Source organism: Acinonyx jubatus, chromosome A2 (assembly GCF_027475565.1).
Source record: "Acinonyx jubatus isolate Ajub_Pintada_27869175 chromosome A2, VMU_Ajub_asm_v1.0, whole genome shotgun sequence".
NCBI lineage: Eukaryota > Metazoa > Chordata > Mammalia > Carnivora > Felidae > Acinonyx > Acinonyx jubatus.
The window spans coordinates 110,648,294-110,789,406 of record NC_069383.1 but is presented as its reverse complement, the minus strand read 5'-3'; the positions used below and the strand labels follow the sequence as shown (position 1 = coordinate 110,789,406).

The following is a 141,113-nucleotide window of genomic DNA, read 5'->3' as shown; positions in this document are numbered from 1 at the left end:
AGGGCTCGAACTCGTGAACCGGGAGATCATGACCTGAGCTGAAGTTGGATGTGTAACAGACTGAGCCACCCAGGCACCCCACAGTATTATTCAGTCTTAAGAGGTAAGGAAATTCTGTGCTCGCTTCGGCAGCACATATACTAAAAAAGAGGGAAGGAAATTCTGATACATTACAACATGGGTGAAACTTGCAGGCATTGTACGAAGTGAAACAAGCCAGACACAAAAGGACAAACACCGTATGATCCCGCTTATATGAGGTCTCTAGAGGAGTCAAAGGCACAGAGACAGAAAGTAGGATGATGGTTGGCAGGGGCTTAGAGAGGGGGATGGGGAGTTAGTGTTTGATAGGGACAGAGTTTCAGTTCCAGAGGATGAAAAAGTGTGGACATGGCTGGTTGTGATGGCTGCACAATGACATGGAGGTACTGAATGCCACTGAAGTGTGCACTTAAAAACGGTTAAATGGCAAATTTTGTGTTATGTGTGTTTTACCACAATGAAATACAATGAGGGGTAAGGAAGTGGCCCAAACGGGTTAAAAACAAAAGAACCCTTTCCCTTTGGGAAAGCAGCCCCCACCCCCACTTCAGTCCAAAAGGTTCTCCAGGGGTGGGCATTTAATTCACACACAGTCCATGATTGGTCAGGGACAGGTGTACGACCCGAGCTGGACCAGTGAAAACCCTTTCTGGGACTGGGGTTGGAGCCTTCAGAAAAGGCAGCTTCTCCGTGGAGGCTGCGAAATTAATGGATGAGGAACGTACACCGAGAACTGCTGGTGAGCCCTTTGCCTCCGGATCTGAAGAGCCTAGCTGAGAGTGAGGCCAACTCATCAGGAAGCAAAGTGGGGAGACAGAGAGAGAAGACCCCAGATTGTTTGAGCCATGCTTGAAGCCAGTTCAAGGCCTACAATCAGTTCCTGCAGTCCGCAAACTCCCTTTGTTTTGGTCTGAGCTAGATTTTCTGTCACTCGCCACTGATGGATGCAAGGCTCCATTCCGCTAAGATATGCAGAGAGAGGCTTCAAATGAGGGCAAAAGCCTCCAGTGGCTCAGCCCCATGTTACTGATGGATTCATACACAACTCCTATACATTGAATGCCTGCTCCCCTCAGGCCTTAAACAGGCAAACCTCAAGGCAGGCAATTTCCACCAGCGTTTGGGATCCAATAGCCGCACTTTGTGGGCAACCTGAACAGGGCTTTAGGAATGTGAGCCATATCCCATGCCCTCTCCCCCAAACTCATCCCTCATGGTGGCACTCAAGGCTCACCCTAATTTGGCAACCCCCCTAGCTCTCTACCGCAGAACCTTCCCCACCCATGTGACTTCAGCCCCACTCTAAAGCCCAGGAGATGGGCTCTGCTTCCCAGCCTCTCCACTTTCCCTCTTCCTATTCCTTCTGCCTGATGAGTCTTTCTGCCCTGTTAATCCCCATCTTTCACTCATTGACTATCTACACAAACATAGCACATTGCCATCCCCTCAGAGACATGTCCTTGATTCCTGTGCCTCTAATTGACACTTAGCCCACCCAGTTTGACAGCCTCCAAGAGCCCTTGGTCTGAACCTGGAGCAAAGAGCATTCTGGAATATCTCAAGTATCAGAGCCCCAGCCTGAGCCTATGCTGAGCTTGCTCTGGGCTCGGAGTGGTCCAGGCACATCTGAGAAGCCAAGAGGGCTAAAGAAGAGTCACCAAGTGGCCATTCTCGGGACTCGAGGCTACATATGGGCCCTCTCTGAGCTTCAATTTCCACATCTACAAAGGGTGGATAGGAAGTAATACCATGGGGGCATCTGGGTGGCTCAGTCGGTTAAGCGTCTGACCTCAGCTCAGGTTATGATCTCATGGTTTGTGAGTTCAAGCCCTGCACTGGGCTCTGTGATGATAGCTCAGAGCCTGGAGCCTGCTTTGGATTCTGTGTCTCACTCTCTCTGCATGTCCCCCGCTTGTGCTCCGTCTCTCCCTCTCTCAAAAAAAAAACAAAACAAAACAAAAAAAACATTTTTTAAGAAAGGAAATAATACTATGTACCTCATATAGTTATGATGAAATTAAGTAACATAAGCTTTCCATGACTACTATATCCCGCCATACATTAGCATTTACATGCAGGGGTTAAATCATATGCACATTCACCCCTTAACACTCCCTGAGTTCCCACCCATGCAAATTGGGTGTTGGTCTTCACTGTCCCAAGGAAAACAAGGCCACAGCCAAAATGCAAAGAAACAAGAAGTTAATGATTAGCTTTTGAACTTCTGAGGGCCCTAAATTCTGTTAATTTCAGGACTTTTCAAGGGAAAATTGACTATAATGCATTTTGAGTCTTACATGCAGGCTTTAGAACGTAACCGCCGCATAAGACAGAAGTTCCTGTATGTCCTCCAGCCGCCTCCTCTGCCAAACCGCTGGATCTAGGGTGTTGGAGGCTAGTCCAAAGACCTCAGTTGTGGTGGCTGAGAGGGCCAGGCAAAGAGAGGGCCAGCTGCCAAGTCCCATCTATAGCTCCATTGCCCGAACTGTGGAACACCAGCCCTGCAAAGTCTGGGGGAAGCTCATTTTCTGCCTTGCCGGTTCTCTCCTGGCCCTGATGCCTGAATAGCTCTATAAAGATAAGTCTGCCTGTGGTGGTCAAGGACAAGAAGGAAACACACAGCCATCATTTCTACGTTGTGACAGGGTGCCATGATGGTGGATGGTCGTTTACTCTGTGTTGCAGTTGCCCAATTAGAGGGATTTAGGGTTCTGGTTTTGTCTTGAAGAGTTGTTGCTGTTTAGAAGTTGTATTTCACTTCCTAGTCCAAATGAAGTAAAAAAAAAAAAAGTCACTTTAGAGCAAATTGTGTTTATTTTCAGAAGATTTATTAAGTGCCTCCTTTTATTTTACCTAAGTTACAAAGTTAGCTTACCTAAAAAGCAAGTGTGGAGGGTACCGATTGCCTTGGGAGGAGATTACAAGGGGACTCACTAGCTATTCAAAGCTAGTGGCTGGGGAAAAGTTGGGGAAATTTGCATTAGCACCAAATTACCTCTTGGGCACATAGTAATCAAGATCCCATCCTGTTCTCTTTAAAGATTCCACTATAGTAAACCTGTCTGGAAGATTGGGGTGTTTGGACTAAAGACCCCTTCCAAGAATGGACATGAGAAATCACCATTGGGACATATTGACTCAATGCTCAATGTGTGGATGGAGGGAAGACTTGTACCAGAACTAGGAACCCTGGCATGGTGGGTGTGATTTGAAGACGATGGCTGAACATGAGAGTATACACCACAGCCTCAAACAGTGTGGGACAGTGCTGTGGCCAACTGAAGGATCCAGACCAGTGAGAACATCAGCACAGGATCAGGTTGCATGGGACCAACGTTCAACAGAAATACCCTGTGGCAGGGACAGAAATAATCCCAGCTAAAAACCGGGCACTGCCACGGGCTTGGTCAAACTCTCAAGAGTTCCTCTGGGGAGGGGTGCCTGGGTGGCTGAGTCCGTTAAGCGATTGACTTCCGCTCAGGTAATGATCTTGCAGTTTGTGAGTTCTGTGCTGACAGCTCAGAGCCTGGAGCTTGCTTCAGATTCTGTGTCTCCCCCTCTCTCTCTCCGCCCTCCCCAACTCGCGCTCTGTCTCTCAAAAATAAATAAAGATTAATAAAAAGTATAAAAAGAAAAGCTGTGTTAAAAAAGAGTTCCTTTGGGGGTAAAAAAGAAAAAGGAGACTTCCCTTGAATTGCTAGACTGAGTAATTCCTCAAAGATTTCCAACAATTCAGGAAGAAAAACAACTTATCTAGTATAGGCAGACTCAAGTCTGTTTTAATATGAAAAATTAGACGTGAACTTCCTTTGTACTCCCAAACTGCTAAATTAAGCACAAGCTATCCTTAATTTTGTTGTTAAACTGTCTTTTCAATGACCCCTCCCCCCCCTTTTGTCACAGTCCCTACCTGAGGTTTCTCTTTTCCTTTTCTTGTTTGCTCCTAGGTCTGCAGCTGTGACTGCAAAACCATGGGTTTGACTATTGGGATAAGGTTTAATTACCTCTCACTTGAAAGGGAAAGCGTAAACTAGACCAGGTAGGCATGTAAGGTAACTAATTTCAATTTTTTCCCCAGCCTCGGCATCCATCCAGGACTGCTAAATTGATCACTTTGTCAATACATCTGAATTCCTTCTAATCGTGGTTCCGTTTCCCAGGAAGCCTTGGTTGTGCTGGAATTTGTGCAGGGCGAGAGAAACTTGAGCTTTGGGGCTGGCAGAGAGAGATCACGTCCTCAAGGGGCTGTGTCCAGGTTGTTCCGGGAAATCAGAACCCTCTCTTCCATATACTGATCTTTCCATACCCAGCCTTCCTTTTACTGAATCCTCTCTATTGGTTAGGATGAAAAATTGGCCTTTATAACAGAGACACCAGAAGCAACAACAAGCTTAGATTAGCTAGAATTTTATTTCCCTGTCTCATGGGGTTCTTTATGGGGGGGGGGGGGAGGTCCAGAACAGGTAACCCAGCTCAGGAACGATCCAAGCTCTAACCGTTGTTCTGCCATCCTCAAGCAGGGCTCTGGGTCTAAAACAGGCGCTCCTGCTTCCCACAGCACGCCTTCGGTCCCCACTGAATAAAGAGAAAAAGCAGAGAGGAGGGCAAGCACCTTCCTTCAAAGGGCACGCCCACAGGCTGCTTACAGACTCTGCTTTGATACTATTGGCCAGGAGCAGCTCACATGACCCTGCTTACATACTATTGGCCAGAACGGAATGACGTGACCGCAGCTGCAAGCGATTCTGGGAAATGTGTTTCACGGGTTACCCGCGTGCTGGGCCAAAATGCCTGGGCTCCTGTAACCAAGGCCAGAAGAGCAAGAGGGTCCTGGGGGATGAAGGGGCCTCCCCACCAGCCCCGTGGAGTGGATTTTTGATGGGAGAACATGGAGCCGACCAGTGAAAACAATGAAGAGCCACGTTCTCGGTTGCAGGCCGGGTTCCCAGGGAAGCAGTCTCTGAGAGGTCTATTTGTGTGCAGGAGGTTCGTTCGGGAGTGCCTTGGGGGATGACACCCAGGAGCGCATCAGGGATGGAAGGAAGCAGCAACGCATGTTGGGAGAAATATAACTGCCACACAGTTGCAAAAAGATGCCTCAAGGGATGCCAGGATTGGGGAGCCGGTGGTGGAGAGAGCTCGGGAGCTACAACGTCCGTTGCATCCTTCTTTTCCTACCCCACCCCAGCCAGGGGAGCAGAGAAAGGCGTGGAATTAGGTTTGGCCAATCCCATGCCGTCATCCAGGATTGGATCCTTCAGCAGCAGGAAGCCGTGGTTATGGGTAGTTGGAGGCCATATTGACTGTTGAGGAATAGGGACAGGCAGAGGGCCCACTCCAGCAGTGGACATCTGCTAAAGATCCCACTTCCCAATTCCCTACCACCGGTACCCTGGGTTATGGCTCATTTTGGAAACCTTTCCTCCAAATATCCCGGATCTCCTAGAATCCTTACAATAAGCCCCCCTTCGGGACTAAGTCAGCCAGAGTCAATATTTGGTCTTTGCAACCCCAAAGCCGCTAATCTCAGGGCACCTCTAAGATGGTTCATTGAAAGAAGAATGTCAGGGTGTGACTGTGTTTTTAAACACACCGTGGAGCCCAGTAGATGAGATATAAGCAGGAAGCAGTTTTATTCTTTCTCACAACTGCCCTTTTCCAACCAGCTCTGGGGACTTGTGTCTCCCCATCCTTTAGGCAGATCTCATGGTTTTTGGTCACTTTCTGGTGGAGGAAGCAGGTCACTGGGTAAAGCAGAGGAAAATGGGGCTCCCAAAACGGACCTAACGGAGCATCTCCAGACATTGCCCGCTCCTTCCCTTGGCTCCTCATTGTACCAGTAGAGGCACTGAGGCCCAGAGAGGGAAAGTGACTTACTGGGTGTAACTCAGCACAGAGGTGGAGGACAAGAGGGAACTGCATTGGTCTCTTACGGACAGGGCATGGTACTGGGCAAAGCTCGCCCTGCTCTTGCATGGCTCCAGGTGGATCCCACTCTTCATGGCCATCTGAATTTGTGGGACTGGTTCATTGGTGATGTTTATCCTCCAGATATTGTTGTTCTGGAGCAGCCGAAGGACCACATGACCCAGAAGAAGGCCAAGACCAGGGTTTTAACCTTAGGGCAAGGACATCAACTCGTTCTTCTCTGCAAAATGGAAATAACACAGAATGAGGTTCATCATCAGTTCAAAGGTAACCGATGCTCAGAGAGGGGAAGGTAACCTGGGAAATTCCCACAGCTCAGAACCCAAGTGTGGCGGGTCTTTTGCAAGAATGGTTCCAATCCTCAACCAATCTCCATACCTGTACTGTTTAAAAAAAAAAATTGGTAAAATACACATAACGTAAAGTTGACCGTCTTAACTATTCTTAATCGTACAGTTTGGTAGTGCCGAGTGCCTTCACATTGTTGTGCAGCCATTCTCTAGAACTCTCCACCTTTACAAGGTTCAGTTTTACAAGCTGAAACTCTACCCGGTAAACAACACCTCTGCACGTCCCCCCACCCCGTCCCCCAGCCCTGGCACGTGGCAGGGTTTCCCTTTTTAGGGATGAATAATATTCTGTTGTGCGCATATGTCACATTTTGTTTATCTGTCAATGGCCACTTGAGTTGCTTCCACCTTTTTGACTATTGTGAATAATGCCACTAGGAACACGAATGGACAGATACCTCTTCAAGGCCTTGCTTTCTTGTGTTTGGAGTATATACCCAGAGGTGGGATTGCTGGGTCAATTTTTGGAGGAACCACCCTACCGTTTTCCACAGTGGCTGCACCATTTTACGTTCCCACCAACAGCGTACAAGGGTTCCCATGTCTTCGTGTTCTTGCCAACACTTATTATTTTCTGTCATTCTCCTAGTAGCCAGCCTGATGCATGTGAGGCAGTACCTCATTATGCTTTTGATATGCGTTTCCCTAGTCTGTGCCTTTTGCAGTGTGATGTGGGGAACCCTCCCATCAAGAGGTGGAGTCTGTGCTGGTTTATGCTTTGCTTTGGTGGTTACTGGTGGTTATTTTCCGTGGCAAGCCTGGACCAAAAGAGGCCCCACATGCGTCTGCTCTCTCTCTGGAACCTGCCCAGCTACCATGTCAACAGGCCCAGGCTAGCCTGCTGGAGGATGAGAGACGTGTGGCCCAGTTATTCCTGTTGCCCCAGCCGACAGCTGGCCAACTGTCAGGCGTGTGCACGTGGCCATGCTAGACGTGCCAGCCCAGCCAGGCGGTCACTTGCACCTCGGAGGAGCCAAGCCTGGTTCACGTCAGAGCCGCCCAGCTGCCCCATCGAGTCATGAGCAATAAATGATTGGGTTTTGTTGTTTTTTAAGCCACTAAGTTTGAGAATGGCTTGCTGTGTAACGATTGCTCACTGATATATCGGTGTCCGAGCTCCTGCCTTGGGGTTTGATTCTCCACTTTCCATGGACTGGGACTCTCCTGATTTAGGACAGGTGAAACTTTTACCTAATTCCTGGAAGAGAAGACCAGCTCCTTCTCTGGCATCTAGCCCACAGAGGTGGAGGGACTCTTTTGGAATACCAGTCTTTCCCCCCCACCCCCTAGTTCTATCGAGATCCAATTGACCCACATCACCGTATGAGTTTCAGCATGTGGTATGAAGGCTTGACTTCCATATATTTTGAAATGATCACTACAATACGTTTAGTTAACATCCATCACCTCACCTCACGTAGATACAATAAAAAGAAATGGGGAAAAAAAGAAAAAGAATTTCTCCTTGTGACGAGAATTCTTGGTTCTTAACAATTTTCAGATATATCACACGGTGGTGGTTAACTACAGTCATCGTAATGTTTATCACAGCCCTCGTATTTATTTATCTTACACCTGGAGGTTTGTACCTTTTTTCCACCTTCTTCCAGTCCCCCCTCCCTACCCTCTGCCTCTGGTGACCACAAATCTTTTTCTATAAGTTTTCTTGTTTTTTTGTGATTTTGAGATTCCACATATAACACACATCATACAGTATTTGTCTTTCTCTGACTCATTTTGCTGAGCATAGTACCCCCAGGGTACTATGGTCTTGTTTTTTAATGACCACAGGCATGTGGTCTTGTTTTTTAATGACTGAGGAATATTCCATTGTGTATATGTTTACTCATGTCTTCTACCCATTTCTTAACTGGATTATTTGTTTCTTTCTTTCTCTTTCTTTTTTCTTTCTTTTTCTTTTTTTTTTTTTTGTGTGTGTGTTGAGTTTGATAAGTTCTTTACAGATTTTTGGATGCTAACCCTTTATCAGATACATCATTTGCAAGTATCTTCTTCCATTCCTTAGGCTGCCTTTTCATTTTGTTGATTGTTTCCTTTGCTGTGCAGAAGTTTTTCATCTTGATGAAGTCTCAATAGTTCGTTTTTGCTTTTGTTTCCCTTACCTCCTATATGCACAACCTCTTTATCCATTTATCTGTTGATGGACACTTAGGTTGTTTCCATGTCTTGGCTGTTGTGAATACTGCTACACTGAATGTGAAGATATGTTTTCAAGTTAGTGATTTCATTTCCTTTGGATATATTCCCAGAAGTAGAATTGCTGGATCATATGGTCGTTCTATTTTTGATTTTCTGAAGAACCTTTACTGTTTTCCATAGTGGCTGAATTAATTTACATTTCTACCAATAGTACACAAGGGTCCCCTTTTCTTCACATATCCACCAGTGTTTGTTATCTCTTGTCTTTTTGGTGATGGCCATTCTAACAGGTATGAAGCCATATCCCTCTTGGTTTTGATTTGCATTTCCCTAACAGCTAGCAATGTTGAGCATCTTTTCAGGTTCCTGTTGGCCATTCATATATCTTCTTTGGAAATGTCTATTCAGGTTTTTTGCTCCTTTTTTTTGTTTGTTTGTTTGTTTATATTTATTTTTGAGAGAGACAGAGCATGAGCGGGGGAGGGGCAGAGAGAGAGGGAGACACAAAATCCAAAGCAGGCTCCAGGCTCTGAGCTATCAGCACAGAGCCAGATGTGGGGCTCGAACTCGTCAACCATGAGATCATGACCTGAGCTGAAGTCGACACTCAACCGGCTGAGCCACCCAAGCGCCCAGCTCCTTTTGTTTTTTTAAGCAAGCTCTCCGCTCAACATGAACCCATGACCCCAAGATCAAGAGTTGCATGTTTCACCGACTGGGCCAGCCAGGCACCCCATTTGCTTTTTTTTTTTTTTAAAGCTAAGTTTTAAAAATTTATTTACTGAGAGAGAGAGAGAGAGAGAGAGAGAGAGAGAGAGAGTGGGGGAGGGGCAGAGAAAGAGAGGGAGAGAGAGACTCCCAAACGGGGTCTGCACTGTCAGCACAGTGCCTGACGCAGGGCTCAGTCCCACAAACTGTGAGATCATGACCTGAGCCGAGATCAAGATCCAAACACTTAATGCACTGAGCCACCCAGGCACCCCTGCTCCTTTCTTAATTGGATTTTTAAAAAAATTATTATTGCTGTGTTTGCTATTGAGTTATATGACTTCTTTATATTTTTTGGATATTATCCCCTTATCAGGTATGTGGTTTGCAGATATTGTTTTTTTCCATTCTGTAGGTTGTCTTTTCACTTTTCGCTTCGTTGATGGTTTCTTTTGCTCTGCAGAAACTTTTCAGTCTGATGTAATCCTGCCTGTGTATTTTTATTTATTTTTTTTTAATTTTTTCAACATTTCTATATTTTTGAGAGAAAGAGAGAAGCAGAGCGTGAGCAGAGTAGGGGGAGAAAGAGAGATACAGAAACCGAAGCAGGTCCCAGGCTCTGAGCTGTCAGCACAGAGCCCGACACAGGGCTTGAACTCACAAACTGTGAGACCATGACCTGAGCTGAAGTCAGAAGCTCAACCGACTGAGCCACCCAGGCGCCCCTTGCCTGTGTATTTTTAATATTGCTGCTCATCATATCCAAAAAGTCATCACCAATGGCCATGTCAAGGAGCTTTTTTCTATATTTTCTTCTAGAAGTTTCATGGCTTCAGGTCTCATATTTAAGTCTTTAATCCATTGTGAGTTAATTTTTGTGCATGGTGTAGGATAAGGACCTAGTTTCATGCTTTTACATGTGAATATCCAATTTTCCCAGCACCATTCATTGAAGAGACTATCTTTTCTCCACTGAATATTCTTGGCTCCCTTGTCCCTCCAAATATTAGTTGACTGAATATACTTGGGCTTATTTCTGGGCTCTCTGGAATCTCAGTATTTTTTTTAATGTTTATTTATTTATTTTGAGAGAGAGAGAGAGAACACGCTGTCATGAACTGTGAGATCGTGACCTGAGCCAAAATCAAGAGTCAGACGCTCAGCCAGCTGAGCTGCCCAGGCACCCCTGGAATCCCAGTCTTAATTACTGCCCTTAATGGGATGCCTTTGGTTCAGTCCTCATGTGGGCCTCAGGACCCATCACGTACTTATCTTCCTTGTCTCCCCAGAAGGCAGGCAGTCATTAAGCAAGCATGACTGAGGTCCATGCCAACTTCTGTGTGCCCTTTTGAAGGTGACTGAAAGTGAGGAAAGAGAACATACTTCCCCATAGGTGGCTGCTTCCAGTTTTGAGACCCTCCACGGGGGCTGGAGAGATCTTTACTGTTATTAGGCCCCCAGGTGGATCCAAGATGCAGCCTGGTCTGGGAACCAAAGTCAGGATGCCTGTGGAAAGGCTCAAGCAGGTGAGACACCAGGTCATATCCATGTTTTAGAATGAGTCCTCCTGGTGGCCAGCATGCTCACTGGGTTAACAGGCCTCCCCCGCCACACCCTGCCCCCTTCACCATCCTCCCAGGTAGAGTCAGGCCTTGGCCCTGATGGTCTCCCATGGGCCCCTGAGGTACTCTTGTGGCACGCACCCACACATTCGCCATCTCCTTCACCAGCCCACAGGCTCACAGAGGTCTCCCAGTAGCTAGCACAGGACCTAGAACAGGTCGTGGTGACAAAGAGCACAGCCCGCCCCCATCAGACTCCCAGGATTCCACGCCCGTACCTGCTGTCCCACCTCGAAAATCGTGGGTGGGGGTCCAGCCATTCTATAGGCTTACAGATGTGTTTTCTCATCTGTAAAGTGGGAATGGGAATGGCACCTGCTTCGCCATGCGCTGTGAGGTTTCAACAGCTTCCTGCAGGAAACGATACATGGGCATGCGCTGGGGTCCTCACGTGTCTTGCTGATTCATCATTAAAATAAAATTTGAAATCTGAATTCAGGTATAATGCACAGACCTAAAATATATATTGTCTTCATTTGCCAAATCACGGTGTGGAGCCCGTCCCACTTCAGAAAGTTGTCCTTTTCCGATGAATTTCCCTCCCCACTAGGGGCCACCACTGCTCTGATTTCTAAAAGGATAGATTGACTTTCGTCTGTTCTTGAACTTTGAGGAAACGGAGGCATACAGATTGCACTGTTTTTGTGTCTGGCTTCTCTCATTCAGCATTTCGCCTGTGGGGTTCGTGACTTCACGTTTATTATGGACTGACATTCCATTTCCTGAATACACCACTATTTCTGTGTCCTCCTGTTGCCAGACAGTTGGGTCACTTCCAGCCTGGAGCAAAGAGGAATAAGCCTCCTGTGAACAGTCGTGTGCAAGACGGGTGTGGGGGACATATCTTTTTACTTGGGTAAACACCTAGTGGCGGAGTTGCTGGGTATAAGCAATTGTATAATTAATTGTATAAGCAGCCGCCAAACAGTCCTCCAAGCAGTTTTGTCCCCACCAGCAAGGAAGGAGGGTTCCAGCTGTTCCACAACCTTGGGGACATTTGGGGTTGTCACTCATATTTGTTTTAGTTGGTCTGGTGGGTGGGAAATGATGTCTCACTGTGGCATTACTTTACATTTCTCTGATGAATGATGGCGGGCACTTTTTCATGTACTTATTGGCCATTTGTGTATCTTCTTTTATGAAGTGTCTGCTCATTTTTACCCACTTTTTTTTTTTTCAAACTAGGTTGTTTGTCTTTCCAGTATTAATTTGCTAGAGTTTTTTTTAAAGTATATTCCAGAAACAATTCCTTTGTCAGATATAAGTGTTGAGAATATTTTCTCCCAGTTTATGTCTTGCCTATTCCCTTTTTTTCCCCTTTGGCGTGTAATTGATAAATAATAAACGGCAGGTATTTAAAGCATATAAACTGATACATTTTGATATATACATATATAAATATATGGAAACACTGTGAAAACCGTCATCATAATTCAGACACTAAATACCTCTGTCACCCCCAAAAGTTTGGTGGTGCTGCTTTGTGATTCTTTCCTCCTGTGCCCCCCATCTCATGCCACCCAGCCCCAGACACCCATTTATCTACTTTCTGTTACTACAAATGAGTTTATACTGTCTAGATTAAAAAAATTTTTTTTAACATTCATTCATTTTTGAGAGAGAGCGAGACAGAGTGCAAGCAGGAGAGGGACAGAGAGAGAGGGAGACACAGAATCTGAAGCAGGCTCCAGGCTCTGAGCTGTCATCTCAAAGCCCGACATGGGGCTCAAACCCACCAACCGAAAGATCATGACCTGAGCCAAAGTCAGATGCTTAATCGACTGAGCTACCCAGGCGCCCCTGTGTTGTCTAGATTTTTGTATAAATGAAACCATAGAGTATGACTCTTTTTACGTCTGGCTTTTTTCACTCAGTAAAATTATTTTGAAATTCATCCGTGGTATAGTATGTGTCAATACCTCATTCATTTTTACTGCTGAAATGTACTCCATTGTATGGATACACTACTCCTTGTTTATCCCTTTTTCTGTTGGTGGACATTTGGATTATTTTTAGTTTTTTGGCTGTATCAACCAAAGCCCCTATGAACATTCATATACAAGTCTTTGTGAGACATATAATTTCTTTTTCTGGGTAAATGCCTAACAGTAGGATTGCAGTGAGATTGCCAAAACATGTAGCAGGTGTATGTTGGACTTTTAAAAAACTGCCAAACAGGGGTGCCTGGCTGGCTCAGTCAGGGGAGTGTGCAACTTTTGATCTTGGGGGTGTCAGTTCGAGTCCCACATTGGGCATAGAGATGACTTAAAAATATTTTTTTTTTAATTTTTAAAAACTGCCAAACTGATTTCCAAAGTGGTTGTGACATTTTACACTCCTGCCAGCATAGGATTCCAATCCCACTGCATCCACCCCAACATTTGGTGGTCCTTTTCATCGCAGCCATTCCAATAGGTATATAATGGTAGCTCAATGAGGTTTTCATTTCTTTAATGATTAATAACGTTGAGTGTCTTTTCATGTACTTATTTGTCACCTGTTTATCTTGGGTGAAGTGTTTGTTCAAATCTCTCATGTATTTTTTTTAGTGGAGTTTTCTTACTGAGTTTTGAGGGTTCTTTATGTGTTCTGAATACACAGTCCTTTATCAGATACATGATTTGCAAATACCTTCTCCTGGTCTGTGGATTCTTTTCATTCTCTTACCAGAGTCTTCAAAGAGCAGAGATTTTAAGTTTTGATGAAGACCAGTTTATCCATTTTTTTTCTTGTTTGGTTTTGTTATTTAGAAATATCTGCCTGCCCCAGGGTCACAAAAGTATGTTCCTGTGTTTTCCTGTAGAAGGTTTATGGTTCCAGCCACAATAGATACACATTATTTTTTATGTATGGACTTGATTACTCTGTTGTTATAGCATCATTCATTAAAAAGTTTTCATCTCTTACTTGAATTATCTTTATATAAGATATCTTTATAAGGACAAAGTATCTTTGTAAAGGGTCTATTTATGGACCGTCTTTGTTCTACAGATCTATCTGTCTGCTCTTATGTCAGTATCATAAATGCTTGACTACAGAAAGCTTGATTGCTAGCTTTATAGTGAGTCTTTCAGAAGTTTAAGTCCTCTGAACTTGTTCTTCAGAATTGTTTTGGCTATCCTAGACCCCTTGCATTTTCATACACATTTTAGGATCAGCTTGTCAATATCTACCAACCAGCTTTGTTGGTTTTATTGTTTCCTTGGATTCGTGTTGAAATTTCAGGTGAATTTGGAAAAAAATTTTTCGGTCCTCTAATGGATGAACATAGTGGTGTATCTGCCCATTTATTTAAATCTTTAATTTCTCTCACCATTGTTCTGTAGTTTCCAGTGTAGAGATCATACCCCTATTTCATTAAATTCATTTCTAAATATTTTATGTTTTCGTTGCTATTACAAATGGTGTCCTTTTACATTCTCTTCTACTTACTTGTTACTAGTATATATAGACACGAGTTTTATGTATCGATCTTGTATTCTGAAGGCTTGCTAAATTCACTTAATTTTTCTAGTTTTTTTTTATTTTGTTTATTAAGATTCTTAAGTTTTCTGAATACAGGATCATGTTGCCTGTGAATAGAAACAGCTTTATTTCTTCCTTCCAGTATGTATTTTGTTGTTGTTGTTATTGTTGTTACCTGTGAGAAATAGGCCCACCAACCTAATCAAAGGAGGGACACAGACACTCAGAGCACAGTGAAGTGAGACTTTAATCAACATTCTTGCAAAAGCAGGTATCTGATGGACAGACACAGTCGGGGCAGTTATAGCAGACAATTTATCTCCTAGCGTGCAAGTCCCTCCCCTGATTCCTCATTGGTTGAGCCCTAGAGAGGTAAGTCCCTCCCCTGGTTCCTCATTGGCTGAGTACTACAGAGCTTACAGCCTTACCTGGGTGTCACCTACGCCCATGTAAGGCAAAAAGTAGTCTGATTGGAACAAATGTACATTCCCTGAGGTGAGGCACAGACTCAGTCCCTCCTCCCTTTGTTCTTTGGTGTATGCTCATTGCAGAGCCCATGAAAACAACCTGGTGAAAAGAAGCCCAGGAAATGGACAGGGGAAGAAGAAGCAGGAAGTGAAGTGTCTAAGGGTTTGGGACTCCATTGTGTGTGTGTGCGTGTGTATGTGTGTGTGTTGGGGGGGGGGGTTGGTTGTACATATTTCCATTAGGTTGTAAATCTACTGGTAACTAGGCAGCACAGCTTCTATTTGATATTTCTGAGAATGAATCCCTCCCTTACTTCTCCCTTCTGAAAATGAATCCTTCTCCCTTACATTAACTTGCTGCACGGGGCTAGAACTTCTGGAACGATGTTGAATAGAAGCGATAAGATTAGACATCCTTGTCTTTTTGCTGAGATGGAGAAGAGCCTTCCGTGTTTCAGTATTTCCAAGTTTCACCAACAACAAACATGTTGGTAACTGAATGCATTTCATACTGCACCTTATTAGCCTGAAGATGTTTCCTTTTCTTCCTACTTTGCTGACAGTTGTTATCACAAATGGGTATTGAATGTTCTCAAATGCTTTTTTCTGCCTCGATGAGATGGTCCCAATATTTTCCCCTTTTATCTTGTTAATGTGATGATGTGTATTGACTGAGTTTTGAATGTTAAACCAAATTCGCATTCCTGGGATAAGGCCCTGGCTTCTATTCTCCCAGTATTTTGGTAAGGATGTTTATGTTTCTAGTTAAGAGGGATATTAATCTGTAATTTTCTCTTCTTGTGATGTTTGGTGTCAGAATTATGTTGGCCCACTAAAAAGAGTAGGGAAGCATTCTCACCTCCTCTATGTTCTGGAAGAGATTGTGTAAATTAGAATTATTTCGTCCCTAAATGTGTGATAGAATTCCCACTGGGAAGCCATCTTGTCCTGGAATTTTCTTTGCGGGAAAGTTTTTTATCGTGACTTTAATTTTTTTTTTTTTTTTTTTTTTTACCAGCCAAAGTGTCATTCAGAGTTTTAATTTCTTTTCTTTTTTTTTTTTTTTTTTCTGTTTTGGTTAGTTGTGTTTTTCAAGGAATTTGTTAATTTCATCTAGGTTGCCGAATTTATTAGCATAAGTTGTTCCTGATACTGAAAACTTTAACATCTCCTTTCAGTGGACAAGAAAGTAAAATGAAACATCATGAAGATATAGAATACTTAAATAATACTATCAACAAACACGTCCGAATTGGTATTTGTAAACTATTATACCAAACACTTGTAGGATACACATTCTTTTCAGGTGTCGTGAAGTATTCACCGCATATATACCACATGCTAGACCCTAAAACAAGTCTCAAAAATTGTATTAAATCAGACATTAATCAAAATAAGCTATTCTTCATACCCACTATGATGGACACAATAAAGAGAAAAACAGAAGCTAACAAGTGTTGCCAACGATGTAGAGAAGTTGGAACCCTTATGTGCTATTGATGGGAATGCAATCGAAAGCAGGGCCTCAAAGGTGGTATTTGCACACCCTTGTTTTTTTTTAATTTTCTTAACATTTTATTTATTTTTGAGAGACAGAGCATGAGCAGGGAAGGGGCAGAGAGAGAGGGAGACACAAAATCCAAAGCAGGCTCCAGGCTCTGAGCTGTCAGCACAGAGCCCTACAGGGGGCTCGAACTCATGAACTGTGAGATCATGACCTGAGCTGAAGTCAGACGTTTAACTGACGGAGCTGTGCCCCTGCACACCCATGTTTATTGCAGCAGTATTCACAGTAGCAAAGCAGGGGAAACAACTCAAGAGACCATAGGCCAATGAATGGGTAAACAAATGTGGTCTACACACCCAGTGGAATATCATTCAGCTTTAACAAAGATGGAAATTCTGACCCAGGTTACCACAGGAATGAACCTTGAGGACACTGTGCCATATGTGAAATAAGTCTGTCACAAAAAGACAGATCCTGTACGATTCCATTCATATAAAGTTTTTAGAGTCAAATTCATAGAGATATAAAGTAAAATGCCATTTGCCAAGCACCTGGGGGAGAGGGAAGTGAGAGGTGTTGTTTCATGGGGACAAAGTGTCAATAATGCTAGATGAAGAGAGTTCTGGAGACCGATGGTGGTGATGGTCATCCAAAACTGTGAATGTACTTAGTGCTACTGAACTGTGCCCTTAAAAGTGGTGAAGAAGGTAGTTTTCGTGTTATGTTTATTTTACCACAATTAAAAATAAAATTAAAAGGCCATCTACACAATCTCAAGAACACTTGAATATTAAACAATCCACTTTTAGGTAAGTGATGAATAAAAAAGCCACAAGGGAATTTGAAAGTATTTTGAACTGAATGATAGTGAAAACACAGGGTTTTGAATTTGTGAGAAGCCAAGAGGCTTAGAGGAGATTCAAAACCCTTACGATGGTTAATTTTCATGTGTCGGCCAGATTGGGCCACGGGGGCGCACAGACATTTGGTCAAAGGGTATTCTACGTGTGTCTGTGAGCGTGTTTGTGGGTAAAGTTAATATGTGGAAAAGAAAAGGCCGGGGGGGGGGGGCGCCTTGGCTGGCTCAGTCAGTAGAGTGTCTGACTCTTGATCCCACCAGTGGTGAGTTCAAGCCCCATGCTGGGCATGGAACCTACTTCAAAAACAAACAAACAAAAAACATCTGACTGGGTAGCCTGAGTAAAGCTGATTGTCCTCCCCAGTGGGGGATCCAATCAGTTGAAAACCTGAAGAGAATAAAAAGCTGAATAAGAGGGAACTTCAGTTGCCAGACTATTTCAGCTGAGACATCCGGTCTCCCATCTTCAGACTGGAACTCACACCTGAGAGCTCTTCTGGTCCCAGGCCTTCAGACTCTGACCAGAACACCATTGGCTCTCTTGGGTCTCTAGCTTGCTGGTCACAGATCTTGGGATTTGCAAGCCTCCGTAATTGTAATCTTGTGAGTCATTCCTTACAACGAATCTCTTTAGACATGCATGCACACATATACTCATAACCTATTGGTTCTGTTTCTCTGGAGAGCCCCGCTAATACAGCTCCAAACAGTTATATCAGAAAAGAATAAACTTTGGGGTGCCTGACTGGCTCACTCAGAAGAGCATGTGACTCTTGATCTTAGGGTCATGAGTTCAAGCCCCACATTGGATGTAAAGATTATGTAAATAAATAAAACAAAAAAAAAAAAAGAGAAAAGAATAAACTCTTTTTTAAAAGGAATACTTTTCTCTGTTTTTTAAAAATGTTTATTTATTTTTGATAGAGAGACAGAGCACAAGTGGGGGAGGGGCAGCGAGGGGGGAGACACAGAATCTGAAACACACTCCAGACTCTGAGCTGTCAGCACAGAGCCTGACGTGGGGCTCGAGCTCACGAACCGTGAGATCATGACCTGAGCCGACGTTTAACTGACTGAGCCACCCAAGCACCCCAAGAATATATTTTTAATAAAGTACAGAACCAACTCGCTAAGGTCAGGCGGAAAGTTGAGATTACTTGGTCCGGCAGTCTGTATGTGGGAAGAGCCAGGTGAATGCAGACAGCCAGGTTCCAGGATCGAGGGCTTAACCCCCAGGCTGCATCTCGGCTTATGGTCCTACCGTTGGCTTGTGTCAGGCTTGCAGGGGACGTCAGTCAGATGGAGGCCAGTGGTCAGGCTGACCCTAGGGGCGTGGTATTCCCAAGGGCAGAATTTGGACCGGTGGATGGAGAACAGCTCTAGCTGGCAAGGCAGATTTGGGATTGACATACAGCAGAACGCATGACAGGCGGGTGAGATGGCAGTGAGTCCTTTGTCCCTGGACGTGTTCAAGAGCAAAGTCAGACACTAACTTGTCACTATGCACAGGCAAACCCTATAATTAATGTTCAAACCAGGATTTAATGGGCACTCCTCAGGAAGCTATCATGTTCTGCCTAATTTGTCTTGTTTTTTTCAAGGATTATTTTTTACGAGTTATAATTTTCTGGTTCTTGGTCTAAAGACTGAAGATACTTTATTTTTTTATTATTGAAAAAAAATTTTGATTTGTTTATTTACTTTGATAGAGATGGAGACAGCATGAGTGGGGGAGGGGCAGAGAGAAAGGGAGAGAGAGAATCCCACACAGGCTCTGCTGTCAGTGCAGAGCCCAATGCAGGGCTTGAACTGATGAAACCGTGAGATCGTGACCTGAGCTAAAACCAAGAGTCAGACGCTTAACCGACCGAGGCACCCAGGTGCCCCAGACCATGAGGATATTTTAAATGGAACATGGCCCATTTCCCTGTCTGAAAAGAAACGTTTAAACAAACAAAATGGTCTTGTCCTCAGGAGTATGGAGAAGGCATTCGGATTTCACCCCAGTCTCAGCCCCCAAATACATCGGGCCCAGGCTCTGGGTCAGGCTCTGGGATCACAGGCATGTCACTCTACCTCTCTAGGTCTCAGTGCGCTCATCTGTAAGATAGGTATAATCATAAAAGTGTGCATTTGCTGGGTCTCTTAAAGCACCTTCCCAATTGCTGTGTCCTGCGCTTTGATTTTCAGCGAGGATAAAAAGATCACAGAGGAAAAGCAGCCTCTGAAAAGTAGAAAGCTGAGTGCACACAGAAGGTGTAATTTTCTCCTTCCTGGGAGGGAAAGAATCCTGAACTTTAGAGACGAAGCTTTACGGGATAACGTCTCTTCAGCATCTGAATGCAGCCCATTTTTGGCAAAAGACGCATTTAGTTCCGTGACAGGCAAACATCTCATCCCAGCTCAGGGATCAGAATTTGGCATTTGAGAACAACAAAATGTTTCATGGCAGCAACTGGACAGCCTTTTTACTTTTTTTTTTTTTTTAAATGACTAATCTCCTTGGGTCGGTGTGTCCCTGGGCTGACCCTAGCAAAATAAAACTGAGACTAATTAGTGTAGAGGAGATAATACAGATGGGACCAATTCCTGTTTTCATGGACATCTCCAACCCAGAGAATAAAAACAAGAAAAGAGTTCTGATTTTTAAAAATCATGTCCTTGGAAATATCCTTGGCAGTGGCCTGAATGTCAGGAGAAATGGGTTTTAATTCTCGCTCTACCAACCGAGTGGTTATGTGACCCTTCAGAAGCTATTTTCCTTGCTCGGTTTCCAAATCCGTAGAGGGGATTGGTTTTACTTACCTGCTGTGACATACCCCCAGTTTCTGGCACTGTTTAGAGCTCCTAAAACCCTTGTGATTTCCTATGTAATAATTGCACTAGGAACATCCTTTGTTCTAATATTTGGTCTTTGACTCTGGTTCTTGACACAGAACTCCTAAGTCCCTTGGCACTTCCCGAATGATAGGAGTGTGTTTTGTTCTAGTGAGGTGACTCTTGGTGATCTCTTGGCTAGCTTCAGCCTGGAGGCTGGTCCCCAGAAAGACCAAGCCATGATCAGAAGCTTAGAACTTTCTGTTCCCCCCACTCCCAATCTTCCAGGGAGGGAAGAGGAGCTGGAGATTGAATTAATGATCAATCACGCCTGCATGATGAAGCTTGAATAAACACCCCAAAGCGGAGTGTTCAGAGAACTTCCGGGTTGCTGAACACATCCATGTACCAGGAGAATGGCACACCACAATTCACGGGGACACTTGGGACTCTTCCTGACTTTGCCCCATGCCCCTCTTCATCTGACCATCCGTCTGTAGCCTCTATACTAAACCAGTAAGTGTAAATAATTGTTTCCCTGCGTTCTGGAAGCCATTCTAACAAATTACCAAACCCAAGGAGGGGATCGTGGGAACCTCAGTTTAGACCTGATCAGTCAGAAGGGTAAGTGAGAAGCCGAACTCGTGACTGGTGTCTGAAGTAGGGGACGATTTTGTGAGACTGAGCCCTTAACCTGTGGGATCTGACACTATGTCCAGGTCGATAGCATCAGAAGTGAATTGAATTGTAGGACACCCAGCTGGTGTAGAATTGCCCGATGGGTGGAAAATGCACACATCTGGCACCAGAAGTGAAGTGAAGTGTGGTAGCAGTGTGAGAGTAATGCAGAAGCACAGGAGTGCTTTGTCTATACAGCTGCCGAGCTGTGAGGAGGGAATTACATTAGGAGAACAGTGCTAACCCTGTAAAGAGCTCACCACCCAGCAGAAAAGGTCCATGCTTCTTGCTTTAGAAGCGCCCTCTGGGACACCTTCCCCCTTCCCCACCCCTACTTGACACTGGGTTGGGAGGTGTCTGATGGGCCCCCAGAACAGCCTCTGTTTTCCACTGTCTAAGCTAGCGTGCACTCTGTTACTTTAAACTTTATTGTATTTTTGTTAACAACCATTAGACACGTCCTTGCAAAAACCCAAACTCTAGGAAAATACACAGGCGGAAACAAAAGCTCACCTACTATTCCGTGCCCCAAATGAAAGCCTTGGTGGTCAGTCTTCCCCACTAGACTGTTCAAAGTTCTGGTCACCAGGTCTGATATAGGGCGGGAGTTGTGGGGGGGGGGGTTCCCCCTACACCACCAAGCGATGCTCCGATGCCAGACCAGCTGTCTTGGAATTCACCGCAATTCTGACGCTCTCTACCCGGGGATAGTGCCATCCCACAGGCTAAGGGCTCAGTCCCACCAGACTGGCTTCCATTTCAGATGCCAGTCGACAGTCCAGGTTGTCACCTGCGCTTCTGACCAGTTGGCTATAAATCAGAGGTTCCCACAACGCACTCCTTGAGTTTCTGTGAATTTGCTAGGAGCAGGAAGCCCATTTACTCACTTGATAGTCGATTTATTACAGAGGATATTAAACGATATTTATTACAAAGGATATTATTTATTACAAAGGAAAAAATCAGTCAAATGAAGAGATACCTGGGGTGAGGTCCCAGACGAAGGAACTTCTGTCCTCATGGACTTTGGGGCACATGGAAGCATTCTGGTCCCCAACTTGGAAGCTGCGAATCCCCTCCTTTTTTTTTTTTTTTTTTCTTAATGGAGGCTTCATTACATAGTTAATTGATTAAATCATTGACCGTTGGTGACTGATTCACCCTCCAGCCCTTCTTCCTTCCCTGGAGGTCAGGGTGCCGGACTGAAAGTTCCAGCCCTCAATTCCTGGTTGGTTCCCATGGCAACCAGCCCCCACCCTTAGGTGCTTCCCAGAAGTTACTTCATCACCTAAACCCACTTGTGGTGGAAAGGGGCTTGGGAACGACAAGACTCTCATTTTACTGCAAGGGCTCTGAAGCAACGTTGGCAACTGAGGACCAGAGACCAAATACTGTGACCCAAGTTGCTCTTATCGGTCAGGCAATTTCAAGAGTCTGGGCAGCTGTGGGCCCGGAACTATGGACACAGAGCAAGCATACATGAGAAATACATTTTGGTCATCTGAAAGATAAAATACGCATCTCCTGTAAGTTACACTATCTCACACGCTGTAAAAAACCCGAGACACCATTCAATCCTTCTCTGTATGCCCAGTTCACCCACTGGAGGAGTAACTATAAGGACACTCAACAAACATCTACTAAGTGAATCAGCACTCCGTTGACTTCATTGTTTGTTTGTTTGTTTGTTTCTAAAGCATGCTGTCTGCATGAATAGATGTCTAAAGCTGATCTTTCATATAGTTACAAGAGCTTACAATCATTTTGTTGACATTGTGGCAAAAATTCAATGGAGGAAATTTTCAAAAGATCTTACTGGCTTTATTCAGTGATGCGGGGATTAGGCAACATCCCATCTAGCAGATAGAAAGGAGCTGTACAAAATGAAAGATTTTTACAGGACGAAGGGAGGGGGAAGAGGGAAATTCTACTAGGCAAAAAAGCAGGTTGGTTTTTGCAAGGTTACTTTCCTACAGGGGAAAGAGGGTTAGAGAGCCTGTGCTGTCAGCACAGAGCCTGACGTGGGGCTCGAACTAGTGCCAGTGCTGATCAGGCGATTCCTGATGGGATGAAAATGTAACTAACTTTTTCAGGGCCACACAGCCAAAGGTAGGTAGCAGAGTTGGGATCTGGCCAGCATGTGCAAAGGCCATCGGAGTGAGCATTATCCCGGATGCCTAGGTGGCTCAGTCAGTTAAGCATCCAACTGTTGATTCTGGCGCAGGTCATGATCTCACAGTTCCTGGGTTCGAGCCCTACATTGGGCTCTGCACTGACTGAGCGGCTGCTTGGGATTCTCTCTCCTTCTCTCTCTGTCCCTTCCCCACTTTGCACAGGCAGGTATGTGCTCTCCCTCCCTCTCTCTCTCTCAAAATAAATAGATAAATATTTTTTTAAAAAGTAATCAGTATCCAAATGTGGGCAGTAGGAGTGGTCTGCTCTAGGTGCAGGTAGTAAGAGGATGTATCGTCTACAGAGCATTTAAAGTCAGTAATAAAAATGGACTGAATGAAGGTCTCTGCTTTTTATTATCACCACACACAGGCCCTATTAAACAATGTCAGTGCATATTTATTATTTATCACAGTGATCAAGTCCACAAATCCTGGGAAACACAGCTGTGGGTCTGAGTTCTGAGGAATTGCAGTGGCTACTACTGAGGGTTTAAAAAAATCTTTGTGTGTGTGGCCAATACACATAACATAAAATGTATCATCTTAACCCATGTTATGTCTATCCACATTGTTCGGCAAATAATATCCAGACTTTCTCTTCTTGCAAAATGGAAACTCTGTCCCCATTACATAACTCTCTGCCCCCCTCCCCCAGCCCCTGGAAGCCACCAACTCTGCTCTCTGTCTCTGTGAGCTTGACTACTGTAGGGACCTCATGTACATGAAGTCACACGGTATTTGGATTTTGTGACTGGCTTATGTCACTTACAGTGTTCATCCATGTTGTAGCATGTGTTAGAATTTCCTTCCTTTTTATTTATTATTATTTTTTAATTTTTTTAATGTTTATTTACTTTCGAGAGACAGAGAACACACACACACACACACACACACACACACACACACACACACACAGGAACACGCATGCCACGCATGCAAGCGGGGGAGGGGCAGAGAGAGATAGAGACACAGAATCTGAACAGGCTCCAGGCTCTGAGCTGGCAGCATAGAGCCTGATGTGGGGCTCGAACTTACGAGCCACGAGATCATGACCTGAGCTGAAGGCAGATGCTTAACCAACTGAGCCACGCAGGCGCCCCTATTTATTTTTTTTTAAACATTTATTTATTTTTGAGAGAGAGTCAGAGCATGAGCAGGGGAGGGACAGAGAGAGAGTCTGAAGCAGGGGCTCATGGGGCTCAAACCCACCAACTGAAAGATCGTGACCTGAGCTGAAGACTGAAGCGTAACTGAGCCACCCAGTCGCCCCCCTTTAAAAAAAGTTTTTTTTTTTTTTAACATTTATTTTTATTTTTGAGAGACAGAGAAAGACAGCATGAGCTGGGGAGGGGCAGGGAGAGAGGGAGACCCAGAGTCCAAAGCAGGCTCCAGGCTCTGAGCTGTCAGCACAGAACCCCCTGTGGGGCTTGTACTCATGAACCAAAAGATCATGACCTAAGCTGAAGTCGAATGCTTAACCTACTGAGCCACCCAGGTGCCCCTGAACTTCTTTCCTTTTTGAAGCTTGGATAATATTCCACTGTATGTTTCTGCTATATTTTGCTTACCCATTCACCTGTTGCACACTGAGGACATTCATCTGTGGAACATTTAGGTTGCTTTTACCTTTTGGTTAAAAGTTATCGTGAATAGTGTTGCTCTGAACACGAGTGTACAAATATCTATTTGAGTCCCTGCTTTCAGTTGTTGGGGTAAATACCCAAAAGTGGAATCGCGGGATTATCTGGTAGATCAATTTTTAACTTTTTGAGGAAACACCAGACTGTTTCCATATTGGCCGCACCATTTTACATTCCCTCTGGCCGTGCACAGGGTTCCAATTTCCCCACATCTTCATCAACACTTGTGGTTTTGTGTGTGCGCGCGCGTGTTATTTTTATAGTAGCTGATGGGTATGAAGTACTATCTCATTGTAGGTTTTCATTTGCATTTCCCCAGTGAATAGTGATGTTGAAAATCTTTTCACATGCATATTGGCAATTTACAGATCTTCTTTGGAGAAATGTCTAAGTCTCTTGCCCGTTTTTTAAATTGGGTCACTTGTTTCGTTTTTGTTGTTGAGTTATAGGAATTCTTTGTGTATTCTGGATGTTAACCCCTTGTGAGTATATGCTTTGCAAATATTTCATTCCATTGTGAAGGTTGCCTTTTCACTCTTTTGATCATAACTTTTGATGCATAAAAGTTTTAAAGTTTGATGTAGTCCAATTTGTTTTTACTTTTGGTGCCTGTGCACGATGGAATTTTGGTAACATATATGCTCTAAAATAACACATTTACAAAACTGACGTTTTAATAAAACACTAGGAGTTGGTTTTTTTTTTTTTCCAGAAAACTCCTAGTTACACAGTTGGCTCCCCAGATACATGGATTTAGCTCATGTGTTTGTTCCCAGAGTAAATTTGTAACTTTTTGGGCATCGTTTGAATTTGCTTCAGGGACAGTGCTTGTCTGCAGCCCCTAAGACAATACACTTTCCTGTGTTTAAATGGTAACTTCAAAATAGACAATGATAGTACAGTGACTGTGAAGACAAAGAAAAAAACCCTTTTTTGTGATTCAGCTGTTTTAAGCCACTTAGAATTCTTATTTGGTTTAAATTTTATTTTAGTATTTTAAATGTTTATTTTTGAGAGAGAGAGAGAGAGAGAGAGAGCGAGAGCATAAGCAGGGGAGGGGCAAAGGGAGAGAGGGACAGAGGATCCGAAGCTCCCTCCACACTGACAGCAGAGAGCCCGATGTGGGGTTTGAACCCCTGAACCGTGAGATCAAAGTCAGATGCTTAATCAACTGAGCCACCCAGGCAACCCTGGTTTAAATCTTAAAATGTGAGATAGAGTGCCAACCACAAGGGGTAATTTTTTTTTAATGTTTCCTTATTTGTTTTTGAGAGAGACAGAGAGAGAGTGCAAGCACAAGCGGGGGAGGGGCAGAGAGCGGGAGAGAGAGAATCCCAAGCAGGCTTCACACTGTCAGCACAGAGCCTGATGCAGGGCTTGATCTCAGGAGGTCATGACCTGAGCCGAAACCAAGAGTCAGACGCTTAAGCCACTGAGCCACCCAGGTGCCCTGCAAGGGGTGATATTTTTGATAAGTGCAAGTCTAACCTCATACTTGAACTATTCTGCTGAATCTCCATATTAGCCTGAAATGGAAATTTATTTTTTTCATTGTCTACTTTTTACTTATTATTTAATGGCCAGTATACTACTCTCACATTATTCATTATTGCAATAGGCCACTATGTAAATGTAAGTTTAAAAAACAACAACACACATCAGCGGCTATGATCTGTGTTGCCTGTTCAGGCACCTGAGTGGACTGGCCCGGCTGGCTGGGGTGGATTTGGGAAGCCAGGAGCAGGCTCTGCCCTCCTCCAGGTTTGGTGCCCTGGAGGATTCCCTTTCGTGTCCAGCCAGGGCTGTCTGAGGCAGGCTTGGCTGGCTGGGCTAACCTACATGCGCCTGGGCTCCTGAGGGGCTCCGAGTGTGGAGCTGCAATCAGTCCAGGGCTCGGGGACCAGGGGCTCCAGCAGCCCAGGGGAAGCTGATGGGCTGAAAGAAACACCCACTGATCCTGATGGGGGACGAATGCGGCCTGTGTGAGAAGACCTTCCTGAATGAGAGTAAATGCACAAACAGATGTTGGATCCCACGAGCAGGCAGCTTGTCTGCACACAGATAAAGAACAGCAATTTCTGTAATTAAATAGCACGATTATTTCACACAAGACGATGTTTTGGAAATCATTTTGCAAAGGCTGAAGCCATGCCACTGCTCCCAGCCTCTTTTTTAAAATAATTATTATTAAAAAAAATTTTTTTTTTTATATTCATTTATTTTTGAGACAGGGAGAGACAGAGCATGAACGGGGGAGGGTCAGAGAGAGGGAGACAGAGAATCTGAAGCAGGCTCCACGGGCTCCGAGCTGTCAGCACAGAGCCTGACATGGGGCTTGAACTCACGAACTGTGAGATCATGACCTGGGCCAAAGTTGGATGCTGAACCGACTGAGCTACCCAGGCTCCCCTAAAATTATTTTTTTAATATAAGAGGGTGACAGTCCTTTTTTTTTTCCTTTAAGTTATTTATTTATTTTGAGAGCGAGAGAGAAAGGGAGAGAAGTGCAGGGGAGGGGCAGAGAGCATCCCAAGCAGGCTCCGCACTGTCAGCGTGGAGCCCGATGCAGGGCTCTAACTCACGACGGGTGAGATCATGACCTGAGTTGAAATCAAGAGTCAGCTGCTTAACCGACTGAGCCACCCAGGCGCCCATCTTTCTTAATTTTTAAGTGTCTAAAATGCTGAGTTTTCCTGCTCAGAGATGCCCAAAAGTTCATGTTGAGTCCCCCTTTCCTAGATTTCCAGGGACCCACAACCAAAACCTGGCTGCAGCCTCGTGCAACACGAAGCCACTGCTGCTGCAGACGTGCCCACAAGTGTGTCACAGGGCAGGCACACTCAGCACGAGGGTGCTCCAAAGTACACACTTCTACTCCAAAGCCAGAGGGGAAACACAGAAATCACCAGGGGCAACATAAAGGGGGAGCCTATAAATTAAACGCTCATTTCAACCAACTGCAACGTATCTGAATCTTACTTGGATCCTGATTCTTCAAAAAAATTCTTCGAATGTTTTTATTTTTGAGAGAGACAGAGCATGAGTGGGGGAGGGGCAGAGGGAGAGGGAGACACAGAATCTGAAGCAGGCTCCAGGCTCCGAGCTGTCAGCATAAAGCCCGGTGCAGGGCTCGAACCCACAAGGGCCTGAAACCACAAAGCGCAGGATCATGACCTGGGCCGAAGTTGGACGCTTAACCAACTGTGCCACCCAGACACCACAGATCATGATTCTTTTTTTTTTTTAATTTTTTTTTTTAACGTTTTATTTATTTTTGAGACAGAGAGAGACAGAGCATGAACAGGGGAGGGTCAGAGAGAGGGAGACACAGAATCTGAAACAGGCTCCAGGCTCTGAGCTGTCAGCACAGAGCCCGACGCGGGGCTAGAGCTCACAGACCGCGAGATCATGACCTGAGACGAAGTCGGCCGCTTAACCGACTGAGCCACCCAGGTGCCCCAGATCCTGATTCTTAAAACACACACTGGGGGAAAAATGTGACATTCATGACACAGCTGGAAATTTGAACTGACTGGATATAACCGAGGAATTATTGTTAGTTTTTTAGATGATAATAGTATTGTGGTTATAGTGTACATATCAAAGGGTCCTTCTCTCTTAGAGATACACGTGTTAAAATACAGAGGAAATGACAGGATCTCCTGGATTTGTTTCAGAACGATATGGGGACATTCAGCCTGGGGTTGTCTACAGAAGACACCGGACTGGCCGTGGACTGTTATCAATGGAGTTCAGTATACTACCCTATCTACTATTGTGAATGTTTGAGATTCTCCATTGCAAAATTAAAAAAAAAAATTGTTGCGGAGTGATAGTGGATAGGCTCGAATAACAACATCCCACTAGGAAGAAAATTACTTGCCTTTTAAATGATCGCTCAACCCTCATCTGCTCAAGAGCAAGGCCCTTTCATTGGGCCAGTCTGTGATCCTGTCTCGTGCTTGATCGTGGCCCCACCCGGGAGATGTAGGCCTTGGGCCCTAAGCCTTTGGCGGGGGAAACAGCGTCTGTTTGTAACTTAATGGCTTCCCTTTGCTTCGTTGTATTTATTTTTTGGCTACCTCTATTTTGGCAACTATTTTGGTTTCCTATTTACAGAAGTGACAAAGTTTTCTTCTTAAATGTATGTAAACAATTTGATTTAAAGACAAGAAATAGCACAGGTGGTACTCAGATATTGTAGGACTTTTTTTAGGGCGGCAGGAAATGACAAGTACGGGAGGCACCAATGCAGTCACAGGAAACATACAACCGTCTTAACAAAATCCCGGGTCCCTTCCATCTGGGAGGTTCTCTGTGCCTGGGGCAAGATGGCCTGCTCAGGCCTACTGTCTCCCTGAATTTCAGACGAAGCACCTGACACACAGAAGGGAGGCCAACAGCAGGCAGCGGAGGCAGATCACACAGGGAAGGCTGGCTGCCAGAATGGACCCCAGCTGGGCATCAGACGCCATCCACTACCAGGTTCGGAACCAACTAAAACGAGGGAGGGGGTGAGTGCAAGGACAGCGTAAAGGGGAAAATCTTAAAGGGGGAAACTATTTTTATCCACCGTTTTGTTTCCCATTGGTTGTTTTCTGCTGGGGACATTTCCTAACTGCCTTAAGTGAAGCAAACAGGCGGTCAGCAAGCTGTGTTTACCCAGATTATTTAGTTGGGGCTCTTTGTATGTTTGTTTTTGTGTAATTAAACTTTTGATATCTTTATAATTAAAAAAATTTTTAATGTTTTTAGTTTATTTTTGAGAGAGAGAGAGACAGACAGAGCATGAGCGGGTGAGGGGCAGAGACAGAGGGAGACACAGAATGCGAAGCAGGTCCCAGGCTCTGAGCTGTCAGCACAGAGCCCGACCCAGGGCCTGAACTCATGAATGGTGAGATCATGACCTGAGCCAAAGTCGGATGCCTACCCGACTGAGTCACCTAGGCACCCCAAACTTTTTATAGTTTTTAGTTTTTAAGATAATTTTATTCATTATTATTATTTTTAAGCTTAATTTTTAAAGTTTCTTTTGAGACAGAGAGGGAAAGCAGGGGAGGGGCAGAGAGGGAGGGAGACACAGAATCCCAAGCAGGCACTCCGCTGTCAGTACAGAACCTGACACGGGGCTCAAACCCACCCACCATGAGATCATGACCCCAGCTGAAACCAAGAGTCAGAAGCTCAACAAACCGGGCACCTAGGTGCCCCGAAGATCATTTTAGAGCCACCGGCAGTAGGAAATAATACAGAAGGATCCCACGCACCCTTACCCACCGATGGACTGCAACCAGAAAGCTGACACGGATGCAGTCACGATACAGAACATTTTCATCACCACGAGGATCTCCCCTGTTGTCCTTTTAGAGTCACATCACCCCCAGGCCCGCTTGGCCAGACCCTCAGCCTTGGCAGTCGCTCGTCAGCTCTCTGTTTCTAGAATCTTGCCACCTCAAGATGTCGTATGGATGAAATCATACAGTATGAAACCTTTGGGGACTGGCTTTTTTCCACTTAGTGAAATTCCCTGGAGATTCACCTGAGATGTTGCATGTATCAATAGCTTGCTCCTTTACTACCAAGTGGTATTGCATGCCATGGGTGGGTCACAGTCTGTCTAACCGTCATCCCCGGAAGGACCCCTGTGCTGTTGCCAGTTTCGGGGTACTCTGAATAAAGCTGCTATGAACATCTTATGTACAGGTTTTGGTGTGCACATAAATTTTCTTTTTCTTCTGGGATAAATGCCCAAGAGTATACATGTTCGTTTTTAATGAATCAGTTGTCATATTTTCCAGTCGAGAGATTTCACCTAAAAAAATCCACGTTCCTGATTTCTCCTCCCTAATCACAACATCTGGCAAGACAAGGCACAGCAACTCATGATCCTAATGGGTCAGAGCATTCCAGTCCCCTTATGCCCCACCTAGTCCCTTTTATTTATTTACCTGCCTGCCAAGGCTCCTGGTTTACCTAAGTAAGTGGGCAGAATTGGAACACGATGGGTTTTGTATATATACATGTCTGCAACTTCTCTGCTCAAGCAGAAAACACTGGTTGCCTATGGGAAAGTGGCCGTGAGGGGGAGTCAGTGTTACTGCGAGCCCTTTGGGACTTTTTTAGTTTAAGCCACCTGACTGTATGACCTCAAACATGAATAAAATGTGCAAACAAGAACACTAACATTTCCTCACAGATGCCCCTCTGGCACCGCTTTTCCCCTACAACTCTTCTGTTTCTTCAGAGAAGAGAATCCGGTGGAATTCCCCTTCCCAGAGCACCTGGTTCCACACAGGCAAAAAGCCCCTAGGTCTGGGATCTAGCTTCTCCAAATGCACATGTTCCCTGGTCTGGGGTCTTAAGGCTTTGACCCCCAAACACCCCTCATCATCATCCAAAAGCCCGATGACCCCTGGGCCTCTCTGAAGTCCAATTGGGTATCCATCTATACCCAGCCCTGGGGCCACCTCCTCCAAGAAGCCTTCCCAGCCTGACTGAAATTCAGCATCTCCTTCCTTGTCAGGCAGTGGCATTAATGCGTGCCTTTTTGGTTACAATTCAGTGTACACTTCCTGAAACTTTTACACAAGCTGGTCTGGTGCACCCTCACCCCACCCCTTTCCTGACCTCCCACTAGACTGCCCCCCTCACCCGCCCCCCCCCCCCCGCAATAGATTGACATTTTGGAGGCACTGGTGCCGCGTTGTGTCTGCTGAACCCACTCCCTCATGCAAATCATGACAAAGACATCTATAAACCACAGAGCACAAGACGTAGACTGAATGTAAGATCCAAGATCTCTGCATGCAGATGAATTCAGTGATGCTGAACATTCTTCTCTCTCTTTTGGAGGGGAGAGGGGGTAGAGTGAGCTCCCGCAGTGCTGGTGCTCCAAATCTGCCCTTTGGGTAACCTCCCTGACTTCCAGAAGCCAGAAGACAAGGGCTTTGGGATCTGAGAGCCCTAGCGCTGCTTGCTGGGTGATCTTTGGGCCACTCAACCTGTTTCCTCCAGGAGAAACGGGGATCATAATCTCTTTCCGGCCAGGCAGCGTGGAGGCTGAAGTGGGAGGAAGCACCCAGACAGCTCTCAGTGCTTCAGCAGGTCGCTGCCCCTTGTGGAAGCCGGGTCCCTCTTCTGGAAAGCACAGACCGGGATGAAGTGCACCTCGGCACTCCGCTTCCCCAGATTTCCGGGGTGCCTGACCTTTTATGTGTGGACGGTCAGCCTCCCCGACCGAGTTCACGGTTACGGCCTCGTTTGAGCCGCGTCCAGGCCCGGCTCAATTGCCAGAGGCGAACAGAGCTGTATGAGTGGCTGCGGGCAAGGCCGCAAGGCTCCACACTGGCGCCCAGTACAGCTGGAGAGTTTGAAACCTCGGGGTTTGAGCGCGGAGACCAGAAAACCGGGCAGCGGATCCCGCGTGGTAGAGGGGTGGCCCGCAGGCGCACGCGTTCAGGCTGACCCCACGTGGGCGCGCGCCCTAGCCTCTCATCCCCCGCCTTACGGTGGCTCGGGCACGGGCCCCAACCCCCACCGTGTCCCGGGGCGCGTGTCCCACATTACCCACCCTCTCCCCGCCCGCACTGCGCGGCCAAGGGCGCGCGCGCTCTAGATGCTCCCTCCGCCCCGCGTGGTCGGGGGCGCGCGGGCCGGGGCCGGGGGTGGGGTCGCCACGGGCTCGGCCCCTTCAGTTCCCGCGCTCGGGCCCCGCCGAGGCCCAGGAAGTGGCCCTAGGCCGCGGCCCTCGCCCCGCCTCCTCCCGCCCGCGCTTATCACCTGCTGGCCCGGCGCACGCGGGCGGGGAAGGAGGGCGACAGGGGGAGCGCGCGGGCGGCCAGGAGCCGGGTCGCCGGAGGTGAAGCGCGGCGAGGATGGCGGCGCGGGGCCCGGGGCTACCGCCGCTGCTGCTCGCGCTCTCGGTGCTGCTGGCGCTGGGCCCCACCGCCGCGGCGGCCAAGCTCAACATCCCCAAAGTGCTGCTGCCCTTCACGCGGGCCACGCGCGTGAACTTCACGCTGGAGGCCTCGGAGGGCTGCTACCGCTGGTGAGGCGCGCGGCCCACGGCCGGAGGAGGGAGGGCCCCGGGGCCGGGCGGGCCGGCAGGCGGGCGCGCGCTGCAGGTGCGCCGGCGCGGGGAGAGCGCGGCCGCGGCTCGCCGGGCCGGGCCGCGCGGGGCCGGCGGGAGCGCGCGGCTTCCGGGGTCGGGGCGGGCGCCCGGGGGTCAGCGGGGCGGCCGGGCGCGCCCCCAGCGGGCCCGCGCGCAGCAGGTGCGCCGGCGCGCGCTTTCTGGGCACCCGGGCCGCTGCCAGGCCGCCCGGGCCCGCCGGAGAGGCCGGCCGCGCGGAGCTCGGCGGCTTGCGCGCGGGTCGCCGTCACTGCGCATGGCGCCGCCTGGGCCTCCGCGCGCCTCCGGCTGGAAGGGAGCGGGGCCCGGGCCGCAGCTAGCTGTTTGTGCGGGAGGAGGGAGCCCGAGAGTCGGCCTGACTTGAGGAAGGGCTCCGGGAAGGCCCTACCAGGGAAAGGGGTCTTCAGGACTTCCCCTGTGGGGAGAGGAGTGCCCTGGAGCTCCTGGGCCGGGGATGGGGGTCCGCGTGGTCTTACTCTTCCCCTTCATGTCCAGGACTCTGGGGAGCGGATGCTCAAGGCCCTACAAAGCCCTAGCCCGGAGACGCAGGTTTCTTGGTTTTGTCCGGTGATGGGGGACTCATCCCTGGCGCCGGACTGGTGTGGGAGTTGGGTTTGTGGGGAAGTATGAAAGGCGTGCGTGGGAAGAATCGTACCCGTTCGGCATCGTTGGGAGGAACATAAACCTTTGATGAAAGGTCTTGCGAAGGAAACCCTAGGGACCCATTTTACAGATGAGAAATGAAACGCAAGGACTGCTTGGTGATTCACCTCCAGTTGTCCAGAGTGGGGTTAAGCCTTTATGCTCAAAACTCAGGCTTTTTTTTCTGTCCCCTCCGCGCTTCCTGGGGCATCAGGAATTCCACATTCATTGTGGAGGGGTGGGATCTCGGAAACCCCAGAAAAGAATGAAACCAGAGGCCTCCGTTTGTTCCCTCTCACCCCCTAGACCGAGAGGCCTGGCTGGGCAGGGTAATGTGGCGCAGACCGTCCATCCAAGCCGCCAGAGGATTCAGCTTCTACTCTCGCAGGTGGAGACAGCCCAGGGTGTGACTGAGGCCCCACCTTAATGGAGATGAAAAAAGGCGGTTCTCTGCCCGCCGGCTTCCATGAGGCGCTTTTGCCTCTCCCTTCCTCTTCCTGTTTGATGCCTGGGTCAGTGCTGAGGCTCAACAAGGTGTGATCACGTTTCAGAGAACAGGTGTGCGTATGTATGTTTTGAGTCTGTCTGGATATCAGTGTGTGCGTATCAGGCAAACATGCTTGGCCCCGACCCTGGCCCAGAGCAGCGGTCTTCCTCCTCAAGGATGCTATTTGCAGCTATGTGTTTTCTGAAAGCGGCCTTGTGAAATAAAGCCATGCTGAGTCAGCCAATTGCATTTGGGGCTTAGTGCCTTATGCCCCGGGACGGTCTTGTTTCTGGCTTGGCACCAGAGGCTGGCCTTTGGCTCAGAAGTTTTCTATATACCTGACTAGGGCTTTGTCTTGTGTGGGAAGATGAACTGCTAGTCCATGCTTTCCAGGAGATACATGCTTGTTCTCTGGTGGAGGTTGTCTGTTCTCTTGATATATGCGCAAGGAAGAGGAAGCTGATTGTTAAAAACAGCTGGCTTCAAATGAATCCCTTTGGATGTATTTGTGTGCTACTTCCTTTGAGATTCTATAGCTACACTCTTTCCCCCCCCTAAGTACATTTTCTTTTCTGAGAGGGGCTGGTGATTTTTAATTTACTTGTAAAGCTTCTTAGGAGGAAGGGGGGGAAAAACCACATTCCTAATCTCCTATGCATCAGAGAAATGCTAAGTACCTTATGACTTGTTTTGCATCTGATCCATCATTTTCATCGCAAATGTGTGACTGCTTAGCTTATGTGTCTCTTCAGAGGTATTTGGTGGTGGTGATTTCCCCCTGAATTTCACAGGAAAATCTTCCATCAATCAAGCATTGAAAATGTTTATTTTTAGTAGTGCTGTTCCTAGTTTAGTTCTCTGTTGCTTTAGTTTTTGAAGAATTTCCTCTGGAGGTTTTAAGAGTTGGCATGCAGATGAGCTATACGTCCGCAGGTATCTAAACCTGGGAGGAAACTATCCCCTTCATCTAGGAAGTTAAGTCTGATGTGGAAGAACAAAAAGAATTAAAACTCTCCTGGACCTTGGGGGAACTTTTGCTCAATTGTTTGAATTTGGAGCCAGGTTCCACGTTTACACTGAAACCGCTGCATGCCTCAGCCAGTGCCTTAAAGTTGACACTTTTCCTCTTTCTTGATTTTATAGCATCAAATAGTCAGACAGCGTTTGGCCCGGTGAGCCCTAGAGATCGTAATGCAAATTGTCCTCGGGGCCTCAGAGAAGGAAGGGCTCTGTGATGTGGCATAAACACAGGTGGTCCCCGACCAGCGATGGTTCTACTTAGATTGTTCAGCTTTATGATGGTGCAAAAGCGATAGGCATTCAGCAGAAACTGTACTTGGGACTTTGAGACTGTACTTGGGACTTTGAATTTAGATCACTTCCCGGGCTAGTGGCATGCAGTCTGATGCTCCCTCCGCGAAGCTGGGCAGCAGGCAGCAGCTACAGGTCAGCCAGGCGATCACGCAGGTCAACACCCAATACCCTTACAAGCATTGTTATTCACTTCCAGGTACAGTATTCAACAGTTATAGGACACACTCAACATTTCATTATCAGATAGGTCTCTGTTAGAGGATTTTGCCCAACCGGAGGCTAATATAAGTGTTCCCAGCACGGTTAAGGTAGGCCAGGCCAAACTATGATGTTTGGTATGTTTGGTGTATTAAATGCACTTTCAACTTGTAATACATATGTTTTTGAAGTTTATTTTGGAGGGAGGGAGGGAGAGAGAGAGAGAGAATACAAGTGGGAGAGGGGCAGAGAGAGGGAGAGAGAGAATCCCAAGCAGGCTCCCCTCTGATAGCCCGATGTGGGCCTTGAACTCACACACCATGAGATCATGACCTGAGCCAAAATCAAGAGTCGGATGCTTTACTGACTGAGTCACCTAGGCACCCGATAGTTTCAATTTGAGATGCATTTATTGGGGCCTGAGCCCATCGTAAGTCGAGGGAGATCTGTGGCAATAGTCTCTGAGTTGAGTGGGAGCTCCTGGGATGCCACCATTCCCACCTCCTTCCGGGACTTGCAGCCTCTGGCTAATTGGCCAGCCACTGATTGACTCACAACGCTGAGATTAAGAGTTGCACACTCCACCGACTGAGCCAGCCAGGAGCCTCAGGTCTTTTTTTTTTTTTTAAAGGTATCCTTTTATATACAAAATGGCATTACATAGAGAATTGGGAAAATATAGAAAAAGAGAAATAGGCCCTAATCCTTCAGCATAACACGGCCAGTCACTATTTGAGCTTCCTTTTAGTCACTAATTCCCCCCCTGGAGCTCCTTTCTAACATTGCCTCATGCTTGGTACTTGGGTCATTTGGTGTCTTTTTCTCTGCTAACCACCAGCTCACATTAAGGCTCAAGTATTTTTCTTTTCTTTTTCTTTTTCTTTTAAGTTTATTTATTTATTTTGAGACAGAGAGAGAGAGGGAGAGAGAGAGAATGTGAGCGACAGAGGGGCAGGGAGAGAGAGAGTCCCAAGCAGGCTCTGCAATGTCAGCATGGAGCCTGACACGGGGCTTGATCTCATGAATCAAACGGTGAGATCATGACCTCAGCCAAAATCAAGAGTCAGACACTTAACTGACTGGGCCACTCGGGTGCCCGAGGTCTCAAGTATTTCTTTATGGTGTTTCATTATCTTCCAAAATTCTGACTGTCTGAGCACCATTCTGGTGTTCCATCATCTGCTCACGCTTTCCCCTGTGATTAAAGTCCCAGGTTGTTCTGCTTTCTCCCCTGGGCTTGTCTTGGAGAAAGTGAGTATCTTAGGTCAGTTTCCCAGTGCAGCCTGAGACGAGGACTTGGTTGCCTGTGGTTTATTGGAGAGTGTGCTCTCCTGGGAGGCAGGATAGGGAAGAGGAAGGACATGAGCAAGGATGTGGTCCCAGAGAAAGTCTGTGTGACTCTTGTGACCTTGTGCAGTTGAAACGCACTTCAGGGCCATCTCCCTTGAGGTACAGGGGAAGCCTGGGTTTCGAGCTCGCACCCGCAGTCAGCCAGTGGCTGCCGCTGGGGAAGGGGGTGTTGTGCAACCTTCTGGGGTTCTGGGTGAAGCAGACCTATTGGCCAGGGGTGTTTGAGTGGGTTAGGTTATGCGCGCACACCATGAGCGGCAGCATGCCCCCCGCTGAGAGGGGGGGATCGGCCTGGTAAAGGGCATCTAGGCAGGGCATCCTAGAGCCCCCACTAAGCTGCTGTACCCAGACTTCTCCTCCTTCCCTGTGCCCGAAGAAGCCTTCCCAGGGCACCCTGAAGCTGCCTGGCGTGTTGGCCAGGCTGGGTCCTGAACCAGTGTGTACTTCTCGGCCACGGGTGTTAGGGTTCTTGGGAGGCAGATGGGAGCCCTTCCTGCTGTGGCGGTCCCCACACAGTGGCCCTTGTCCTTGGCATGTGTTGCGTCTCACACACCTCAGATGACCCTTGGCGAATCGGGGCACTTAAGAGCCGACAGTCCCTCTGCCCTTGCTGACCCGCGGCTGTGTGAAGTCCAGGGCCAGCAGCGCACCTCCCAGGGCCTCTCGGCCAGTCCTGCTGCAGCCTGGGGAAAGTGGAAGAGAAAGAGGAGGGGCAGGGTTTCCTCTGGCTCTTCCGGGGCCCCTTCTGCACACCGAGCCAAGGAGGAAAGTCAGCCAGCCAGCTGCCTTCTGCCGAGCTCACGGACTCGGCCTGAAGGACGGAGGCTGTTCACGTGCTTGAAGCTGGACAGGTGAGGCAGTAGAACCCAGGGGAAACTGGAGAATCAGGCCCTGAAATCGAAATAAAAAATTGACAATGTGGAAGCTTAACCACAAAAGTGGGCTTGATTCAGCAGGAGGCCCATCAGTGCTCACTGTGAAGGGCCATCCTGCCCAAGTGCACTGGTCAGCAACACACATTTCACAGATGAGGCCTGGGGGTCTACTTAGCAGGGGATGAATGTCTGTGACTTATACCCGAGCCGGGCGCCACTCCTGGGCCTGGGGCCTGGGATCGTGAACAGGCAGATGTGTTGGTGCCCTGCTGTCCTGGAGGGAGCAGGCTGGGAGAGTTAAATGATAAACCAAGATGAAATGAATGGCTGCATTTCCTATGGTAAGAAGTCTGCGAAGGACATAAAACAACACGTTGTGACAAGGGCCGCAGAAGATGGTAAGCGATTTTGGGCAGGGTGGTCAGGAGAAGCCTTTTTGAAGCTGACCTGGGACCTGAACGGGTACCAGCCAGAGGGAGAAGCAGGTGCAAAGGCCCTGGGGAGGGGCCGAGCTTGCCGGAGGAGCACAGACAAGGCATGTTTGGTGAGGGGAAGGGCAACGTTAGAGAGGGTGACAGGGGCCGGGCCATGTGGGACCTCGTGGGCTGTGGTTAGGAGACAGGAAGTGGGTTGCCAGGGTCAGGGCTTGGGACATGTTAGCCTGGGGCGAGTTCATTCTTAGGGCCTTGCTCTCTGCTCTGCACCCGCCTCGAGGTCGGCCTGCAGCTCGGGGCTGCCGGGGCCTCGTGCGGTTCCCTTCGACGACTCACAGAGGGAGGTGCCGGGAAATGTGTGTTGACTTGAGTTGACCTGGTGCTGGGTTGTTTTCTTCCTGCCTCCTTTGCGGTCTGCTCTGCCCTGCTCTGCGCCCACAGTTGGGTGGCTTCCTCCCTGCAGGCCCTGCCTCTGCCTCTGCCCCAGAGGGGCCGGAGCCTGCAGGTGGAGGGGAGGCGGGCTGTGCGTCCCTCCACTCCCACCCACCCCCTGCTCCTGTGCATCTCTCACTTCTCGTTTTTGGACTCTCTTTCTGGCCTGGCCTTGGGTTCCCCTGCCCAGCTCCTGTTCCTGTGTTCTGAGGAGTGGTGAGTGGTTCCCCCAAGGCCGCGGGGCCCCAGAGCGCCTGATGCAGCGTGTGTGAGCTGGCCTTCTGTCCCACGGAATGGGAAAGACTGACCCTTCCAGAAGCCACTGTCAGCCCGTTAGGTTTCCTCAAAATAAAAGTGGATTTCTGGTGCCAATATGCAGCTTACATTTTTGTTTGTTTGTTTTTTAAATTGTGGTAAGATACGCATCTTGCAAAATTTACTATCTTAATCATGTTTAGGTGCACAGTTCAGTGGCTTGAAGTACATTTACACTGTCGTGCAGCCGTCCCCACCGTCCATGTGCAGAACTTTCGATAATCCTCAACTGAAACTCTGCCCCATCAGACAGAAACTCCCCCTCCTCCTCCCCCCACAGCCCCTGGAAACCACCATTCTGCTTTCCTTAACACCTTTGAATATTTGCGTGTCTCCTGAGAGCAGACATGCCCCCCTGCCCCCGCCAGAGTCTGGTAACATTGTTTTGATACATTTGTTTTTATGGTTACCAGAGATGTAGGGCAAACGGTATGGGCTTTTCTTTTCACTAGTGATACAAGGTTTCCTTTAAGAAAATTATTTTTGGGGGCGCCTCGGTGACTTAGTTGCTTAAGTGTCCCAACTTTGGCTCAAGTCATGATCTTGCGGTTTGTGGGTTCGAGCCCTGCATTGGGCTCTGTGCTGACAGCTTGGAGCCTGGAGCCTGTTTTGGATTCTTTGTCTCCCTCTCTCTCTGCCCCTCCTCTGCTTGCTCTCTGTCTCTCTCTCTCTAAATAAATAAAACACTAAAAATTTTTTTTTAATTATCTTTAACATGTTTTATTTACTTATTTTGAGAGAGAGGAGGGGCAGAGAGAGGGAGAGAGAGAATCCCAAGCAGGCTCCGCGCTGTCAGCAGAGAGCCTGATGTGGGGCTTAAACCCACGAACGGTGAGATCACAACCTGAGCCCAAATCAAGAGTTGGACGCTTAACCGACGGAGCCACCCCACAGGGTTTCCTTTTAAAGTGCTTTTTCTTTAAAGAAGAATCCATCTAGAAGAAAAAAATAAGAAAACGATGCAAGGGTTACCTGGACGTGACTGGACCCCTGGAGGGCAGCATACAGAGAGGGGGCCTGGAGGTGGGGAAGGGGCTGGCAGACCACAGCTGTGCAGGCAGCTGCCCGGGAAGCCGGACATGCACATCCAGAGGCTTCAGATATCGGAGGGGGTGTGTGGCAGAGGGAGCCAAGATAGCAGAACCAGTTTTTTTTTTTTTCTGCGAATCCCTTTATATTATTCCCCACTTAATCCTAAAAAAAAAAAAAAAAGGGCAACCAAAACAAAAAACCCTTTTTGGTAAGAAGGACTACTCCCTGTGCAAATTGGTAGCGGGAGATGAGCTGGTTACTGGAAGAACCAGGTCGCCATCCCCAGGGCCAGCTCGCTCCCGGGACCACACAGGATGGTGCCAGCGCCTCTCAGCCAGTGGGTGGTTCACCCGGGTCCCTTCAATAGGCCTTAATAAGATCAAGGACACTTTTCAGAAGCAGGATAAAGGATACACGTGGGGTTGTGATTCAGGAGGGGGCTGAGGCCTCTTCTGCTGGAGTCTGGGAGCCCAGGCCCTCCCCTCGGGCAGCCCCAGGGCCGGTGGGAGACCTTTGGCCCTGTTTTGAATAACAGCGCCTCCAGCAGGAGGGAGTAGGGCCCTGTCTGGACTGGGACCGGGACCGGGACCGGGACCGGACCGGGTCCAGAGCCAGGCGGGGCTGAGCCTTTTTTTTTTTTTCTAGGAATGTGACCTTGGGCTGGTGACTTAACATCTCTGTGGAGATCTCAGGCGTCAAATGGGGGTTTTACCAGGATGCTAGGAGCAAATGAAACAGTTGCGTTGTGTTTCACCCTGTGCCTGAGAGAATAAACACATAAGGAATACAAGGGGTTTTTTTTGGGTTTTGCTTAAAAAGAGAAAAATACGAGTACTTTGAATGAAATAAAGCAATAAGCCTTGAAGAATTCAGTCAGGGGTGTTTCTTTCGTCCAGATTCTTCTGCCTATAGGCAACAGGAAGCTCAAGCCAAAATAGTTTAAATAAAACCAAGGAATGTTGTTTTGGCTTCCGGAACTAAACTGAACGCCCTCGCTTCTGTGCTGCAGGGGTTCGTGTGACATCAGCAGGACCTGGCTTCTCGGTCCTTGGGTCTTGGCTTTGGCCGGGTACCCTCCTGGGGTGTCAAGGTCACAGTTCCAGCCGTACAGCCCCCAGAGTCCAGTCTAGGGGGGCACAGGCCACAGCACCCATTTGGGCTGACTCACCTGGGCACATGCCTGGGTCTGAACCCCTCTCCAATCAGGTGAACACAGAGAGCCGATTGGCCAGGCCCCAGCTACCTGTCTCCTAGAGTCTGGAGCAGGGTGAGCTCTCTGCAGCCTTATGGTCTGAGAGTGTGAGGAGAGGCAGCACCCACAGAAAAGCTGGGTACTGTTACTGAGAGAGGTGGATGGGGGCTGGGCAGCCAAAATCCAACATGGGCCACCAATGGGAATGACATCCTCCTTGCCTTCCATTCAGTTAGGACTTTTGGTGAAATTAGGTTTCTAATTAAAAACCTTCTCACAAAGAAAAGTCCAAGCCCAGGGGTGCCTGGGTGACTCAGTCGGTTGAGTGTCCGACTTCGGCTTAGGTCACAATCTCGCAGGTTGTGTGTTTGAGCCCCACGTCGGGCTCTGTGCTGGTAAGCATGGAGCCTGGAGCCTGCCTGGGATTCTGTGTCTCTCTCTCCCTCTGTCCCTCCCCACTCACGCTCTGTCTTTCTCTCTCAAAAATAAATAAGCATTAAAAAAAAAAAAGAAAGAAAGAAAATTCCAAGCCCAGATGGCCTGTCTGTAAATCCTACAAAACACTTAAGGGATGGATAGTACATGTTTTGTATAAAGTCAAGAAAGAAAAAGGAGTGATGATACCCTAGGTCATTTTTATGAGGTCAACATTCCACTTGTTGCCAACCAGACAAAAACATTACAAGAATAAGAAATCCACAGGAGAAAAGCACAAATTCTTTAACGGAATAGTAGCAAGTCAGATCCAGAAAACTATAAAAAGGATGATGAGTCATCATGACCCACTGGGATAAATCCCAGAAAGGCAAGGTTGGTTTAACATTCACGATCACGGTAAGTCACCGTATCAATGGAATGAAGAAGAAAAGCCATATAATTGTCTCCATAGGTGCAGTGCATTCAACACCCATTCACGGTTAAACATTTGTAGTAAACTAGGTGTAGGAGAGAATGTATAACCTGATACAGGCCACCTGCCAAACCTTGTATCAGAGTCTTGTGCTAAAGGTATTGGGGGCAAGAAGTCCCCAAGGAGTCCACAAGCCGCGGACTCGGTCTTCACATTGTCTCTGAGGGAAGTTGGACAGGAAAAGGTCATTGCCAAGCCGCTGCCTGGAGACATTTGTGCTTGCTGAGCCGTTTGCCTTGAATGCTCTTCCCTCAGATATTCAAAGGGCCAACGTCTGCCTTTCCTTCAGAGACATTTGAGTCTGTGCTCGTGTCACCCTCTCTGTTAAGGTTTCCTCTGACCATCCTCCTAAAAATCGCAACCTTTCCCGTCCCTGTGTTATGTTTGTCCACAGCCCTGTTGTGTAAGATCCTGTATTCACTTACTTGTTTTGTTTATTCTTCGCACTGAAATGTAAGCTCCATGAAGATGGGGATTAATGCATATCTTGTCCCTTGGTGTATCCCCAGCACTTAGAGCAGCAGATAACCTGGAGTACAGCATATAACCCAGCAAATGTGGATTCGGTGCATGAATGCATGAGGACCATTGGGGCTGTGGGGGCTGAGAGGAGGGGGTGAGGAGGCTTGGGGATGGGGCCGTGCAAGAGCTGCCATTTGCCACGAGCCACGAAGCCATGAAGGCCGGCAGCCTGAGAGCTGGCAGAAGGAAGGGCACGTGAGGTGGCAGGAACGGCAGAAGCAAAGGAATGGAGGTATGAAAGCTGGGAGGGAGGGTGGCAGGGAATTCCGGGCAGAGGTTAGACTTGAAGTCTGATGGGTCGGGATCTTGCTGGCGGTGTGGTTTTGGGCCAGTTACCCTGTCTTGGCTCCACCGTTGACGGTGGGGGTCCCGGATGAAGCTGCTATGGGGGCCTGACAACAGGGACCAGGGACCAGGGAAAGGGATGGACACGGTGAGGCATAAATGTTCATGATCTAGAAGGACCTGCATTGTCTTCCTTCCCTTAAAAAGCTAAGTTCTCGTGGTCAGCACTGCACGAAAGGCCTCTCATTTGAGAACCTTGTGTTTCCTGAACTTGAGCGCTTGCTATGCTCAAGGCCCATAATGAGAGCTTTATATCTTCTATCCCATCTAATCCACCCAGATCCTTTGCGGCAGGAACTATTTTTATTCCACTGTGCAAATGAAGAGACAGAGGCCTGGAGACATTAGATTGTTTGCTTAAGGCCACACAGCAGGTGAGTGGCAGCACCCTGCTGTCTTAGGACGACGTCACCTTGTAGCAGAGACCAACAGAGAACAGAGGGAGGCCTGTCACCATCACCAAGTGCTGCTTACCATGCTGCGCCAGGGGCCCGGGGGAGCCCTGGGAGCCTGTCCTGTGGGCCCTGGGGCGTGCCGGTCAGTGGGAAGACGGGGCCCACCGACCACCGGCTGAGATGTATGGAAGGACCGTGCACGTGCGAGCTGGGGCATCACGAATCCTGTCAGTGGACTGACAGTTAATTTAAGCTGGGGTCAGAGGAAGGCTCTTCAGCAGAAAAGCTGTAGGAGCCAGGACTTGTCTCTTCGGTGGAACACGGTGTTATGTGCAAATGAATTGGGCTGTGCAAATTCATTCATTCATTCCTATGTGCAAATGAATTGGGCTGTGCAAATTCATTCATTCATTCCTATGTGCAAATGAATTGGGCTGTGGCCACAGAGAGCTGGCTTCCGTGGGCGGCAGGTTACCTAGAGGGCGTCTCAGCTGTCTGGGCTGCACGCGGACCTGCCTCCTAAGCTGTTAGTACTTGTCTGTCTCTGAGCCCCGTCCCCCGGGGTCTGTCCCGAGGATCCCGTGCGCTGTTGTCTGGGATGTGTGCGGCTGCCACGTTCGGTCTTGTGGCACGGGACACATCCTCTGCTCCTTGCCGTGGGACCTGCCCCACCAGGGAGGGGACTTGCTGGTCTCCAGAGCCCCTGACGTCGGTGCGTGAGGCTGCTCTGTCCTTGTTTTTCTGGAAGCATGGGGAAATGGCAGCTGTTAGAGTAGTGCCAGAGAGAAGGTGTAGCTGGCGTGGTGGGACCGGGTCGCTCTCCCTCTGCCCCTTGTCTCCCACGCCGTGAACCTGCAGACGCTTCAGGCCACTGTCAGAGTTTGGCTTTGTCTTACTCATGACCTGCATTGGGATTTACTTACTGTTTCCTACAAAATGACTCATTTTTTTGGCAAATTGATACTGTCTTTAGTATAAACATTTATGAACTCATGAGTTTGATACATTTGTTTTTCGTAACACACTTTACAATGAAAGAATAACAATTGAGGGACACCTAGGTGGCTCAGTCGGTTAAGCATCCAACCTCCACTCAGGTCATGATCTCGTGCTTCGCGAGTTCAAGCCCTGCCTCAGGCTCCATGCTGGCATTGTGGGGCCTGCCTGGGATTCTCTCTCTCTCTCTCTCTCTCTCTCTCTCTCAAAACAAATAAACCTTTTAAAATTTTTTAAAAAATAAAGTGAAAGTATAAGAATTGAAACGTATAAAGAGTTCATTTAAAAAATAGTTCGTCTGTAAATGACTCCTCTTTGCTGTTGTGTGTATCATACCCCGGTGAAAATACTTATGAAGGGGGAGAAGGATCTGACCTGGAGTTGCATAGACCTTGCTGTGATCCCTGGCCCTGCCACTGACAGCTGTGGGGCTTGGGGAAAATTACTTGACCTCTCTGAGCCTCAGTTTTGTTTTCCCAGATAGGCCAGCTGGAGGATAAGTAATCTGATGGATGTAAGTATTCAACCCTGGTTTAACATGTGGTGGACAATCCCCTTTCTTATCTTCTAACCCCTCCCTGCGTTAGTAAGGATTCTCTAGAGAAACAGGACCAATAGCATATAATTTTATTATACACAAAGGCATTTATTATAAGGAATTGGCCCGTATGATTATGGAGGTTCACAAGTCCCAAGATCTGCAGGGTGAGTTGGCGAGCTGGAGACCCAGGGAAGCCAATGATGTAATTCCCATCCAAAGGCTGGCAGACTGGAGACCCAAGAAAAGCTGATGTTTGAGTCTGAAGGCAAGAATAAGCCAATGTCCCAATTCAGAGGCAGTCAGGCAAGAGAAATTCTTTTTTTCTTGGAGGAGGGTGAGCCCTTTTGGGCTCTCCAAGCCTTCAACTGATTGGGTAAGGCCCACCGACATTAGGGCAATCTGCTTTAGTCGGTCTACTGGTGTAAATGTTAATCTCATCCAAAAATACCCTTGCAGAAACACCCAGAATAATGTTTGCCCAGTTAACCTCGTGGCCCAGTCAAGCTGACCCCTAAGATTAATTACCATATTCTCCCAGCACACACACACACACACACACACACACACACACACACACACACACATTTAAAAAAAAATTTTTTTTAAGTTTATTTTTTGACAGAGACAGAGTGTGAGCATGAGCTGGGGAGGGGCAGAGAGAGAGACAGAGGGAGACACAGAATCCAAAGCAGGCTCCAGGCTCCGAGCTGACAGCACAGAGCCCAACGTGGGGCTCGAACTCATGAACTGTGAAATCATGACCTGGACCGAAGTTGGACGCTTAACCGACTGAGCCACCCAGGCGCCCCCCCCCCTTTTTTTAAGTCTTATGTAAGTAATCTCTACCCAACATGGGGCTCGAACTCACGACCCTGAGATAAAGAGTCATACACTCTTCCAACTAAGCCAGCCAGGTGCCCACCGCTTTTATACTTTAATCGAAACATGGTCCCTGGATGTCTCAGCACTAGCCAGATGTGAGGTACGCCTGCCCATCATCACCTCTGTTATCTCCTCCGACACTCCCTGTCTCTGTCTGCCTGCCTCGGTGTGATTAGCCACTGTGTCTCCAGAATTGCCCGTCTTCCCCCTTTGGAAAAGCGAGTCTTCTCTTGCCGGATCCTAGACGCAGAAACATTCCAGAATTGCATATGTGTGGCCAACTCTTCCATTCCCAGCCCTGGGAGGAGCCAGCCTGAGTCTCCGGGGCATCTGTGGGGTTTTATGAGCCCACCCTAGAGAGCTGTGAGATGCAGACACAGCCCTTCTGTGTAGTCGGGAGGGGACTCGAATAGCAAAACACCCAGACCCGGCCTTGATCACGTGTATCCTGGCCCTGGCATGGCCTTTAACTAGGTCCCCTTGTCTTTCTAAGCCTCAGTTTGCTTCCCTGTACAAAGAGGGCACAGCAGTAGTTTTCTAAGTTGCGTCCAATGTTAGGGGGAAGTATGTGCATTTCAAAGCTGAAATAGTTCTGAGGCACATTGGTGGCTCGGTTGGCTGAGTGTCCAACTCTTGATTTCGGCTCAGGTCGTGATCTCATGTTTGTGGGTTTGAGCCCCGCATCAGGCTCTGTGCTGACGGTGCGGAGCTTGCTTGGGATTCTCTCTGTCTCCCTCTCTGCCCCTCCCTCATGCATGTGCGCTCACTCTCTGTCTCTCTCCCTCAAGATAAATGAAGAAAGAAGAAGTTGAAATAGTATTGAAAATAACGAAGAATAACATAATGCATACCCACAATGTTACCATTGGAATTAGCCATGGGTTACAATTTATGTATTTGTTTCCAGTCTGTTTCTTTTGGGTGAGAAATCCAACACTGCCAGTAAAGCTCAAGTTCCCTTTGCCACCACCCCATGTTTCACCCCTTACCCCTGGCAGTCTCTGTTCGGAGCTCGAGTCCTGAGGGTACCTTTCCCTTTGTAATTACCAACACTTTGAATGTGCTGTTTCTTCCAGAATCCACTTGAACTTCACCATGACAGGGGCACATAATTGCTGGATTCTGTGGTTCTTTTGTGCCTCCTAAAAGTATAGCTGAGGGGCACCTGGGTGGTGGCTCAGTGGGTTAAGCATCTGACTTCGGCTCAGGTCACGATCTCGCGGTTCGTGAGTTCGAGCCCCTCATCAGGCTCTACACTGACAGTGCAAAGCCTACTTGCGATTCTCTCTGCCCCTACCCCACTTGTGCTCTCTCTCCGTCTCTCTCAAAATAAATAAAAAAAAAAGAAAAGTATGGCTGAAGCAGGCAGGCCTCACGACGCCCCAGAAAGACTCAGATAACTGAAAAGAACCCTTTTGCTGGTAACAGAAACACCACTGGAACGACTGTCTCAAGCCCTCCTGTAGGGGGGTGGCATGAGCCTTCCCAGCTTCACATGCAGCCCCCTGGTGCCGAGAGAAGATTCTCGGGTGAAATGGGCGGGGGGGGGGGGGGGACATGGTGCGGTCTGTCCCAATCCTGTCTGTCCGCCACATCTGTTGACGTTCTTTGTCACTTTATGAGGTGCCTTCTGGCCCTCCCAGCTGCTCCGTGAGGAGGGAGCCTGGCTCCCATTGTCCCAGCTTAGCCGAGGCGAGCAGGTGCAGGGCTCACATCCCACTACACGCCCGCGCTGGAGGCTGCCCTCCCCTGCCTGCGCGGATCGCGCTGTCTTCTGGCTGGGACCCTGGACAGCCCGCTCACTGCAGGCCCGAGGGTGGGTGGGGTGGGCACCTCCTTCCAGGCGGCTGGAGACCAGGCACGCTGCTTTTCTTATCTGGAGGCTGCACTTCGTGCCCTTGTATCAGCCCTAAGTGTGAAGATGGGGAACTTTCTCAAGAGGGGCAAGAGCCCTCAGCACCCACCAACTCCAGAGCTGGTCCTCGGTGGGGATTAGAGGATATCCCCAGGACAAGTGGTGAGCTGGGAATAGTGTTTGCCTGCCTGGCTGTCAGTCCTCTGAGCTGGCCGTCGCATGCCTTCACCACTCACCTCGTGTGACAGTGACAGCTTGGGATGCAGCTGGTCCGCATGTTGGAATGATGAGGCCTGGGGTATGTTGGGTTATATTATAGGTATAATCAAGGTTAATTCACCTGTTGCTTGAATAGGGCTTTTTAATAGGAACTTCAAAACATAGGCATGAATCGGCCGAGCACAGCATTTTTAGGGCAGTCGACTGCTCCGTGTGATGTTACAGATGGTGGATACATGTCCTCATACACAGACTGTACAACCCCAGGAGTGAACCCCCCCGCAAACGATGGGCTCTGGGTAATGATGCTGTGTCCGTGTAGGTGCCCCAGTTGTCACAAGTGTGCCTTCTGTCCAGGGGTGTTGACAGCGGGGGAGGCAGTGCGTGTGCGGGGGTAGAGAGTATGGAACTTTCCACACTTAGCACTCAGTTGTGTGCAAACTTAAAACTGCTCTAAACAGTCTATTAGGGCGCCCGGGTGGCTCAGTCGGTTAAGCATCTGACTCTTGGTTTCGGCTCAGGTCACGATCTCACAGTTCGTGGGTTCGAGCCCCGCATCAGGCTCTTTGCTGACAGCTCAGAGCCTGGAGCCTGCTTCGGATTCTGTGTCCTCGGGGGCTTGGATTCCCTCCCTTGACGGTAGGTGAGGTTTATGTTCTGAGTACTTCCGGTGGTGGTGTTGGTCCACCTCCAGTCATCCTGTTAGCAGCTCAGCGTGGGCTCGTGATATCTGTGCCACACAAGCATCCCTAGGTGTGTGTGGAGGTGCCGCTGTGCCTGCCTGGCCCCGGGAGAGGCACTCGGTGACAAGTGGAGATAGATGTCTTTTTGGCTGTGGTTTCACACCATTGCTTTTTAGCACCAGGCATTTTTGGTTTCTTACAAGTTTCTTTCTGAATACCCCAGATCAATGGAGTTCCAGTGAGTTTAAGCCAAGGGCTGGGAGGGGAGCTAAGACTGGTAGAACCTGCTCTGTGCAGAGTGCAGCTCCTAGGACAGTGCTGGGTGGGCACCCCTCCCCTGGGTCCTGCACGCTCCCTGAGCGCAACACCTTGTTCTCTGCTCTGCAGAGTGAATCCGAGGAGATTGTGCACCTGCTGACGATCCCCTGCTGGCTTGTCATGGCTCCCAGAATAAATCTGAGCTCTTTACTTGTGGCCCCCCGAGCCTCCCTGACCTCAGTTCCTGCCATCTCTTTGACCTCAACCCCCACCATCTCCTTCAAAGATTTTTTTTTCCGGTTTTATTGAGCTATAATTGACACAGAACATTGTATTAGTTTAATGGTGGACAACAGAATGAGTTGATACAGGTGTATGTTGCCAAATGATCACCGCAGTACATCTAGCTAACATCCATCACCATACATAGTTACAATTTCCTTCTTGTGTTGACAACTTTTGAGATCTATTCCCTTAGCAACTTTCAAATGTGCAATACAGGATTGTTAACTGTAGGAACCATGCTGTACCTTACATCACCAGGATTTATTTTACAGCCAGAAGTTTGTACCTCTTGATTCCCTTCACCCATTTCCTCCATCCCCCTGCCTCTGGCAACCACCAGTGTATTCTCTGTTTCTGTGAGTTTGGTTGCTTTTAGAGTCCACGTTTAAGTGAAATCATACAGTATTTGTCTTTCTCTTTCTGACTTACTCCACTTAGCATAACACCCTGAAGGTCCATCCATGTTGTCACCCAACGGCAGGGTTTCCTTCTCTTTTATGGCTCAGTAATATTCGTGTGTGTGTGTGTGTGTGTGTGTGTGTGTTCCACATGTTCTTTATCCACTTGACCACTGATGGTCACTGAGGTTGCTCCAGTGTGTTGGCTGTTGTGAATAGTGCTGCAGTACTCACGGGGGTGCAGATAGCTTCTCAAGTCAGTGATTTCATTTCCTCTGGTTATGTTCCCAGAAGTGGAATTGATGAATCCTATACGGGACTTGTATTTTTAGTTTTTTCGAGGAACCTCCATACGGTTTTCCACGGTGGCTGCCCCAATTTGTATTCCCGCCGATGGTGCACGAAGGCTCCCTTTTCCCCACATCCTCGCCTTGACTTTTTGATAATAGCCATTCTAGCGGGCGTGAGGTGATAATCTCATTGTGGCTCTGATTTACGTTTTCCTGATGATGGGACTCCAGATTTTGAAAACTGCTCAAGAAAGGGCATTAGCGGCTTGGGGTGGTGGTTAGGAGCACAGGCTTTGGTCAACGCCTCTGGTCTCCTGGAATGGCGTCCCAGGCCTCAGATCACATTAGTCTTTCTGTTCCTGGAGCCGTCCTGGCTGCCGCCCACCTCCGGGCCTTGCCCGAACCCCCCGATCTTTGTGTGGTCTTCACCGAGACGCCTTCCCCGGAAGCTTCCATGAGCACCCTGTCTGCAGAGAGCTGCAATGGCACATGCTCACCCAGCACTTTCTGTGGAATCTCCTCTCTGCTCACCCCCACTACTTCTCATCCCACCTTGGCCCAAGAACTGTCGTCAGCCTGTCATAGGTGGGGAGCCGTGGCACCGGCCTTGGGTCACTCCCCCAGTCACACCGTCCCTTCATCCTGTCGTGGAGCCCCGTCTCTCCATGGGAAGCCATCTCCTAGATTTTGCTGGTTTATTTGCGCTTATCTGCCTTTCTTCTCATCTTTCCCCTAATGGCACCGCTGTGTGCACTGGGACTTTACAATTGTGGTTGTCTTCACAGCTGGTAATCTCCAGGTTTCGTAGGACCTGTTGGGGGGTGGCTAATGCTTGGGTGGCTGCTCTGTGCCAGGCCCGGCCCAGAGGTCAGCACAGATCCCCGGTGTTTCCTCCTCACCTGACACCAAAGGCACTTTTCCCACTGATAGAGAATTATTTCCTTTTTTCCCCCAATGCTTATTTATTTATTTTAATTTTTTAATGTTTATTTATTTTTGAGAGAGAGAAAGGGCGTGAGCGGGGGAGGGACACAGAGAGAGAGAGAGAGACACAGAATCCGAAGCAGGCTCCAGGCTCCGAGCTGTCAGCACAGAGCCTGATGCGGGGCTTGAACTCATGGACTGTGAGATCATGATCTGAGTTGAACTTGGACGCTTAACCGACTGAGCCACCTAGGTGGCCCTCTTAGTGTTTATTTTTGAGAGGGAGGGAGAGAGAGAGAAAGAGAGTGAGAGAGCAAAGAGAGAGGGGGACAGAGGATCTGAAGTGAGCTCTGAGCTGTCAGCACAGACCCCGACGTGGGGCTCAAACTCATGAACCCCAAGAATCATGACTTGAGCTGAAGTCAGATGCTTAACCAACTGAGCCACCCAGGCGCCCTGAGAATTATTTCTTGTTCCATAGAGAAGTCTTATAAGGCTTGTAAGGTGTTCCCATGTGTTTGGTCCCCTGTTTGATTTGCTCAGTGTGTGTGTGTGTTTGGGAGGGGAGGTCCCATGTCCTTCGGTGGTCATGCTTGCATTAGAGGGGCCTCAGCCGGGCCCCATTTCTCCCCTGGGTGTGAAACCCCCTGGACACTGCCCACCTCTACTCTGTGTTGGCATCTGGAATGGGACCCCGGATGGGGACCTGCAGCTCTGGCTTCTGGTCCCAGCTGTGCCTCTCGGGGTAACGCCACCCCAGAGAGTGAAGTCTCATCTTCCTGCTGTAGGTCATCGACCCGGCCGGAGGTGGCCAGTATAGAGCCGCTGGGCGTGGACGAAGCACAGTGCTCCCAGAAGGCAGTGGTGCAGGCCCGCCTGTCCCAGCCCGCCCGCCTGACCAGCATCATCTTCGCCGAGGACATCAGTAAGAGCTCAGTGCCCTGGGACCTGTGGCGGGACAAGAGGCGGGAAGCACCCCACTGAGACCTCGGCCACACAGCCTGCCCGGGCCTGTGGCAGCGCTTCCTCTCTCTTTTGTTGGGTCAGAGGATGCTCAGGCAGGAGGAGAGGCCATGCAGGCGGCACCCGCCCCCTCCACCCCCCATCCCTCCCTCTGGCGCTGTGTTCTGTTTTCCCCCTCACGGAGGCTGGCTTTCCTTTCTTTTTTAAAAAAAAATTTTTTTTTAATGTTTTTATTTATTTTTGAGACAGAGAGAGACAGAGCATGAGCCAGGGATGGGCAGAGAGAGAGGGAGACAGAATCCGAAGCAGGCTCCAGGCTCTGAGCTGTCAACACAGAGCCCGACGTGGGGCTCAAACTCACGGACTGTGAGATCATGACCTGAGCCGAAGTCAGATGCTTGACCAGCTGAGCCATCCAGGCGCCCCTGGCTTTCCTTTCTAAATTATTATTTGTTACCCAAATAACTCTTCAATAGGGGTTGAATCAAAACGAAGAAAATTGTTGTGATTTTTTTTGTGATTCTCTTACTGCCCCATACTTAATTGACCACATCATAGTTGTAAAATGCTTAGAAGACAATTAACGCTATTTTCTGTCATGCTCTCTTCCATTTAACATGATATGAAAAGTTTTCATTTTGATAGTCATTTTTAACAGCTGAATAACACTTCCCACTGGGGGTTGTCCTGTAAGGATCCCCTTATATTGGACATTTAGATTGTTTTCAAGCTGCCTGTTTCAGTGCTATATTTATACAGAGAACAATTAAGAAAAAAATTTGTTTTAAATAGGCCCCATGCCCAGCATGGAGCCCAATGCAGGGCTTGAAATTAAGACTCTGAGATCAAGACCTGAGTTGAGATCAAGAGTCAGATGCTTAACCAACTGAGCTGCCCAGGCGCCCCACTTTTGGGTTGTTTTAAGTTATTTACTACCAAGGATAGAGTCCCAGTTTTACGTATGAATATCTGTAAGGATTTTGATGACTGCTTTCTAACAAGTACCATTAACAGCACACAAAGGGTTTTATGTGGTGCCTGGAGAATGGTCAGAATGATTTTGTGTCACATGCTGTTATTTTTACACTGGAGAATTCTCCCAGCAATGCCATTTGTGTATCTTCTTTATGGGGCACGTAAGAAAGTCTGTGTGCTTGCTCCCATAACCCATTTATTCGATAGTGCAGTTGACAGTCTGTGTAAACGCACCCGTGTAAACGAACAGACAGACTCAGGGCGCAGTTCCTGATTTCAGCGTGGGGACGAGCATTCAGAACAGCCTCAGCTTTCTGGATGCTAACTCCTCATAATGTACCCTGGTCATTTAACTTAGTGGTCACACCCTGAATAAAACTAGATTTTCTCGGAGTTTTTTCGCACACCGCTTTAAATGCTGGTGCTCACGTTGGAGGAGTACGAGATGGGCACCCGAAATGTCTCCGAGCCCTTTCTGTGCACAGGTCCGTGCTGCCTTTTAGAAGGCCCGTGTGCTGGTCAGCGGCTTGGCTTCTGAGGGTTAGTGTGGTTCTCCCGGCCCCATCTCGGGGTGCTGGTTTTGTTGACTGCTCTCATCTTTGCCAAAATGCAAGAGCACCTGACCGGCGAGACCCTGGCGGTCGGGGCACCGCCTTCTGTGCTGACCGGTCCGTTCCCGTCCCTCCAGCCACGGGCCAGGTCCTGCGCTGCGATGCCATCGTCGACCTCATCCACGGCATTCAGATCGTCTCCACCACCCGCGAGCTGTACCTGGAGGACTCGCCCCTGGAACTGAAGATCCAGGCCCTGGACTCCGAAGGTGAGGAGGTGCCCTGCTTCTCTGTCCCCTCTCGTCTGACCCTGCTGCCCCCCAGGGAGGGCTGCCCCAGCCAGGATGGCGAAGCTGGTGCTGGGAAGACACCGAAGAGGTCGGGATCGCTCTGAGTGGCCCCCAGGCGCTCGGGGGCAGCAGGGCCATGGCCGTGCCTGGCACACCCCGGCCTCTGCAGCAGTGCCTGTGAGATGAGAGCTTTGGCGTTTCCTGGAGGGGGACTCTGCGCCTGTGCACAGGGTCATGCTGGGTAGAACGCGTCTTTGGGAAGCTGACATCCGGCGTCGTGGAGCTGTGGGATGGTGGGAGAGGCTCACAGGGTCAGTACGCTCTAAACAGTGGCAGTGTTCTCCCTGCCTGGCTTTGAGGGCCGGAGTTGGCTTCCTGGTCCAGACTGTGGGGCGCACGTGTGTGTGTGTGTGTGCGTGTGTGCACGCCAGGAAACGTCCCTGTGCCAGCCTCCGCACCATCCTTCACTTTGTTTCGCTGGAGTCCGATACTGAATTGTTCTGGGATTCTTAGAAGATCTGTTCTTGGTACCAGGTGGGCTGTGTTGGCTGCAGCCCGACCTCGTGGTCGAGGAGCAGAGGGAAACCTGCCAGTTGAGATTCCTGTTGGAGAAACTAAGTCAGGCAATAGATGTCTTTCAGGCCGAATGGTCTCCCAAAAAACTTCAGGCCAGACCTTGGCACACCTTGTCTTTGAAATCTTCCCTGACCATCCCAGCTGCCTCTGCTTTAAAAAAAAAAAAACAAACAAAAAAAGAATTCTCTAGATTGGAATTTCCCAGCCTGGGTACTATCCACACTTGGGGCTAGATAAGGATTTGTGGTCGGGGCTCCAGTACATTGTAGCAAGTTCAGGAGCATCCCTGGCCTCCACCCACCAGAGGGAAGGAGCACTCCCCAAAGCTTCATGACCAAAAGTATCTCCAGCCATTGCCAAATGCCCCCTGGGGGTGAAATCACTGCTCTAGAGCATCTGACAGTTCCCTTGTCCCTATTTATTTGTCAGGTAAGCCGCCTCACTTCTCCGAGCTGTTGTCTGGTCTGTGAAACTGAGATAGTGGTGTTTATCGGGGGGTTGCAAGGATTTGGTGGGCAGTGTGTGCGGGGCTTAGTGCCGGGCGGCAGGTAGTGGTTCCCAGTGAGCCGGCGGCTGAGCGTTTCCATCTGCTGGGCGTCCTGCCAGGGGCTTCTGCCCCCGCAGCTCAGGCTGTGGGGGAGGGGGGAGGGGCACATGCATCTCAGCAGGTGCCGCTTCTCATCACCTTGGATGCAGGTGTGAAAGTGCTGCACAGCTGGGGGAGCCGACCCCAGGGAAGGTTGGAGGCTGGTGCATGGGGGACAGAAGTCAGGACAGTTTCTTAGGGACGTGATGTTTGACCGAGCCGTCGTTCTGAAGCAGTCGTAGAGGATGCTTCGCGGGCTGTGTTCTAATAAAGCTTTATTTACAAAAACTGACAGTGTGCCATAGTTTGCCAAGCCCTGTTCTAGCCCAGTCCGTTTTATTTCCTGTCTTATGTTGCTTAAAACAAACAAAAAAAAAGATTTATTTATTTTTGAGATTCCAATACCATGAAATTCATCCATTTAAATTTAAATTCATCCAGTTCATTTTATATGCTTTTAATATATTCACAGAGTTGTGCAACCATCCCCACTCGCTAATTTTAGAACATTTTCGTCACTCCAGAAATGAAACCCGGGACCCAAGAACGGCTGCTTCCCATTCTTTCCTCTCTCCAGCCCCTGGCAGCCGCTGCTTTCCGTGTATAGACTTCTCTGTTGTGAACATTTCGTATAAATAGAATCATACGATGTATGGCCTTTTGTGTCTGACTTCTTTCACTTAGCATAATGTTTATCTATGTAGTTGCATGGATTTCCTTCCTTTTTATGGGTGAATAATATCCTCCTGTATGAATGGACCACATTTGTTTATCCATTCATTTGTTGATGGACATTCAGGTTGTTTCCACTTTTTGGCTGTTGTGAATAATACTGCTGGGGCCATTCGTGTGCAAGTCTTTATGTGGACATAGTTTCTCGTTTCCCGAGTGTGTATACCCAGGGGTGGAATTGCTGGGTCACAGAGTACCTCTGTGTTGCCCTAAAAGTGATGGCAAAGGCGGCCCCGTTTTCTGGAGCTTTTGCTGAGCACTGTTTCATCTGGCTTCTAAAATCACATGGGTGGGGAGGGGCGGGACCCCCTGACTCTAAATGCCTTACCCTTTGCTCTGTAGAAAGAGCTTTCCTAGACGTTCTATTTGGGAGCTGGCAAGACAGGGAATGTAGATGAGGACTACAGAGTGGGGGTGGGACAACAGAGCATGGTGGGGAGTGTGGCAAACCGGAGACCATGATCCCTTCTAGTGAGGCTGGGCCAGCCACTGGTTGGTCACCAGAGGGACGAGGGCCCAGGAGGCTGGATCTGCAGACTCTTCAAGAGAACACGGAAGTTGGATTTATAGGTTGCATTTCTTAACTTGAAACGGTGGGAAATACCTCAAAAATGCAAAAGAAGCATTGACTGGGTAACAGCAAAGCCACAGCTCCTAGGAGATCAGGCCTCGGAGTGACCAGTTTCCACCCTCTGCCCTGTTGCAGGGTTTCCAGGCGGGACCAGATCTGGTACTTAGACTAAGAAGGTCTTTATGGCGTGTTAGGACCCACACTGGGTCCTGTCTCCAAAGTCCATCGCCTGGTCGCTCTGGCTGGGCTCCACTCGTCCTGACGTCCTATCAGAAGGCTCACGGACAGCAAGCTGGCACTTCAGAGCTCGGGCCAGCTGGGTGGCTTGCCACCTCCTCCACGCTGGGACCCTGGGAGTCTCAGCGCCTAGGTGGAGAGACCAGACGCTGCCCCTCATCCCCAGCTTCTTTCCCCGCAGAGGGAGGGTGAGGAGGAACCAATGGCTCAGGTCTCAGAGGCTGTGTCTAAACTGTAAAGTGCTTCCAGACGTGAGGGGTGATGGTGTCACGCACTTCACCGCGCCTGTCGTGAGCAGTCAGAGGCTGGAGGTACAGTGGGAAGAACACAGATGCTCACCTGAGACAGATTTGGTTCACATCCCAGCTTAGTCCCTCACAGTCACCCGACCCTGGCCCTTTATGCCTCAGTTTCCCTTTCCTGAAATGGAGGCGTGACATCTGCTTTGCAGAAGGGTGGTGCTGAGTGCCTTTGCCCCTTCCCTTGGCAGCAGGGAGTTAAGTCTGATGCATTTTTTGCTCCCCCACCACCTGCTCTTACAGGGAACACGTTCAGCACCCTCGCTGGGCTCGTCTTTGACTGGACAATCGTGAAGGACACGGAGGCCAACGGGTTCTCAGACTCCCACAACGCCCTGCGGTAAGAGGCGCCTCACCTTTGCAGGAAAGCAGGAGGGGGGCCGTCGGTTGGCTGCATGCAGCTGGGGGCTTTTATCGTCACTGTCACCATCCCACCTTCAGCAAGGAGCCCAGGAAAGTTCCCGGGATGCTGGCCAGCATTCCCCATGACTGACTGAGGCAGGGCGTTTCGGCTCACACAGCTGTGCCAGAAGCTTACAGCCTCTGCAGCCCGCTGGGGCGCTCTCCGTGGGAGGTGGTCGAGGGGGCTGGGGTGCCCGGCTGTGAAACAGAAAACTTGTCCCAGGTAATGGAAGGCTGTCACGGGGCGCAGGGAACGGTGGCACATGGTCTCAGAGGGCAGCCCTCCCGTGGGGATACGTTAAAGGGGAGACAGTTTTCGGCCAGGAGGACATTCCGGCAGTGACAGCCAGCCCTTCACAGGCGCAAGAGGCTGCGTCCCTCAGCGCTGGGGGATGCAGACGGACTCCTTATGCGACGGACGCGTTCAGGATCTCGCCTCACTCAGTCCCCCCACCAGCCACGTGGGCTCACATACCACTGTTTTTTTGCAACTTTTCAGATCTAGAAACAAAGGTGTAAGCCACTTGTCTGGTTGATGAGTGGCTGGGCCTAGAATTTGCATTCGGATCTGCGCACATCTGCGCTATCCAATATGGTAGCCACTAACCCAAGCCAACCCTGGCTCTTTAAGTTTAGATTCATAAAATGAAAACTCTCGCTCCTCAGCTGTACGAGCTGTGTTTCAAGCGCTTGTTAGCTATGCAGCTAGTGGCTCCTACCCATTGGACAGAGCAGGTGTGGACCAGGAAGTCCTGTTGGCTAGAGAGGTGGTGGTGCAGACCCAGGGCCTGGGTTCATATCCCCTGCTATATATTGCTTCGCCTCATGCCTTAGTAAGTAAAATTTCAAAGTCCCTCTTGGGGGGGGAAGACTTAATTTTTTGCTGTGACTAGCCACTTATAACCTTTATTTATTTATTTTTTTACTTTGTTTTATCTTGATTCCGGTACAGTTAACGTACAGTGTTGTATTCGTGTCGGGTGCACGTGTAGCGATTCAGCGCTTCCGTACGTCACCCGGTGCTCCTCGTGACAAGTGGCTTCCTGAATCCCCATCACCTGTTTCACCCATCCCCCCGCACCCACCTCCCCTCTGGTAACCATCGGTTTGTTCTGTGTAGTCAGGAGTCTGTTTCCTGTTTGGCCTCTGTCTCCCTCTTCTTTTTCCCTTCCTTGGTTGTTTCTTAAATTCCACATATGAGTGAAGTCATACGGTGTTTGTATTTCTCTGGCTGACGTGTGTTGCTTAGCATCATGCTCTCGAGCTCTGAGGAAGACTTAATTAAAAAAGAAAACAAAGACTTGCAGTTATTTTCAGCCTACGGAAAAGTTGCAAGTACGGTACACAGAGTGGTGTCCCTGAAGCGTTTGAGAGCAAGTTGTCGACCTCATGTCCCTAATATTGACCGTGCACTGACAACCGCTAAGGACATTTTCCTGCGCATCTACAAGATGGTCATCAAAATGAGGAGATTGACACCGTCTGCAGGCATCGGATGCCGGTCAGACCTTGGCGGTCTATCCCGATTCTATCCTTCGTGTGAAGCAAAGAACCCAGCCAGAGCCACCTGCTGTATACTGTCCGTTCTCTTAGTTTCTATCAGCCTAGGACAGTTTCTTGGTCTTTGTTTGGCTTTTGGGACCTTGGTGCTTGTGAAGATTATAGTCCAGTTATTTTGCAGAATGTCCCTCATTTCGGGATTATCTGATATTCCCTCCTGGTTAGACTCAGAGCTTTGCGTCTTGGGCGGGAATGTCACCGAGGCGAGATTCTGTATTCTCCCGAGTGCATCTTGTCATGACTTTGTGGTCTGTCACCAACGATGTTCCCTGTTGTCACTTGGGCGAGATGGTGTCTGCCTGGGTGCCCACTGTGAAGTCACTTTCTTACCACTTTGCAGTTAGTATTTTGTGGGGAGTTAAGGGTCTGGTCTTTGCTTTATACTTTTAAAAGTGCAGCTCTGGGCTTTAGGGAACATCTTGGCTTTGCTCACGCTTGTCCCCATAGCACACATCCTCCTGCCCTGATGCTGTGCAAGCTGGGCTTCCCTCTTGGGTCCGAGGTCTTTTGGGAAATGGGGCCCTCAGGCTCTGTCTTCTGAACAAGCTCTGGAATTTCTGGTGTCTCATAAAGCCGGGCACATGGGCTGTGCATCAAAGAGACCTGGATTCCGGTCCTGGCCCGAATCCTGGCCCAGTCACTTCCTGCCTGTGGCCTTAGTCAAGGAACGCAACCCATCTGGGCCTTAGCAGCTCTGTGGGTTAGCATGGTGACTGGTATTCAGAGCCCCTCTCTGGGCCTGACGCCCCCGATGCTCAGAGAACACTGGTTCCCTGCCCCGTTCTGTGCCGCCAGGTGCATTTCCCGTCAAGCCCCCCGAACTTCCAGGCACTCTAGACTTGAGCAGAGTGTTGACCGAAATCTAAGGCGTGAAGGCATGTTGTGACCAGAGTGTCCTGGGTTTTCATTACATTCAGGATGTGGGGTGCCTGGGTGACTCAGTTGGTTGAGTGTCCGACTTCAGCTCAGGTCATGATCTCACAGTCCGTGAGTTCGAGCCCCGCGTGGGGCTCTGTGCTGACCGCTCAGAGCCTGGAGCCCGCATCGAGGTCTGTGTCCCCCCTCTCTCTGCCCCTCCCTCGCTCATGCTCTGTCTCTCTCTCTCTCTCTCAAAAATAAATAAACATTAAAAAAAATTTTTTTTTAATTCAGGATGTGACACCTAGTAAAACCAGGCAAGGAAATACATCACAGTGTAATGCAGCGCCCGGTGGGTCTTGGGAGAATGAAAGCGTGTCCAGGGGATGCTCTTGTTCAAGTGGAAAGGCAGGCTGACTTGTAGATCGCAGGCTGCAAGAGAGAGACTGTACGGAAAGGGTCCCTCAAGCCCTGCTTCCAGCCTACACTGCAGGGAGGGTCACCGCATCCTGACTTCTCTCCCAACCTGGGGCTTCCCCCCACAGCCCAACCCCCAGAACGATAAGATGGGTGTGATCCCCTCGTCCCAACATCTGAGGGGAGTGGTCATTGAGAATCATTTCCCAGCGATAGGAGCTGGCCCAGAGGGGTGGATAGAATGGAGCAGGGAGCCCTGGGAGGCTGGTGGCTTGGCTGGCACCACCCCGGCTGGCTCTGTGGTCATGGGCCCGCTTGTCAGTTTCCACGGACCTCACCTGCCACATCTGTGAGAGAAGCATTTCGACTAAGCAGGCGGTCCTCCTAATTTGGTGTTTCCCATAACCACATTCACATTTTGACACAAGGCAGATCGCCAGGTTTCGTGTAGACAAAGACCTGGGCCAGGGGCCAAGAGTCTGCATTTTTTCCAAGGAGGTTGGCAGTTCCGATGTAGGAGGTTCAGGGACACATTTCTAAGCAACGCCACTCACTGTTAGCTGCTGGCCCTCCTAGAGGCGCCGATAGATGGTGAATATGTTAGGGTCTTTGGTTCCACATACCAGGTCTGATGACACATTCCCTTTCCAGAATCCTCACATTCCTGGAGTCCACATACATCCCTCCTTCCTACATCTCCGAGATGGAGAAAGTGGCCAAGCAGGGGGACACCATCCTGGTGTCCGGGATGAAGACTGGAAGCTCCAAGCTCAAGGCGTGCATCCAGGAGGCCGTCTACAAGGTGGGGCCCTGGGGCTGGGGAGGTGCCGGGCTTCCTGGGGGGACACCAGGCCGGCCATGCCACTCACACCCATGCACGCATTCAGGGGTGGGAACGAGTTGCTCTGCTGTGAAAGCTTCATCGTTGGTGCTGTGGGAACTTCAGGCTGTAGTTCTATATTTCTGTTTCTTTGTTCTGGTTTTTTGGGGGCCACAGCTTTTGAGACAGGTAGTTGGGGGAACTGGAGTACACCGTCCCCAGAGTCACAAAGTAGTTGGGCCGTTGTCATTTTTTTTTTTTAAGTTTATTTATTTATTTTGAGAGAGACAGAGACAGCACGAGTGGGGGAGGGGAACTGAAAGAAGGCAGAGAATCCCAAGCAGGCTCTGCGCTGTCAGCACAGCGCCTGACGCGGGACTCGAACCCGTGAACTGTGAGATCGTGACCTGAGCCGAAACCAAGAGTCGGACGCTTAACCGACTGAGCCACCAGGCGCCCTGGTCCATTGTCAGTTTTGAGGGAGGCCAGGAGCGGCAGGATTTTCATTAACTAGCAGATTTTCGACAAATACCCACCTGTCCCAGTAGAGGGATGCGTCCAAGCATTTGGGGCTCTGAAAAGATTGGGGGCTTCCTGGTGTCCCCCATGCTGTTTCTCCTTGGGTCCCACTTTGAGCCCCGGGACTGGTGGTCCCATCTGTGGAGGGCTCCCCACCCCACCCCATGTCTTTCTTTACTTTCTAAAGCGGCAGGTGAGAGAACTCCTCCTGATTCACTCTTTTTCGTGGTTTAGCCAGTAGGCTGGGGGGCCTGGGGGGGTTTAGAAGCACGGGACATGCCATATCCCAGGCGTTATCCTGTAGCACCCTGCAATTAGTATTTGGAGACAGTTTGCCTCCATTTATCGGAGCCCCAGCCCAGCCCGCCCCACTGCTGAGCTGGAAAGGCACCCTTGTCCTGCCTGCTGTCTGTAAGTGGCTTCTCTGCCTGTCGTGCTAGAAAGTACCGCCACCAAGCCCAGCCCAAGGCCTGTTTTTTTTTCTTTTTTGATGAGTCAAAGATACTATTTAAGCTAGCATTAAGTGATGAAACCTTTAAGATTGTTACAAATGGGTCAAAGGAGAATCCCAAGAATTTAGAAATGGAAGCAGAACTTGTCAATATCCACGGGACAATGGGGCGCCTGGGTGGCTCCGTCGGTTGAGCGTCCGACTTCGGCTCAGGTCATGATCTCGCGGTTTGTGGGTTCGAGCCCTGCGTCGGGCTCTGTGCTGACAGCTCGGAGCCTGGAGCCTGCTTGGGATTCTGTGTCTCCCTCTCTCTCTGCCCCTCCCTGGCTCACGCGCTGTCTCTGTCTCTCTCTCTCCAAATCAATAAATAAACATAGAAAAAATATCCACGGGATGAAAATCAGCCCCATCTCCACCTGAGACAATGTATTTGCATTTCTGTGGATGAGAATTGTTTCCTTTGCCAAGTTTTCTCCGACTGGAAGAGTAGCCAGCAGATCAAAGGCAGTGGAAGGTGCGGGCCCCCGCAGACTGGTAACCGGAGGGGTGCGCTGGACTCGAGATGGGGTCTTTTCTCCCGTTTCAAGTCTCTCGTGCCTTTTCCTGGTGAGGAGGTCGCAGCGTGGGGTGAGAGGTGGGCAGGATGGGCCGAGCACTCCTCAGGGACATGCATCTCTGCCCTTTTCAGGTTTGCCAGTGGCCTCCCTCCCAACCTCCCTGGCCTTTGGGTTTTTGCGGGGGGAGCCCCCGAGCTCCTGTTGGCCACAGTGTCCGTGGATCTCACTCCTCACTTTTCTTTCCGTTTAATTAAGATTGTACCCAGAGCTACAGTGTGCGTAATGTGAGGCGACTTGCTCGGTCCGTGTGGCAGTAATACGTGGCCTGCTGTTCACACCGGGTTCCCCTGGGGTTTCAGGGGACTGAAGGTGTGGGGCTGGGAGCATTGCCTTGTTTCTGTCTCCCTAACTTCTCGGTCCGCACACGAGCCTCCTGAAAAGTTCTAGATTCTCTTTCTCTTGCCCACACTGCTCTCCGTTCCCCAACTTCACCTCACCTTCCCTGCTCTCCTCCGTCTTCCAAGCACGTGCACCCTGCGGAGGTCAGGCTACTGATCTTGGAGAACATCCTTCTGAACCCAGCGTACGACGTCTACCTGATGGTGGGGACCTCCATTCGCTATAAGGTGCAGAAAATCAGACAAGGAAAGATTACAGGTGGGTCGCTGACTCTGCGGGGGAATCACGGTAGAGGCTCCCCTTTTTATTATTGTGGTAAAATACACATGGCATAAAATTTCCCATTTTGATGCTTTTTAAGCGTTCAGTGGCATGGAGTACACACATGTTGTCGTGCAACCATCACGACCATCCGGCTCTGGAACTTTTTTCATCTTCCCAAGTTGAGACTCTGTTTTCATTCAACACCAACTCCCCATCCCTCCCGCCTCCCTCAGTCCCTGGCACCCACCGTCCTCCTTTCTGTCTCTGTGGATCTGACTTCTCTAGAGACCTCAAGGAAGTGGAATCCTACCATATTTGTCCCTTTGTGACCGGCTTATTTCACTTAGCCATGATGTCCTCAAGGCTCATCCTTATTGTAGCCAGTGTCCGAATTTCCTTCCTTTTTTAAGGCTGAAGAGTAGTCCACTGCATGGGTATTCACGTCTGTTGAATGTTTATCTCCATTCACCTGCTGATGGGCACTTACTGCTTCCTTGCCTTGGCTACTGTTAGTAAAGCTGCTATGAGCACAGGAGTGCAAACATCTTTGCGAGATGCTGCTTTCAGTCCTCTTGGGTGTGTGTCCGTCCCTTTGTTTTCAGAACGTCAGAAGCTGTGAACCTCACATGGGAGTGAGTCTTGCCCTCAGCCTGCCACTGAGTGCCGGGCAGCCTTGGCAGGCCACTGTCCCCCCTTGGGGCTCAGTTTCTCCATCAGAGCCCTTGAGTCCTTTCTGTCTGTGCTGTGAGGGCAAAACTACTTAACGGATGTGCATTTGTTCTGGAAGTTCTAGACGGCCATGGACCTGGGATGCATTTTATGTGATGAGCATTCTTCATGCAGCACCAGTCCTCCTAAGAATTATTACTGTTATTATCCTTTTTTAAAAACATTTACCCATGTTTCATGGTCAGAGCACAGGATGTTAAGATCTTGGGCACAGGAGTGTCACCTGTCCATCCGAGGGCTTTGATGTGTGTCTGGGCAGGTGCCTCCCCTGGATTGGAGGGTCACTCTGTGATGCGGGGTGCATAGATGCTTCAGTATCCAAGAAATTTGGGTTTTTGTGGCATAGATGGGGTCCTCAAAGAGACTGCCTCACCTCAGAGCAGTGGATCCAGTCATAAGCCACTATGTGGCTCTCTGCCTTCAGACCACAGAAGCTGAGAAACCAGCCCCTTCTGCATAGGATGCAGGGTGGGGGCTGCGGGCTGAGACCCAACCAGGGAGGGCAGTGAGCATGGTTAAGGGTGGATGATTTTTTAAAAAAAATTTTTTTATGTTTATTTAATTTTGAGAGAGAGGGACAGAGACAGAGCATGAGCAGGAGAGGGCAGAGAGAGAAGGAGGCACAGAATCCGAAGCAGGCTCCAGGGTCCGAGCTGTCAGCACAGGGCCCGACGTGGGGCTCAAACCCACAGACCGCGAGATCATGACCTGAGCCGAAGTCGGACATTTAACCGACTGAGCCACCCAGGCACTCCAATATTTACTCATTTTTTGAGAGAGAGACAGAGTGTGAGCAGGGGAGGGAAGAGACAGAGGGAGACACAGAATCTGAAGCAGGCTCCAGGCTCCGAGCTGTCAGCACAGAGCCCGATGTGGGGCTCGAACCCACAGACCGCGAGATCATGACCTGAGCCGAAGTCGGACACTTAACTGACTGAGCCACGCAGGCGCCCCAAGGGTGGGTGATTTAATTAAGACGTCTGAAGAGCTCACCCTGAAATGAGTTCAGGGGCCATAGTTCAGGGGAACGGCACATCCCAAGTACCCAGGAAGCTTGTGGGTTTAGTGACTACTATAGACATCAAAGAATTGGAACACACAAGAGATACCCCAGGACCGGAAATAGTCATGTTGCCTCCCTTTCATCAGTGAAGTAATGAGATGGAAAATTCGTCCAAAGATAAACACACCTGTGTGATTGATGGTTATGGTTGGCACAGCTCTGGAGAGGATTCCAGACAGATGCCTTGAGAACTGAGCCAGCCAAGGCCTGCCTTGAACAAGTCATATAAACGGAAACTCTGTCCATTCATTTTAGATGGATTTGGTTTTTTTTTTTTTTTTTTTAATTGAGATATAATTCACATCACTGTCATGCGAAACAAGTTGACTAGACAGGAAAGCCAGGACTGATGGTGTTACAGGGGACATGAATTTCAGCCACTGTCTGTCTTGCATGACATCCTGCTTTGGCTCGGAGAATTATAGGTTAGAGGACAGTCACGTGGATTTATTAGCATGTAGATAATTGTAACCCCAAGTTTATTCTTTCTGGGCTTTTTTTTTTTTTTTTGTGCGGTTTTCCTTCCTTAAAAATATAATTATTTTTTCTTCCATGTTGCCCTATGTCCCGCCTCTCTTTATTTGGTGCTCGCTGTCTTGCAAGCCCATTTATTGAGCACCTACTGTGTGCCGCAGCCTGCTGGGTGCTGTGTATGCGGCCCAGGTCCCTGCCCTCCTGGAGCGCACAGCCCAGCAGTCAATCCAATGATTACCCTGCAAACATGTTACAAGTGGGGGCCGGTGAGGGAGGAGAGGGGCTCTTGGAGCTCATGACAGGAGCCTCGGTGTTGCCTGCAGACCAGTGGGGGCCGCAGGCCTCTCACCTCGGTTCTCCACCCTGTTGGTGTTTGTGTTGCTTGCAGACCTGGCTGGCACAGTAACCACACCATCAGACAGAAGAAAGCCTAGAAAGGACAATGCTGACTGAGGGCAGTGGAATAGTGGAAATGACTGAGCTAAAATGCACTGAAGCTGGGAAAACCAACCGCATAGACGGGTGTCTGTGTCCCAGGTGGTGAAGGACTTGGAACCCAGCACACCCTTGAGCTGTGCTTCCCAGCACTGAGTCACACGGGCTACGTGAGCAGGTGCTGGAGTTGGAGGCAGGGGAGTGAGCCCCCCACGGTCCTGGGCTCAGGCCCACTTCCCCAGGAGCTCCGTGAGCCTACACGGGGTGGGTGGATTAGGAGCATGTCTGGAGCATTAGACGGGGTCCGGAGGGGTCCCAGAGCCTGTCTCCTAGAAGCATGTGGGCCTCTTGGCTTACAGAGGGGCAGCCTTTGGGGATGGCCCTTTCCCCTCTGCAGACGGTAGACGGGCTGGTCTCGTGTCCCAAGAGCAACCTTCCTATGTTTCCAGACAGATAGTGACCCTTAGTATTCAGTGCCTCTTAGAAGCAGCTAGTTCTGCGTTTGTAAGAGGTGTTTAAGGGGTCAGACAAGCCCCTTATTTTCGTTGTCTTAGGCTTTTGTAAATATGTCGTCGTGCAAGATCTTGTGAGAATCAGTATATTCCCTTCCCAAAATGGCCTATTCGTTTGGAGAACTTTAAATAAGGGAGGGAGCTAGTGCTTCATAAAACAACATGAAGTAATACTGCTCTATTGAGCAGCGGCATTATTTTATCATGGCATGGATCCTTGACGTGCTGCTGCTATTTTCTGAACATATGGTCTGCAAGCATCACAGCCCAGCTTGGCTGGGCTTCCCCCAGTTAGACACAAGAAATGGGCTGTGTGTTCGCTAAGGGATTCTCAGTTCTAGTGTGCACTGGAATCCCCTGGAGAGCCTGTTCAAACTCTGAGCACTGGGCCCCCAGAGTTTGATCCAGAAGCTCTGGGGTGGGGCCAGTCATTTGTAGTTGGCAGGTGACGCAGATGGTCCAGGGACCACGCTTTGAGAGTCTCTGCTTGAGAGCCAGTTCTTGGGGGCTTACTGGAACACACAGAAGATACCCTAAGACAGGAAATAGACCAGTTGCCTCCCTTTTAGAGTTCCCATTGGAATCCTTGGGGATTCTGAAGGATGCTCGAGCTGCAATTCCTCCTGGTCCTTGTCCTGGACGCCTCCCGTGGCAAGGCCCTGAGCCGGGACCCAGAGCTGAGCAACAAGCAGGGATGCTGTCAGCGGCTCTCTGCTTTCTCTTTTCTCTCTCTTGCCGGAGGGCGGGGACGAGGCGGCACCTACAGGCTCCACGAGTGGGTTGCTGGGTAGGAAATTTGACGGACCGGGGAGAAGTCATGTGAAAGTGCTTGTGGTCTCTTTGGTTTGAATCCCAGCTCTGCCGCTGCCTGCTGTGGGACCTCCGGCGGGCTTCTTGTCCTGACTTCTGCAGCACCACCATCTTGAGGGCGTGGGCATCAGTAGTGGCTGTTTCAAGGGTTGTTGTGGGATAAAGTGGGGTAATGTGCACATCAAACACCAGGCACAGTCCTGCCACATCTCCATTTTGTGGTCAGTGGCAGCCATTTGTATCAAAAGTGCTCGTGGCCACTACCGTAGTGTGGCAGATGGATGCAGGGGTGGTGGCTTTTGTGGAACCCCTTATGTCCTTGGGGAAATTGGTTTTCATCCTGGTCCAGAATGCGCGAGTTCTCTTCTACAACATGACACAGAGAGGGGAAGCATTGACGGATGGGCAGGATGGCAACAGAGAGAATTCTAGACTGAGCTCCCGAAACCCGGTGGGAAACCACGGATTGGTGCCTTTTTGGAAACTCCCAGAGGACGCACAGATCCAGTGAGCCCCATGCTGGACCCTTAGTGCAGTAATAGAGTTCATTTAACTCCTGTATTCTGTAAGCAGTCTGCAATTGGAGTCGGAAGCCGTGCTTCATTAAAAAAAAAAAAAAAAAAAAAAAAAAAAAGGCAGTTTACAGCAGTCACTGAAAAACTGATTGTCTCTGAAAATTCACGGAGAGTGTCAGCTTTCTCCACAGGCATTGAGCATAATGTTAAAATTAAAAGGGTTGATAAGATATAACACTGTATGTTAACTATACTGGAATTAAAAAAAAGTATTGAGAAAGCTAAGCAAAAGAAAGAAATAGGAAGGAAGGAAAGAAGGAGGGAGGGAAGGAAGAAAGGGAGGGAGAGGGAAGGGAGGGAATGGAGGGAGGGAAGGAAGGGGGGGCAGAGAGGGAAGGAGGGAGGGCAAGAAGGAAGGAAAGAAGAAAGGAAGGAAGAAACAAGGAAAGTCCGTCCGTTAAGCAGCAGCCCTGGGAGACGCTTCCAGGGATTTGGGGTGGGGCTGCCACATTGGCTACTAACGTTTCCTGTCTTTGCTCTTGTCTCCCCTTTTTGACTCCGTCCGGGTGGTCAGAGCTCTCAATGCCTTCTGAGCAGTATGAGCTGCAGCTTCAGAACAGCATCCCGAGCCCCGAGGGAGACCCGAGCCGGCCCGTGGCTGTCTTGGACCAGGACACGTCGATGGTCACTGCAGTGCAGCTGGGACAGAGCAACCTGGTTCTCAGCCACAGGAGTACCCTTTTCCCTGGCCAGTCTGCAAGTGCATATGTGTGCCCCACGCGGGATATCTGCTGTTGGGAAGCCCCTTTTCTCCCTGAAAGCTTGGCTAGGCTAAAAATAACCCTGTTTTCCCTCAAGGTCTGACAATCAGAAGGAACTGAAATAGCAACACGGCCGTGTGGAATTGCTCACCTCGGTGGGTGACTCACCGGAGAGGCTCCCCGGATGGGAGGTGGTGGCAGGAGCTGAGCCGTGCTCCTCACCTCCGGAACCGTCTTGGGCGTGGGCAGCCTCATCCGAGGGGCCTGGCCGCGGCTGTTTCCACACTGGCACATGGCTTGTCCCTGTCCTAGACCTGCTCCCGTGGTTTCCAGTGTCTCTTGCAGACATCCACCTTTGCTCATATAGGAAGTGTGCTGGGCCCTTGGGTTCTGGAAAACGGCATTGTTCTATTTGGCCTCAGGCGAGCAAGCTTTCATCCCCTCTCCTTTGCCTGTGATGTCTAGATGGTAATCAAGTCATCCAAGCCAGCTGAATCCTGCCAGCCGGTCTGTTTTCCTTCCTATGTTTTGTTCCTTAATTAAGAATTCAGGTATCCGCATGCAGGGTGCTTCTAGATTACCCAACAGCACCATCTACGTGGTTGAACCTGGATACCTGGGTGAGTTGGGTCATCGTGGGTCCCCCTGGATGTTGTTTATTTATAGGAGTTAAAAAATACAAGTAAAAGGAACGGCTCCCTAGAAAGTGCTTCAGTCTGGCCAGCTCTGCCAGTCCTTGTCCGGCTGCTCCCTAGTCCTTCCCCCAGTGATGCACAGAGAAGCAGAGGGTAGGCCAAGGTCAGGGTAGGTGACCAGCTCAACAGAGACAGAAATATTTCGGTCGAGTCAGTAGGCTTTTGTCCCTTCCTGGCTTTTATTCCAAGCCTCCGTCCAGACCCGACCGTGGCTGTGGCCATTTGGAGGTTGGGGGCCCCAGTGGGCAGCGCGTTACAAAGGAGCCCCCAAAGCAGTGTGGCACTTGGTAAAAGTCTCAGTGGGGAGGAAGGGGAGGTGTTTGACTGGGGGAGGAAGGGAGGAATCTGCAGTTATGGAGGACCTATAGGGGCAGAGCCGGGGCCCAGGGGCTGCCGTAACTGACCGCGGCTTGGCAGATGTCCGCGACACATGTCACCCCTGGTCACAGTGACGGTGCTTCCTTTGTGTTTCCTCGGAGTTGACTCCTTGTTGAGCGTACTGAACTGGTTCAGGCCAGACAGCACTTGACTGACACGCGGCAACCCCTTAGGTCCTCTTGTTAGCTGCCACGTGAGCTTGCTGCTTGGTGCAGACCCCAGCTGACCGTGTAGTGACACCTGGCAGGGTAGCCCTGTGTGTCTCAGGGACTTCATTTATTCAGAAAGGTTTTCTTGGTACCTTCCCTCTGTCTGGCCTCTGCTGGGCATCGGGGCTCTGGAGGGAGGAAGCTTAGGTCCTCGCGCAGAAGAGACCAGTGTGAACGGATGGTGACAGGACAAGGGTCCAGAGCCAGTAGATGTGAGTGCAGAGGAAAGGCCTCTGGGAGATGATGTTCGAGGCAGGTGTTTCAGAGTGGCTCCTTCCGAGGCAGGTCAGCCTGGCCGAAGTAACAGCTCGGGCGCAGGTGTGGTGAGAAAACGCGTGGCGTTTTGGGGGTCAGCCAGCAGCTGGTGTGGCCCTGTGTGGGAACACGGCCGGAGGCCTGGGAGGGAGGGCTGCTCACCCGGGTAGAATGCTCAGTGCCAGGCCTCAGAGGGAAACCCTGTGGATTCAGAGCATCACTTACCGGGGATTCAGTGGGTAGAAGTCCTGCGGATTAACAGCATAGACTCCCTGTGTGTTCAGAGGTAGACTCACTTTGGATTTGGATCATAGACTCACTGCGGGTTCAGAGTGTAGACCTCCTGTGGATTCAGTGTAGACTCACTGCAGATTCACAGTGTAGACCTCCTGTGGATTCAGTGTAGACTCATGGATTCACAGTGTAGACCTCCTGGGATTCAGTGTAGACTCACTGCAGGTTCAGAGTGTAGACCTCCTGTGGATTCAGTGTAGACTCGCGGATTCACAGTGTAGACCTCCTGTGGATTCAGTGTAGACTCATGGATTCACAGTGTAGACCTCCTGTGGATTCAGTGTAGACTTGCTGCGGGTTCAGAGTGTAGACCTCCTGTGGATTCAGATGTAGACTCCCTGTGGATTCACAGTGTAGACCTACTGTGGATTCAGTGTAGGCTCACTGTGGATTCACAGTGTAGACCTCCTGTGGATTCAGTGTAGACTCACTGCGGATTCACAGTGTAGACCTCCTGTGGATTCAGTGTAGACTTGTGGAGTCACAGTGTAGACCTCCTGTGGATTCAGTGTAGACTCACTGTGGATTCACAGTATAGACCTCCTGTGGGTTCAGTGTAGACTCACTGTGGGTTCAGAGTGTAGACCTACTGTGGATACAGATGTAGACTCCCTGTGGGTTCAGATATAGACCTACTGTGGATTCAGTGTAGACTCCCTGCAGGTTCAGAGTGTAGACCTACTGTGGATTCAGTATAGACTCGCTGCGGGTTCAGAGTGTAGACCTCCTGTGGATTCAGATGTAGACTCCCTGTGGATTCACAGTGTAGACCTACTGTGGATTCAGATGTAGACTCCCTGTGGGTTCACAGTATAGACCTCCTGTGGATTCAGTGTAGACTTGCTGCGGGTTCAGAGTGTAGACCTCCTGTGGATTCAGATGTAGACTCCCTGTGGATTCACAGTGTAGACCTACTGTGGATTCAGTGTAGACTCCCTGTGGGTTCAGAGTATAGACCTGTGGATTCAGTGTAGACTCACTGCGGGTTCAGAGTGTAGACCTACTGTGGATTCAGATGTAGATTCAGATTCAGATTCAGACCTACTCAGATTCACAGTGTAGACCTACTGTGGATTCAGTGTAGACTCGTGGAGTCACAGTGTAGACCTCCTGTGGATTCAGATGTAGACTCCCTGCAGGTTCAGAGTATAGACCTACTGTGGATTCAGTGTAGACTCGCTGAGGGTTCAGAGTGTAGACCTGTGGATTCAGATGTAGACTCCCTGTGGATTCACAGTGTAGACCTCCTGTGGATTCAGTGTAGACTCACTGCAGGTTCAGAGTGTAGACCTACTGTGGATTCAGATGTGGATTCAGATTCAGATTCAGACCTACTCAGATTCACAGTGTAGACCTGCTGTGGATTCAGTGTAGACCATCCGTGGACCATCCGGTCAAGTGTGAGTGAGCCCTTGAGCAGCCAGTGAGGGATGTGCTCAGGTTGGTCCTGGGCATCTGAGAGATCACCTCAGGTTCTGAGGGCTCAGGTTGGTGGTGGGCGTCAGATCTCACCATGATCAGCAGCTGTTCTTTCTCCTCGGAGGAGAGCAGGTTGTGAGCAGCTGCGGGGCCCTGGGGCTGATGGTGCCTGGTACCATCCTCTTCCTCAGCTGCACGCCCCTGTGGTCCGGGTGGTCAGGCTTTGTTGCTTGCCTGTTTTGTAGGGTTCGCCGTCCAGCCTGGTGACAGGTGGGTGCTGGAGACTGGCCGCCTGTATGAAATTACCATTGAAGTGCTCGACAAGTCCGGCAACAAGATCTACCTGTCCGACGTGAGTGCCTGTCTCGGGGCCCGGCGGGGTGTGGGACGCGTCTCCCAGAGCAGCGCCCAAAGCAGCAGGGCCCCCACGCGGGCAAGCTGAGTCCGGTGATTCCTGGTGGTGCTGCCGGGTCCATGGGAGACAGCACCGTGGGATCCCGGGGGCCTCTCAGGACGTTGTGAGCCTGGGAGTCTGCACCCCTGGCCCTCTCCCTGTAGGGCTGGAGCGGGGAGAGGAAGCCACAGACAGCACAGTCCAAGGAGGTGGTGACGGGAAGCAAGTGTTGTCTGCCTTCCTGCTCCCTTGTCATTAGCCTGAGACTTTACCTCACTCTGCTGAGGATGCATCTTTTCCTGCAGGGCCAGGAATACCTATAACTCTGTCTGGAAGTCCCAGGTGACCAAGGCCCACATCCCTTAGCTTTCTGGCTCTAGAAAGGAACGGCAGACATAGGTGGGGGGAGAGGAGTCTCGGCACATTTTGTTCCTTCAGGAGAGGTTTCCAGAATCCTCATTTGGACCATCTGGGACCTTCCTGGCGGCTTCTGAGGTTTGAGAAGAAGGAGGCAAGGTTCCCCCTTAGGCAGCTTTGCAGGTTATTGCTTTCTTTGTGTTATTGAACAAGGACCCTGACGATCCCCCTTTTTTGGGGGTGGGGGGGGGTTCAGGCTCTCGTGGATAGTCACGACCTTTTTTGTCGTTTGGTGTTTAGTGGTTTCTTTTCTGGGACCTCAGGGTCTGAGAAAGCTGACATGGGCTTGAGCACCACCGGGTGATCGCAGCAGGAGCGCTGGGTTCCTGGGCCCTGCGGGGAGGGTGGCCTGGAAGGGCTCAAAGGCCAGAGTGGTCAGAGCTCAGTTCTGGGGCCTCGCCCAGCTCGTCTGCTGGTTTTGAGGCCCCTGGGCCTCAGGCGGCCCCATGGCCTGACCTTGCTCCTTTCCTGCATTCTGACTTCCGGACTCGTCCCAGAAGCGCCTCTCTCACCCATCCTGCCCCCCTTCCAGAATCTCCGCATCGACACCGTGTTACCTCCTGAGTTCTTTGAGGTGCTCGCTTCTTCCCAGAATGGCTCGTACCATCACGTCAGGGCGACAAAGAAGGGCCAGACGGCTATCGAGGCAGCCCTCACCTCCGTGGTGGACCAGGCAAGTTGGCACCTCCCTCCGTGTTCACTCCCCGTGCCCTCCCAGGCCGGACATGAGCCCTGGAAGGCCGGGGACCCCCGGCTCAGCCTGGTGTGCTGCTCTCATGGGTACCGTGAGGGTCGCCTCCGTCTGGGCTCTCGAGGGCTGTCTGGTGGTGGGGCTTGGGGCTTTCCCTGTCCCCCGTCCCCATACTGGGTGCCCCTCTTCCCCTGCCCTTTGCCAGCGCCTGTGAAGGTGAGTCTGCCCTTCTGGGATTGGGGCAGAAACCCTGTTGGGGAAACCACGCTGGGCCCGTGTGTCTAGCTGTGCTGCAGCCAGGAGCCAGGAGCATCCCTTTGGCCATTTTGGCTGCTTGGGTCCTTCCAGGTCCTTTCATTTAAAAGGCCGGTCAGTTTTAGGTGTGAGCAGGCTTTTACTGATTGGGAAATTGGCATGGGTGACGGGTGATCTCTTCCTACCCTGCACAAACCTGCCCCGGACCTGGAGGAGGCAGCTAGAGGCAGCAGAGAGAACAGCCTGGGGGTCAGACAACGATTCCTACCAGTCTTACTTCAGCTCTGGGGGTTTTGGGCAAGTTGCTTTCGTGCCCCATGCCTCAGTTTTCCTGCCTGTAAAGCGGGATAACCACATTGTCCCACCTGGGGTGCCGTGAAGATGAAGTCAGGCAGCATTTACTTGAGTGGCTGTTACAGAGCCGTGGAAAGCTGTCTCCATGGAGACAGAGGAGGCTGGAGGGTATCCGGCATCATCCTTCCTGCTCCCCGACAATCACAAAATCTCCTTGTGACCTGATCTCTGGGGAGGGGTGGGGGTCTGCTTGGGTGCAAAAACTTCTGATGACCTGATTGTCATGGTGACGTGCAGCTCCCTCACCCCCTTGTAGGATGGAGGGGTCCACACGTTGCGGGTACCTGTGTGGAACCAGCAGGAGGTAGAAATTCATGTCCCCATCACCCTCTATCCGAGCATCTTGACGTTTCCATGGCAACCAAAGACGGGCGCCTATCAGTACACAATAAAGGTAACTGTGACACCCCACATCTGGGTTCGCTCCTTTGGGGGTTTCCACGGGATTAGGGCTTTTTGTCTATTCTGTGTCTTTTACTGTTACCTTCTAGTGGTCGGAGAGAATTTAAAATCGGGGACTTTTTATGCTTTTTCTACTTTCTGGGGTGTCCGTCACAGCATCATATTTTGGCAATCAGAAAAAACAAAAACCCAGATCAACAGACAAGGAAGCACGATAAAGGAAGCCTCGAGGGCACATTCAACTTCAGCATTTGTTTTTGTTAAAAAATAAAATAATACTGATAAAAAAGAAGGTTGTTTTCCAAAAGCAGTGTAAATATCCTTGGAGAAGAATTTGAAATTCAAGGCGAGAACATCTCTAACTGTCACCTATCAAGTGTTCTCGGTCTTTGATATGCACGCGCCCACCTGGCCTCAGTCAGCGGGCACTGACCGACTCCCATGGGGGCTCGAGCCCCGGTGGCCCGCACTGTCCCTGCTGTCTCCCTGGCCGTGACGACTGTCACCGGCACCTGCTGCCTGTTCACTCAGGTGTGTCCCCGTCCAGGGCTTGGGGTGCTGGCCCCCGATGTGGGGAGCCACTGGACTGCCTGTACTTCAGGGGAGATGGCTAGCAGCGGGGGGGCTGTGTGCCGGGAGGGAGCCTGTGCCTGGTCGGGGAAGCAGCTTCCTGGACCTTGCCGTGTGGCCCAGGGTCCTCCCACTCGGGTCTGGGGGTGCCGCCAGGTCTGGGGCCAGTGTCATGGGCGTGTGCGTGTGTGTGTGTCGGCCACAAGGCCCCCACAGTATGAGGACCGGAAATGAGACCCAGTAGAGAGAGCGAGGTGGGGAGGCGGCCTCCAGCCGGGGGTCGGCTGGTGCTGCAGGTGGTGAGAGGCCGCTGACCGTGAGAGTCAGAGAGCGAGCGTGAGTGTGCAGCAGGAAGAGACGGACGGAGGGAGAGAGAGAGAGCGCGGCAGGCAGGCGGGCTGATGCACTGGTTTTCCTTCCCAGGCCCACGGCGGGAGTGGGAACTTCAGCTGGTCTTCGTCAAGCCACATGGTGGCCATGGTCACCGTCAAGGGCGTCATGACCACAGGCAGTAACACTGGACTCAGTGTGATCCAGGCACATGACGTGCAGAACCCGCTCCACTTTGGGGAGATGAAGGTGAGACCTCGGGGGCCCGGACAGCTTGGGGGCGGGGTTGGGGGTGGGGAGAGGCGCAGGACGGAGGTTTCCAGCCCATCTCCTCACATCCAGCCTTCAGGCTTATTCAGAAGCACTTTGGCCCTCAGTCTTGGACTGGGTTTTGGTGGCCGGCAGGGGGATGGGGGTCAGGCCCCAGCCCCGCCCTTGAGGAGCTCAGGTCAGGTCACAGCAGGGGGATGGGTGTGATGTCCCCCGCCAGGCAGGGGATGAGACCAGAAGGGGCAGGGTCAGCATAGTGAGAGTTTCTGGAAGGGGGACCAGGGAACACAGAAGACATGAGGTAACCAAGGGGTCATTCTAGAAAAGTCCTCAGACCTGAAAGGAATGAAATCTCCAAGTCAGAAGTGCCACTGAGTGTTGGCAAATTCATGGTCAAAGGGAGGCCCCAGACTCCGTGAGACCTGGCTCTGACTCATTTCCTTCTCTGTACTGGAGCCCTGCACCTGGCTGTTGACCCCAGGTGGTGCAGGACCAACTCACGTGGCGAAGGCCATGCGTGGTGGGTATGAGTCACTGCCACCCACCTTGGCCTTCTGACTTCCTGACCTTGACCCCGACCTCCACCTACCTCTATGACTTCACTTAGGCAGAAGTCAAAGCTCCTTACACAGCGTGTCCAGTCTCAACCTGCTCGTATATTATTTGGGACGTGGATGGACAGGTTGTCCTGGTCTTTATATCTGGATCCACATAGACACACACACACTCCTAAGGATCTATCTCATTCTCACGTAAAAAGGGTCGTAACCGAGACCCTTTAGCTATAGCATGATTATCAAATTATGGATGAGCTGTGACCACTGTCCTCCTCCCCCTGAGTTTCTTTAATCTCAGTAAATGTGCCACCTTTCATCCAGTTGCTCAGCAGCCTGGGGATGGTTCCTCGAGAGACTGTGTAATGGCCCCAGAGGCCAGACTGCCCAGCCCAGACCCACCGTCCAGGTTTTCTCAAGTAGAGGTGGCTAATAAAATCTTAACAAAGAGCCTGAGAGCACTGAATGAATTAGCAGGGTTTTTAGAACAGAACCTGGAGTGTAACAAGTTTTGTTTTATAGAAGTGTCATCTGTGGATGATGATGCCTCTCTCACCCTGTGTTGTGGCCTTCTTTATATTCCTCCAGCAAGCTGAGCTGGTACGTGGCTCAGGACCTTTGCACCGACTGTCTCTGCTTCCCGGAATGTTTTCCCCCTACACTTCTGTCTGGCTGCGTCTGACATGGCTCTCAGGTCTGAGCTCCTGGGTCACCTTATCAGAGCGGCCTTCCCTGACAGCTCTGTCCCCCAATTCACTGCACACACCTGTCCTCCCAGCTCAGTCTCCTCACTGACGTGTCCTCAGTGCCCAGTGCATGGCAGCTCTTAAGAAACACTAGCACAGGCCCTTCCTCTCCTGCGGAGCCCGATGACCTCAGTCCACGCCGCTGTCCTGCAGGTGTACGTGATCGAGCCCAGCAGCATGGAGTTCGCGCCGTGCCAGGTGGAGGCACGCGTGGGCCAGACCTTGGAGCTGCTGCTGAGGATCAACGGCCTCATTCCTGGTGGGGCCGACGAGGTGGTCACCCTGAGCGACTGCTCCCATTTCGACTTGGCGATCGAGGTGGAGAACCAGGGCGTGTTCCAGCCACTCCCAGGTGAGCCAGCACTGATGAGTGGGCACCAGACAGAATGCCTAAGTTGTCAACAGGGGCTGCCCCCGATTGCCCACTGGAGGGCTTGAGACAGCGGGGCGGGGGGGAGCGGGTCATAGCACGAGGAATGACATGTGTCCCCTTGTCCACCATCAGCAGTGGTCTGGTCCGGCTCCTGCTCATCGTGTGACCCACCCTGTCATTGGGCTTTGGGAGCCCTCAGTTGCCACATCTCTAAAATGGGTGTCATCTTAAATAGAATCGCATGTCCTCGTGCCCATTGCAGTGCCTGGATTTGCAGTAGGTACTCAGGATACCTGTCGGTAGGGACTTTGGCTGGTGACAGAATCCTGACACCTTGGTGGCATGAAGCGTGTCCACCCCTCAATGCACATTGACCTTTCCTCTTTGGCTTGCCCCGCGGGGCTTCGGTGGTGATGTTGGTGGTAATGGTGGCAGTGGCAGTCAGTTTTAAGAACGTCAACCCCACCAGGTGCAGAGTAAGCACTCAGTGTGTGTGTGTGACTCATCAGACTTCGTGGGAGGGCGGGCTGTGGTTGGCCCACTGCCTATTTGCAGTAGGTACTCAGGATACCCACCACGTGTCAGATGAAGAGACAGGGAGCTGCTCTTCAGTAGCTAGCTGCTCAAGGTCACACAAGGGCACAGGTGAGGGTGGGATATAGACCTGGGTGTGTCTGACACTGACCGTGGAGCCATCATCCCCTGAGAGGTGAAGACGGGGCAGCGAGGGGATTCCTGTGGATGAAGAAAGCCAAGGACTGACAATCCAGTGAGGGAGGAAGGTTTGGGGAGGGGTTGGAAGTAACAGGTCGGCAGGGCCTCGGTGGTCAGCCGCCTGGGGTAAAGACCTCCGCGTGAGGGAGAGAGAGGCCCGCTGAGGCAGGAGAGGAGCTGCCCCCGACGTGTGTCCGGGAGGGGAGCCTGTAGGCCGCGGCCCAGGCACCGGCTTGGCACCCAGGAGGTCCTGGGAATGGGGGACAAGTTTGGATTCACAGCTATGGGTCTGAGCATCACTTCTTCCTCACATTGGCTGTGTGATGGTGGACAAGTTGCCCAGCCTCTCTGAACCTAAAGTCCTTATGGGTAAAATAGGGATACCTGCTCCTCACTAGCTGTGAGGGTTACGAACGAATGTCCCTCAGCCCAGCGCAAGAAGCATGTTTCAAGGAGATTGGTTCTGAAGGTGGCAGCCGAGACCAACACCTGTGGCGTCAAAATTTCCCTCAGAAAGCTCCTGGAATGTCCCTTGGTGTAGAGTATGTGTGGCTTGGTGAAGCCTCGCATATAGGGTCCAGGCTATATGAGAAATACATACCTTCCAGCCTGGAGCCTAGCCTAGCCACAGAGATGCAGGCGTCCAGAGGACCTGTGGGGCCAGTGACCAGGTGGGGCCAGCGGGTTGAGTGACATCTATCTGGGGCCCAGGAGGCTCATGGAACAGGTGCTAGGGGGCAGATGTATCCCCACGCTAGGCTTCCTTCTCTGTCTGTCTGTCTCAGGTGAGATTGCCTGGTTGAGAGGACACGTGATGGGTCCCTCAGTGGCTGCAGCCCCAGGCCCCAAGACCCCTCTCGGTGAGTTTGGGGCTCCACTTTCTTCCTGCTGGAGTTGGCAGCTGGGGTCCCATTTCCTCCTTGTCCTCATCGCTGAAGCCCCCTTGGAAGCTCTTTGGCCATGGGCACCATTGCAAGCCTTTGATGGAGCCCCAGGGCTCCGGGCTTGGCGGGGTGCTGCGACACCTGGGCTCCTGCTCCGCCCTGGCCCTTGCTCTGCTCCCAGCCTCGGCTGGTTTTCAGCAGCCTGTTCGCTGAGCACCTAGTAAGTGCTGTGCTCTGGGGGTTCCCGGTGAACACGAGACGCGTGGTGTCTCCTTCATGCCCCACCAACAACCAAGACAGGTGGTTCCACAGGCATTTACCGTGCCTGGGACAGAGTGGGCCGGCGGGCGAGCACAGGGACCGTGAGTTCTGTCCCACCCCTGGGCGTGCACTCGGCAGGAAAACCTGAACATATTCCTCGGCAGAAACGTGCAGAAGTTGGGTGCCTAAGCCAGTTTGGGGATGTCTGGGAAGGCTGCTTAAATGAAGTGAGAGCTGAACCTGAAGGATGAGAGGGGGAAAATTAGGAGAAGAGTGTTCTGAGAAGCAGGAAGAGTAGGTCAGGAGCCAGAGACCGTAGAGGGAGTGACACGTTCCAAGTTCGGCCCCAGGTCAGGGTGGAGGTCGTGGGACGGGAGAGCCTGGCACTCGGGGAGTGCTGAGTCTCTACACCAGGCAGGCTGGGGCAGGGGGCAGAGGGCATCACGCTCAGGCCGCCCCGCCCCCACTCCCCAGCACCCACTTCCCAGCTCTGCAGAGGACCCGGCGTCCTGTCTCATCTTCAGGGCCGAGTCCAGGAGAGCATTCGCCCAGCCTCTCTGAACCTGACCGGAAGCCAGCAGGTCCACACTCAGACCTAGCATTGCCCTATTCGCTGTGTGTGATTGTGGACACAGGCCCACTGGGCAGAGCTGCAGTTTTCCGGGGCTCGTGGGCTCTGCCCGTGGACTCTATAGCCCACCCTTCCTGGTGGTGCGGGGACTTCTGCCCTGGCCACAGTGGTGGCCATTGACACAACAGCGTGCTCTGTTCCATGATCGCCCCAACCTGGAAACATCGCCAGTGCTCCTCCTTAAACCATGATGTAAAACGAATGCCATAGTGCTTGCTTCCAGGGAAAGGGGTGAGCGGGGATTGCCTGAGAAGGAGCAGGAAGGAACCGTGGGGATAGGTCGTGTCCCACATCTTGGTAGAGGTTAGGGCTTCACAGGTAGACGCGTCTGTCAGAACTCATGGCATGGTCCACTTAAGATCTGTACTATTTCACTATGTGTAAATTTGACCTTCGGGAAAGAGAACCATGAAGAAATATCGGACTGTGGATAATTATATGTATGCTAAAGCGTTTGGAATGAAGTGTACTGATGCCTGCAACTTACTTTTAAATGCATAAAAAAAATAAGATCGGTGGGTAGATGGATGGATATGCGGTAGGAGAAAGATAGCAAAATATTCATTGTAGAATCTAGGGGATGGGTATGTGGGGTTTCACAGAATTTTTTTCTAAACGTTTGGAAACAAAACAATAAAATACCATTACGCTCCCACTAGAATGCCTTTTTTAAAAATTGTGGAAAATACCAAGTATTGGCAGGGATGCTGTGCAGCAACTAGGAACAGTATAGCTTGATGTAACCATTTTAGGGAACATATTTGGCAGTGATGATGATATACAAACATACCCATGCTCCTGGGGAATAAGGACTAGGGGTGAAGATACCGGATTCTTAGGGATACGCCCAGCAGAAATGCCGAAATGCGTCCACCCCAGAAAACCCGCATATGTGTTCACAGCAGCACCCTGCTTCAAAGCCCCACTCTGCAAACAACCCAGATGTTTGCAGTAGCATGGGGAAATCGGTCGCTACGTATTCATGCAGTGAAGTCATATTTACAAATGCAGATAAAAGATGTACATTGTGCAAAGTGTAAGGAGAGCTCTCACCACCAGTGTTGAGCTTAAGAGGATAGACGCACAGGAGTTTATGCTCAGTGACTCCCTTCATGTAAACTATAGAAGCCAGCAAAATTAAGCTGTTAGAAGTCAGGTGACAGTGGTTTTCCTCTGGGGAAGGCTAGTGACCAGAAAGATCTATGGGAGATTCAGGGATACAGGTCATAGTGTTTCTCTAGATACAGGGTGTGTTCAGTTGGTGGGGGAAAAAATCATTATGAATGGTATGCTTATGATAAGTGTATTTTGGTATGGGAATTATACTTCAGATTTTGTTTTAAATTTTTTTTAATGTTTATTATTTTTGAGACAGAGAGACAGAGCGTGAGTGGGGGAGGGACAGAGAGAGAGGGAGACACAGGATCCAAAGCAGGCTCCAGGCTCTGAGCTGTCAGCATGGAGCCCCATGCGGGGCTCGAACCCACGAACCGTGAGATCATGACCTGAGCCGAAGTCGGACGCTTAACCGACTGAGCCACCCAGGCGCCCCAGTTCAGATTTTTCAGTTAAAAAAGTTAGATTGTGTATCAAGCCCAGGATGAAAGAGGGGCTGTCAGCCTGTCATGTTTTTCTTGGCAAAGGCAAGTTCACAGGGATCGTTTGGTTCTCTTCTTACAGGGAGGCTGCAGCCAGGGTCTGAGCACTGCAGCGGGGTCAAGGTGAGAGCGGAGGCCCAGGGCTACACCACACTCCTCGTGAGCTACAAACATGGCCACATCCACCTGAGTGCCCGGATCACCATCGCTGCCTACCTGCCCCTCAAGGTGAGCCCACCTCTTCCCCTTGATGCGAATAATTCAGTTGCTCAGGCAAATTTGTATTAAAACCCGATTGGTGGGGTGCCTGGGTGGCTCAGTCGGTTGAGTGTCTGACTCCGGCTCAGGTCATGATCTCACTGTTCGTGAGTTTGAGTCCCGCGTTGGGCTCTGTGCTGACAGCTCGGAGCCTGGAGCCTGCTTCCGATTCTGTCTCTCTCTGCCCCTCCCCTGCTCACACTCTGTCTCTCTCTCTCTGAAATATACAATAGAACATAAAAAAAATTTTTTTTTAAACGCTGATTGGTCAGAATAGCTTTTGGAATAGCTCCCGCTCCCTCTCGTCATCAAGCTGAAATCAGGAAGTGTGTAGAAAGAGCAGGGCCTCCCTGATGGCGGAAGGTGATCGTTGACATCTGTGGGGATGAAATGCTGTCTGCAGAGGATTCTGGTGCCTGCCTGACATCAGGTACCCAGCTGGTGTGTGAGTCCCCCTTCATCTCTCTGCGGCGAGAGGCCTTCAGAGCTCAGAACTCACTGCCTCGGCTTTGACACTGACTGCCGAGTTTGAATCCAGGTCTGACACCAATCGGTGGCAGTGACTAGTTTAATTTTCTGGGCCTCTGTTTCCCTACCTGTAAAATGGGGCTAATACAGCACCTAAATCATAGGGTTATGGTGTGGATTAGCGGGGCTAGTGAATGAGAGGGGCTTAGAACAGTGCCTGGGAGGTACTGAGTGCTCAGTAAGGGTTAGTTTAAAATACAGATGAAAGAGAACCAGACCTTCCTCCAAGGGTGGATGGGAAGGCTTCACGCAGGCCCCGCCGCAGGAAGTGGACCTAATGCAAAGCCTGCCTCTCACACAGGAGGCCCAGAGAGGGTGAGTCAGCTCCCCCTTCAGGGGGCAAAAGGGTTGTCCCGGGGGGCCTCCCAGGGGCCTCCCGGGCTGGGACAGTCAGGGCTTACATTTCCCTGACCCCCAGCTCCAGCCTGCAGGACAGTTCTGGTCCCCTTGGTTTTTGGCAACATGTTTTCTTCCCCCATGTTTCTCTCACCCATTAGAAGCAGGGTCCGTGAGATTGGAGCCTTTCACCTCTGAAACCCTAGCCTGGAGCATGGTGTCTGATACAGAGCAGATAACCACCAACGGGTTTTTTTTTTCCTTTTTTTTTTTTTCAATTGAGGTATAATTGACATATAACATTATATTAGTTTCAGGTGTATGACGTAATGATTCAATATTTGTGTATATTGTGAAATGATCGCCGCAGTAAGTCTGGTTAATATCCAGCACCGAAGGTACACATCTTTTTCTTGTGGTGACAACTTTTGAGATCTACTCTTAGCAACTTTCAAATATACAATACGGTATTATTAACTGCAGGCTTCATGCTGTGCATTACATCCCCGTGAGTTATTTATTTTATAACTAGAAGTTTCTACCTTTTGACTCCCTTCACGCATTTCCTGCCCCACACCTCTCCACAGCAACCACCAATCTATTCTCTGTATCTATGACTTCTTTCTTTTTTTTTTTTTTTAGATTACACGTATCAGTGAGATCATACAGTGCTTGTCTTACTCTGTCTGACTTAATTCGCTTAGCATAATGCCCTCAAGGTCCATCCGTGGTGTTGCAAGTAGTAGATTTCCTTCTTTTTTATGGTTAAATAATATTCCTCTGTGTGTGTGTGTGTGTGTGTGTGTGTGTGTGTGTGTGTGTGTGTGTATCATCTTTATTCATCCATCAATGAACACTTAAGTTATTTCCGTATCTTGGCTATTGTAAATAATGCTATAATGAACACGGGAGTGCAGATATCTTTTTGAGTTAGTGTTTTCCTTTCCTGTGGTTAAATATCCAGAAGTGGGTATTATTTGAGAAGGGTTGTTTTGTTTAGAATGAATGAGTGGGCAAATGTGTCCAGGCTGACCAGCCAGGACTGGAGCCAGGTCTCCTGACCACCCCCCCCCCCCCCACCAAAATTTATATGAATACCTACTACACCAGTCCCGGCTCTACACCTTAGGGATACAACAGAGCAAAAAACACACAGAAATCCCTGCCCTCACGAGCTGACATTCTAGCAGAGACAGAGGTGGAGACAGTAATAAGCCAATGCATACCATGGAAAAAGTAAGGAAGGAGAGGGTGATACGGAGGGTAGTAGAAGGGAGGGTGGCAGTGTAAAATTAGGAAGTCGGGATCCCCTCACTGATCAGGAAGCACTGAGGGCTCAGAGAACAGGTTTCAGGACGATCGACCTCCCTACGATGGCGTCAGTCACTCTTGAGGAACCCCTGCCAGAGCCTTCCATGAGGTGCGGTTTCCCTAGGACCCTGAGGAGAGATTCTTCAGGGCTCTTCCTGGGTGCTTGCTTCATGACCAGACATCCCAATTATCTGGGGTGTGTGGCTGAAGCATCAGAGGACACCGACTGAGCTCACTGTCCTGAGGTGGGATTAAGGGTGAAGATAATGTAGACGTGTCCCCAGTCAAGGCTTCCTGACTAGACAAGCTGTAGGAGAAAGATATGACTTTCTTTTTTTATCTTTCTTCCGTCTTGATAACAGTTAAGATCAGGTTTATTTACATGTAACAAAATCTAAAACAGTGTCTTAGCCAAAAGAGAGTTTATTTCTCTTTCACGTGAGAGGTCTTGCCTGGGGCTAGTGTGACAGTTCCATAGTATCAGGGACCTAGGTTTCTGTCTTTCCTCATTCTAGTATGTGGCTTTCATCCCCAAGTTTGTCTCACAGTCTAAAATAGCTGCTGGAGCTCCAGCTATCACATCTGTATCCCACATAGCTAAAAGAGGAAAGAGCTTTCCTTTCAGCTAAGTTAGCTTCTTGTAGTAGCCTTGTCAGGAGTTTAAAAGAACAGTTTCTACCTGCATCTCACTGGCCAGAACTAAATCCATTGGCCATACCTAGCTTCAACAGAGACCGGGAAATATTTTAGCTAGATGCTTTTCTACCCTGACAAAATGAGGGTTCTTTTCTTTAAGGAAGAGGGGAGCATAGAAACTAGGAAAGCAACTATCAGTGACTGTTTGCTTGTCCATCCGTCAATTTGCCCTGCAGATTGTCCCTGGGCACTTTGTTGGTACAGTCCAGGCTGGGGAGACAGAGATCCTGGGTGAAGTCCCATACTGTGCCCTGGGTGGCCACTGGTCTGTGGGGGAGGCAGCTGCTCAGACAACTGCAATGAGCATGCCAGAGATAAGGAGGAGTCCCGAGGGGAACAGGTCACCAGTGAACACAGAAGGAGAAGGAGGGCATGGAGGCAGGAAGCTTGGCTGCTGAGAGCACTGGAAATGGTATATCTTGGGTGAGATAAGAGGCTGGGAGGTCTCCCTGGGTCAGATCAAGGAGGGTTTTGAATGCTGGGCTAGGGGCTAGATATTTATTCTGTTCTCACCCAGCAGTGGGCAGCTGGTGAAGGTCAGGGGACGACAAAATCAGGTCCACACATAAGATGGGCACCGCTCAGCTCTGGCCCCCACCCCCGACTTACATGTACCTTCCTCCGTCTGTTTGGACTATGGAGGCCTTGTGCTTGCTGGCTACCTAATTCCCTCCGCGGTCCGCACCCCAGGTACTCTTCAGCTTTTGTCTGCTGCAGGGATCTGGAGACCCTTGGCCCCCGTGCAGGTTACTCTCTGGGAGCCCCCAGTGCCCGGGTGTGAGGACCCCCCCCTGGCTCCCCGTTCCTACGATGGAGCCGTTCAGTACGGCTGAACACGATGACCCCGGAGCTGCTGGGATAGCCGGGGAAAGTGGGGCCTTCACTTCCAACCACCCCGCCTCTCTCCTGCTGTCTTTTGGTCTTAGACCAAGCGTGAGTATCCTGTGAAGGGGCACGTGCGTTCCATCTGCTAGAAATGGAAACCGTCCGCGCTAAGGGCCTCTGGATGTTTAGACTCACCCTCTTGGTTCTGCAAATCAGGAGACTGAGGCCCGGAGTAGACGTCTGGTCTGACGTGCACAGGCCCTCTCCTCTCTGGCTTTGCCCCTTCAAGTATCTGTGCTCTGACATCCACTGAGGAGCCCTTATGATTTATGAGCGTCCTTCGTTAGCAGTGGTGATTATTAACCTTTCTCCCTGGCACAGAATTTCTGTCCCGTTCATGCCGGAATGGGAGGGGAATTGCACGCAAAGGTGGTTAATTCATAGTTTGGCAGCTGTTAGTTACAGGACGTGTGGTGCCTTTACACGGTCTTCCCCTTTGGGCTGGCGGTGGAAAAAAAATATCCTTTGGCAGGGTTTACAGTGACCTGCTTTGCCCACAGTGAAGTTTTGCTGGTTGTAGCATCGACACACAGGGAAGAACAGGGGGTCTGCAGTCGGAACACACGGGATACACTTGGACACGTTGCTTCACTTTGCTGGGATTCATGTTTTCCATCTGTAAAATGGGGATGATAAGGATAGTTGATAATAGCACGGGCCATTTTTTTTTTTAGTGTTCACTTATGTTTGAACATTATGCGAGTGGGAGAGGGGCAGAGACCGGACAGAGGATCCGAAGCAGGCTCTGAGCTGTCAGTGCAGAGCCTGATGCAGGGCTCAAACTCATGAACCGAGAGAGCACAACCTGAGCTGAAGTCTGACACTCAAATGACTGAGCCACCCAGGTGCCCTAGCTCAGGTCATTTATTGAGCCCGTGTTGCTGGACATGTATTTGGGGCTTTCATTCACATTCCCTTGAATCTCTTTTTTAAAAAATTTATTTACTTATTTTGAGACAGAGAGGGAAAGAGAGAATCCCAAGCAGGCTCTGCACTGTCAGCACAGAGCACGATGTGGGTCTCCAACTCACACACCATGAGATCATGACCTGAGCCAAAGTCAAGATCAGAGGCTTAACCGACTGAGCCACCCAGGCACCCCCTGCCCCCAACTCCTTGAATCTCTTTGGTAATCCCACGAGGTGCAAGTTCTTGTTATACCCATTTTACAGAATGCAGAGACTGCGCCTCCTAGAGGTTAACCTGCTTGCGGCCACACAGCTAGCCAGTAACAACTTCATTCTAGTTGTGGCGACAGAAACAAATGACTACATACAAAGTGATGGCAGGTAGTAATAAGGGCAGTTGAGCGGGAAAGGAGGTAGCAGGTGACAAGAGGTTCTGCCTTACGGGATCAGAGAAGGCCTCTTGGAGGAGGTGATGTTTGAGCAAAGAGGCCTGAGTGGAGTAGGAGGGCCAGGGAGGAAAAGTCAAAGGCCCTGGTCATGCTTGGCCATTCACATGCAGAAAAAGGGCTAGCTTGATGGTTTCAAAATCTGGGCACGCAACAAGGCAGAGTCTGCGGGTGGGGGCGCCCCGGGGTTTTTGAAATTGCCTGCGTCTACACACGTGCATATGTGTGCAGGGAGGGATTCCTGGAGGGTTGATAACCAATAGCAAATTCAGAAAAATATTGGGGAAAAAAAAGTTAAAAGGACAGAATTCTCATTGACAAGTGATTCCCTTTCTTTGCTAAGGGTTTAATGTAAGTCCACAGCCAAGAGAAGCTGTGCCCTGTAGGCCTCAGCAGATCGTCACCCTGTCCCCCTCGAGGGCGTGTGCATCTTAAAGCTGTCACTCCGGTGACTCCCCTCCATAGCGAGGTGGCAACTGGCTGGGGCACTGCTCTGGGTCCAGGACTACGGGTGACAGCCAGGTGGTTGTCGGAATCTGTGAGGACGTCAGGTTCTTGGCAGTTGAGGAATTACACAGCCGCCGTGGGGGTGAGGGCATGGAGGGAGCTAGGTGAAGGGTCAGGGGGCCCTGAGGGGTGGCTCCGTCACCCCAGTCCTGGCAGGTGACTACAGAAATGGACTAACACCCTACAGTGAGTGGAGTTCACACATGCGGGGCCAAAATGGAAGGGGGCTGGCACTGCCTGAGCGCTGGGATGCTTTGGTTCAGCCCAGGCTTTATGACATCCCAGCAATACATTCTGGTCTCCACCCGCAGAGGGGTGGGAGACTGGATGCTCTGCCTCAAGCAGCACCAACACTCAGGGCTCCAAGGATTCTTGGAGAGGAGAGCTTGGGAGAGCCGGACCTGGGCATAGCTGTCAAGTACTCTACGTCCTAGGCATTAAACTAAGGACTCCCTCGATCTGTGTTAGCGGTAGCCTCCATACTCCCAGCATGCTGGCCATTCTGAACCAGAAGCGGCCCCTGCCCAGGTGGACTCCGGGCTAATGCAGGCACGGCACCTGTGTGCATCTGTGCCGTGCCCACAGCAGACATAGCTGATGGACTCTGGTGCCCTTTACTGCCTGGTGCTGATTCCACCTTAGGAAGCGGCTCTGTGGACCCCCACCCTTGCCAGCTGTTGAAAGGCAGTCAGAGGAACAGGTGTTTGTAACTCTTGTTCTAAAAGACGTTGGGAATCATGAGAGGTTAAGGTATCGTTGAGGCCAAGAGTAGGGGACAGGCACACACTTAGTCACTGCAGCTTTGTAATGACCCATCTGTCAGACACATTGGTCTGTTTCCAGGTGTCAGTTTTAGGGTTTGGTTTTTGTTTTTATTATTATGTACATGTAAGTTATATAGTTCCAGACTTAAAGCTATATCAGAAAGATACTTAGGGGTGCCTAGTGGCCCAGTTAAGCATCCAATTCTTGGTTTCAGCTTGGGTTCTGAATTTGAGCCCCACGTCGAGCTCTGAGCTGACAGTGCAGAGGCTGCTTCAGATTCTCTCTCCCCCTCTCTCTCTGCCCTTCTCTCTCAAAATAAGTAAATAAAACTTAAAAAAAAAAAAAAAGAGATACTTAGAAATCTCACCTCCATTCCTTTTTGGGGGAGTCAAGAGTCACATGTAGACTTTTGACGTGCTGGGTGGGTCAGCACCCCTAACCCCTGCGTAGTTCAAAGGTCAAGTCTCTATACAAATATCAAATTGTTATGCTGTACATCTGAAACCAATGCTATGTTATATGTCAATATATCTCAATAAAAAGTTAAGTAAAAAAGTGAGTAACTAAATAAATTCTTTAAAAAGAGTGCACATTTCCCTGCATACTCACCAGCACAGTGTGTGCTCAAACTTTTAGATTCTTGCTAATCATATGGCTACGAAATAGTATCACGGGGTCGCCTAGGTGGCTCAGTTGGTTGAGCATCTGACTTTGGCTCAGGTCATGATCTCATGGTTCATGGGTTCAAGCCCCACATCGGGCCCTGGGCTGACAGCTCAGAGCCTGGAGCCTGCTTTGGATTCTGTATCTCCCTCTCTCTCTGACCCATCCTCCGCTCATGTTCTGTCTGTCTTTCTCTCTCTCTCTCTCTCAAAAAATAAATACACATACAAAAAAATTAAAAAAGAAAAAAGAATCTAGGGGCAGGGCGCCTGGGTGGCTCAGTTGGTTGAGCATCAGACTTCAGCTCAGGTCATGATCTCACAGTTTGTGAGTTGGAGTCCCACATCGGGCTCTGTGCTAACAGCTCAGAGCCTGGAGCCTGCTTCAGATTCTGTGTCTCCCTCTCTCTCTGCCCCTCCCTGCTCACGTTCTGTCTGTCTCTCTCAAAAATAAATAAACATTAAAAAAAAAAAAAAAGAAATAGTACCACAGAGTCATTGTAATTTCCCCTGTCTTTTTTAAAAAAATATTCTTGTTTTCTCTACGTTTTTCATTTCTCATACAGTTTGATTGCTGTGGTTATAGAAGAAAGCAGGCCCTACCTTTAATGAGCCCTTAGGCTGATCAGGGAGGTAGGTCCCCAGACCAATCCATTTCCTTGCAGTATGCTGACACGAGGCAAAGCAGGGACCAGAGAATGAGCTGTCTGCCCTGGCAGGCTGGACTTCATCGGGTGAGGGAGGAAGTGGGGGCTTCTTGGAGAAAGGAGTAGGTAAGGGGACAGGGTCAGTGGGGTGGCTTCTGTGAGGGCTAGTCTAAAGGTGGGACTAGGAGAGATGAAGCGAGGGCTACCCTGGAAGAGCCCGAATCCTGGGCTAACTAAGCCTTTCTTCCGAGGACAACAGGTGCTACAGGTTTAGTGCAGGAGTGACGGGGTCAGATCTGTGCTTTCAGAAGGGATATCTGGAAGTTCTTGGAGGGTAGAGTGGGGTCCAACAGGGAAGCCCACTGGTAAGTAAGTAGTTGGGGCAACCTCAGCGAGACCCTCTGGAGCAGAGCAGGTAAGCCCCAGCAGGGAGCCAGGGAGCAAGGCTGCAGGACCCCTCAAAGAGACCCCAGCTGTGTCTGTGGAGGGAGGTGTCCTTGGGCAGAGCAAACCACGTCTTCCTGGTGGAGCTGGCCCTCTCCCTGATGTTGGATGGGAATGGCACCCTTTCTTATAGACTCTAAGCTCTGCCCTTGTCTGTGCAGGGAGGCCCTGGGACCCCAGCACAAAGATTGTGAAAGCAGATGAGGGCTTTTATAAAAAAAAAATTATTTTGTTTTATTTTAAAGCTTATTTATTTTTGAGAGAGAGAGAAAGCACGTGCTCAAGTGGGGGAGGGGCAGATAGAGAGGGAGACACAGAATCCCAAGCAGGCTCCAGGATCTGAGCTGTCAGCACACAGCCTGATATGGGGCTCAAACCCACGAACCGCGAGTTCATGACCTGAGCTGAATTCGGACGCTTAACCGACTAAGCCACCCAGACGCTCCTAAAAAATTATTTTACTTTGTCCTTATTTGTTGAGTACTTTTAGGACTTAACGTTCACTCTTTCCTTCAGCAGATAATGATTGAGCACCGACTATGGGCCAGGCACTGTTGTTCTAAGTGCTGGGGACAAAACAGGCAAAAAAGTCTTGCCCCCTCCCCTTCCCCCACAGCTTATCGGTACGTTGTAGAAAGTGTGGGGGAGTCTGCAGAGGAAGAAGGAACCAAACCGCCAGCAAGGACAGGCTGCCTGCATTTCCCTCCGTCTTCTGGTGTGTTTCTTTGTAGGATGGCTTTATGCTTTTTAAAGCCACGTGGCTGTGATCAAACTGGAGTCAGTTTTGTATCCGGCTCTTTGTAAATGCTGCCTCGGGGACCCGTGGAACCTCCCATTGTGTGGATGTACCACGTTTATTTACCCAGCCCCGCACTGTGGATTTCAGATTGTTGCCTATGATTTGCTATTGTAGGTAATAGTGTGACAAACGTCTCTTTGTGGGTGAATCTGTTTCTGTCCTTCCTGTTCTGTTTAGGTTAGATTCCAGGTGAGGAGTTCCTGGGTTCCAGGGCAAGTGCTGTGGGTATTTTCAAGGCTTTTACTGATTATTTTACAGAAGAGGCAAGTCTGTTTAGCCCTCCCCTCAGCGGCATATCAGAGAGTGAGGACACAGTTCTTCCCAGAGCCTTCCTATGCCTTTGGATCTTGACAACAGTCCTGGTAGTGTTGCTGATGAGCAGACTGAGTTCCAGAGAGGACTTGGGGCTTGCCTGACCTCTGCAGGGGCGAGTCGGCAGCAGGGCGAGGCCTCACCTGCACAGGCCTCCCAGAGGAATGCTGCCTCTCCTTTCCCCCTCACCCCCCCCACAGGCTGTTGACCCCTCCTCCGTCGCCTTGGTGACCCTTGGCTCCTCAAAGGAGATGCTGTTCGAAGGAGGTCCCAGACCCTGGGTCCTCGAGCCTTCCAAATTCTTCCGGAACATCACCTCTGAGGACACAGACAGCATCAGTCTGGCTCTCTTTGGGCCCTCTACCTCCCGGAATTACCAGCAACACTGGATCCTCGTGACCTGTCAGGCCTTGGGCGAGCAGGTAAGAACATGGCTGTCCCTAGACCCACCTTGCCCAGAGGGAGAGGGGTGCAGAGTCGTGTTGCCTGAGTACCCTGCTGTGCTCACAGCACCATTTCACAGACAGGCAAACTGAGGATCAGCGAGGTGGAAGGACTGAGTAGACACAGGCAGGTTGGTCTGGGGGCAGCAGCTGGGACCCTCCTGACACATGGCGGCTTTGCTAGAGCCAGTCAGTCTCAGCTCCCTCTCCACTAGTGGGGGGACTTCTTGTCTCTCTGGACTGCATCGTTTCCTGCCACCATATCAGAGGATGGGACGAGATCGGGGGTCACAGTCAGAGGCCTCCGGGGTTCAGGCGGATATCATAAACGAGTGAGGCCTCAGCCCAGATTTGGCAGATTGTTTTTGGTGTTTCAGGATAAGCCAGGAATCCCAGTAGTTTTTCTTCTTTTTTTTTTTTCTGTGAAATCTCTTGATTTTTGTTTTTCACAATGCTGAATGAAAACCGAAAAAATTAGGAGACTGGGTGGACCAAACACAACACGTCTGTGGCCAAACTCTCCTGGGGCTAGAGCCACACCAGAGCCCCTGTGTGAAGGACTGGGCTGGACGGGGTGGCAGCTTACCCATCGGGTCCCTGTGCCTGGCCCTCCGGAGGCTCAGGGCCGCCCACCAATTTGCTTCTAGCAGGGATGTAGCCCTCCATTCACAGGGTGCCCTGGAGCCGGGAAACAGAAAGAGGGTGGGAGGCCAGCGTGACCCAAGAAAGAAGGAGAGGGGCGCCTGGGTGGCTCAGTCGGTTGAGCATCCAACTCTTGATTTCGGCTCAGGTCACGATCCCAGGTTCGTGGGTCGAGCCCCATGTCAGGCTCTGCACGGATCATGGAGCCTGCTTAGATTCTCTTTCTCCCTCTGCCCCTCTCCCCCACTCTTGTGTCCTCTCTCTCTAAAATAAAATTTAAAAAACATTAAAAAAAAAAAAAGAAAGAGAACACATGTCTTCAGGGAAGTGGAGAATCCCCTTGCATGTGTAATAGTGTCAGCTGGTGTTAAAACACACATGCACCCTCCCCCCCCAAGGTACCCTTTCATAAGGGTACCCCAAGCTTGCCACACGGAGACTCCCTTGGTGTGAGCAGAAAAGATGCACAGTGAAAGACCCTGATTCCCGCTGGCTTTGTCTTTTTTAACTAATAAGTAAAAGAAATGTAATAATACCATGAGGATACACCCAGTCCAGAACTAAGCTAGAGAGCTTTCTTCTCCCTGACTCGGCTTGCTCATCCGCATCCCCCCCTGGGCCGTAGGGGTTGGGCCTCTGAACAGAGGCGCCTCCGGGACCCTTCCACTCCCGTGTGCCTCAGTTCCTTGGGGTGTCGGGGTGGAGGCCGAGAGCCTGCAGGGCAGCATGGAAACCGCCCTCCGTCCTGTCTCGGGATCAGGAAGGCTGAGGGGCTCTGGGCCGGACCACGTGTCCTAAAGAAAGTGCGTGTCATTGCAGGGGCCTGGGGCACTCTCTGGGGATGGACCGTTAGCTGCGGTCATAAAACTCGGGCCTGGGCTTGATTTCTGATGCCCCAGCTCTCAAAGCAGACTCAAGCTTCCCTCTTTTCTGGCACCTTTAATTTTGGCCTCTGCAGCGGCCAGCCGAGCTTCTCTCAAGAAGGAAGGTGTGCAGGCCGAGGCCCCCCACGGCCCTTCTCCCGTCCAGCTGCCATGCAGGCCTCTGTCCGTTGGCACATGCCCTCCCACACCTGCGCCTTGCTGTGACGAATCCTCCAAAGTCAGTGTGGGCTCCTCCTTTAGAAAACCCACAGGCTTGTGAATTCGCTCAGTCAACTATGAGGTGTTCGCAGGGTCCTGCGCAGCTGCAAGGCATCACCGATCCGCCTCCTCCCTGGCTCACGGAGCAGGCGGTGTTTGGCCAGCATTCGTAGAGGGCATCAGAGCCCCTGCGGGAAGGCCTCTCGCAGGTTGAAAGAGCACGCTGCCACACGTATGTCACTGGACCTTTGTAACCCCCTGGTGGGGTAGCTCTCACCTTCCCATTCTACGGAGCAGCAAACCGAGTCCAAGGTTGCTGGGTGGGGAGGCCAGGCTCACGGTGGAGCAGGCACTTGGACCCTGAGTGCTCCTGTGCCCCGCCAGGTCATCGCCCTCTCGGTGGGGAACAAGCCCAGTGTCACCAACCCCTTCCCCGCGCTGGAGCCCGCCGTGGTGAAGTTCGTCTGCGCCCCGCCCTCCAGGCTCACCCTGACGCCCGTCTACGCCAGCCCCCAGCTGGACCTGTCGTGCCCGCTGCTGCAGCAGAACAAGCAGGTGGTGAGTGGGCAATTCTCGCGGGGGGTGGCGGGGGTGTGGTGACGAGGACGGGTCAGCACTGTGCCACCTCCCCTCCGTGCACGGGGCCTGCTTTTGTCCGGCTTTTACGAATCGGGGGGCTGTGTTTCAAACGTAAATGTGGGAGGGGGAAGAAAGTCACTCTGGGGTTCTTCTGACGAGCGGGGCTGGAAGGTGAACCCACGGGCCTGGAGCACCTGGGCTTCTGGCCAGTCTAGCCCTCCACGCCAGGACACCCAGAGATCGGGCGACAGATGTGGAGGACTTAGAAGCCCTGCTGTTCAGGGTCAGGGGTACGGACACCCTCCCAGCCAGCCCCAGCCCCCAGCCCCTTCACAGAGGCGGAGACTAGGCAGGTTTCTTTCCCTTCATTCCTTCACCATGTATTTGTTGAGCACCTTCTCAGTGTGAGGCACAGAACTCGGGGTTCTAGAATACAAGAGTGCTCTGGTTGGGGAGACACCTGCCCCACGGAGGTGACAGCAAGAGCAGGAGGCCCGCAAACAGTAGGCAAGATGGACAGAAGGTGGGAAGTGCCGTGGAGCAAGTGAGGCAGGGTGCGGGACGGCTGCCACGGGAGGCCGCTTCAGGTGGAGCCAGGAAAGGCCTCCGTGAGGAGGGCACATCTCGTCAGGAGATGCCAGCCGAGAAGAGCTGAAGGAAGGGTGGTCCGGGCAGGTAGAACAGCAAGTGCAAAGGCCCTGAGATTAGCCTGGGGTCTCTGCATCCCTGCTGCCCACGCAGCAATCAGAACCATTGTGTGTTCTCTCACACAGCTCTCACCTGTGTGCCTTATTCCCCATCGCCGGACCATCTGTGAGGCCAGGCTCATTGCATCCCCTTCATGAGTTTGTCCATGAGGCCCAGAGGTGGGCAGGGTCCCAGAGGCCCTACATCCGCCTGGCTCCCAAGTTTAGTGCCCCCTCTTTGGTCCTCGCAGCTGCTTCTCTTCTCCTGGCCCCAGCCCTGTGATCAGCTCCCCCCCCCCCCCCCCCCCCCGCTCCAAGGCATGTCCAGCTGCCCCCTGCCTTGGTGGCTCCTGAGGGCCCCGTTCTGGGGATGGGAGCCCCTCACCTCTTTGCTGCTTGCCCTGAGAGCGCTCAGCACATCTCCTCTGTGCACCTGACGGAAGCTTTCTGAGGCTGTTTCTGTGGGCAGCCTCTCCCACCACCCGCAGAGAGATTTGGGATTTGGCTCCCCGTGGGTGAAGCAGGAGGATGGCTTTGTGTTTTGTTGAAGTGCATTTCTTTGATGCTCTGCGGGAGGTCCCAGACTCCAGTGTCTAAGACTTGGGACCACTCCTGCCTGTCTGGCGTGTGACTCTTGGCCTCCATGTCCCCTGCGAGTTTAGTTGGCTTTTCTTCCTGCTGTTCTGGTGGGCTTCTGTCTTCTCTCAGGCTTTCCTGATTGCTCAGCTCAGAGACACATGGGCGTGTGAGCCCCTCTACTGCCCCCAATGCCGGTCCCTTACGGGTCAGTGCCTCCACAGCATCAGTTACAAATGGGGATGCTTTGTGCCCAGCGTCGGGGCATTCTCCCACCTACCCCGTGGGGGCCGGGCACCCATGTTCCCTCTTGACAGGTGAGGAGAACTGGCCCCGAGCCTAGAGCCCCTCTGGAGGCTTGTTACCATGACGCCTCATTTACCCCTAGCTCAGGCCTGCGTGTTACTGGAAGGGAGCAGGTGGCTGTCATTCCCAAGCTGAAAATCTGTGTGTTCAGGACTTTTCTGCCTCCTGACTTTGGGGGCTGTTGAGGCGAATGTCCTGAAAGGGTCACATTTTAAAACACTTTTATGTATTTAAAAAAAAATTTTTTTTAAATGTTTATTTATTTTTGAGAGAGGGAGAGAGAGCATGAGCAGGGGAGGGGCAGAGAGAGAGGGAGACACAGAATCCAAAGCAGGCTCCGGGTTCTGAGCCATCAGCACAGAGCCCGATGCCGGGCTTGAACCCACAAGCTGCGAGATCATGACCCGAGCTGAAGTCGGATGCCCAACTGACTGAGCCACCCAGGCACTCCAATACTTTTATGTATTAACAAATTACCTCTTTATAAAGAGTATAGTCCTGCTAAGTCTGGACTCTTCTGGAAAAGCTGCTCTGCTGGTCCACCGAGTGTGAGGTCACAAGCCAGACAGCAGCTGACATCAGTAGGCACTGACAGCTGGGCCTGAATTCCTCCTTGAATGACAATGGGTGACAGCGGTCCCCTAGGGTTGTAGGGGAGAAGCGTGAGTGGTAAATGTTACACTTTAACCTTCTCCTCTGCTTAGACCCAGCCAACAGCTTCCTGCTCCCCCAGAGCAAAAGCCAAGCCCCTTCTATAACCCGTAGTCTCTGAGCTCCGGTCCCCATTAATCCACCACCCTGCTCTTCCTGTCCTTGGACACCCTGTCATACCCTGAGCATACCAGAACGTGCCCTGCATGCATCCGGAACTTACTGTCCCTCTGGCTTCTCTCTACTCCTGTGTCCCCAAGCCTCCCTCCCTGCCTCCCTCAGTTTTTTATTCAAATGTTACCCCTTGCAGTTAGGGAGTACTCAGCCTTTAGACCTTACCTAAAGTTTCTCCCTTCCCTCAACATTTCATATTCCAGTTCCCTGTTCCCCTGCCCCCAAGCTCTGCACATCATCTAATGCTGTAGAACTTACATATTTATCTTATTCTCTGCGAGTCTCTAGAAAAGACCTCAGCTCATGCTAGGAGCTCAGTAAATGTGATGGATGAATGAACACAGAAACATGCACACCATGCCAGTGTCCCTGTGCCTTCTGGCCCTGACTCTTGCAGGCTCAAATGTCTGGAGAAGCCAAGCGGGGCACTGCTGAAGAAAGGGGCCTGGGGGTAGGGGGGTGGGTGGTGCAGGCCTGGAGAGCAGGTGCCCCTCCATAGTGACGGTCTGCCCAGCTCGACTCTAGCCCATTGAACCCCAGGCTGGTCAAACCTTCTTATTTTCAAAGAAAAAACCAGGCAGCTCTATATGTATCTTCCCTGTCTTTGCACGTCGGGCATTTGCCAAGTGAGCCGTGTCTGGCCGTCTGTTGGCTGTGACCTCTGGGTCAGCGCGGGGTTGTCTCTCTTGACGGAAAGACGACAGTCAAGGCAGCAGAGCACGGTTCTGAATTGGCTTGCGTGTGTCGTAGATCCCGCTTGCCAGGAAATAATGGACTTCAAACACAGAATTGCCGTGTGATCCATCAGCCCTGGAGTTCCAGAGCTGTGAGCCGATCGGGCACGGCCCCTGCGATTTATGATCTCACTAGGGGACCTTCAGAAAGCTGTATCCCTGCCATGCATCCTGGGTACAGTATCAATTTAATTTTATACCTCTCCAAAGCCAGAGGCCACCCGAGACGTGTTTGCTGAGTAAATTACTGGCGAGGCCACACACCAGAATGGAGCTGACCAGTCAGAGTGACAAAGTGGAACCAGACTCCGGCCTGACCCCAGCCCTCTGCACGGGTCGTCCTGTGTTCAGCTCACTATGGCTGAGCACCCGTCGTGTGCCAGGAGATTGATTAGCGGGGGCTTGGATGGAGCCTGACTGGTGTACCGGGGAGAGGCCTCACGGTCAGGGGAGGCTGCACAGTCACGGGGGAGGCCTGTGCGCTTTAAAACCAGACCAACAGTGTTCCACCCTTAAACCTGTGTGACCTCGGGCAACTTGCTTAATGTCTCTGAGCCTCCGCCTTCCCATTTGTAGAATGGGGATGATGCTGTTCCCTCAGATGCCCACTGGAAGGATCCAAGCATGCTGGGAGCAGACTGTTAACATCCTTCCCTGGGAGCACAGGGGGAGGGAAGGGCATCGGCTTCCCACCCAGGACGCATCTCGGGGAAAGAGTGGGGCCACTCCCGTCCCTGCCCGTGGTTGTAGCTCCTGACCGAAGCCAGCATCCCCAGTTGATTGGGCTGTGACCTGCAGTGAAAATTTGCAGCGTGCTTGGGCTCGGTGTTCTCTGGGGGCAAGAGAGCTAGAAGGACTTGTGGCCGAGCCCTCATGGTGCTGGTCGGTAGTTCGGTGACAGCATCAGTCTGGACAGGCGAGGCGAGGCGAGGCTGCGGGAACAGATAAGCACAGATCGCGGTGGATTCACACAGCACGGTTCACTTCTTGCTCATCCTGCATGTGCACTGTGGTGGCGGGGGTCCCTGCTTCATGTCGCTGTTCCCATCCTTCCAGGGCGTGGTGAACGTGGTTGGGTGCCACTGCAGAGAGAAGGAGGCGGCACTCCCTGGCGGGTTGTGTTCTGGCCGTTAAGGCTTCCCCCCGGAATTGTTGTCAAGTCCCGTTTCACCTTTCACGGGTCAAAGCAAGTGACATGGTCACTCCTAACTTGCAAAGGCCAAAACAGTGCGGTCCTCGCTCCTGGCCCTGTGTGTGCATCGGTGGGTACCCCGGGGGACACTGCGCATGACTGCCCGTGTCCCTGCCTGCACGTTTGTTACAGTGAGCCGACCTCTTGCAAATGGTCTCATAGGACCCTTGGTTAAAGCAGAGTCCTGGGAGGTGGGTCCTGTTGTGACTTCCACTGGCTTGCCTGGGGTGGTGACAGGCCGAGCTTCCAGGCCAGGCAGGGGGACGCGGATGCCTATGTACCTAGGGTCCCTGCTTCACTACCTGCCCCACCTGCCCCCTTGCCAGGAGGCGGGGAGGGTGGGGGATGAACCAGCATCTGGGAGGAAGGAGGGCGACTTGGCTTGGGTTGCCCAGGGCGGGTTTGCCTGGGGAGCAAGAGGTAATGGTAGAGTGGTTAGTAATTCAGGGTTTGGAGCTCAACCCCGAAGGGTGTGCCACTCATTCTCGGAGTTGCCTTTTATTTGTTCCTTTCCTTCCCTGGGACTCTGCTTCCTCACCCTTTATATAGGGATGACAGCTCCCATCTCATTGGGATATTTAAGGATCAGGTGAGAACTTGGCTCTGCAAGGAGCCTTGCAAGCCGAATGGCTCTGGAACATTTTGGAGGTTGTAACTGGTGTTCCTATGAAACCCAGGTGGGGGCAGCCTTCCTTTTGGAGGGGCTTGGTGGGGCAGGGAGGAGGTAGCAAGGATTTGGAAAGGTGAGGCCAAGAGAGGAAGGAGAGAGCAGCCTGGCTGGGGGAGGGCTCTAGGGCGGGGTGTCTTGACCTTGGCACTCCGACCTTTGGGGCCAGATCCTTACTTCTTGAGGGCTGTCCTGTGTATTAGAGGGTGTTAGGCAGCATCCCTGACCTCTACCCACTAGATGCCTGTTGCACCCCCACCCAGCCATAAAAATCAAAAATGCTTTCAGATATCGCCAAGGCCTCCTTGAAAGGGCAAACCGGTCCCCCCTAGAGGACCACGGGGTGGACTAAGACACCAGGTTGGACCAGCGTATGAAGCATCTTGACTGCTGCACAGCAGTAGTCAGTGACTTGCCCCCCTCCATCGCCAGGATGCCGGGAGCCCTTCCGAAGGCAGTCAGCCAGGTTCAGGGTGCACCGCATGGTCAAGAGTGGTTGTGCCCAGGCCTGGGCTCGGCCATGACGTCTGACTTTTGCTTCTCGCAGGTTCCAGTCTCCAGCCACCGCAACCCCCTGCTGGACCTGGCCGCCTACGACCAGCAGGGCCGCAGATTCGACAACTTCAGCTCTCTGAACATCCAATGGGAGTCGACCAGGCCGTCGCTGGCCAGCATCAACCTTGACCTGCCCATGCAGCTGGTGGCCCGGGACGATGGGAGCGGCCAGAAGAAGTTGCACGGTGAGCTGGGTGGTGAGCCCGACGACCCAGGTCAGGAGGACAGGGTGTCGTGAAACCCCAGACAGACGAGAGGGGTGCTGAGGAGGGCTGGCGGCTGCTGGGGGCTTTCGTTGGGTACTCCCCTTTATCCAGAACGGAAAGGAAGCAAGTTCACTCCTCTGCTTTGATCCTGCACAGACGTTCTGTGAGGGAGGAACTGGAATGAATCTCTATTTCAGGGATGGGGACACGGGCTCAGGGTGCACGGCAGGTGAGTCTCCCATCCCCGGTTGTACGGATCAGCCAGCCTCTGGGACCCGTGCTGCTCTGAGTCATGCTGCCTTCACAGACCCCTTGGCAGCCACACATGGAGTCCCGTACAGCTCCCCGAAGCTGCTCAGGGCCCACTAACTCTTATGGTGCATGCAGTTTAAACAGACTCAGTGATGTATGTTTAGGACTATGGAGATTTAAGACTGCAAATCACAGGGAGGCAGGGGGCAAAACCCGACACCCGTTTTCCTCTTCCTGGACTCAGGTTTGCAGGCCATCTCGGTGCACGAGGCGTCGGGAACCACAGCCATCTCCGCCACCGCGACTGGCTACCAGCAGTCCCACCTCAGCACGGCCAGGGTGGTGCAGCCGGTACGTCCCCAGGCCCGCCGGTGGCGGGGAGGCCCCCGCGTCTGCCCGCATCCTGTCCGGCCTCCCAGTGTCCTGAGCCCCTTTACTGGGTCGCACCCTCTGTTCACTAACCCATCCCTGAATCGAGCGCCTTCCCACACGCCTGGCATTCAGGCAGTCTGGCCCTGTCACTTCGAGGCCCCGGTGCACAGCTTTGGGAGCCCTCAGCCTCGTCTGTCCAGCCTGTTTCCCCCTGTCCCCCACCCGTGGCCCTGACCTCAGACCCCGCCCGAGGTTGTGCCCAGGTGACTCGGGCTTCTGTGCCTTTGCAGCTCCAGTCGCCGCTACCTGGAATGCTGTCCCCTCACTCCCTTACTTCCTGTTTGTTAGGCTCAGCCACAGTGTCAGCCTCTGGGAAGCAGTCCCTGAACCCTGGGCACACAGTAGCTGCCCAAGGCCTCAGATCCCCCTGTGCGCCCCCTGGTATGGTACAGACACCCCTGCACATACAGACTGTTGCCATCGTCTGCGTATGCTTGGGTCAAGGCCCGCTGACCCTAGCCTCCCCACCCCGGCATCTCATGGGCCCCCCGCAGAGGCACTGCTCCTGGGTGGCAAATGGGTGCATGGAAGGGCTCCCCAAGAGTGGTCCTGCTGAATGATACCCACACCAAGGTGGGTTTTGAGTGGGGTGAAGGCAGCAGATAATGGCTGGAAGGAGAGGGTGGGATGGGGTTCCAAGGGACCCTAAGTTCCAGCAGATGGGGCTTGAAATGGGGAGCAAGGGGGTGGAGACCCCAGTGGGAGCGGCACTGAGGCTGGCCCTGAAGGAGCACACCTACGCCCCTGGTGGCTTCAGCCCTGGGTTGTCTGTCCCCACCTGCACAGGGAGTCCTTTGGCTGTGGGTGGCCTCGCGGGCCTCCCCCTCCAGGGCATCTGCACTTAGGCTCGTTGGCCTGTGGGCTTTTCTCTAGCAGTACTGCTCACGCCTTCACTTCTGGGTGTCTGCTCATTTGAGAGTCCCCCCCACCCCCACCCCCCTCGCCCCTACCTGGCCCTTCGCCGCCTTCACAACCTGTCCTACGCACTGACACAGGCCATTCGTTTACTGTCCCTTGTAATGTAATCCTGACATTGGATTAAATTTGCATCATTGCCTGAGGACCACTGTGGAACCCCCAGGGCTAGCACAGGGCTGGGCGGGGGCGGGTGCTGAAGCAGGTGAGTACAGGGCCGGGTTGGGTCCAGCAGTCTCCCTGGAAGGACAGGCAGCAGCTTCGCATACGGATACGGGCAGCACCCAGGGGAGTGAGGGCTGTGCTGCATCCCCCATGAGCCCCCCGTGAGGACACCTCCACGCCTCCTCCTCTCAGCACCTATATGCTGTTTGCCCATGTCCCTGTCCCTCACACAGGGCACTGCAGCAGGTCATCTGCTGTGCACCCCCACTTTCCTGAAGTGCGTGGGAATCACCACTCTCATGGGGCCGAGCCACCTGGGGTGGGGCACCGGCCGTGGCAGAATTCTGGTTGCCTCAAAGGAATGTGTCCTCTAAGCTGGGCTTGAAACATGATGGTTTTACTGGGGCTTATGTCCCCAACATAATGAGTGCCCTGGGGGTGACGCCAGGACCTGGGGTTTCTATGCTCCTTCAGGGCAGGGGTCGGTGGGGGGGGCGACCCGCAGACTGGCCAGGGTTGGGCCGTTGCCTTTGGATCTAATAGCATTGCCTCACCCCTTCAGCACGACCCTCTCACGCCTGTGTCGGCCTCCATAGAACTCATCCTGGTGGAGGACGTGAGGGTGAGCCCGGAAGAGGTGACCATCTACAACCACCCCGATGTGCAGGTACGGTCCCTTCTACCTGCCACCTGGGCGTGACCCACGGGGGAGCCTCGCCTTCGACACCCAGGCCCACCCTTCCTTGCAGGCTGAGCTGCACATCAGAGAAGGCTCTGGCTACTTCTTCCTCAACACCAGCACCACAGACATCATCAAGGTGACCTACCAGGAGACCAGGGGCGTGGCCACGGTGAGTACGGGCCCATCTCCACCGTCCTTGTCATCCCTCGTCTGGTGGCCTTGTGGTTATCAGATTGGTTGTGTCAGAAGCAGACGCTCAATGGCAGCAGATGCGACTTGTAACGTCTTTAGAGTCCCTGATTCATTGTTCGCGAAACTTCCATCATTTGTGACTTTTGTTCCTTCTCTGCAAACTACCCACACTCTTAGTTAGCTAATGGTTTCCTGTCAATCAGTCTTTGAATTAAAACATTATCATATAAACACAAGTCTGACAACCGTAAGGAAGATTGCTTTTTTTAAAACAAAGTTTACTGATTTACTTTGAGAGAGGGAGAGAGAAGAGAGAGTGGGAAACAGGCTCTGTACTGTCAGCACAGAGGCCAACACAGGGCTCGGTCCCACGAACTGTGAGATCGTGACCTGAGCCGAAATTAAGAGTTGGACGCTGAACCGACTGAGCTGCCCCAGGCGCCCCAGGAAGATTGCTTTTGAAAGATGTATCTGCTTTTTGTGTTTTTCCATATTCCTTTCTTGACCTTCTTCCTATTCTTGCAAATATTGACTTAGCTGTGCCTGTGATATGGAAGAATTTAGTATTCTGCTTTGGTCACTGGTTATACCCTTAGTTTTTTTTCCCCCCCGTGTTGCTCTGTAGGCTGGCTGATTATTTCTATGCTATCATTTGTACTTAGCCATTCTCTCTTTGTAGAGCATTTCGGTTGTTTAAATCTCTCTCTCTCTCTCTTTTTTTAAATAGCCCTATAGTTGTAGCAAAGGGTAAAAACAAACACCAGTATCCTAAATGTCTGCATATCTGCACAATGAGTTATCTTTGCAGTTGTGAAAACTGAACTTCCTTTAAAATAAACTCACTACGGAATGTGTCAGAGAACGTATCAGACCACTACCAGAAGTCATAAATGTAGGCGGCCAAGAACAAAGACATGACACCTAAGTCGTGTCATTAAATTGCCACAGTGCTGTTGCCTTTGGGTGGCTCCAGAGGTCCTTTTCTCGGTTTGCATTCACTCACCATCTTGACACGGGTGTCACAAAATTATTTGCCTCTGGAGTGGGATAGGTGGAAAGTAAATGAGGGACATGAGCAGGGTTTCCCATGAGGAACGTACCTGGAAGTGTGGGAGAGGCTTAGTTTCAGTGTCAGGGAGTAGTAGGGGGTGGTGGGGACTGTGGCAGAGTGGAAAGCAGAGACTGTGTTCTAAGGGACAGCTGCGGTGTGCCTCTAGTGGCCTTTTGTTATTTTTAAAAAGATTTTTATTTTTGTTTTTGAGAGAGAGAAAGCACACAAGGGGGGGTGAGGGGCAGAGGAGGAGAGAGAGAGAGAGAATGAATGAATGAATGAATGAATGAATGAATGAATGAATTCCAAGCAGGCTCCATGATCAGTGCAGAGCCCAGGGCAGGGCTCCATCCCACAACCCCGGGATTATGAGCTGAGCTGAAATCAAGAGTCCAATGCTCAACCGCCTGAGCCACCCAGGCACCCCTTTCTGTTGTTTCTTAACAGCAGCTTAATATTGTGGTATAATTCCTATGCCATACCACCCACCTATTTAAAGTGTGCGATTCAGTGGTGTCTAATACATTCCTAGGCAGGTGCAGCCATGACCACAGTCAGTTCTGGGGCGTTTTCATCACCTCAAACAGAAACCCCGGACAGTTGAGCCATCTCCTCCCTGCTTTTACACACACACACACACACACAAGAGTGTTGGACTTTGGCAAATGCTCTGTGTCTCTTGAAATATTGATGTGGTTTTTTGTTTTGTATTCTGTTGATATGATGAATGGCGTTAGTTGCCTTTCAGATGTTAAACTAACCTTGCATTCTTGGGACAAGCGCTACTTGTCGTGACACATAGTTCTTTTTATATGGAACTGGGTTCCGTGTGCTAATATTTTGGCGGGTTTGTGTCGTTAAGAGTCGGAAGAGATGCTGGTCCGTGCTTTTCTCTTCTGTGATTTCTTTGTTCGGTTTGGGTATCAGGGTAACACTGGCCTCACAGAATGGCTTAGAAGTGTTTCTTCTTGTTTTTGGAACAGTTTACGTAGACTTGGTAATAATTACTCTTTAAAAAAAAAATAAATGTTTATTCATTTTAGAAAGAGAGAGCAGGGGAGGCGCAGAGCAAGAGAGGGACAGGGGATCTGAAGCGGGCTCTGAGCTGACAGCAAGTGAGCCCGATGTGGGACTCAAACTCATGAACTGTGACGTCATGACCTGAGCCAAAGTCGGACGCTCAGCTGACTGAACCACCCAGGTGCCCCGCTAATAATTACTCTTAAATGTCTGGTAGGATTAACCGGTGAAGCCACTGGGCCATCATCTTTCCTTCGTGGGTAGTTTTTTGATTATAAATTCAGTCTCTTCGTTTGTTATTGGCCTATTCACATGGTTTCTTTCTGAGTCAGTTTTGGTGGCTTGGGTCTTTTGAGGACAGTTGAGGGTTTTTTTTGTTTTTGTTATTTGTTTTTACATTTTTTTACATTCTTCCAGTGGTCGGCCTTGGTCTTTACCTGTCTGTGGAGAGGACGCTTTTCCCTGGTATGGCCCTTCAGTGAAGGGTGAGGAAACACATCATAATGTTCCTGTTCCTCTCAGAGGCACAGTCTCACATGGCAGGACCTCTGAGGTGTGTGGCCGTAAATCAGAGCAAGAAAACACGATCTCTCAGCACCTGGGAATAAATGTGTGCTGCTAGAAGCCCGAGATCATAGGAAGCTGTCCCCTGAGCATTTTTGTTCCCTTTATAAAAGAAAGAATAATTCCCTGGCCATCCCTCCTGCCATGTAAATGAGTGTTTGCTGTCACATCCTTCATATTAAAAGGAAAAGCTCAAATCGTAAATAATTCTGACTGTTTGAGATATGCCTTGCTTTGCTTTACTTCTGGAAATTAAAAATAACTCCCCTGTTATCAGGAAGAGGGAAGTTTCAGGGCCCCTGGGTGGCTCAGTCAGTTGAGTGTCCAACTTTGGCTCAAGTCTCCTAGTTCACTAGTTCGAGCCCCACGTCGGGCTCTGTGCTGGCAGTTCAGAGCCTAGAGCCTGCTTCAGATTCTGTCTCCCTCTCTATCTCTGCCCCTCCCCACTCGTGCTCGCTCGCTCTCTCTCTTTCTCAAAAATAAACATTAAAAAAAATAAAGAAGAGGGAAGTTGCAGTTCAGAAAAATGTACACAGTGCCAACAATACTTGGGGACCCCTTTACTCATATTTACCTCGCACCATACGTTTTGAGTAAGCCCTGAGGATAAACCTGCAGCCAGAGAGAGAACTTTCCTCCAAGAACAAATGCTTTGAAGAGCCCGTGTTGGACTGGGCTGCCTCTGTAGGTTAGTGAGTGCCCCGTCTCTGGAGGCAACCAAATGGGAGCTGGGACCCTTGTCTGGAAGACTAGAGATGGGATTTCAGCATCAGAGGCAAGTTTCCCCAGGCGACCTGTGAGCCCCTGTTCAGTCCTACAATTCTGCAGTGCCCTGTGCAGTCCCCCTCAGCAACAGATGCTAGGATTCTCCAGTCAAGACAAATATTAATGTCCCCATTTTATAGGCATTTTATAGGGCTATAGTAGAGCTATAGCCCTTCTCTCTTGCCTGTGGACTGGCCCTTTGCTCGCATGTCTCATTGCTTCGTGGCCCTTATGGAATGGGACACGGTGCCCACTGCAGACATCCCACAGGACAAGTCTAGCACACTATGGGACGTACCAGCAGCAGCCCGTGTGACGGGCCCTACAAGAGTCGCTTTTGCCCCAGAAGGTGTCCTGAAGGCACCTTGAGCCCTGGCGTCTCTGCTTCCCATCACCTGTGCAGAGACCTCTGCACCTCGAGGTGGAGATTGGGATCCGGTTCCCCTTGCCTCTTCTGCAACCTGCCGGGGAAGTTTTTCACGGAGCGTTGACAATCTGTGACAGATCCTAGCAGCTTCTCTCAGACGGTTGTTTCTGAAGGACGTTTACACATTTCTTTGGCATTTTCCAGCTGCTAATTAGCAACATTCTCATTTCCCTTAATCACAGAGACAAGAAAGCCCACAGGAGTTTTTCAATTAGCTCATAGAAAATGTTTCTTTCTTTCCTATTGATACACATTCGGGATGCAAGAATGGCTTCTGGGTGTGTTTCGGCTTCTGAGCGTCTGTCTCTGGAAGGCAGCCGCGGAGCTCATGCACCGGGCCCATTGTGGAGGCTATTAATGTCCACACAATGCATGGAGGGCTGTGCGGAATTCTGCTCACACCCCCTGAAACTCTGCAAGGGGCCTTCGCTTCAGTTTTAGCTGGGTTGCCCCTAGGAGTGTTTACCCGAGTTAAACTCAGGGTTTCTTTCTTCTCACCGATTCTTTATATTTCAAACCAAGTCGTTCCAACAGAAGGATCCTATAATCATGCGATTATAAGAGCAGCGGGGAAGGCCCTACTGTGCGCCAAGCACTTTGTACCTTTAACTAACGCATTCATCTCACAAAGATCGGTGCCTGTCGTGGGCCTGGTCCCGGTCCAGGCACTGGGAGTCCGTGGGGAACACCTCATGAGCCACAGTGTTTCTGCCCATTTCCTTGGTCCCGTGATGCATAGCCGATCATGGTGACATTGTACGTCTGTGGAAGCGCATCAGGAAGGAAGATGAGGCGGGTAGCAGGTGCGAGCCTCAGGGTTTGAACTTGGGTGTGTCCTGCTTTCCCCTTGAGTGTGACCCATGGACACAGGTACCCGTCCCAGTCCTGGCCCTGCAGGAAGGCATAGGGCTGGATGGAGTCCCTGGCTGGATTTCCACCCAGCCTCCAAGCCAGGGTTCTTCTCGGTGTCTGTGATCTTCATGGGCTCGTGGTCACCCCCTTGGGGTCTCGATGGCATCCAGTCGGGGGCACAGACCCCAGTGCTTGTGTGGCACGGCCTGACCCACCGCCCAACATTGACAAGCACGCTATATAATAGGAAGCGGGAGCTGATGGCTCCTGTGACGTGTGGAAATATTTATAGGGTCCTTACTCTTCTATGAATGCTACCCATCAAGGGACAAGTCTGAAGTGTGTGGGGGCCCAGGGAAGCGAGGAGCCGGGATGATGCGGGCAGACCCTCGGGGCCTGACGGGTGCAAGTAGACGTCATGGCTCCAGCCCACTCACAAGCTGCCTCCGGTGCCACTGACAGTGTCTTAATGAGCAGTAACGCATTCATCGCCTCTGAAGAGATGACAGGACTTTCCTCTGGGCTCAGTGTTCGCTGAAGTTCTCAGGTGGCACCTTCAACACTTGGAAATTAGAATTCGCTCTGGGCTTGGATTTTTCTCCTCCTCTCTTTCATACTCGTGCCTCAATGTTGGTCAAGAAGCGAGTGGACCCAGAATGCCTGCAGAAACAGACGTGCACAGTCTAGAGTTTGCAGTGAGGCAGGCCCCCACTCTGCCTCCAGCTGCCTGGCAGGTCCCCCCGCTTCCCCCAGAGCAGCTTCTTCGTCTCCCAAGGGGCCTGGTGAACTCTCTCCCTTAAAGCTTTGTTCAGGGGGGTGAGGCGAGCTGATGGGTGCCAGCAGGCAGGCCGGCCGGGCCACGCAGCGTCTCTGCGTCTGTCACCCGGAAGGTGGCCGGACCTCCAGCCTCTGGGAAATCAAGTGGAAGACAAATTGATTTCCCCTCGCCACTTTACGTCTTTGTTTAAAATGTGCAAAATGGTCCTTTTGAAGGAGAGAAAAAAAGAAAACGAGAAAGCTTTCCGTGCATTCCCCTGTGTGGGTCTTTCAGCAGCCAGTGCAACGTGTAATTTCTTCGCGCTGTGAAGGGCACGCCAGGTCCTGACAGCAATAACTTCTGCAGGAGGATTAGATCGGAGCCTCGCGTTAGGCTTTCAAAGAAAGCTCTCATTTCTCTCTCAAGTTTTTAAATGAGTTTCCGTTGAGGGAAAGAGAATAAGCCAGGATGAATCGTCCTCGGCAAAACTGGAGGCCCCTGGTTTCCAGACCCCACTCCTCGGCCTGTATTTAATTCCGGACTCGTGTGGCAATGGCTCAAATTGCACAGGCATCGCTTTGGAAGGCGAGTGTGATTTCCACCACGGGATCTTTGTTAATCGAATCTAAGTCATCGTGTGGAATAACTCAGGCACGCCTCATCCGGGTTGATGTGCCCTTGAGCTCAATGACACCGGCAGGGTTTCCAGCTTGGCCGAGCTTGCTAATGGGGCTGGGGCCTGCCTCAGCTCTGGCCTTTTCCGGCCGGCCCCGCCCTCCTCCCCTGCCCACAGTTCCAATTTAGTTGCTCTGGCAGAGTGTGGCAGAAGGAGCCCTGAACTGGGAGCTTGGGCACCTGGGTTCTCTCCCCAGTGCTGCCCTTCCAAGGCTGGGTTCTCGTCCTGAGTGGGCCTCAGTTTCCCCATATGTGCTTTGAAGGAGTTGGATCACAGCACTTCCCAAAGAGATGAGGGTACATGGGGTTTGCAGACTTTTTTTTTTTTTCCCTAGAATTTCTAGGTTTTAGCAAAGCAAAAAGTGAAGCTAAGGAAGCAAGCTGGAAAGTCAGGTTTCTTTGCCATAACTGCAGTGACCTAGAGCTGTGATCCTGGATCTTGACCTGATTGGTACATGTTTATTGGTACTGTGCCGGGTGCCAGGCTCAGCCCTGAGGCTACAGCTGGCGAGAAGACAGCCTGAGGGAGGATGGACACTAGGCCACGGTCTCCATCATGGCCAAATTATATGCAGTAAAGCTGCACTAGGAGAAGTGAACAGAGGTAGCTCTTAGCTGTCTGGTCAGGGAAGACTTTTCTGAGGAAGGATGCTTGAACAGGGGCCTGAAGGATGAGCAGGAGCCAGCAGGTGAAGACAGGGTGCAGGGGAAGAACCCCAGATCATTAAGATGGACTGTGTGGTCTGCAGGCAGGCAGGCAGGCAGGCAGGTGCTAGCTGGCTTTGAAGAACAGAACAGAACTGTGGCTGGAGCCTGACAGTGGTGAGGGATCATGGTTTACAGTGACATTAGAGCCATGGGCAAGGGCCAGCTCGTGCCAGGTTCTTCCAGGATGGGCTAAGGACTTGGACTCACTCTCTGGGCAGTCTCTGAAGGATTTAGAAAAAAAATTTTAAATGCTTATTTATTTTTGAGAGAGAGAGACAGAGACAGAATGTGAGCAGGGGAGGGGCAGAGAGAGAGGAAGACACAGAATCCGAAACAGGCTCCAGGCTCCGATCTGTCAGCACAGACCCTGACGTGGGGCTCAACCCCACAAACCGTGAGATCATGACCTGAGCTGAAGTCAGACACGTAACCAGCTGAGTCGCCCAGGTGCCCCATTTTTTGAAGGATTTTAACCTGGATATGATGTGATCATATTTGGCTATCTCATTAGGGTCAGAAATCTGCTTTTTATTTCCCCCACTGGTTCTTGATATTGAAATTCTAGCTTTGCAAGCACTGAACCATTCATCCCCCGCCCCCCATGACTGTAACACCACAAGCTGCAGGCAGCAAAGCCAGGGTTAGAGACAGGAAGCACCGCTCTGGATTCACCCACCAGCTCTGTGGCTTACCCCACTTGCCCAGCCCCCAGACCACGTAGTTGAGATACATGCCTAAACAATACGACACATCACTGCAAGTGCATCCACAGCGTGGGAGAGTGATTATGGTGCGGTTTATTTGGGGAGAGATGCTTCTGAACGTGTGGTCCCAGGAAGCAGATAGGGAAAGAAGGAGGTTTAAAATTGGGGGTGGGGGGGGTCTTTGCAGTGAAGACCGGAACACAGTAACCCGGGTGTGTCCATCTCCTCGGAATGTTCACAAGGTCTCTACTTCAAGCACGGCTGAGGCAGAGATGAATGAGACTCACAGAGCTAAACCTTGAGACTGTGGTGGCCTCTGTGGTCTCTTTGCGGGTTCTGAGATTCTGCAAGGTCAGGTTAGGACTTCTGAGTGAGAGGTTTGTTTGGAAAGGAGCTATGTCATGCATGACACTCTTCTGTCACCAGAGCTGCAGAGGCAGGTGACCTGCACAGAAGCTGGGAAATCCCGGGTTGGAATCCTCATTCTACCTCCGAATTGCTCTGTGCCCCGTGGCCATCGACTGCCCTGCTTTAAGCAGCTTCCGTTTTCTCCTTCTCATAAATTGGAGTAAATGCTCTCGGGGATCCATCCCAGTTCTACCATTTTACATTTCAAGCACTTCCCCTGGCTGGCAGTGGGGGCTCATGGCGAGGGGTGGGCAGGGCAATGTTTGGGTTAGGATCTTCCTCTGAGCCCTGGCCCAGCCATCTCCTGGAGATGGTGTCCCATGGGCAATGGCCTGATGCCATGAGCAGCTGCAGGACTGAGCCCCACTCCAACCTTCCAGGTGTTCCCTTTGCTCCCGGGCGTGTCGACCATCATGATCCATGACCTGTGCCTGGCCTTCCCGGCCCCGGCGAAGGCCGATGTCTACGTCTCGGACATTCAGGAGCTGTACGTCCGTGTGGTTGACAAGGTCAGTAGCCACTCCCTAAAAGGCCCCTCGCTGCCGATTCACAGAGGCTGGGAGAGCGGTGTTTCTGTGGGAGTTATCTTCCTCATGCCCTGTTTCTGAGTCCCTGTACCCAGCTCCCCCTGCCCCCCCACCCCCACCCCGCCAAGTTGCTTTGAGCTTATGATGTTGTCTCACCTCTGTCGCTCCGTGTGTGTGATGTCAAGCAACCTCTGAGGTTATACTTCTTCCTGCCAGTTGACATCGGTAAAGCTCAATTGCGAATCCCGCCCGACGTCGTCTCCTCGTTGAGCCCCGACTTGGGGATTCTCGGTTGCTAGCTGGTGTAGTTACTAACCGGCCAGGCATACCCCTTGCCGATGGTGAATTTTCTCCCTAGCGTGAGGGTTTTGGAATCTCATCAGCAAATGAGTAAAATGAACTATGCCAAGTGCTTTTGCAGAAGGAATGCGTAATAGATCTAGGCTTTTCTTTAATGTAAACAGGGAATTTTTATTACTGCGAAAACCTGAAGGAGGTGCAGCCAGGCTTATAGAGGGTTGCTGTCAGGTTCCTATCTTCCTGACTGGAGAGAATGGTTAGTAATTAAAAGGGGAATGTTCGAGCAGCTTAGAGTGCTTGAAAAGCCAATATTCTCTCACACCGCCTCAAATGTTCCTTCTGTGGTTTTACTTCCACTGGTAATTTGCTGATCAGAGTTCTACTTCTTCACTAAGCATTTCTGACTCTTGGTATCTTAAAGTTCTTACTGTATGTATTATATGGTGCCAGATGTGAGCTGTTCAGTCAGTGAGCACTTATGGAACTCCTACTGTATGCCATTCTGGCTGTGTCTGTTCACTCTAACTAGATTCTTAATTCTTTAAGAGCGGAGAGCGTAATTTTTGCATTTAAGGATCCCCAAAGCTCTTTGTGTGCAGTAAGCACTTATTTAATTTTCATCTGTTGATTGGCTGATTGTCCAGAGTTCAAACTAGGTCTGTGAGTTTAAGGTTGATGACGCTTTCACAGAAAGCCTTAGGGTACAGTAGGTGATGAAACTGGTCATTCAAAGGCTACCCTGAGTTTCTGTCCCCTATGATGCAGGTGGAGATTGGAAAGATGGTCAAGGCATATGTCCGGGTGCTGGACTTTCACAAGAAGCCTTTCCTGGCCAAATACTTCGCCTTCATGGACCTGAAGCTCCGAGCAGCCTCCCAGATCATTACGTTGGTGTGAGTCCTCCCAGGGGTCAGAGGAAGGCATCTCAGGGACAGGACTGGCAGGTCCAGGGGAGAAGTCCCAGCCCTTCCCTCTGTTCCAGGGCCCTCGATGAAGCCCTTGATAATCATACCGCCACGTTCCGTGTCCACGGTGTGGCCATTGGCCAGACCAGCCTCACCGCAACCGTGAGTGATAAAGCTGGACAGCGAATCAACTCAGCCCCGCAGCAGATTGAGGTAAAGCTGTTTCCCTTCCCACCTTCCTGTGTGGGATCAGTCCAGCCCTTACTGCATGCGTGCACGGGGTGGGAAGTGTGTCATTTCTGTGGCGGGCCAGGAGTTATGGGGGTAGCCCAGGAAGCTGCCGTGGAGAAACCGTGTTAAAATCTATGCCCTGCGATGTCCCCTGATTAAAAGGGAGCCATCACCAGTCCCGGGGATCCGGGGAGGCAGCTCCAGAGGGAGGGACCTGAGTGATTTTTACCTCCCTCTGGGACAGAGTGGGCAGGATGTGGCTCAGAGAAAGGGAGCCGCTCGTCACACAGCCGGGGAGTGGAAGACCACTCTTGAAACCCTTTGGTGCCAGAAGGGAGCGGCTGGGTAGAAGCTGTGGGCAGATTTAGGCTCCTGTGTGGAAGCCCATCTTGACAGTCGGTCTGAACCTGCCCTTAGAAGCAGTGCGCTTTTGTCGTGAGCTCCTGGAGCAAGCAGGTCCTGAGAGAGGGAGCTCTGGGGCACCCCGCGGTCATCTCAGTGTGTGACTTGGGACTCGTCTTGTGGCATTAGGTGTTCACACAAGCCTCCCAGACCCCATTGGCCAAAATTTCCCGTCCAAGTTTTTCCATCAGCTGCTTGCCTCCTGCCAGCGTCCTCCACGGGTCTCGTCTACCCAGGGGCGGATAGACTTTATATTAAACTGTGCAGGAGCTGGTGGTTCTGGTTCGTGCCTCTAGAAGGAAGGGCTCCTTTCTTCTGGTGAAGAATTCATTTCTGCTATAAATAGCTCAGCCCTGCGGAGACTAATCCTGATGCACAAAGCAGCCCCTCGGCCGATCCGACCGCCACACTCCTTCACTGCACAGGCTCTTCCTGTGCTCCTGCTGGGCGGGCACTGCGGGGGGTGCAGGACGATGGTGTTGGGCTTCTTTGTGCTGCAGAGACCAGGACAGCCTTGTCCTTGACCCCCCACACCCCTCTTTCTTCATCTGAGAAGTTTTGAGGGCATCGAAGTAGAGCACTATTCTCAGGCAATTTATCAGTAGAAATTGGAGAAGTTCAGTGAAACGGAACATCTTGAAGGCACTGGAATGTAAACCTTGACGTGCATCGGAATCCCCTGGAGGACTTGTTAACACATAGATTTCAGGCCCCCGCCGCCCTGCCTCATTCTGGTTCCATAGACCGGGGTGGGCTGGAGAATGTGTATTTCTAATGATTGCCGGGTGACCCTGGTGCTGCTGGTCAGGGGACCGTGCCGTGAGAACCACTGCTCTACGCAGGGGTCTCACATGAATAAAATTGTCTTTCTTTTCATGGGGTTTCACATCTGGTGAAATGAAGCATCGTTGTAAACAACAGAACATGCCCCTGAGAACTACAGATCCTCAGGCCCATGGGCGGGCTGAAATCCTGGGGGGGGGGGGGGGCGCTCAGGCCCCCCCCCCCCCAGAGCTGGTCAGGACCCCAGGCCCTCGCCAGTCCCTCGCCAGTCCCTTCTAACAGAGGAGGGATGTCCAGGCACCGTGCCTCCCTGAAAATATTCAGGGGTGAATTCTGCCCAGCTGCGCGAGCTTAGAACACGATGGCCCCCTTCTCTCTTGTGTCTCCACACGCAGGTCTTTCCCCCGTTTAGGTTGATACCCAGGAAGGTGACGCTGATCATCGGGGCTATGATGCAGGTAGGAACCAAAGGCCACGTGCTCGCCCACCCCCACCCATGGCCCCTGCCTGGCTCCAGGCTGGCCTGCCCTCCTGGGCGCCAGAGGGCTAAGATGGGGCGCTCCGGGCCCTGAGCTCTGAGGATGAGGCGGGGGCTGATGGGCACTGCTATTTCTCCCTACTCCAGATCACCTCGGAGGGTGGCCCCCAGCCCCAGTCCAACATCCTCTTCTCCATCAGCAATGAGACCGTTGCCGTGGTAAACAGTGCCGGGCTGGTGCGGGGGCTGGCCGTCGGCAATGGCACCGTGTCTGGGGTCGTGCAGGCCGTGGACGCTGAGACCGGCAAGCTTGTCATCGTGTCTCAGGTAATGAGCATGGGCTCCACTGGACGTGGGTGCTTCCGAAGCCTCCCTGGACATGAGCCCTCTAAGTGCTGGGGTGCACTGTGCCCCTCAAGAGCTGGGGTGCTGGTCAGCTGGGATGGGGAGGAAGTCTGTTAACTGGGTTCTGGCTCTGCTCATGAGGAACACCCCTCTCTGAGGGTCCTGCTTCTGCCCTCTGAGTCCACAGCCCCTGTCTGCCACCTGACCCCCCACCAGGGCCAGCCTAGCCAACTTGGGGCCCCCCCAAGATCGCTCAGAATTCTCCAGACTGAGTCTCCCCAAGTGCTCTTTTTTTTTTTTTAATGTTTGTCTTTGAGAGAGAGAGCGCATAAGTGGTGGAGAGAGAGAGAGAGAGAGGATCCAAAGCAGGCTCTGTGCTGACAGCATAGAGCCCAACGTGGGATTTGAACTCACAAACCGTGAGACCATAACCTGAGCTGAAGTCGGACGCTTAACTGACTGAGCCACCCAGGCGCCCCTCCCCAGATGCTCCTTAAGGGACAGAGCCTGGTCTCCAACCCTGTCCCTGCCCTGGGGACATTCCAGTGCATGATGGTCACGCAGCCTGCAGCCCTCTAGTTCTCTCAGCACCCCTGCCCCAGGGGGTCTACGGCTACCCTGTTTCCAGACGACAGTCCTGAGGCACAACTAGTGGGCCAGGGCTTGGGGACATTCTGATGGAAAAGGGGTTACTGTTAGTTCCGACACGCTTCGTGGATCGCAGTGTGTGTTTTCAGGGGCGTGCGTAGCCAGACTGCTCTAAGCATGTGGACAATCGGATATCAGTAGTGTTTCAGACCCAGAGTTCTGTTTCCAGGAGAAAAGGAGACCCTGAATCACGCACCAATGAACTTAAGTTATCCCCCAAGCCTCTCGGCTGGACTCGGGGACTTTTGCTGAGCGCTTTTCTGGATCAGCAGAGACAATGGAAGGCCGAGCTAGGGGAGTCCTCCCCCCAGGAGGGTCTTCCTGCCCCTCATTAGTGGCACTGACACTAGGCGGGTGAAAGTCGGTTTCTAAGTCCGATAGTTTCCCTTGTTTCCCAGGGGGTAGAGACCTCACCGGGGTCCGGAAGGGAGACGGGAGATGGTTTCCACCTCCTGAGCAGGGCTCAGAGTGCTTGGATTCTCCCTGACGGTGCCCTGTGGAAGTGTCTCAGGGGAGACTGCAGCGTGGACATGACTGTGCCAGAAATCTGGGCTCTAAGAAGAGCATTGTTTTGTGTAACGTGACTGTGGACAGCCTTTTCAGAACCCTGTCACCCTGCTCCTTGTCCAGCATTCAGGGCCCCCTGGAAGGAGTCCATGAGCTCCCATGAGCTCATAGCATCTGAACACAGGGCACCCAGGGGAGCTGGTTCTGTGCACTGCCCTGGAGATATGCCCTTCTTCCCTGCGGCTGACTTTGATCTGACATTGAGTTCATTGATTTACTCCTGTTTGCCGGAGTTTCAGTGTCTCTGCAAGTAACCGGTTAAGCCACAAAGTCCTTTTGCATCGTGGAGGTAGATGCCCTGATTGTACCTATTGATTTTTATAAAGACAAAGTGTCGGGAATGTGAAATCTGCCCTGTGGCATACAGCGGGATTCAGATAGACGTCTTGGAGGAGAAGATGAAGGGCCAACGAGGCCTTGCCTTTTTTTTTTTTTTTTTTTTTCCTTTTCTTCTGAAGAAAGGATTAGGGCTTCGGGAACCAGCCTATTTTTCTCCCCCTGGGGGCCCAGGTGGCTGAGATGGCAGCTGGCTGGAACTATGGCCAGAGGAGCTGACGGCCATGCATTTCCCTCCCAGCCACTTCTCTCTCTCTTTTCTTTAAATATTTTTTTTTTTTTTTGAGAGATAAAGTGTGCAATGAGGGGAGGAGCAGAGAGAGAGAGAGAGAGAGAGAGAGAGAGTCCCAAGCAGGCTCCCCACTGTCTGTATGGAGCCCAATGTGAGGCTTGAACCCATCAACCGTGAGATCATGACCCGAGCTGAAACCAAGAGCCGGACGCCCAATTGACTGAGCCACCCAGGCGTCCCACTTCTCTTTGTGGTCTGACCTTGCTGGGCCACCTCTCTCTCCGTGTGTCTCTCATCGGGTGGGGTGGGAGAGGAACCGGGGGAGGGTCTGGCACCCCTGGGCAGATGGAGCGACTTTGCCAGAAGTTCCATCTGAAATCCATCTCCTAGAGCCCAGGCAGGCAGTGGTTCAGCCTGAGGCCCACGTGTCCACAAAGTGTAGGGGGTTCTGCTCAGAAGCTCCCAGTTCATCTGTCTAAACCAGATCATAGAATCAGCACCCATGGCCAAAGCATGGGCCAGGACTGGCAGAAGGAGACTGGGCAGTGAAAGGGACAAAGGCAAGGAAGAGAATGGATGTTTATTGAGTACCTACTATATGCCAGGCATTAGCCCGTATCACAAGACACAGGGTGGGCTCAGTATATAGAAAAGGCTTAAGGGTTTTGGTAGCCTGGGTTCAACAGAGTCAATAGCACTATAAAGAAGCCTGATAAGGTTAATCTTTGACCAGATTAACAAGAGTATAGACTTCAGAACGAAGGAGAGTATACAGTCTGCTCTAACCAGACTCTATCTGTATCCTGCATTTGTCCCAATACCCTGATCATTGACAGAGAGTAACACATTAGATTTAAGGTCAGGAGCATCTGGAATCCTGTCCTGTGAGGGCCACCCAACCTAGAGAAGAACAGTGTCCGGTCACCGCCCCCTCGTCTCTCTGGTGCTGACCCGGAACAACTCCACCCAATAGGTCTGCGGGCTCAGAGGACAAGGCTGGGAGCCCCAAGGGAACGGGAGGAATGGTGGCCAGATCTGGGTGGGGTGAGCCACCCACAAAACCAGGCTGCCTTGGGAAGAGGAGGGTGGTGCTGGACAATCCGTGAGCACCTTCCAGCCACGCAGCTCCCAAGCTGGCCTTGGCAAGAGCCTCCCTGTTTGGAGGGGTCCCTTGGTGAAACACCTGTTGTCGGCTGATAGTACCCCCCTGCCCCAGCCAGCCTGAGCCCAAAGCCCTTTCCCTAGGACCTCGTGGAGGTGGAGGTGCTGCTTCTCCAGGCGGTGAGGATCCGTGCCCCTATCACTCGGATGAGGACGGGAACCCAGGTGAGACGGGGACCCCTCCACACCTGCTGCCGGTGTCGCTGTCTGAGCAGCCCCCTGGCGGGTCTCAGGCTCCGAGTTCTGGTTCAGGCTGAGCTTGCGGGGAGTGGAAGTCACTGCTAGGTCGCTGTTTCCTCTCCTGCTCAACCCCTGCTCACCTCTGGGGTCAGACTGAGCTTTAGGAAGGAGCCCTACCGTTTCCTGCTCTAGGCCTCGCAGGCATTCTGTGTGTTCTCGCTCCCGGCGCAAAGCCCTCGTGGGCATAGCATTTACCCTTCTCCAGTTCTGTGTCAGCACAGTTACTGAGTGATGCCTGTGTCTCCCTCCCCCGAGCCTGTCACCCTTCCACACCTGGAATAGCACCTGGCAGGGAACAGGAGCCAACGCTTGGATAGCAGGACCTCAGGGCTTTCTGTGCGGTGACTCGTTAGACGCTCATCAACAAGCCGTGAGGTGGCTCCCAGTGTCAGTCTCTATGTTACGGGTGGGGAAATGAAAGCCTAGAAAGCTTACGGCCTCTGCCCAAGGTCGCATGGCTAGTAAGTGCCAGAACTGGAAGTTGACCCAGGCGGCCTGGCATGGAGTCCATTCTTCCCGTTAGCGGTATTGCCTCCCCTGGTGGGCACTCAGGAAGCACGGGTTGAGGGAGCCTGTGAACCCCACCTGTGCCCATTCCACGTGAGCAGGGAGCCTCTGCTAGATTGAGAGAGGAGCAGAGGCACGGATGGCAGGGTGGCATGGGCTGGGCTGCCCGGGGGGCTGCAGGCCCCCTGGGGCTGTAGGGGGCCACGTCACCAAGGGGGTCTGTCAGCCAAGGTGAGACGCCGTGCACAGCTCAAGAAGGACCGCGTGCGGAGGGGCTGGCTCTGTCTCTTGTTTGTTCATTTGCTATCTCACCAGAGCTTCTCGCCCCTGTGCCAGGCCCTTCTCTGGTTAGGGAGGAAAGGCCCCCGTTGCACAAAGGAGACAGGAAAGCGCCCGGGCTGCTGGAGGTGCCCCAGGGTTTGGGGGGGCACCCTTGGTGGTGGGACTCTGCTGGTCACGGGCCTGGCTTCTCTCCTGCAGATGCCTGTTTACATCACTGGGATCACCAACAGCCAGAACCCTTTCTCCTTTGGCAATGCCGTGCCGGGCCTGACCTTCCACTGGTCTGTCACCAAGCGGGACATCCTGGACATCCGGGGGCGGCACCAGGAGGTAACCTCCCCCCCGCCCCAGAGTCCCCTGCCCCCTGCGTGCACCGGCGTCCGGAGCCGGGAGGGTTCTCCCCACGTTTCTGCACATGAGCTCTGCCCCCTCCCTCCCAGGCTGGTCCTGGCCCTGCCCTGCTCTCTCTCAGGGCTCGTTGGGACACCTTCTCCCGGACACTGTCCACCCCCCACCCCCAGTGACCTGCCTCCGTTCCCAGTCCTCTCGTGACCAGGAATATGGGCTCCTAGCTCTCCCTCCTTCCCGGTCCCGGACTGCCTGCAACCCTTTCCACTTTAAGCACGTTCTTGCTAGGCTCCAGAGAGGGGCGTCACAGGTAACCCACTTCAGAGGCAGACTTGTGGAGAAGTCACAAAAGTTCCAGGCCGTCACAGGGTCTTAGGGCCCCTAGTCTGTACTTCTGACCTTCTTTCTGAGGCCATGCCTCACAGCCCTGGGGCTTTTTCCAGATTTACCCCAGAGGGCAAGCCCGCCTCCCCTTAGCCCTTCTTAGAGCGACCCTGGCCTCTCCTCAGACCTCAGAGCTGGACGAGTAGTTATAACCCCCTCGTTGTGTTGACGAGCCCATTCGGAAGGGACATGTCTGTCTGGCCCAGGGAGCCAGTGGGGAAATGGGACAATGGGACCAGGTTCCAGCCCTGGTGACTCTAGTCTGCCCTCCCTGGGTTATGCAGGACTCGACGGTGGGGTGGTTTTGAGAGGTTTCTTCTTGCCTTGTCTGTGCATCGTGGGGAGGGTCCTGTCTCCAGTGCCAGGGGCTTCCTCAGACTGTTCCCATAACACGGACATCCCAGAATAGAGGGTCCCTTCGTGGAAAACTGCCAGGTCTAGCAAATACCTCTCAGTTCATCACCCACCCCACACGCTAAGGGCTCTGAGAAGCTCCGCCCACCTGGGTTGGCCCAACATCCCCCACATGCACCCATGAACCTCGTGAAACTCCGCCTCCTGCACCCGTGACGGGTTAGCAGGCCCTGGCTGGAGCGGTGAGGCGACGGCCTTTGAGAACAGGCAGGTGGATGTCGGGGGGACTGGAGCCCCTGGCCTTCCCCGAGAACCTGTTTGGTGTCCATCCCAGGCTTCGCTCCGGCTCCCGTCACAGTACAACTTTGCCATGAACGTGCACGGCCGGGTGAAAGGCCGGACCGGGCTGAGGGTGGTGGTCAAGGCTCTGGACCCCGCTGCTGGACAGCTGCACGGCCTCGCCAAAGAGCTCACTGACGAGATCCAAATCCAGGTAAAGGACAGGTGGGCAGAAGCCACCGTCAGAGGGAGAGGAGGTGCCAACCCAGCGGCCTCTCCCCCCGGGGACCATTCGGGGGCACATCAGCCCTTCTGCCACCCCACACCTGAGGAGTTCTCGGGCTGCGGGGGAGCCCGGAGATGGGGCTGCCTGAGGGCATAGGGTGGGGGCGGGTGGCTGGCAGGCCAGGAGGTCCGAAATAGCTTGATGTATTCCCCAAAGAGCGGGTAATCCTGAGCTGGGAGTCTGAGGCACCTTCATGGTAGAAAGAAGCCGGAGAACTGTCTGAGTGGGGCATTAATTGAATTGTCTGTGTTTATTTCGCAAACACTCACAGACCACTTACCAGAGGCAGACTTGCCATTCCCCAGTCCCCAGTGTTGCCTCACCCGTGAAGTGCCTCCCGAAGCCTGTGGGGCAGGCGCTGTGGGCGTTGCTGCTTGATGATGAGCCCGAGGCCTTAGCGGGGAGGGGTCGGAGTGTGCCCCCAGGTTGCACTGAGTGGGTGGTGGGTCCTGAAAGGCCTGGAGGGCTGTGCTGTGTGTACGGCCTGGGAGACGGTGTGACCCATCGATTCACAGATGGAAACCGAGCCTCAGAGAGGGAGGGGCCCTGCTCCAAGACCCCGAGGAGCCCCACTGAATCAGGACCAGGAGCCTCAGTGCCTGGGTCTCTCTCTCCAGTCTGCCCTCCTCCCTCCCCTGACTGTCAGGGCCCCTCAGTGAAACTAAGGATCTGGGACCCAATAACCTCTGGGATGCCTTAAATGGCAAAGAAAAATTGGGGGTACTTGGGTGGCTCAGTCAGTTAAGCGTCCGACTTCAGCTCAGGTCATGATCTCACGGTTTGTGGGTTCAAGCCCCGCGTCAGGCTCTGAGCTAACAGCCCAGAGCCTGGAGCCTGCTTCGGATTCTGTGTCTCCCTCTCTGTCTGCCCCTCTCCCACTCAGGCTCTGTCTCTCTCTCTCTCTCTCTCTCTCTCTCTCTCTCTCTCAAAAATAAACGTTAAAAAAAATTGCAAGAAAAAATTGAAAGCAGCTCCTGAACGTGAGAAAAGAAACAGATCAGGTCCCCTCTTCAAGAAGAAATAAAGCATTTTCTAACGTAGGCGCCTACCTAGTCAGGGGTAAAGATTTTCAAAGAAAGAAACTGTCATTTACCAACCCCCCTCACCTCAGGCTGCACATGTGTGCATGCACACACACACAGACACAAACACACACAGACACGTAACATACATACGCATGCAGAGACACAGACGCATATGTATACACAGATAAATACAAACACAGACACGTGCAAATACATGTTCTTCCCAGTTAAAAATGAAAGCATGTCTGGCACCTTCTCATTGGATAAAGACGGGGCTTTGCAGCCTTCGAATTCTGTGACCTTGCATGAGTCACTGAGCATCTTTGTGCCTCAGTTTCCCTAGCTGATAGCAGTTGGAGGTTTGGGTATGTCAGAGACTTGGCGATGCTGGATCCAGCCCACAGATGTATTTGATTTGGCTCATTCTGTGTTCCGAAACCATTTTTATTTGTTGCGAACATTTAAAAATAGGAAGATATATAAAAATCCAATAGGCAGCTTGTCCTGAAGATACATGGCATTTTTCCACATGTGCCAAAATCAGCAGGAGATGGGAAGCAGCCCCTCCTGGCCCCATTGCCCCCCGCTTCTCCCCGATGGTGAGACCACCTGTCAGTTGCCATTGACCCTGGTGCTTGCATTATTCCTTTTCTTAAACTTGAGTTAACAGGAAAGTAAGATCTCTCTTGCACCTTGATTTACCTCTAAAGAGGGACAATAGGGGCGCCTGGGTGGCTCAGTCCCTTAAGCATCTGACTTCGGCTCAGGTCATGATCTTGCAGTTCATGAGTTCAAGCCCCGCGTCGGGCTCTGTGCCGACAGCTCGGAGCCTGGAGCCTGCTTCGGATTCTGTCTCCCTCTCTCTCTGCCCCTCCCCTGCTCATGCTTTGTCCCTCTCTGTCTTTCCCTGGAAAATAAATAAACATTAAAAAAAATAAAGAGGGACAATAAAGAATGTGCATTTAAGACGAATAGGAAGTAGGAGGAGACATTTTTGCGTGTACTTCCTGTGCAGTGCATGCATCCGAGTCAAAATCAGGCTGCTCCACCCTGGGTGCCACCTGCCTAGTGCAAGGACTCCCCTGATGCCAGAACCCCATCTAGCTCCCAAGGTCGTTTATCATTCACCATTTCGGAAGTGCTGCTACGCACATTGCTACTGGAATCCTGCGGCTCTTTGAGACAGACATGGCAAGGATTATTGGTTTTAGACCCATTTTACAGATGAAGAAATCTAGACTTGCATATACGATCAGAACATAGCAGTGCTGGGAGGGAGGGAGTTTTCTCGGAAAACCGAGCCCTTGGGATCCAGCCAGTCTGATCAGATCAGAAGCCAGTGGGGAGCTCAGAGCTGTGCTCAGCATCCAGACCCAGATGCCAAGGAAGGTCCTTCCAAGGGTTCCTGGAGAAAGGGACTTGGAAGGGTGGTGGGCAGTTAGGGTGCATGTAGGGAGGGGTCTGGAGTTACCATAAGCGCAGCAACCATGGGCTGGGGAGCCGTCGAGGGCCCCGGGGCTCCTCGGACATTAACCACGTTTATCATCTGCCCTGGTTCACCAACATGCCCCATACCCACACTGTGCGGATCCCACGGGAGCGTGGCAGGAGGGAGTGAGATGGGGGTTATTCTGAGATGGTCACACTGAGGAGCAGCTGAGCAAGACCCTGGGTCCTGTAACTCTGTACGCTGCTTTCCGTGCCCAGAGAGATGTCCCCACCACCGGGAATCTGGGGAGGGGCCCGTGCTTCCTGGCTCCGTGAAGCAGATGCCGTCAGGGCCTCTCTTAAAAGTCAGCCTTCCCCGTCCCATCCCCAGCCACCTGACAGGTGCTGGCAACAGTGATCCTCCTGTCTCCACCCCATTGGTCTCCCTCCCTGGAGGGGAGCTGGTGCCTGGCCGTGACTCCAGTAGCATGACAGGAAATAAAACTCCCTCCATTCTAGGTATTCGAAAAGCTGCTGCTGCTGAGCCCTGAAATAGAAGCAGAGCAAATATTAATGTCGCCCAACTCGTTTATAAAGCTTCAGACAAACAGGTACGTGACTCAGCGCTTGTTTGCAGCTGGGCTGAGACACTGCGCTCGGCATCCGACGCCTCATTTGTCAAAGTTGTCAGGAGCCGCGGGTGCTTCAAGCGAACGGCAACTTCCTGGGCTTGAAGTGGGTGCGGCTTCTGCATTCCCCCCTCTCTCCGCCATGGATGTCGTCTTCTGCTGCTCCGTATCACGTGTTCCCAAGGGTCCTTCTTATCTTCCCCGTAGCCTGGAAAGGTTTTAATGCCCACTGCTCAAACCCGCTACCTTAAAGGGAAAGAAATGCTACCTTGGAAGAGTTAAATTTTCAAATGCCCCTTTGTCTTCAAGGCTTGCTGTTCAGTGTGAATAATTCCTGACCCAGCAGCATGGGCATCACCTGGGAGCCGGTTAAAATGCAGACCCCGGGCCCCACCCCAGACCTGCACGTAACAAGACCCCCACTCGATGGGGATGCACATCGTTGCCTACAAGGCACACGTGTAAAACACGTCTGCAAATGTCATTCCCACCTTGCATTCAAATGGGGCGCCTTTGGTGGCAATGACTTGCACGTGACCTACAGTTGCATGGTGGAGGAGGGGCTGTAAGGACCACAGGAGTGCTCGCGTGTTCCGTGGAATGCACACATGTGGTGGTCATTTGTGCACAAGTGTCTAGATGCCAGGCTGTGTGCTAGGCTCTTGGAACAGGTGCATGACATGCTGGTGGGGAAGCGAGAAGTACGGCACGAGAAGGGGACAATGAAACAAGGTATAACGGTTAAGCCAAGGCCCAAAGAAGGGCCTTCTGTGCGAGGATTTAGGGGAGGCCTGTCTGAGATAACGAGGCTTGAGCTATTAAAGGATGAAGAGGAATTCTGCAGGTTCCCAGCAAGGGGTTACTGATGGGGGAGAAAGTTGAAGCAGAAGCAATAACATTTACTTTAAGGTCATCTGAGGAGGGTCTGTAGGGCTGCACACAAAGAGCACGGGGAGGGGGACAGGCCCTGGGGGCTGAACACCTTTGCTCCCTGCTGTTTCTTTGTTCTGTAATAAGCCTGAGAGTATGAAACACTGTGAGATGTGTCTCCCACCCAGCCCAAACCACTTTCTGAGCCAGCAGCCCATTTTCATCCCGTTCCCTGCCCTTGGAAACAGGACAGGGCAACACCATTGCTTCCCTTTCACAGCTGGGGAGACCGAGGCCAAGAGAGGAGGCACGCAGCTGTTTGCGGGGCATTGGGACTGTACTCAGCTTCTGCCTGACGATGGTCTTTCACTGTGCCAGGCTGCCTTATGGCAGCAAATGGGGAAGTTTGCCCCAGAAACGATCTTTGACAGCATATGTCCCATGCAGCTGATGAGAGCTCAGGCCTCAGCCTCTTCTCCCAGAAGCAGCGCCCTCTTTGGAACCATCGGTTTTGCAAATTAAGTTTCCCGTGGGTGACTGATGAGGCTGAAGTTGAGCTGAGCACCCAGGTCCTAATGCACAGTGGGGCTAAGATCAGGCCTTTTCCTTCTCCCAGGAGCCATCGGGAAGCCCAGATGGCTGGATCTCAGGGCAGGGATTTCGGGCCCCTTGCTGTGACCTGCTCCCACACTCTGAAAAACCAAGTCTGTTTTTTTTCCAAAGGGACGGAGCAGCATCTCTGAGCTACCGCGTCCTGGACGGGCCGGAGAAGGTTCCTGTGGTGCATGTTGACGAGAAAGGCTGCCTGACGTCAGGGTCCGTGATTGGGATGTCCACAATCCAAGTGACTGCCCAAGAGCCTTTTGGGGCCAACCAGACCATCCTCTTTGCTGTAAAGGTAGGATCATGCTTTCCTGCTTTTTGGAGTAATGAAAGCAATCGTTTGCTGTAAAGGTAGGATCATGCTTTCCTGCTTTTTGGAATAATGAAAGCAATCGTGTCGAGGTAAAAAAAAAAAAAAAATCTCCCCTCGCAGGTATAAAATAGATCTATCACTTTCCAGCTGAGAAATTGTAGGTAAGAATTTATTGAAGAATAACTTGGGGGCAGAGGTCCTAGCTGAAAAGTTCTAGCATCTTCTAGGTGTCAGAGCAGAAGATCCTTGGAGATCGATTGCAGTTGCCTCATTTCATAGATGGGGAAACTGAGGCCCAGCGAGGCCCATGATTTGCTGGGACCAGCACCCATGTCCTGACTGGGCAGCCGGCACCTGGAACGTGATAGGTGCCTATGCACATTGACTGCATGTGTTGGGCACCCGACACAGAAATGGTTGCATTATACATGTGGCAGCATGTACAGTTCAGTGACCCATTTTACAGGCAAGGACACCGGGACTCACCATGGAAATGACTCGCTCAGTGAGTCACTTCAGTGGTGGAGAGTCAGGGTCTGGTCAGCCGGGCTCAGGTTGTGTCATCTGGCCACATCACGGCGCTTCCCATGTCCCTCTGCCCTCCGTGCTCTGTGGTGACGGGAACTTTCTCCTCCTCGAGCATCCTCGGGTCGGGTCCCCGGAATTTCCTACCACTATCTCGTCATAGCCACTTTCTGAATCCTGGGTGACAGACAAGATACATGACTTCACGTTCGAGATTTTCCCATGGTCACAGATCTGTGTCCTTAATAATGTCTTTTTGTTTCCGTAATTAATGCCTGGCAGGGAACCTTCAGCCTGGTTTTTGAGTTGGTGAAAGCAGCTTCCTGCTCATCCTACCTCAGCAGCTATGTAGTGAGCACCAGCTGAGTAGAGGTTGCTGCACCCGCCGATCTTTATCCAAGAAATTGGGTCTTCTGAGCGGAGCTAACTTTCTGGCCAGGATAGATTTTACCCGGAGTTGGAGGGCCAGGGCCGCTCTCCCTGGAGCTCGGGTTTCTGGGCTCTGGGATTCTTTCCCTGGAGCACCTGCCAGCACGTCGTGGCTCCTGGTTAATACTTCGTCTGCCGTCCAAGTGGGCATTACTTCCACTTTAAACACCCAGAGAGCCTGGTTTTCGAAGGAAACTGAACATCGAAAGCCCAGGGGAAATTTTTGCCAATGTGAATAACGATCTAATTTTTCAAAGTCATGGGTTTTGACTCTTGTAGATTGGGGGGTTTTCTTGTAGTGAGGCCAGCCCACTGTGTGGGAAGGTGGGATTCTTGTCGCTAGGTTGGGACGCTTAGCAGACCAAGGCCTTTTCTCTTTCCGTGACCCCTGAGTCGATCAGCCTCCCGATCCCTCCCGAGGTGGGTCCCACTGGGGGCAAGTGACTCCTCCCTGGGAGGCTGGTCCCCAGGGCAGTCATCACCACACCTGCTCACTGTCCCCAGGTATCTCCTGTGTCTTACCTGAGGCTCTCCATGAGCCCCGCCCTGCACACCCAGAACAAGGAGGCTCTGGCAGCCCTGCCTTTGGGAATGACCGTGACCTTCACCGTCCACTTCCACGACAACTCCGGAGACACCTTCCATGCTCACAATTCGGTCCTCAGCTTTGCGACTAACAGGTAGGGTGTGGGTGATGCTCATCTCCCCCGTGAAGATGTGTGTCAGTTGTACTTGGATTTGATGTATGGGGGCGGCTGAGTCCACTAGACCCTCTGTGCCACTGGAAGGGAGCTTTGTTCCCTTCAGTCTTGAGGAGGGAGCGTGTCGTGCTTGCGGGACCACAGGGGGAGCACTGGGCTTGGGCGGGAGGCAGTGGTGAGGGGAAGGCAGGGCACAGAGCCTGTACCACTGCGTGGCGGGAAGCTGTTGGCGATGTCCCGTGGCAGGCCGGAAGCGAGACACAGGTGTTGGGGTTTGTGATAAACTTTGGTGTACCCGTGAAAGCCGAACTGCAGGGGAGACGTAGCCACCCTGGCCATTGCACTGGCCCTGTGATCAGCAGATGCAAATCAGTGATCACAGATGTTATAAAAGTTGGTCAGAACAAGGCACACACATTCCAATGCTCTGGTGCCGGCGAGGAAGGGGTCTGACCTTCACTGCATCCCCTTGTGGGTGTACTGGCCTTTCCACGTGACGTCTCGCTGGCTCCTCACTGCCGCCTGTTTGTAGAGGCCCAGAGAGGTCAAGCCACTTGCTCAGGGTCACGCGGGGTTTGAACACCAGGCTCCACATGCGGTTCATTTTGGCTGGCCCTGTAAATACCCCAACAACCTGGGGTTTCTTTTTAATGTTTATTTTTGAGAGACAGAGCGTGAGTGCGGAGGGGCAGAGAGAGGGGGACACAGAATCCGAAGCAGGCTCCAGGCTCCGAGGTGTCAGCACAGAGCCCGACACGGGGCTCAAACTCACAAACCGCGAGATCATGACCTGAGCTGAAGTGGGATGCTTAACCCACTGAGCCACCCAGGGGCCCCACCATCAGTCTGTTTTAATTAGACCTCCGGGCGATTCTAAAGGTTGAGAACTATTGCCCCGGGGGCATGCAGGCTAGCTCAGAGGAGGAGAGAGAAGCATCAGGCATAGGAAGAAGGACAGCTTGGGCAGGGGTTCTAGGACCTATGGGGGGCAGAAGATTGTATCCAGGTGTGGGTGACCATTGCAACTTGGCCTCCTCACAGGCCTGCTTAGCACGCCCAGGGCCAGGTGTAGGGGGGGCTTAGCATGGTGGGGGAACTGGGGCTTGGAGTTGGAGCCCGTTCAAGCCCTAGTTCTGGCCTTTGTGGCGCCTTCCCAAACAAGGTGGCTCACCTCTCTAGGCCTCTGTTTCCACACCTGCGGGGAACATGCCTAGTCCTCGGGGCCAGCAGCTGAAGCCATAGTCGTGAAGGTGTCTGGCAAAGTGTGGAGCTCTTTGCACGTTGTATGGGCCATCCATGAGTCTGGGATCTAGGCCACCCTGGAGGAAATGGAGCCAGCTCCTCCCAGCCCCTCAGCTACCCCACAGAAGTCCCGCCGGCCCTTGAGCCTCTCTCCTAGAGACCAGCGGGAGCTCTGAAGAGAGACGGCGTGGAGGAGGAGACGAAGCCAGAGACCCTACCCCTCAGACCTGCCGGTCTGGGCCTTTCCACCAGAGCGACATTGGCTGGTGTTGACCAAGCGCTCACTGTGCCAGACACTGGTCTCGGTGCTTTATAGCTACCCATGAGGAAGTGGGCAGAGGCCATGCCTCCTGAGAATGTCCTTGTTCCCTGTTGGGAAGGGACCAGCAAGCATCTCGAAGCTCGCCTTGCCCTCTGACCTCAGCTTTCCCTCCTGGGATGTGGGGCATGTGCTGTGGGCCATGGGCTCCTACCCGGGGGAGATGGGATGAGACCAGGTTTGGGCAGCTGCTTGGTAAACTTAAGCTAGAAGGATGCCCTGGGGCCACCGTTAGCAAGAAGCTTCGCCCAGCAGAGGACTCAACTACGTTTCTCCCTCCGGAGTTGGGGGCTCTTTCCTGAGACTGAGAGCCCGCATCCCCCTCCTGTGCCTAGAGACGAGTTCGTGCAGATTGGGAAGGGCGTCGCCAACAACACCTGCATCGTCCGGACCATCAGCGTGGGCCTGACGCTGCTCAGCGTGCGGGACACGGAACACGTGGGCCTGTCCGACTTCGTCCCGTTGCCTGTCCTACAGGCCATCTCCCCGGAGCTGTCCGGAGCGGTGGTGGTGGGGGACGTCCTCTGTCTGGCCACAGTTCTGGTCGGCCTGGAAGGTGAGAGAGAGAGAGAGAGATACTGGCCGGGGTCGGTGTGGGGGGCTTCCTTTTGAGTCCGGGGCAGCTCCAAAGATGGGAGGGGGCTCCTGTCGTGGGGGTGAGACAAGCAGGGCTGGCATGACGTTCAAGAGCAGGAGTCAGAAAACCACCGGCCAAATCCAGCATGCTGTCTCTTTTTGCAAACGCAGGTGCCTGGGAACTCTGGCACACCTTCATTTACATGTTGTCAGGGGCCGGTTTTACCCTCCAGCTGCCGGGTTTGAGCGCTGGCATCAGAGACCTCTGGGCCCGCACGGCCCAACAGATGTGCCATCTGGCCCTTTGTGGAGGAAGCTGGCCAACCCGTGCGCTCGTATAGCCCTGTCCGCTAGAAGTTTCTAGCACTGTGGAAACATCCCATATCTACACTGTCTGACACGGGGCACTCACGATCCAGTATTCTAAATGTGGCTAATGCAACCGAGGAGCTATGTGTTTCATTTTAATTCATCTCGTGGCTAGTGGTTACCATGTATCACCAACAGCCCACATCCAGAGGGAAATGTAAGGAGAGAACAGCTATCGGGCCTGTTCCCATGCCACCTGTAGATTCACCACCTACGTTACTCAACTTCTTTTTTCAATTTGACTCCCTGTTTTTTTTGTTTTTTTTTTTTTTACCTAATTAAATTCATTTCAAAAAGACGTTCAACACTGCCCTTAAAAGAAAGCAAATACAATTTGCCAGAAATAGAACGTGGCTGTTGAGTTATTTTGTTGTATCTGTTATATAATGCAATTGGCTTTTAACTGAGAAACGCTCTTGAACCTGACACTTGCTTTGTTTGCCCAAAGGGGTTGATCAACAGTCGGGGGTGGGCAGGGGTGGTGCGTGGGGAGCTTCAGCACCCGGTTCATCCCAGGACAAGGAAGTGATCAAGAGATTCCAAGCAGGGAAGCACTGGAGTGAACATAGGGCCAGAGGTTCACTCTGGGCAGGGTCACAGCTGGGCAGAGAGCAGGTGTGCTCCAGGTGGCCGCAGCCAGGAGCCAGGGAAGGTGGGGGGCGGGGGCCAGTGCCAGGGTGCAGAGGCCAGTGGCATGGATTCTACCCTGAGGGTGATGAGTGAGCACCCCCGGGAGCAGGGTGGAGCATGGTGGTGGGGCAGTGTCACCCAGGTGACAGGGCTGGGCGGGAATGGCAGACGTGGGAAAGATGAGTGACAGCCAGGGCTTTCTCTCCCAGGCCTCTCCGGAACCTGGAGCTCTTCAGCTCACAGCATCCTCCGCATCGACCCCAGGACGGGCGTGGCTGTGGCCCAAGAGGCGGGATCTGTGACGGTTTACTACGAGATTGCTGGGCACCTGAGAACCTACAAGGAGGTAGGGCTTCGGGGCATACGTGGCTCACCCTCTTGGGGTAAAAGCCTCGGCTTTCTATCCTGAATGGCACCCTTCCCTTTAAAAAAAAGAAGCACCAGCACCCTGCTAGGCAGTCAGAATCCGGAGTCGTGAGTCTGGGGTCTGCTCCCCACTTCCTCCGGGATTGGAACAGGTGCCCTTTCCTTCCCAGGCCCCTGCCTCCCACGCTCAAAATGGTGTCATGACAAGGGCTGACCTCCCGGGGCCACCCCCCCCAGCTCCCACACACGCTGGCATAAGGGCGGGAGTGTCCCCTGTGGGCGCTTCCCCAGGAGTCTCGGGGCGGGCGGGCCAGCGTGGCCATTTGGCATCACCGGCAAAGTTAAGCCTCCCCGGCAAGTCACTTTTTGAGTCTTTCTGGAGGTGAACAAAACCGTTCTCTCTTCTATTTATCTCCAGCCGAGAATGAATCAATGAGCAGCGTCTGGCTGCGTTCCAAACGTGTCTCATTTTAGAGCCAGCGTGCACGTGATCGAATCCAGCAGTTTAACCTAATAGCTTGCATATTTAGTGCCGGGGCTCTGCAGTGGGTGAGCGGGTTGCAGATAGAGGCACCTTGTGACTAATAAAGCTGTGCTCTCCCAGGAGGAGCCGCGGAGAGTGGGCAGGGATGGGTGGGAGGGGGGCTGGAGGAGAGGGCACAGCGTAGGCAAAAGTGTGCAGGGCTCAAGAGTCGAGCCCCGATGGCTGGAACATAGGCAGTGGGGGGAGTGTGGAGGCTGGCGTTGCAGTCAGATCGTGTGATGCACATTGTGTTCTGGGTAGTTCCTGGTGAAGCACGTGAGCTCTGGGGCCAGGCTGCCTGGGTTCAAATCCCAGCCAGGCCACTGAGAGGCTGTGTGGCATTGGATAAGTTATTTCACCTCACTGTGTCTGTAAAATGGAGGTAAGAGGGCCAAGAGGATTAAGAGTTAACCTATGTGAAGCACTTAGAATGGTACTCAGCACCTAGCAAATGTTCAGTAGGTATTAGCTGCACCTGTTACTATTCCGGAGCAAAGAGGAGAAGCTTATGCCAGACCCAGTAGGGATTTATCAGGGTTTTTGGTTTATTTTATTTTATTTTATTTTTTAATTTTGTAAAAAAAATTTTAATGTTTATTTATTTGGAGGGAGGGACAGAGAGAGGGGGTGACACAGAATCTGAAACAGGCTCTAGGCTCTGAGCTGTTAGCACGGGGCCTGATGCAGGGCTTGAACCCAGGAACTCTGAGATCATGACCTGAGCCGAAGTCAGACGCTTAATTGACTGAGCCACCCAGGCATCCCTATCAGAATTTTTTTTTTTTTTTTTTTTTAAGTAAAGAGTGATCACAATCAGAGGTAATGTTTGGAATGAGTATCCAGTGCCTGGTGGAGTCTAAGAGCCCAAGAGATGGGGAGTAGCTGCAGGGGTAGTGAGCCAGGAGACAGGATGGGCACTCTGCTGGCCCTGTTGGGTGGGCAGAAACTAAGGGAGGGTCATCAGAGCTTGGTGACCATTTGGAAGTAGGGGTTGAGGGAGAACCCTTTGGGGTCTGACCTCCCCGGCGTCCAGACTGCGTGACAAGGTGGATGTCGGTCCTTTGCCCTGATGTCGGTAGGGGGTTGCAGAAGGAGGGGCCGGCGCTGGGGAAAGATGATGAGTGGATGGAGGCGTGGCCAGTTGGAGGCGTTTGCAGCTCCTCTAGGTGAGGCCCGTGATGAGGCAGCAGGTGTTTCTGGAGCTCCAAGACAGCAAGCTGGAGATGGGGTGGGAGTCCACAGTACAGACATGGTTCTGGAAGACCTGAGAGTGGACGGGTGCAGATACATGCAGCACATACCAGAGCAAGGCCTTGGGCCCCCTCTGCCAGGTGTGGGGGGAGGAGGCAGAGGAAGCAGGGACAAGATGGCAGGCAGGCAGCCAGGAGTACAGGAGAAGGTGGGTAGAACCAGGGCCCGGATGTGGGTGCCCACCAGTGAGCGTGGAGGTGATGGGGCCAGCCTGACGGCCTGCCTGTGCTCTTGTGTCAGCCACAGGAGCTGCCTGGGCTTTGGGGAGGAGTGAGACCCCATACCTGCTCTTTACGAGATCACGTTCCGCTAGAAACCCAGTGGGAGGCAGGAAGTGCTCAGCGCCTGCCCAGAGGTGGGAGGACAGCCTGCCGGCTGGAGGGGACCATGCTGGAGCTGGGCCTGCGAGGGCCGATGGGGTCAGGCTCCGCGGGGGGAGGGGGGAGGGTGATCCCAGCTTAAGAGGAGCGCACGACTGGGGTGTTTGGGTGCAGCCAGTGCAGGCTGGGCCAAGGGGGGTGAGCAGGGGAAAGTCTGGGAAGACTGGAGTCTAGAGGGGCATTCAATACCGAGGCTATGTGAGTTGCCTTTTGGTCAAGTTGATTTATTTTGAATAAATGACAGTAAAGTAAAATGGCTCCTTCTCTCATTGCTGAAAGACTAATTAAGCAAACTGATGAACAGAGAAGTGATCTGCTGCTGTCCCAGGAGCCAAACCCACAGCCCACCCCGGATTGAATGCATTCAGACCTGCTGTTCAGCACCGCGCTCCGCTGTTAGGAAAAGCAGCTTGTTCAGAGGGAGGCAGAGTCTGACTGGCCTGGGGTCTAAGCCCAGCTCTGCCACATCTGGCCAAGTCTCAAAAAGACGTGGAGCCTCAGTTTTGTCCCCTGTGCAATGGGCAGTGCCTGCATCCCAGGCAACGGGGTGAGGTCACAAAAATGCCCGTCACTGAGCCCACACGTGGTCGGTGCTCAGTGCAGCTGCCTCGGCTCCCTCCCCAGATAGCAGTCGGTGTCCCTCAAAGGATCGTGGCCCATTCCGTCCGCCCAGGCCAGACCAGCTTCCAGGAGGCCTCCAAAGTGACCGTCACCTTGGGAGACAGAGGCTCTAACCTGAGAGGTAAAGAGTGAGGGGCTTGCTTGGTCTGGGGAGGGGCCCTGCCAGCCAGTCGCACGAGCAGGGAGGAGGTTCCCCGTGGCCCTGCTTAAACTCACGCCAAAGGCAGAGAGAGCATTTAACCCCTGCTGGCCCATTCCTTCCAGCTTTTTCGAAACCCGGGTGTTCTTTCTAAAAGAGCCCGGCACCCCGAAGCTGCCTGTGTCTGAGCTGGAAGTGCCACTTCAGCCCCAGGGCAGCCAAGTAAAGAAAGCCCCAGCTGACTGCCGGTAATCCCAAGAAAGTAATGATTTAGCAGGCCTCGCGGCCGATTTTGATTTTCGTAATTACCTTTTCCAAGTCATGCGTAGAACATCCGACCCTGGCCCTGCCCGTGACAGCCCTGGACAGCAACTGCCAGAAATAAATACATCGATGTGGGCTGGTTTGGTTTTTTTTTGTTTTTGTTTTTTTTTAAACCATGTACCCAGTGGAATTAAATACCACTGTTCTTGTTCTGATTGATGAGGTAGCTTTTCTACATCATATAACCTCTTTTTTCCTACTTCAGGGCACGGGGCCAATACTGCACAATTGCCGAGATGATACTCAGTGTATTAGTGGGAAACTGTTGCCCTCCTAAAGTCCAGAAATAAATTGCCCATTTTCCCCCTGCCGACAGGAACAGACGATGTGCATTAGTGGGCCCGACCCATCTGCTGTGCTGCGGGACGCAGGCTCTGTAGCCCAAATGCTGAAATTCTGATCTGAAATTGCCCACGATTCGGAATGCCCCTCCTCCCCCATAGAATTCTCCCCAGCTCTTATAAACTGTGGTGCTGTCACGAAGCTTTGGGCAGCCCTCGGGGGACCCTGTGTGGAAGGAATGTGGGGCGTTTCGCGGCCCGGCTAGCCCGCACCTGGCCTGCTCTTGCTCCCTCGTTTCGGGGCTCTAACAGACAGATGCAGAAGCCTGTGCAGGGGGGCCGGGGTGGGGCGCCTAGTAGGTCTGGCCCATGCCCTTCTCACCCCTTCCCCTCTCCAGGTGAGTGCTCTCCCTCCCAGATGGAAACCATTGAGACTCTGCACCCAGAATCCCTCATTAGCTGCCACCTCCAGTTCAAGCAAGATGTCTTCGATTTCCCAGCACGTGACGTTTTCACGGCAGAACCAGGATTTGACGCCACCCTGGGTACGTTTGCAAGGGTTTGCATGGGACGACTGGCTTGCATGGAGGGTTCCTGTTGGCGTGCCGGGCTCACGGCAGCCATCTGTCCTGAAGGGCCATGTCTGTCAGGAGCCCAGCCTGGCGGTCGGTGCCACCACTCTGGCCTGTCATTCATTTCGGCCGCCGGGCGGGGTTGGCGGTCCGATGCTGGGCGATGGCTGTCCTCGGCACCCACCTACACGCAGCAGGCAGGACACATTTCAGAGTTGGAAAGCCCGCGGTTAGGTCCCTTTCTGCTTTTCCTACCTCAGGGCCAGTGGGTGTTAAGGCTGCCTCCCTCTGTGAAATGGGAAGGATGATGCCTTAGAGCTGAGCGGTGCAAGCGAGAGCTGGGCAGAAGGGCCCTTCCTTGTTAACTAGCCAAGGGCCCCACGGTGTGTCCGAACAGAACTTCCACTGCCCGTGATGCCCGCGCCATGGGCTGGAGTGACTGCCTGGCCCCGGGCATGCCGGCCACGTGGTGCGGAGTGTCTGAGAAGGGGGGTGCCCACGTGGGGTGCTTCGAGGGTTCAGTAGGATAGTTCCTGCCATATGCTGAGCACAGTGCCCAACATACACTATCGAGTCCTCGACAGGAGCTGCCCAGTGTTGTTATGATAATGATTGTCGATGAGCATTTGGACCATTCTTCAGTCCCTTCCAAGAACATGCAGCCCGGTCTTAATTAGGAGTTAGCGAGGGCACGACGCCAGACCATAATAAGCCCAGCCTGCAGCTTGCCATGGCCCGGGGTCAGCACCCAGGCCGCTGCCTAAGATGCAGGAGGTATGTCCTCAGAGCACCTGTGTGGGGCCCAAGTGCAGGGACAGAACAGGCATTTGATGGTCCCGTGCCCTGTTTATCGGCTAATGCGGCCCCATGAGGGAGTGTGAAGTTATTCCCACTTGATACAAGAAAACCAGGTCAGCAAGGAGGCTGACTCACCCAGGGGCACTTGGCTGGCAAGGGCACAGAGGGGACTCCAGCCCAGGCATCCGGGTTCTAGGTACTTTCCAGGGCATTGCTCAACAGTATGCGTTGAACTCATTTATCTACCCAGGGCCAGGCGTGGAGGGTCCAACAAGCACCAAGGTAGCCCCAATCCACACCTTCACAGGACTTTCTGCTGTTATCTGGGGCCACGGGCCATACCGGGAGTCCGCTCCAGCTCAGCCTGTAGCTCAGCATCGGGTCATGGTATCCGTTCATTATTTACTCACCCCCATCCTGAGAGCCAGGATGGCTAGGCCCTGAAATGCAGAGCTGGCCCAGACGTTCCTTCCCCAGGCAACGTCAGTGCAGTGGGGATCTGGCGAGCAGAGGATTCTGAGGAGTGAGCGAGAGTGCTGGTCACAGAAAGGGTGTCCAAGCTGGATCAGGGGTGCTGAAGAGGGACGTCCCTGGAGGTCCCTGGAGGAGGTGACACCTCACCTGGGCTCTGAAGGATGCGTAGGAGTTTTGCAGTTAGAAGAGCAAGGAGAAAGTGCAGCGTCCGGGCGTGGGTGGGAGAGGGGACAACTCAGAGCTTGCTTGTCTCCACAGGCCGGTACCTCTGCTCAGTCACGATGCACAGGCTGACGGACAAGCAGCTGAAACACCTCAGCATGAAGAAGACGGCGCTGATGGTCACCGCCTCCATCCCCAGCAGCCACATCTCTGGGGAGCATGTTGGTGCCGAGGTGCCCTTCAGCCCAGGGCTTTACACTGACCAGGCTGAAATCCTTTTGAGCAACCACTTCACCAGCTCTGAGGTCAAGGTCTTTGGTACCGTGGAGATTCTCGAGAACCTGGAGGTGAGTGGCGTCCATGCATGAGCCGGGGGCCTTGGAAAGGACCGGAAGGCAGGGAAGACGAGGTGAAAGGTGGAAGTCGTGGACCACCTCTCTTTAAAAGTGAAAAAAAGATTTTTTAAACGTAAATACCCTTAACCTTTTCTTTTCCCCCATACCATTATCTGTGAGCTTGTATCATTGAATTAGTTACTGGGAATGCTGCCGGACTTCCCCAACCAGGAGCTCGGTATGCGAGGGCAGTACTCAGCACAGAGCGTACCTAGCACATAGTATGTGCTCAGTGAACACTTAGTATGTTCAGCGAATGAAGTCAGTGCAGGAACGTACACTGACATGGGGGAGGAAGAAACGCTATAATCCCTAACTTATCACCAACGCCTGCGCAACTGGGGACGAGTCCCTAGCCCTGGGCCTCAGTTTCCCCATCTGCTGAATGCTGGGTGAACGATGTCCTAGGTCCCGCAGCCCAGCAGGCCGGTAAGAGATCTGGGGTGATGTGGCAAAGGGGTTTTTGGCTCCTCCGTTTGCCATATCCCTGGTCTCACTGCAGCAAACGTGGACGTGGATGAACGTTCTTGAAGCGAGACGGCGATGAATTCATTGCTGCTGATGGAGGGTCCGCCAGCCCAGGGGTTGAGCTGCTGGCGATCGGCCGTTAACAGAGCTCCAGGCTCCTGCCTTGGAAAGTTGGCGTTTGGTGGTAGTTCATGTTGGCTTAGCATTTTTTTAAAGAGCACTTGATTAGAATTCAATGATATTGATTTGTCCTTTCCTTAAAAACACTCCCAAGTGTAGACAGTATGCTCCTTCTCTGACTTTGCAGATTTCATGCTGTCACTTAGAAGTACCCAGGCGTCATCGCCTACCGAGGAAGGTGGACCAGGGAAGGGTCCCCACCCCTACCGTCTGGGCCCCAGAGGGAAGCACAGCATGTCAGGCGGAAGTGGGGGTGGGGGTGCCGCTCTCCAGCCGCATTGTCTCTCCCAGGTGAAATCAGCGTCCCCAGCCGTGCTGGCCTTTGAGAAGGAAAAGTCTTTGGGGCTCCCCAGCTTCATCACATACACCGTCGGCATCTCGGATCCCACAGCTGGCAGTCAGGGGCCTCTGTCCACCGCCCTGACCTTCTCCAGCCCCATGACTAACCAAGCCCTCACCATTCCGGTCACCGTGGCCTTTGTGATGGATCGCCGAGGGCCTGGTCCTCGTGAGTCATGGGATGGGACACCGCTGGGATGGACCTGGGTGAGGAGGGCCGGTCCGGGTGGTCTTGGCTGTGGGTGGAAATCTGGGCAGGAGAGCAGGAGGGGGGCAGGTCAAGACCTGGAGGACTCCGAAATGCAGATTGTCCCACAAAGTGAATTTGGCCCATTCGGGTAGCTGGAGGGATCCTGTTGAAATGTGACTGGATCGTACCCCCTCCTCTGCTCAACACTGCTTTGGCGCCCACCTCCCCTGGGGGGTGAAGCCCAAGCCTCTCCAGTGTCTTGAAAGGCTGGCCCCCCATAATCTGCCTCCCCAAGCCATTGATGACTTGTCTCCCTGCTTGGGTACCTTGCTACAGCCACGCTGGCCTTCTTCCTACTTTGGGAACACATGCAACTCCCAGCTAAGCCCTTGGCATACACTGTTCCCTCTGCCTGGGACGCCTCTCCCCCCGATAGCCCCTTGGCCACATCCCCACCTCAGTCAAACCCACCTTTCCTCACACATTCCCTGCTCAGATATTAGGAAATTCTGAAACTTACTCCCATGTAAATCCTTCTCCTTCCATAGCCCTGTTCCCCACTGTCAGCCTAGGGAATAATTAGTACAACTAATTATAATTTCTGCTGGTCTTCCCCAACTGGGAGCTGAGTACTGCATGTGGGGACAGCACTTAGAACAGGGCCTACCTAGCATATACAGTAGGTGCTCAGTAACGGATGCCTCATTTATCCCGCAGTCGTGTACGAGCACCTGTTGCACAGCAGCGCATGTGCTGGGCAGATGCCTGAGAAGCCCCCTCCTCAAACAGGGCATGGAATATTACAGACGCAGTGAGAAAGGAATGATCCTAAACATGGGGCTCAAGAAGTGGGGGGCACACGGAGCGGGTGATTTTACACCTGCTGGCCTGAGGGTGTGGTTCAAAGGGACTGCTTCCTTCAGGTCTGGAAGGATGAGTAGCCAGGGGGAGGGCCGAGCAGTCAGAAGGGCCCTGGGGTGAGGTGCAGGGTGAGGGGCCGGGCCACGAGGAGGCTCGAACCCCTGGCCAGGGGCTTGGGCTTTTTCTTGAGAGCAGGGAAGTGGCCTGGTCAGGTCTGGAGAGGAACAGCCTGAGGGGCTAAGGCCAATGTCAGGGGCACTTGAAGAGGCCACCTCCTTCCTCCCGTCAAGCAGGGATGTGTCCTGACTCAGGACAGTCCATTTAGGGGAGGAGGAGGGGCCCAGGATGAGGCAGAGGGAGATGCAAGAGGAAGCCACAGTCTGGGCCACCCCGAGCCAGGGCCCCAAAGGAGGAGTGGCTTTGGGGTAGCTGATGCCGGGCTCCCGTGGTGCATGGGCCTCAGTTCTGAGGGCGGCAACATCCCTGTCCAGAGCCTTTGCCCAACCCTGACCTCCGTTTTCATGACGGCAGCTCCTGGCTTGACATCTTCCATACTGCCTTGCCTTTCCGGGCACGTGGCTGACTCCTGGGCCACCCTCACCCTCCGAACTCCCCCAGACAGCTCTGCTCTTCCCCAGAATGGGTATGGAACCTGAACCCTCCTCCCAGCAGGGCCTCAGGTGGACGTGGGTCGGTTCAAGTGGCCCAAGATGGAATAGGACGGAGCGCTGGAGTGACAGCCCCACAGGACCGGCTGCTGCCCCAGGCCTCAGGCAGGCCGCCTCGCCCTCCGGCCACGCACAGAGACACAAGGGGACTCCACATGGCCGTTTGGTAACTTGTCTTTCCATTGACTACAGATGGAGCCAGCCTTTTCCAGCACTTCCTGGATTCCTACCAGGTCATGTTCTTCACACTTTTTGCCCTGCTGGCTGGGACTGCTGTCATGATCATAGGTGAGGCAGGCTGCATTGTGTCCCCTGGGCTGCCCCCCACCCCTGACCCCAACTCTAACCAGCCATGTTGTCTTGTAGCCTACCACACGGTCTGCACACCCCGGGAGCTCACTGCACCCCCAGGCCTCTCCCCCAGAGCCAGCCCTCGCCACAGCCCCCACTGTGAGTCACCACCCTGCGGATGCAGCCAGGCAGAGCCGGGGCTACGAGGGAGGGTTGTGGGGATCAAGGCCCTGAACCCCAGGTCTCAGAAGCTCTGGCCCCACACAAAAATGGCAGCTGGGGTGCGAGGCCCAGAAGGCAGATCTGGGAGCTGGTCCTGGGCAAGGAGAGCTTTCCCCCGGCAGAACCGTGGAGGGTGGAGGGCTGGTAGCGGGGGCCGTCTCTGCAGGGGTGCATGTTGGGACTGGTTCTTACCTGCTGGGGCTGCTGCAGAGGGCTCTAAGCTGGGTTGAACTGACTGACTCAGAGGTGAGGATTCTGGACAGTCCCGCTGATGGATCTCCCAGATGGGGGAGAATCACAGGAGCCATTCCTCTTCAAGTCCAGTTGTCTCTGGTGACCCTGAGGCCCTGGTGATCCTACACAACTCCAAGGGACACTTCTCTCTGTGAGCGGTGTCCCTTGAACCTTGTGTAGTGCCCAACCTTCACAGCTGCACGTGGTGGCCTTTATATCTTTTCCGTTTGAGGGTTCTCTCCCCTATAGGAGGAATCCTTGAATGGTGTCTGCTGACCCAAAAGGGGCATGGCCAGGCTTCCAAGAGTCTGAAATTTTTTGGAAAAGGATGAAGTTATATATATAGATACATTTTCCTGGGTAACCAGATCCCACGTGCATCCTGGACCCCTGGAATCATAGTCTTCCAAAATGTCATTCAGCCATCCTTACGACAGGCACTCACCTTTTCTAATCCCATCTTCCAACCCTTCCCTCTGTGTGTTGGAGCCATAGTGGAGTAGTTGTGTTACCTCCTGAACGCTCCAGGCCCTGGAGTCTTTGTTCATGCGGCTTTCTCCGCCCAAGAGGCTGCTTCTGCCCAGATGGACAGGCCCCGCTCCCTGCGTGCCCCACGGACCCACAGACGCGCCCATGTGGTTTTAAGACCCACTGCTTGTTCTCACTCTGCAGCTGCGGGAGGTCAGGGCTCATGCTCCAAGCCTCTCGGCACGTCCAGCTGTCACCCCTTTCCTGGGTGACCTCACATCACTGGCCCAGGGCTGCCTGGGGGCACGGTCAGGGGGATGGCCCAGCTGGGCAGCGGATGCGTCCTTAGCGGCTATTCCGGTGCAGGCACGGAGGGCTCCCTGCGGAGCGCCGAGCTCTCCCACATGCTCTGTTGGTCACCTCATCTCTTTCCTCCCTAGATTTTGCTGCCTCGTCGCCGACGCCTTTCAACACACTGCCTCCCATCCGCAGAGCCAGCCCTCCATCGGGGCTGTGGAGCCCCGCGTACCCCTCCCACTAGTCCACGGGCCGGGCCAGGACGCCCCTGTGCCCCCACGGTGGGCCCGGCCTGGAGCACCCCTGGGCCCCGAGCCCTCAGGCCCGTGTCGCTGCCTGCTGTGTTCTTGTAGACCTGTAGTTTAGGCTGTGCCCGCTAGCTCACCCTTCCGTGTAGGGCTTTCTGTTGGCTCTTGTTTTCTGTTCTGTTCTTACTTCAGAATCTTACAAAGGCTAAGACTCTCGCTCATTCCTCTGTGCCCGGTTGTCTAGGGTTTCTGGACAACGTGCACTTAACGCTTTTCCTTCCCTGCAGTCTCTGGAACCACTCCCTTCTCGAGACTTTGAGCAGGCGAAGCTCCCTTCACTAGTGGTCTGTAAGGAATGTTCCTGAAGTGGCCTCAGGGAAAGGACTTTTTTATTTTTTCTTAACATTTGTGGGGTTTTTTTTTCCCCTCCTCGGAAACTTTACTTTTCCCCTACTCCGGCCCCTGCCAGGAAATGAGGGGAGCGAGCAGACACGAGTGTCCGAAGCTGGCCCCGTGACTGCACGGAGGCCTCAGGTAGGCGCCAACGGGGCCCAACCCCACACTGGCTCAGCCTCACCGGGAGACGCCGACGGGCCACAGGAGCCACGAGCCGGGCTGCTCTTTGCCTCCGTGGGGGCCACTGTGAATATAGACGGCGTCCTCTGTGGTTGCTTCCTGCGCACGGAAGCGTCTCCTGGACTCGGTCGCAGCTCCATTGGGGTGCTCTTTGGGGTCCGGCTCCTCCTCCCTATCCCGGCTTCTCTACCCACACAGGGACTTCGGAATCATAGTTAGGAAAACATCCCTGAGCCAGAGACTGGGATCTTTTCTTCTGGTTTGTTTGTTTGTTTGTTTGTTTGTTTGTTTTGAGAAGCCACTGTGTTCCGCCCGAGCACCAGACCAAAACCCAGTGTTCTCCCTTCCTCCTTTTGTACCACGGTCGTGCACCTCAGCAGCCCTGAGCCTCTGGCCTGCCCCATGTGGGCACCAGTCTCCCCGCGGCAGCCCCCCAGCAGGCCACGGAGCCAGACCCGGCCAGTGAGGAGGGCGGGCCTGCCCTCCAGGAAGGGGCCGGGAAGGAGAAGACGCCTAGAAGATGCCCCCTCGTTCATTCAGCACCCGAGGCCTCCAGAACGCGGCCTCTCCGCCCTGGGCCGAGAGCTGTGCCGCTCTCAGGAAGAACTGGAGGCACACCCCGAGCCCGGCCCGCGGGGTCGCTGTGTGGGGGGAGCCGTCCCCTTGGACTCTGAGCCGCAAGCGTGAACCTACCGCAGGCCTTTTGGGCCGGGCCGTGCGATTTATTTTTCTAAAGCTGGAGACAGGAAGAATTGTGCCTTGCCTATCACTTGAGCTCAAACTGACGACTTGGATGTAAATAAGTGCGTTTCTACTTGGTTTATTTAATAAAGCTCTATCTAATTTCTTAAGAGGGGTGTGATCCCTGCCAGATCTGCGTGCGTCCTGCCTGGACGTGACCCAGGCTCCGGTGACTTGGCTTCCTTCGGTTACAGAGATTTGGGAAGCAGGTCTGTTTCGCTGCCCTTCTGTGCCACACCCCCCTCCCACGGGGCCCCCACGGGTGCCTGGGGATGCCGCAGCCCCGCCCACACATCACCAGGTATCACCACGTGTCCCACCCTATCTCTTCCTCTCTCTCTCTCTCTCTCTCTCTCTCTCTCTCTCTCTCGGGCACCTCTCGCTCTGCAGCTGTCCTTCCCTCGTGTCACTCTGGCCTCTGCACCCACTCTCCGCACTGGCTGACCTCCCTGGTGTCACTGATCCTCTCGCTGACTCTGCAGCCTGGACCTCGCCCCGCTGCTCGCTGGCAGCCGCTCCTGCCTCCCCAGCCCCTCACCCTCCGCCTTCCCCATTCCCACACCACTCGGGGTGGTCCTCTGCCCACCTTCCACAGCCCCCTTGTGCCCTGGCTTCCGCTGTTGTTGCAGAGCTCTCACGCAGGCTCACCCCAAGTGCCTGAGGCAGGTTCTCCTGTCCCACATCTCAGGCAGATGCCTAGAGAGACCAGGTGGCCGCCCAAGGCGGCAGGTTATTGGAAGGCACCTCTGGCGGAGACCCCCTGTCGCCCACATCATCCACCTTCTTCCTGACTCAGAGCTGGGCAGACAGCGGCCAGAATCCATACGAGGTGCCCCAGCCATTTTGGCTGCTGGAAGCCAACATGTGACTACGTTTTGGGGACAG

At 52.0% G+C, this 141,113-nt stretch overlaps 1 protein-coding gene and 1 long non-coding RNA gene across 5 annotated transcripts; both read left to right on the top strand.

The window, feature by feature from the left end:
- The first annotated feature begins 28,134 nt into the window (after nt 1–28,134).
- Nucleotides 28,135–30,113, top strand: LOC128314857 (uncharacterized). Its single transcript, XR_008296992.1, has 2 exons — nt 28,135–28,902; nt 29,785–30,113. It is a non-coding gene; the product is annotated as an uncharacterized LOC128314857 (long non-coding RNA).
- A 1,992-nt stretch (nt 30,114–32,105) lies between these two features.
- Nucleotides 32,106–140,338, top strand: NUP210 (nucleoporin 210). 4 transcript variants are annotated; one of them, XM_027042743.2, is made up of 40 exons: nt 32,107–32,464; nt 51,108–51,244; nt 52,946–53,077; nt 56,343–56,439; nt 59,988–60,138; nt 62,208–62,340; nt 67,459–67,617; nt 68,197–68,265; nt 71,141–71,247; nt 72,239–72,379; nt 73,263–73,400; nt 74,402–74,557; nt 76,032–76,230; nt 80,422–80,567; nt 90,044–90,265; nt 92,395–92,565; nt 98,123–98,315; nt 98,833–98,939; nt 100,663–100,767; nt 100,850–100,951; nt 109,286–109,414; nt 110,498–110,625; nt 110,715–110,850; nt 112,449–112,511; nt 112,679–112,858; nt 115,905–115,985; nt 117,048–117,179; nt 118,270–118,428; nt 121,473–121,564; nt 123,176–123,350; nt 124,827–125,002; nt 126,920–127,140; nt 128,369–128,505; nt 131,304–131,421; nt 132,443–132,589; nt 134,147–134,397; nt 135,385–135,601; nt 137,344–137,439; nt 137,518–137,601; nt 138,807–140,338. In XM_027042743.2, exons 1-40 carry the CDS (start codon nt 32,292–32,294, stop codon nt 138,905–138,907), a joined length of 5,661 nt encoding a protein of 1,886 aa, XP_026898544.1. In that variant the 5' UTR covers nt 32,107–32,291; the 3' UTR covers nt 138,908–140,338. The 4 variants fall into 4 exon arrangements, with proteins under 4 accessions (XP_026898545.1, XP_026898544.1, XP_026898543.1 ...); XM_027042742.2 differs by having other exon boundaries at nt 32,109–32,464; nt 92,395–92,568; XM_053218888.1 differs by lacking the exons at nt 32,107–32,464; nt 51,108–51,244; nt 52,946–53,077 and adding an exon at nt 56,004–56,111 and having other exon boundaries at nt 92,395–92,568.
- Nucleotides 140,339–141,113: the final 775 nt, after the last annotated feature.

Excerpts from the sequence above, each read along its gene's own strand:
- NUP210 (XM_027042742.2), top strand. The coding sequence starts at position 32,292 with ATGGCGGCGCGGGGCCCGGGGCTACCGCCGCTGCTGCTCGCGCTCTCG. Across the intron at positions 71,248-72,238 it reads ACAAGATCTACCTGTCCGAC|AATCTCCGCATCGACACCGT; the intron begins GTGAGTGCCTGT and ends CCCCCCTTCCAG. Across the intron at positions 110,851-112,448 it reads CAGCCCCGCAGCAGATTGAG|GTCTTTCCCCCGTTTAGGTT; the intron begins GTAAAGCTGTTT and ends CTCCACACGCAG.